Source organism: Ornithorhynchus anatinus, chromosome 4 (assembly GCF_004115215.2).
Source record: "Ornithorhynchus anatinus isolate Pmale09 chromosome 4, mOrnAna1.pri.v4, whole genome shotgun sequence".
NCBI lineage: Eukaryota > Metazoa > Chordata > Mammalia > Monotremata > Ornithorhynchidae > Ornithorhynchus > Ornithorhynchus anatinus.
Genome location: NC_041731.1, coordinates 42683257 through 42821276, shown reverse-complemented (window position 1 = coordinate 42821276; position 138020 = coordinate 42683257). Strand labels below are relative to the sequence as shown.

The window sequence follows — 138020 nt, the reverse complement described above, 5'->3', positions numbered from 1 at the left end:
TATTCTGACACTCTAGAAAATAGAACCTGGGAATAATATCTGCAGGGGCTAGAGTCAAAGAGGTAGAGATGCTGAAAAGGAGACTGATTTGTTTGAAGGATTCAGGCTAGTGGTCCCTTCATGGGGAGGTGAAGTAGTTTCCAATCAAAGTCTTATATACCTAATACGAGAGGGCTGCCAAGTCTACCCAGTTTCTATTTAAAGGTAGTTTTACGTGTCTTTGAGTGGAGGAACACAAACTGCATTTCTTTCTCTCAAAAGTTCAGAAAATGACAGTGTATTATAAGCAGTAGTGTGTACTGACTACCTACAAGGTAGTCATGCCTTCCCATGCCATGCCTTCCCATGCCTTCCCAGGCCTTCCTTCGTGTATTTTTGATTCGGCATCTCAGAAACCATTCTTTTCCAAGGAATAGTTGATCTTTAAGGTCTTCCTTTTGTGTTTCAGTCTTTTTGAATGCTTTTCTCTTCTCATTCACTCAGTCATGGTATTTATGATTACTTACTGCATATAGAGCACTGTGCTAAGTGCTTGGAAAACTACAATACAGCAGAGTTGGTAGACACAGTCCCTATCCACAACTAGCTTACAGTCTCCAAGAGGAGACAGACATTAAAATAGTTTAGGGATAGGGGAAATAGTTGAGGATAAAAATATTTTAATAAGTATTGTGGGGCTGGTGTATTCCCTGCCACTCACTGAGTCTCTTCAGCCCACTGCTTTGTCTTAGCTTTTCACTTCCTTGTCATTGTACAAAATCAGCATGAACAGATGATTTGTCTCACCCAATTTGTTGGCCTGTGTTCAAAAGCAAAGCCACACAGCACAATTGCTAAATTTAACCAGCTAACCCAAGGGACTCTACTCTTAAATTAGACTTTTAATTCCCAAACATCATTCCTCTGTAATCTGAGAAAATTAGTTCATTAGTCCCAGTTTGTTGCATTAACTATAAATCAAATCATCGTGGCTAACACTGGACAATTAGTACAGAGTGGGATTCCTTTAAACACACAGTCGGGACATATTCAGCTTAGGGATCTTTTCCTTCTCCTTTGTTGGTGCACTTCTGTACTAATAATTGTGGTATTTAAGTGCTTACTATGTACTAAGCACTGGAGTAGATACAAGATAATTAGGTCCCATATGGGGTTCACAGTTTAAGTAGGAGGGAGAACAGTTATTGAATCCCCATTTTGCAGATGAGGAAACTAAGACACAGAAATTAAGTGACCTGCCCCAGGTCATACAGCAGGTAAGTGGCAGAGGCAGTATTAGAACCCAGGTCCTCTGACTCCCAGACCTGTGCTCTTTCCACTAGGCCATGCAACTTCTCCAGTACTACTGGAGTATATAAACAGCCTGGGGCCAATAACCCCCTCTCAGGATCACACCTGGAGAGTTTTTAGTACTCACCTGTCTCTGCTATGGGAGGGAGAGTCAAGCAGAGGCATTTCCATTCCTACCTTGTGCAGGGGCTAGTGAGCGGAAGGTAATCTACTACAAATCAAAACTCACCTGTGCTGGGCAACAGTGGCATGGGTGAGAGTCAAGGGCTGAGACTCAAATTTACTGAGGCTGTGAGCCCATGTAGGATAGGGACTGTATCTGACCTGATTGGCTTGTTTTTACCCCAGCACCTAAAAAAGTGTTTGACACACAGTAAGCACTTAACAAATACCATTATTATTACTGCGTGGAAGAAGGCAGTGGTAAGCCAGTTCCATATTTTTACCAAGAAAATTCTATGGATACACAACCAGAATGATCACAACTAGGCATTCTGGGAGAGATGTGTCCATGGAGTCGCTTTGGGTCGGAGATGAATCTTGCATAAGGCAAGGAACAATAACAGTGCCATACTGGGTTAAGCCAGTGATCCATTCAGCCTAATGTTCAATAGGAGATAGACTAACCAAAGGACACTTGGAGAAGCAAAATGGTTGCCCTCCTTAGCATCCATTTTCTTCTCCTTCTCTGCTTTAGGTGAGCCCCCAACTCCTTCGTAATCATCTGGCCAGTTTTGTAGTTCCCAGGCCAGTCTGATCCCACTTTAAAAAAAAACTAAAAAATATTTTCTCCTCATCCTCCCCAGCTAAAATTAACAGGTTGGTTGATGGGAGGGGAAAGAAAGGTTTAGTGTAGTAGAATAGATGCCCACAGGGCCAGAATGACTTACTGGGGACACTGGTAAAATCCCTATGTGGGCCGCTCTGGGTCATGTTTGGTTTCAAGCATTTGCCTATTTGCTCAGAGTTTGGAGCAGGAAGAAGCTATTTGGAACAAGTGTGGATAGCAGCAGATGGAAGTAAAGTTCCTTAATATCCTCCCACTCCCACTTAGGCATTCATGCTAGATTTTCTAGTAATGATTTTGAAGCCTGTCTGGCCCTAGAAGTCTACTGGGGTACAACATGGAACAGTTCTTCTATAAATGCTTAGAGCAATTTTCAGCTTACTTGAAAATTACAGTAATGGATTTTCAATATAAATGAAGGAACCCTTTTGAAAATCCAATATCCTCAAAATGCCAGCACAGTTCTCTCTCAGAAAACAAAATTTGAGACATGCAGGAAAAATGGGCTGTTCTTTTTCCAGCTCTCACTCTGACACAGGGGGCAAATTTCTTCATCAGATTCTTCTGCATCAGAATCATCTGCATCAGGGTGTGATGAAGCTGAGTGATCTTGAAGTGGCATTGTAAGGAGTAAATCACATGGGTGTTCATTGTTCTCCATGAAATTTCAGTAAGGCAGCTGTGCCTCACACTTGAGATTAATTAAAGAGTACCACAAGTTAAATAAAAAGACATGTCTTCGAATTGTGCCCTACAAGGCTAGCCCTCACATGGGAGAGCTTTACATTTGAAATCTGGGAATTTGGTGGGGGGCACTGGGTCAACCCTAGTCTCCAAGAGCCTGCCGCCTCATGGGATGTAAAGATCAGTTTAGGTAGAGAAGGGTCTCTGCAGTTTTAGGGTTTTCACCAGTAAGATTTGTCGTGTCAGGAGTCGGGGGGAGCCAATCTGTCTTACTGCAACCTAACAAAGTGGTTTCCAAGAGCCAAGAAAGTGAACCTAGACTGCTTCAAACCTCCTTTCGGAGTCATGCTAACTCAGTCACTAATTGCAGCCTCCCAATCTGTTCTTCCCAGCTACAGACCAAAGGTGGAGAGAGAAAGAGAGAGAGAGAGAGAGACACTGACACTACCTTGGGACAATGCATGTGTCTCTCAAAGGGCTGAGTGGATACCAAAAATTTATGTTGGGGGCTATTTTTGGCTTTTTAAATAGCAATGCAAGCAACTGAACAATGTGAAAGGTTAGAAATCTCGTTGGTTAAAACGCCCATTTCCTGATGTTGTTTCCCTTCTGCTCATGAACAAAGACGTTTCATAGTAAATTAGTTTAAGGAATGTCATGCATCTGTAATGCCTGTATTCCTTTGTCAGAACATATCTGAATTAAATTCCCTGTGGATACGTGATACAAAACTATTCCCTTTGCATACTAATTTAGTTACCCAGCTTGAGGTTGCGTAGGAGTCACCCATTCTGCATGCTTAGCCCTGTGACCTAAATAAATCTTCACCCCTACGTACCTAAAAAATTAATCTTTTTAGATAATATCACTGATACGAAGTGGGCAGAAACAAAATTGATCAAGACCAGAGAAGTAGTTAATCACTGGGGGTTGGAGTTTAAATTGGCAAATCCAATCACCCTCTTCAGTCCTGCTTTGAGGTAAGCTGTCAAATGAGAGACCAGTCTTCTGAGCACCTAAGAAAACACGAATCCAAACTACAAGCAAAAATGTTTGCATGTGGCATACAGACACTGATAACCTGTCTGTAAACCACAAACCCAGCGCCCCTCCTTAAAGACTGATGACATCAGTAGAGCTCATTAAAAGGCAATATAGCTCCATTAGGGTGGATCTAGAATGGGAAGACTGCAGTCACCTAATCAGCCCAGCAATGGAGTCTCATTGTCTGGCTATCCTGTGGCCAATATTGAAATGTATCATGGCTCTCCATAGAATTAAAAGTGGCCTCAGAACGGTTGTCGGAGCATTTGGCTTGCAAACGAAACTGAAACTCAGCCAGAGGCACATAAAAATTCCCATGGGCCTGTCTAGTGAGAGGCCACATGGTGGAGTGGTCTCTGAAATGGTTTATTAAGGGCAGGGAGTTTCAATCCAGCCTTCTTAATGGCTTGGGGCTGCATGAAGCTGGTCACAGATGATGCTTTGGTTTTTGCAAAAAATAATTTTTTGATCAGAAGATAATTTTTGTCCCTGTTAGAGACCGGCATCTGTCAGGGCTGGCATTGAGATTGTAGAAAAGTATGGGAGAGTTAGGAAATGCATCACCTGGATTTCCAAGGAGAAGGGCATCTGGAGGACAGAAAAGATGGGCCCTCATTTCCTTTTCTCCCACTTCTGTGTTGCCCTTGGACTTGGATTTGCACCCTTTATTCACCCCTTCCTTGCCCCACAGCACTTAAGTACATGTCTGTAATTTATTTATATGAATGTCTGTCTCCCCTCTAGACTGTAAGCTCATTGTGGGCAGGGAATGTGTTTAACAACTCTGTTATATTATTGTATTCTCCCAAGTGTTTAGTACACTGTTCTGAACCCAGTAAGTGCCCATTGCCCTTGCCAGTTGTTCCAGATGTTTAACTCCCTCTTCAAACCACCTGTCCCCTGGCTTCCCCCATCCTTCACACTTTAGGACCTGGCTACCTACTTTATTGAGAAAATTGAAACTATCAAGCGTAATCTCCCCAAAATCTCCCCTGCTCCTCTCCAGTCCCTCCCAACCTCCTGCCTCTTCTTCACTCCTTCCCATCAGAATCTCAAGAAATCTCCTGCCTTCTCTCAAAATACCCCCCTTCACCTGTTCATCTGACCCCATCCCTTCTCACCTTATCAAAACATTTGCCCCCTGACCGCCATCTTCAATTGTTTGTTCCCCAAATGCTTCTTCCTCACTGCTTTCAAACATGCTCATGTCTCTCCTTTTCTAAAAAAACCAAAAACCCTCCCTTGACTCCCTCCAGCTATTGCCTCACCTCCCTCTTACCATTTCTCTCCAAACTCCTTGAACCAGTTGTCTATACCCGCTGTCTCAAGTTCCTCTCCTCCAATTATCTCCTTGACCTGGATTCCAATCTTGCTTCCATCCCTATCACTTCACAGAAACCACCCTCTCAAAGGTCACAAATGATCTCCTTCTTGCCAAATCCAATGGCCTCTACTCTATCCTAATCCTCCTCAACCTCTCAGCTGCCTTTGACACTGTCAACCACCCCCTTCCGGAAATACTATCAACCTTGGCTTCATTAGCACTGTCCTGTCCTAGTTCTCCTCCTATCTCTCTGGCCACTCATTCTCAGTCTCTTTCACAGGCCTCGTCTCTTTCACAGGCCTCTGCTTCTGACCCCCTAACTGTGAGTATCCCTTAAGGTTCAGTTCTGGGTCCTCTTCTATTCTCCATCTACTCCCACTCCCTTGGAGAACACATTTGCTCATGTGGCTTTCACTACCCCCTTTATGCATATGATGCCCAAATCTACACTTCCAGCCCTAATTGGTCTCTCCCTCTCTGCAGTCTCACAATTCTTCCTGCCTTCAAGACATCTCTACTCGGCTGTCCTGATGTCACCTCAAACCCAACATGCCTAAAACAGAACTCCTTATCTTCCCTCTCAAACCCTGTCTCCCCCTGACTTTCCCATCACTGTAAATGGCACCACCATCCTTCCCGTCTCACAAGCCCATAACCTCGGGGTTATCCTTGACTTCTCTCTCTCATTCAACCCACATATTCAGTCCATCACCAAAGTGTGTCAAACTTTCACAATATCACTAAAATCCACCCTTTCCTCTTCATCCAAACTGCTTCCACATAAATACAAGTACTTATCCTTTCCCACCTTTATTACTGTATCAGCCTTCTTGCTGACCTCCCTGCCTCCTGTCTCTCCCAACTCCAGATCATACTTGACTCTGCTGCCCAGATTTTTTTCTACAAAAACATTCAGAACATTTTTTCCCTCTCTTCAAGAACCTCCAGTGGTTGCCCATCCAACTCTGCATTAAAGAGAAACTCCTTACCATCATCTTTAAAAAACATTCAATCACCTTTCTCCCTCCTACTTCAATTTACTACTCTCCTACTACTTCCCACATACTTCACTCCTCTAATGCCAACCTACTTGCTGTACCTTGAGCTCCCCTATCTTACCACTGACTTCTCAACCACATCCTGCCTCTGGTCTGGAGTGCCCTCCCTTTTCATGTGTGGCTGATGATTCTTGTAGTTGACAGATGACTAAAAGATGTTGAATCCCCGTTTTGCAGACTAGCGAATTGAGGCATGGAGAAGTTGAGTGGCCTGTCCAAGGAAACACAGTGAGCAAGTGGCAGAGCTGGTATTACTCTGATTCCCAGGCCTGGGGTCTTTCCACTAGATCGTGCTGCTTCTCAAAAGATGAACATTTTTACCTTTCCCTGGCCAGGTATAAGGGACAGGTCTAAAGTTGCATCTCCTCCAGGAAGGCTACCCTGATTAAGCCATCTTTTTCCCTGGCTTTCTTTCCCTTCTGCCTCATCTATGCACTTTGATCTATGACCTAGCTCATTGTGGGCAGGTAATGTATCTGTTTGTTGTTGAATTGTACTCTATCAAGTGCTTAGTAAAGTGCTTTGCACATGGTAAGTGCTCAATACATTTGATTAAATGAATGAATAAATTCAATATTTGCCCCACCTTCAATCCCACAGCACTTGTGTATATATCTTTAAATTATATAAGTTATTTATATAGTCTGTGTCTCCCTCGAGACTGTAAAATCATTATAGGCAGGAAATGTGCCTGCTAATTCTGTTGTACTGTACTCTCTTAAGCACCCAATTGTCCCACATGCGCTCACAGTGTTAATCCCCATTTACAGATGAGGTAATTGAGGCACAGAGAAGTGAAGTGACTTGCTCAAGGTCACATAACAGACAAGTGGCAGAGGTGGGACTAGGACCTAGATCCTCAATCAGTGGCAGTTATTGAGTATTTGCTATGTTCAGAGCTCTGTATTGAGTGCTTAGGAGAGAAGAATTCAACAGAGTTGATAAACATGTTCCCTGCCCCCAACAAGCTTACAGTCTCTGACTCCCAGGCCCATGCTCTTTCGACTAGGCCATGCCGCTTGGAGAACACCTCCTGGTTGAGACCCCATCATGATAGTTTCATGTTGTCAAGTATTTCTCTCTGCTTAAGCTATACCAAGGGTGTGAAGAAAGCCAGAATGAGTCAGTTAGAGGGGTTATCTTAGGCTACACCCTTTTCCCAGACATATATACAAGCAAAGCCTTCAGGCAGCCATCAGGCAATGCATATGTTGTCTGGTTTCTTCTAATCATATCATCAAGCTTGGCCCTTGCATCTGTGTAACTCAGTGGCTGTAACTCTTTTCTTGTTAACCCAACAGTGGTATTTTCTATTGTTCTTCTTTCCAATTTGTGGTACTGATTAAATTCTGACTTTCGTCATTTTCTTGTATGGGGAATCTGATTCTCCCGTAGTTACTAGGGCTTTTCCAGAACTCTCAGTTGGGTCCTGCTGGGCTGGAGTTTATCTTCCTTTGGGTCTTCCTTGGATAATTTGGAAGATAGAAGGGTTATTTTTAGTCCTAATTAGGATTATACAATTAAGGAAACCCAATTTCATTGCTTGAAGCAAGAGATTCTGAGTCCTAATAGTTCCAAATCCACTATCGCCAAATTACATACTCGGCCCCAAACTAACACTTGCATAGAGTGTTCCCCCTCTAGACAATGAGTTCACTGTGGGTGGGGAATGTGTCTACCAATCCTGTTGTACTCTCTCAAGTGCTTGGTACAGTGTTCTGCACACTGTAAGCACTCAAATACCATTGATTGATTAGCTAAGTGGAGGAGGGCATTGTTTTTGGTATTTAAGTGCTTACTACGTACCAGGCACTATACTAACCGCTGGAGTAGATATAAACTAATCAGGTTGGACACAGTCTTAATAGGACTCACAGTCTTAATCCCCATTTTACAGATATGGTAACTGAAGCCCAGAGAAGTTAAATTTCTTGCCCAAGGTCTCTCAGCACACCAGTCTTGTACCAAGAGTTCCACTCAAAAAGGAGTTCTGAAAATTCTAGTTAATCAGTGGTATTTGAATGCTTATGTTGTGCTAAACACTGTACTAAGCACTTGGCAGAGGACGATATAGTTGATAGAGACAATACCTGCTCTCAAGGGGCTTACAGACTAATGGGATTGACAGATATTAAAATAAAATAAATTTCAGCTAGGGTAGGCAACTAAGTATAAGAGCAAATGGAGTCAGACGGCCAGAGATAGATGGGAGTGCATCAAGAGATTAGAGGTCCCTGTGGTGAGTAAAGAACAGTTTTTTTGTGGGGAGGGGGTGTGTGGGCAGAAGGCAGATTAGGAGAATGTAGACAGAGTAGTGGAATTTCCACCTATCAGTATCGCACCTGGAGGGTTTCCAGTAGTCTACCAGTCTTGACTATGGGACAGAGAGGCAAGCAGAGGCATATCCATTCCATTCCTAGCTTGGGCAGAGGCTAGCGAGTGGAAGTCAAAACTCCCCTGTGCTGGGCAGCAGCAGCACGGGAGAGAGTCGAAGGTGGAGACTCAGAAGGAGGCAATGGCAAACCGCTTTCGTATTTTTACCAAGAAAACTCCATGGATACACTATCAGAACGATTGCAGATAGAGGTGGGGCGTTCTGGGAGAGAAGTGTCCATGGCATCGCTATGGGTCGGGCATGACTCGACAGCATGAGAGAACAACAAGAGGGATTTCAGAGTTGGTGATATGAGAGATTGACAATGACTAGAGATAATGAAATCAAGGGTGTGCAAGTTGGTGCATGGGTTGTAAGTGGTGCTTCTTTTTGAACAAAAGCTTTGAGATGGTTGGGATTCTTTCTAAGAGAAAGGGGTCAAAAATAAGGCCAGGCATTATACCACTGATTAATTCTCTCACCTCTTCCACTCACATTTGTGCTAAGACCTATGGGTAAGTTCTGCCACTGGGGTTTGGGCATCCTACTCTTGTCCATTCTCTTCATGTTCTCTCCCACCGCACTTATGTACATATCCCTAAATTCATTTGCTTCCCTTCCCTGTAATTCATTTTAATTTATAACTCCCTGACTAAGCTATAAGCTCATTAAGGGCAGGAACTGTTTACCAACTGTATCCCAAGTACTTAGTTCGTTACTCGGAACAAAGTAAGTGCTCAATAAATACTGTCAATTGACTTGTCCCATCCAATTTTGTTATGAGGAACACTGCTTCAATGCTGATGAACAGACACCTCTTTGGCTTTGTTGTTTATGGGGGTGAGAGTTCAAGGGGAGTGAAATGATCTGGGATGGCTGGCCTGCCTGCCTCTTTCCTTAGGTGTAGTTGTGAGTGGTAGTGTATGCGTGAGAAGAAAACGGGCTCTTAAAGGAAACATTCTGTCTTGAAGTGTCGGAGGCAATTTGCAGGAATGGGAGATCTTAGGAGCATTAAAAGGCTGGACTAGAAAAAGGTTGAAAAAGTAAGGTTGAATATCAGAATATAGCTTCAAGGTAAGATCAAGGGACATACTGGGCACGCAAGCCATCTAAAGCAAGATGGGGAAAAGTCCGTTAAAATGTTCTTCTGTGGTTCATGAGACTCATCAGAAAAGCAATAAGATGATCTCTTTTGCTTGCTTTAAGGAAGATAATTTTACTATTTTCATTGGTTCCACAGGTATCTTGACAGGTATCTGAGATCATTCATAACCTCTGCAGAGAAATACTTCATGGTAGGCCAGAAAGTCATCCGTTACATCTTGGTGGATGACTTCTCCAAGCTTCCTTGGAGAGAGCTGGGGGCCCTGTGGACATTCAAAGTGTTTGAGTTGAACAGAGAAAGCAGGTGGTAAGACATCAGTACGATGCGTATGAAGACCATTGGGGAACACATCATAGACTGTATCCAGTTCAAGTGGACTTCCTCATCTGCATGGATTTCGACAAGATCTTCAAGAGCCACTTTGGGGTGGAGACCCTGGATGAGTCTGTAGCTCAGCTCTAGGTTTGGTACTATACTGCCGAGTAGGACTCCTTCACAGACGAGCCACAACTCCAGTCGGAGGCCTACATTCCTTTTGACCAGGGAGATTTATACTGTCATGTGGCCATTTTCGGCAGTCGTCCTCTGAGGGTTCTGAATCTCAGACAGTAGTGCTCTAAGGGGATCCAGAGGGACAAAGAAAATGACATTGAGCCAGAATGGCATGATGAAAGCCTCTTAAACAAGTATTTCTTCCTCTACAAACCCACTAAGATCTTATCACCAGAATACTACTGGGAGTTCCATATAAGATGTTCTGAAGATATTAAACTCGTCAAGATAACTTGAAAGGCAAAATAAGATGATTTGGTTAGAGATAATTCCTGAATTCCTGATTTTGATTTTTTTCAACAGAAACTTCTGGGAGAAAAGAGCTTTCTTTTTCTTTATGGATTATATCATTTTATAGCACTTTAAACTTTTAGAGTTTTAAAGTAAATACTTTAACAAACTTGAATTCAGCCCACCTTCATAAAACAGCAAACTCACAAATCACTTTCCTTGCAACTTTGAACCGGTCAATTTGGGGAATGCTGGTTAAAGAGGACAAAACTACCCAATAATATGTATATATTTTTAAACATGTCTCTGGTGGGTAAGGGCAAAGGGGAAATATTCTGACATTTGGGGCTTTGTTTGAAGATCTCAAAACTCTTGAGTGAGAAAATGAGTTTTCATCAGAAAAAGAAAAGATGGAGAGTACATGAACAGGTAGAAGTAGGTGCTAGTTTGGTACCGCTCTCCTCACCTAGGCCAAAGCTGAAAACACGTGGCTCAGACAGGGAAATGTCTGAAGCAAACCCAGTATGAGTTTTTAGGAATTAATGGATTGAGGAAAGTAGCCCAGAAATTATCTGATCTTCTCTGGCATGGATGTTGAATTCACGCAGATTTGACAATTCACCTCCCCTGTATAATTTTAGTTTTACCCGCTGGGTTCAGTGCCTAACTCTATCCAACTAGAAGGAAATGGGTTTTGAGTATTCCGTCTAGTATTCTGGAAAACTCCACAGAGTTCAAAGAGTTGGAAGATAGAGCTTGGGGGGTGTCAACCTAAGGGAATCGCGAGCAGGCCCTAGAGAACATTTCAGTAGTGTTGGGTTGGGGATGAGTCAAGATTTCCTAGTTAGTTTCTACCTAGTATTCTGCTGGCCCTCACAAAATTGCAGGTACTCCAGTGGAAAGCAGGTGTACACAAGTCCCTTTCAAATGAACAGTTGAGGAAGGGGAGGGGCAGTGACCTATTAACTCCAATAAACTGCCTCCAATCTGCCGAGAATTGATGGGAAGGATTGAGGTGCATGCATATGAAGCAGAGGTTAGACTGGTATTTTTACTGGCAGGACTCACTGCATCCCCTCCTCTGCCATCCGGTAAATATACTGCAGCCTTTCATGGCTATGAGGAATTTCCGGGTTACTTGAAGAAGCAGCATGGTGTAGTGGACATAACAGAGGCCTGGGAGTCAGAGGTCAGGAGTTCTAATCCTGACACTGCCACATGTCTGCTGTGTCCCTCAGTTTCTTCATCTCTAAAATGGGGATTAAAACTGTGAGTCCTGTGTGGAACAGGGAGTGTGTCCAACTCAATTATCTTGCACTTATCCCAGCACTTAGAACGGAGCTTAGCACATAGTAAGGGCTTAACAAATAACATTATTATTATTATTATTACTTGAACCAATGTACAAGATGGTAAGTGGCACATGGTGGCAGGGAGGAGGGGTTTCAGAAATGCTCTGAGCGTTGAAAATTTCATTAGAAAATAAATTGAGGCGAGGGATCTGATCATTGTTTTGCTTAGTGTAAAGCATATCATGTACTCTTTTACTCTAAAAGAAACTAAATACTAACCTGCTTTTATAAGGTAGAAATCTCTTCTAATGGAAAGGCAGAAAAAGAATTGTACATTACAGGGTGTGTAATATTATTATTTTTAAAGGGACTATTTGCCAAAGCAGACATCACTTGAGCCAAATGCTAAGCTTGCAGGAGAAGTTTTGACAGAAGTGAACTGGTGCCCACTTTCAAAGCAGCTCATTTTGCAGCCTCTTTTCATTGCACTGTAAAAAAAAAAATCTTGAAAGGAAAAGCCATACTTTTGAAAGAGGAAAAAATTGAGATAGATCAATAGCCAACCTGTACCCATCACACATCTGTGACCTAAACATATTTGAGCAAAATCCAGAACAGGAAGGGGTAATTTAATTATTTAAATTCTACCTTAAGGAGCCATCTGAATCTTCAGGTTTAAAGGTACATGGATGCTTTTGGAGGAATTATCCTTTTTTTTTAAGACTATCTCCAAAGGGAAAATTTCAAGGAGCATTTAATGGCTATCCCTAATACTTTTAATGAAATCCAAGATCTATAATAAAGTAAATTATTTATCATAGTATGCTATTCTGAATTTGAATTTCTTTCAAAAAGGTATTGGTTTCTAGAAGGCTGCAGAGACACATATTTGCAAAAGGAACTTGCCACATGTTTAATGGAATGGTTTGGGCGAGGATATCACATGATTTCCCTCCTGACTCTCTCCCCACTTCAGAATTATAGGAGTCTAGTTCAAGAATATGAGATGGAATAAAGAAGAATCAGTAATTTACAAACTAAAGTACAACAAATTATCATCACTTAAAAGTTTTAAATGTTTTAAATGTTTCCAAATACTGTATTTGACTCTTGAAACAATCTACAAACCACTTGTTAATGGGAAGTGTACCATTTGATTTTCAGGAAAATTCTAGTGTAGACCAATATTTTAAAACAAAAATGTCTTCATGAAAAGAGAAAGCCTTGGTTCTCAACACACAGAACAAGTATAATGTAAAAGGAAAGTTGCAGGGAGAAGTATTTTTGTTTTGCTTTTGATTTTTATGGGAAGTAGCAAAGCAGTTTTGTAAGAAAAGGCATCTGGCCTTTTGCTGCCCTAAAAAACACACTTATGGAATATGTATACACACCCACATATGTATATAAAAGTCTTTAACAGTAAATGTTTTCTTTACAATATTATGTATTGTAGAAAATTTGAAAAGGATTCTAAAGTAATACTCTAGTCAGCACCTGCCGACCTGAAGAACATTAAGGAAAAACGGAATTGCGAGTATGATCTACAAGCTTCTGTCCTCCTCCCTCTGCTACTTTTTGGTCACCTTAATCCAAGAATGCAACTGGACACCCTTCGAACTCCTATCAATATGGCATATCATAAGGGAAGCAGTATTGCATAGTGGCTAGAGCACAAACCTGGGAGTCAGAAGGACCTGGGTTCTAATTCGGGCTTCACCACTTGTCTGCTGTGTGCCTTTGGGTAAGTCACTTCCCTTCTCTGTGCCCCAGTTACCTCATCTGAAAAATGGTGATTGAGACTGAGGCCCATGTGGGACAAGGCTTGTATCCAACCCGATTTGCTTGTATCCACCCCAGTGCTTACTACAGTGCCTGGCACATAATAAGTGCTTAACAAATCCCATTATTATTATTATTATTATCATCACATCTATATTTGGATTTCTTTATGGGTAGTACAGCATCATGGACACTAGATGGAACCAACTGCCCATAAAAAATTTGTATTCTCCATGCCTCTGCCCTCCATCATGCTAAAATCATGCTTACAAAAGTTCTGGAAAATCAGTAACATAATACATCAAGAACTCATTTTACAAAGCGTATATTGTTTAGGCTTTCTCAACTGGACCAAATCAATCAATCAACTGTATTTCCTGAGTGCCTCTACTGTGAGCAGGCGCTGTACAAAACATTGTGTGGGAAGTAGGGTGGCCTAGTAGACAGAGCGTGAGGCTAGGGGAAGAGCGTGGAAGTCAGAGTAACTGGGTTCTAATCACAGCTCTGCTTCTTGCCTGTTGTGTGATCTCAGGCTATCAATTGATGGTATTTACTGAGCACTTACTGGCAGAGTACCCTACTGAGCACCTGGGAGAGTACAATACAGTGGAGTTGGTAGACACATTCCCTGCCCACAGGGAGCTTACTTAACTGCTCTGTGCTTCAGTTTCCCTCATCTGTCAAATGGGAATTCAATCCCTGTTCTCTCTCCTACTTACATTGATAGCCCTAACTAGGACAGGGACTGTGTCTAAACTGATTACCTAGTAATATATATGCTATTTAAGTGCTTATTATGTGCTAGGCACTGTACTAAGCACTGGGGTAGATACAAGGTAATTGGGTCAGACGCGGTCCCTGTCCCACACGGGGCTCACAGTCTTAATCACCATTTGACAGCTGAGGTGAAGAGACACTGAGAAATGAAGTGACTTGCCAAGATCATACAGCAGACAAATGGTGGAGCTGGCATTAGAACTCAGACCCTTCTGACTCCCAGGCCTATGCTCTATCCATTAGGCCATGCTGCGGCTCATAGTATCTACCCCAGCATATAGTAAGCACTAATACCCCAATTATTGTCAATATTATTACTAATAGCACTCATGATTTCTGACCTCAAGGGTCTTATAACCTAGCAGAGGAAACAGGCCCTGAAGTTACCAGTAGAATAGAATAGGAAGTAATAGAGTATAAAGATGTACACACAAGTTCTGTTGGGGTGATGTGAGCATCTAAATGCTGAAGTGGCCGAAGAAAGTAATTTCAGAAAGGCTTTGAATTATTATTGTATTTGTTATGAGTTTATCTTTGAAGATGGAGAGAGCTGCAGTATTTCAACAGAAAGGAGGTTCTAGGGAATGAGACAGGGCGTGAACAAGGGGTTGGAGGAAGCTTCCACCTCATTTGGCTACTCTCCAACTACAACCCAACCCAAACACTTCACTCCTCTAATGGTAACTTTTTCATTGTACCGCAATCTCATCTATCATGGTGCTGAACTCTCACCCATGTCCTGCTCAATCTTGTCTATCACGTTGCTGACCTCTAGCCCATGTCCTGCCTCTGATTTGGAACCCCTTCCTTCATCATATCAGACAGACAATTACTCTCCCTATTGAACTTCTGGAAGGCATATCTTCTCCCAGAGGACTTTCCTGACTAAGTCGTCCTTTCCTCATCTCCCACTCCTTTCTCATCTCCCTGATCTGCTCCCTTTATTCATCCCTCCTCCCAATCTCACAGCACTTACATATGTATCTGTTATTTTATTTGTGTTAATGTTTATCTCCCTCTCTGGATTGTAAGTACTTCGTGGGGAGGGAATGTATCTGTATTTTGTTATATTGTACTCTCCCAAAAGCTTAAAATGCTCAATAAATGCTCAACAAATACAAGTGACTGAATGACTGAGAGCTGAAAGAGATACAGAGAGTTAGTTATCTTGAGATCAATGAAGCATGCAAGTTGGAGTGGGAGAAAAGTGGGAGAAACAAGTGAATAAGTAAGAGGGAGTTGATTGATTGAAGTCAGAAGTTTCTGGAATCCTGCATTGGGTCCTAAAGGAATTTGAAGACTGTTACTCGCAAGCTAAATGGATTTGGGTGCCTGCAGACAACATGCTTTCTAGTCTCACCTGGTATTGGCTTCAAATACCCCTTCTACCTCACCTCCCACCTCTCCTCCTACAGCCCAGACCACACACTGCGCTCCTTTGCTGCTAACCTCCTCACTGGGCCTCATTCCCGCCTGTCCCAACGTTGACCCCTGGCCCACATCCTACCTCTGACTTGGAATGCCCTCCCTCCTAACATCCATCAAACTAACTCTTTTCCCCTCTTCAAAGCCCTACTGCGAGCTCACCTCCTCCAGGAGGCCTTCCCAGACTGAGCCCTCCCTTTCCCTCTGCTCCTCCTCCCCTCCCCAATGCCCCTACTCCCTCCCTCTGCTCTACCCCATTCCCCTCCCCATAGCACTTGTATATATTTATACATATTTATTGCTCTATTTTATTAATGATGTGCATTATGTATTCTGATGGTATTGATGCCTATCTACTTGTTTTGTTTTGTCTGTCTCCCCCTTCAAGACTGTGAGTCCATTGTTGGGTAGGGATTGTCTCTATCTGTTGTCTAATTGTACTTTCCAAGCAGTTAGTATAGTGCTCTACACACAGTAAGCACTTAATAAATATGATTGAATGAATGAATTAATGTCAACTGGTAGGCTTGCAGCTAAAATGAGTTGCAGGTTTCCCTGCATGACTTTAGACTGTAAGCTCATTGCTGGCAGGGAATGTGAATGTGTCTCTTTATTGTTGTATTATACTCTCCCAAGTGCTCAGTACAGTGCTCTGGACACAGTAAGTGCTCAATAAATAAGATTGAATGAAGGAATGAATGGCTCTCTTAAAACAATAGGATAGCTTTACCTTTTCTTGCTTTTGTTTGTGGTAGAGTAGGGAATCAGAATTGTCAGTTTATGCAAAGAAGAATCACCAGACATTTCTGTACCATTCATTATGGAGGAAAACTACATTTTAATCAAATTGAATTAAAGGGAAAAATCATAAAGCATGCATCCTCCAGCACACCAGCTTCCAAATTGGACTTCAAATTTCATTAACATGCTCCTTCTCCTCAATCCAATCTTGCATTGTGACCTTAATATGCTAGGCAGAAAACAGCATACAAGTAACAAGACTCCACTAGATCTTAGGTGAGGGAAGAGGCCAAAGAGCTGGATGGGGAAGAAAGGAAGAAAAGGCAGAAGAGGAAAAGATAAAGAAGATTAAGATAAAGATAAAGAAGATTAAGAATGTAGCAAGCAGTGTAATTTAAGAGAGAGGGAGGGACACAAATCTGTGGAGAAAGGAATTTCAGTGTGGCTGTTTCTTCAAGTGTGTGTATCCAAGAGTCCTATAGTTAAACTGGGAATGTGTTTTTTAGGTTGAAATTAAAATCATCCTAGCCCATCCAGAATATGTGACATGCATGCCTGGACCCAGCAGGAAATTCTAGCCAGTCATCTTTCATTCAATAGTATTTATTGAGCGCTTACTATGTGCAGAGCACTGTATTAGCGCTTGGAATGAACAAGTCGGCAACAGATAGAGACAGTCCCTACCATTTGACGGGCTTACAGTCTAATCGGGGGAGACGGACAGACAAGAACAATGGCAATAAATAGAGTCAAGGGGAAGAACATCTGGTAAAAACAATGGCAACTAAATAGAATCAAGGCGATGTACAATTCATTAAAATAAATAGGGTAAAGAAAATATATACAGTTGAGCAGACGAGTCATCTAGAATTTGATGATTTGAAAATCACAAATTAAAGTTGGAATTAATCTAGGTTTTGATTAATCCTGGGGATTTTTGCTGTAGAACCCAACCTGATGCAATCAGAAACCAGAGGCCAACTGTTTACCAAAGTCTTTGTCCCCAAGGGAAAAAAGCATTTTTTTTCCTTCCAATTCTCCTACAGTAATGCTGCTTAAAATGTCTTGAGGCCTGGAGGCTAGAGACATCAGCTTGTATCAGCTTGTATATTAAATTGGAATTATTTCTCCCAGCCTGCAGCTCAGAATCAAACCCCTGCAAGACTGAAGGGGGTGGGGAGACCGGCTGCAGTATTTCTCTAGTTTTACTGGAACTGTGGTAATAAACAGGAAATTCATTTCCCTATGGGTTTCTTCATCTTGGAATGGAAAACGAAGTGGCAGACTTTCTGAGAAGATGACTCAGAGGAGGAGGGATCATTAGATTATAACTCTGGGCCTCTCTGGGGGAGAAGCTGGGATGACACCTTAAACTGGAGGAGGAGCCCTTATGGGGTAGAAACTTGGGAAATCCACCTGTGACCGGAGTTTGGCTAGAAACCTCTGGGTTACCCTCCACCTGCCTCTGGAGAAGGGTCCCTGGGGAACGGTTGAACCTTGCTAACAAAAGTGTTCGTTATCAATCTCTATTAGGAGATCCTTTTTTTTTTTTAGTCACCTATTTCTGTTCCCGATGTTGATGAAATCTTGCCATCCAAACCCAAGGTAGTTCAAAACTGGAGACCACTCCCCGCAAAGATATTGAAGGCACACAAGGCTGTGTAGAAAATATTGAAAACACAATTCCTGTTTTCTTGAAATGAAGATGATGATTGAAAGGCTTCCACTGTATGACATTTTTGTTTTGTTGAATTATGTAAACTTAAATAGTATATGGTATTTGTTTCTATTAAAAACAATCATATTGAGATTGTTCTGGCACTCGACAAAAGACTAGGTAGAATACACTATAGTAATAATAATAATAATAATAATAATGGCATATTAGCTTTATGCTTAGTTACATCGCCAGCCTGTAAATTTTTTTAAACTTTTACTTTGTGCAGATCCCTGGACTGAGTGTTTGTGGGTTCCTCCCAAAGAAACAGAAAACATGATGCTGTCCTTAAAAACATGCCTAAAAGCAAGGAGGCATAAACTGACTAAGATACAAATTTAAAAAATAGGAGATGGCTATGCACAGTTGGGTAAATAGATACAGCTCAATCTCAACTACTTGGTACAAGTGTATGAAGATATTTAATTGTGCATTTAATCATTATTATTATGCTATTTGTAAATTATTTTTATGTCTATCTCATTAGAGTGCAAGCTCCTTTAGGGCAAGAAATGTGTCTTATGTTAATGGGTTCTTTCTCAAGTGCTCAGGGTCTCCTGTGGGCAGGGACTAAATCTACCGACTCTGTTGTATACTACTCACAAGTGCTCAAATACCACTAGTAAGTTAACATAAATGCATGAATGCTGAGGTGACTTGAAGAGAAAGCAGAACTAGGAAGTGGTGAAGTAGCCTGGGCCTCCTCTCCCTCTTTACACATTTCATCTCTCAGACCACTTTAGTGAGGTTTCATGTAAGAAGTGGGTGGCGTTTGGTGGATTTCCGTGGCCCTCCTGTTTCCTCAAAGGTTAAATTGTCTCTTAACAAGTATTGTGGACATGATCCTCACTTCCTTCCTAAAAAAGGAAGGCACAGTTGCAGAAGAGCCAGAAGAACCCAAGAAAACAGTAGGGAGCCCAATTTATTTAAGACTCAAGGGCTTTTACACCCTAATAAGGTGAAGAAGCCACAAGTCTTGATGTTTATAGAGGATCCTTTCAGATCCTTCATAGGATTTGGAGTAGTTATCCAAAAGGAATTATCCCAGAAATGGTTGCTTAAATTGGCTATGACCTGTGATGCTGCAAAAGACATACTTTACTCATATAGTGTAAACTGGGGATTATTGGTATATTGAACCACACCTACATACGGATTGAAATTCAGTGAAGTATTTTGGAACACAGTATGCAGAGTGAATAAATCTAGTGATTTGAGCCTGATACATTAGCAAACATGATCATTTCTATTTCATGGGGCATCTATTTCATGCATTTTTAGGCCCTAGATTACCTAAAGACCCAGGTCTTGTAAAATAATCTGCAACACATCGTCTGTGAGACAGAGACCTTCAGCAGCTGAATGGAAGCCACTTGAACAATTTCTCCAAACCACACTTGTCAGGAGAAGGCTATAAAAGGTCTTGTTTGCTACCCTGTTCTGCTGGGGATGAGGGTGCTGGAGAGAGAGGAAGGTTGCTACCCTAGGAGTTTATTCTCCTTATTGGTCTCCCATCCCCAGTGGACTTCCATGAAGTGAATTGGTGGGGGGTGGAAAGAGGGTTCAGTCCATCAGTCATTCAGTTGTATTTATTGAGCGCTTTCTGTGGGCAGAGCATGCTACTAAAAACTTGGGAGAGAACTATAGTACAGTTAACAGACATATTCCCTGCTTACAATAATGGCCTTACAGTCTAGAGGGGAGACAGACATTAAATATAAATAAATAAATTATAGAATGTACATAAGTGCTGTGGGGCTTGGAGGGGGGATGAATAAAGGGAGTTGATAAGTGTGATGCAGAAGGGAGTGGAAGTGGACTTACTTCAAGAGGAGTCAAAATGTCCCTGAGACTTCTTCCCCAAGATGGGTATATGGGGCTCTCCAGTCCCTTAGGGGCTGTAAAAAGAGACCTCAGGGCAGTGTATTCTTGGAATGTGAGTCAGGAAACTAGAGGTTTTAATAATAATAATGGCAATAATTATTATGGTATTTAAGCGCTTACTATGTGCCAGGCACTGTACCAAGAGCTGGAGTGGATACAGGCAAATTAGGTTGGACACAGCGCCTGTCCGATGTGGGGCTTACAGTCTCTTTTCCCAGTTTACAGATAAGGTAACTGAGGCACAGAGAAGTTAAGTGACTTGCCCAAGGTCACACAGACAAGTGGCAGAGTCGGGATTAGAACCCAAGACCTTCTGACTCTCAGGCCCATGTTCTATGTACTATGCTGTGCTGCTTCTCTAAGGTTTTGCCTTTCGGGTGCTTGGGGGATTTCCTCTCACCTCTCAGTGACTCTGTTTCCTCAGTTGTGACAGGGGCCGTGAAGCACTCCCCATCCCTTTCCTCCACCCTCCATCCCCGTCCCGGGTTAGGGACCCTCGAAATTTTTGGAAATGGTGGGGATGCAAATGCACGAGGTGAGATTTTTCCACCACGCCAGTAAATTTCCCAGGAAGCAGAGAGGGAATGAAAAGTTCTCCCCCACGGGTGACCGGTTGAAGCCGCCCATCCGGACATGTCCTGGGCTTCCTCAGACTGGCTCAGTGGCAAGAGCCCGGGCTTGGGAGTCAGAGATTGTGGGTTCTAATGTCGACTCTGTCACTTGTCTGCTGTGTGGTTTTGGGCAAGTCACTTCACTTCGCTGAGCCTCAGTTCCCTCATTACATAAGCAATGTAGCTTGGTGGAAAGAGCCCGGGCTTGGGAATCAGAGGTCGTGAGTTCTAATCTCGTCTTCGCCACTTGTCTGCTGTGTGGCTTAGGGCAAGTCACTTAACCTCTCTGTGCCTCAGTTCCCTCATCTGTAAAAGAGGGATTAAGACTGTGAGCCCCACGTGGGACAGCCTGCTTACCTTGTATCTCCCCCAGCGCTCAGAGCAGTGCTTGGCACATAGTAAACGCTTAACAAATACCATCATTATTATTATTCATTCATTCATTCAATAGTATTTATCGAGTGCTTACTATGTGCAGAGCTCTGTACTAAGTGCTTGGAATATACAATTCGGCAACAGATAGAGACGATCCCTGTCCAATGACGGGCTCACGGTCTCTGACAAATGGCAATGGAGACTGTGAACCCCAGGTGGGACAACCTGATCACCTTGTATCACCCCCCTCCCCCAGCGCTTAGAACAGTGCTTGGCGCCTAGTAAGCGCTTAACAAATGCCGTTATTATTATTATTATTTCTCGGCCCTTCCTCCCCCCGCCGGTCTCCTGAGAAGCAGGGGATGAAACTGTGAGCCTGATGGCACACGTGAGCGCTTACTAGATGCCGACCACTGTTCCAAACGCTGAGGGAGATACAAGTTCATCAGGGCGTATCTCCCTCAGCGTTTAGAACAGTGCTCGGCACCTAGTAAGCGCTTAACAAATACTATCATTATTATTCTTAGGGAAGCAGCATGGCTCAGTGGAAAGAGCCCGGGCTTGGGAGTCAGAGGTCATGGGTTCGACTCCCGGCTCTGCCACTTGTCAGCTGTGTGACTGTGGGCAAGTCACTTTACTTCTCTGCGCCTCAGTTACCTCATCTGGAAAATGGGGATTAACTGTGAGCCTCACGTGGGACGACCTGATAATAATAATGTTGGTGTTTGTTAAGCGCTTAGTATGTACAGAGCACCGTATGTACATAGTAGATACAGGGTAATCAGGTTGTCCCACCCTGTATCTCCCCCAGCGCTTAGTGGCTCAGGGGAAAGAGCCCGGTCTTGGGAGTCCGAGGTCATGGGTTCGAATCCCGGCTCTGCCACTTGTCAGCTGTGTGACTGTGGGCGAGTCATTTAGAGAAGCAGCGTGGCTCAGTGGAAAGAGCCCGGGCTTAGGAGTCAGAGGTCATGGGTTCTAATGCCGCTCTGTGTGACTTTGGGCAAGTCACTTCACTTCTCTGAGCCTCAGTTCCCTCGATTGTGAGCCTCACGTGGGGACAACCTGATCACCCTGTATCTCCCCCAGCGCTTAGAACAGTGCTCTGCCCATAACCTAATCTCGTCTTCGCCATTTGTTATTGGTAACAAATACCAACATTATTCTTAAGGGGAGAGAGAGAGCGCGGGCCCCGCGGCCGTGCCGGGCGCCCATTGGCTGGCGCGGGGGTGGGCGGGGCCGAGGCGGGGAAGGGGGCGTGGCTCCGCGGCGGGACCGGGCGCCCATGGGCTGGCGCGGCGGTGGGCGGGGACGGGGCAGGGAAGGGGCGTGGCTACTCGGCGGGGACGGGCGCCCATTGGCTGGAGCGGGGGTGGGCGGGGCGGAGGGGCGTGGCTACGCGACGGGACCGGACGCCCATGGGCTGGAGCGGGGGTGGGCGGGGCCGGGGAGTGGAGGGGCGTGGCTACGCGGCGGGACCGGGCGCCCATTGGCTGGAGCGGGGGTGGGCGGGGCCGGGGAGTGGAGGGGCGTGGCTACGCGGCGGGACCGGACGCCCATTGGCTGTCGGGGCAGGGGGCGTGTCCAGGGCGGGGCGATTGGGGAGCGGTGGCGGGTCCGGGCGGCGGGGCCCAACAGCGGAGCGGGGCCGGAGCCGCGATCCTTCGCCATGGCCGAATCCAAGACCCGCCGGGTCCCGGACACCTTCAGCGGTAAGTCCCGGAGCCCGCCCGCCCGCCCGCTCAGGGACCACAGCCCGGGTTTGGGAGTCGGAGGGCGTGGGTTCTAATCCTGCCCCCAGCGCTGCTCAGCCGTGGGACTTTGGGCCGGTCCCTTCTCTGGGCCTCGGTGACTTCATCTGGAAAATGGGGGTGAAGACCGGGAGCCCCACGGGGGACCACCTCGTTCCCCTGTATCTCCCCCAGCGCTTAGAACAGTGCTCTGCCCATAATAAGCGCTTAACAGATACCATTATTATTATTATTTTTATTTCCCCCAGCGGGCTCCCCTTCTCTGGGCCTCGGTGACCTCATCTGGAAAAGGGGGGTGAAGACTGGGAGCTCCACGGAGGACCACCTGATGATCTTGGATCTCCCCAGCGCTTAGAACAGCGCTTGGCACATAGGAAGCGCTTAACAAATATTATTATTAGTATTATTATTATTTTCCCCAGCGGGCTGCTCTTCTCTGTCCCTCAACGACCTCATCTGGAAAATGGGGATGAAAACTGGGAGCCCCACGGGGGACAACCTGATGATCTCGGATCTGCCCCAGCGCTTAGAACAGTGCTCGGCACATAGGAAGCGCTTAACAGATACCATTATCATTATTATTATTATTTCCCCCAGCGGGCTCCCCTTCTCTGGGCCTCGGTGACCTCATCTGGAAAATGGGGGTGAAGACTGGGACCCCCACGGGGGACCACCTGATGATCTTGGATCTCCCCAGCGCTTAGAACAGTGCTTGGCACATAGGAAGCGCTTAACAAATATTATTATTAGTATTATTATTATTTTCCCCAGCGGGCTGCCCTTCTCTGGGCCTCAGTGACCTCATCTGGAAAATGGGGATGAAGACTGGGAGCCCCATGGGGGACAACCTGATTATCTTGTATCTACCCCACTGCTTAGAACAGTGCTTGGCACATAGTAAGCACTTAACAAATGCCATTATTATTATTATTATTATTATTATTATTATTAAAAAGGCAACAGGTTCCCATTACCATCGTCAACGCCGAGGCCTGTGGTGTCGCCTATAGCTTTCGAGCCCTCACCGTCATTCAGCTTCAACATTCAATTCACTCATTCATTTACTCAATTGTATTTATTGAGCGCTTACTGTGGGCAGAGCACTGTACTAAGCGTTTGGAAAGTACAGTTCGGCAACAGATAGAGACAATCCCTACCCAACAACGGGCTCACAGTCTAGAAGGGGGAGACAGACAACAAAACAAGTAGACCAGCATCAATAGCGTCAAAATGGATAAATAGAATTATAGATCTCTACACATCATTAATAAAATAAATAGAATAGTAAATATGTTGGTTCCTCCTCCTCATTTTCCCAATCCACCAGTTCTCCTTTCCAATAGCCTCCACCCTGCTCCAGGCTCTGATACCCCCTGAATTATTATTATTAATTATTATGGTATTTGTTAAGTGCTTACTCTGTGCCAGGCACTGTACTAAGCGCGGGGGTCGGTACAAGCAAATCGGGTTGGACACGGTCTCTGTCCCACATGGGTTTTACAGCCCCAGTGCCCATCTTACAGGTGAGGTAGCTGAGGCACAGAGAAGCAAAGTGACTTGCCCAAAATCACACAGCAGACAAGTGGCAGAGTCGCGATTAGAACCCATGACCTTCTCTGACTCCCAGGCTCCTGCTCTATCCCCTACACCATGCTGCTGCACCTGGCTTTAAGGCACCCCTTCAGCTCTCTCCTTATCCACTCTCTTTTCCCACCACACCCTGGCTTGCCGTTTTTATTCCTCTCCAAATGATTTCTCTGTGCCTCTTCCTTCGTTCTTCCAACCCTGACCCCTTGCTCATGCCTTTCCTCTTGTCTGGAACTCCCTTTCCTGACAAAACTGTCCTCTGTCCTCTAGACTCTAAGCCCGTTTGGAGCAGGGATTGTCTCTCTTTATTGCTGTATTGTACTTCCCAAGCGCTTAGTACAATGCTCTGCACGTAGTAAGCGCTCAATAAATATGATTGAATGAATGAATGAATGATTGAAAAACTGACAGACTACTGCTCTCTCTGTCTTCAAAGCACTCCTGAAATCCAGGAAGCTTTCTCTCTGATTATTTTTTCTTCTCCCCAGGTCATAGCCTCCCGAGTATTATTTCAGCACTTATGTACCTACAGCCGCCATAGCACTTTTGTATATTTTATGTATTTTATGTAACATTTAATGAATTCTACTATTAAAACATGTTCTTACTGTAATGTGCTAATGGTTAGACTCGATCATCCCTGCAAATTCCTTGGGAAGCAGGGTATTTCTTTGAACAAATTATTTTTTCTTTGTCTCCCCAGTTAGACTGTAAGTTTCTTGAGAGGAGGGTTTTAGGCTGTTTCCTCTATTTTAGTCTTTCAAGTGGTTTGTCTTGTCTTATGCCGTTGAGTCGTTTCCGACCCGTAGCGACACCACAGACACGTCTCTCCCAGAAATCCCTGCTCTCCATTTGCAATCGTTCTGGGAGTGTATTCATACACATATTTTTGGTAAAAATATGGAAGTGATTTACCGTTGCCTCCTTCCACGCAATAAACTTGAGTCTCTGCCCTCGACTCGCTCTCATAACGCTGCTGCCCAGCACAGGTGAGTTTTGACTTGTAGCAGATTGCCTTCATTTGTTAGCCACTGCCCCGGCTAAGAATGGAATGGATATGCCTCTGCTTGACTCTCCCTCCCGTAGCCAAAACTGGTAGAGTACTGGAAACTCTCCAGATGCGACCCTGAGAGGAGACTTTCAAGTACTTAGTGTAGTGGTAATGATTTCTCTTAAGTTATCTACCCCTACTGTTCTGTGTTGGAGTAGATGGAAGCTTATCTAGTTGGACACAGTCCCTGTCCCACATGGAACTCGCAAAAAGGGAGAACAGGTATTGAATCCCCCACTTACAGATGAAGAAACCGAGGCACGAAGTTGTGACTTGCAGAGGCAGAATTAGAACCCAGATCCCGGGTTCCTTCCACTAACCCACACTGCTTCTCTCTATTGCTTGATTCCTTGAGGTACCCTTCTCCCTTGGTAATCAGAAAATACAAGTACCAGTGCCCTCAAGAAAAAAACTTCCGGGTCTATGGTCCCTGTGAAGGCGTCCTCTGCCCTCTAATGAGTCATTTGGCTTCATTTCCTTTCCCTGAACTTTCTAGAGACCTTCCTACCCCATCTAGCAGTGGGTTCACCATAAGATACATTTCCTTTCATTCTCCTCCACAGAAGCCACACTTCCTCATTCTCTGGCCCACACCCACATCTCTGGCCCCGTATGATTTGCCTGCCCTGTGGAATCCCCCAAACTGGGGAGTCTTCCAAGGTAGCTGTTGGTTCTGTTTCAGATGGAGATAGATGATGGAAAGGGGTATTTGGAAGAGGTTACTTTGGCAGGTGATGAGGAGGCCCCCCTAGATACTCCGTGGTCAGAAATAGCTAATAATAATAATGTTGTTATTTGTTAAGCGCTTACTATGTGCAGAGCACTGTTCTCAGCGCTGGGGTAGATACAGGGTAATCGGGTTGTCCCACAGTTAATCCCCATTTCACAGATGAGGTAGCTGAGGCACAGAGAAGTTGTGACTTGCCCACAGTCACATGGCTGACAAGTGGCAGAGCCAGAAGTCGAACCCATGACCTCTGACTCCCAAGCCCGGGCTCTTTCCACTGAGCCACACTGCTTCCCCGTGGACACCTCAGAGCTTTGGGGTATTTAAAGTCTTAGGAAGCAGTATGGTGTAGGGGATAGAGGATGGGCCTGGAAGTCAGAAGGTCATGGGTTCTAATCCTGGTTCCACCACTTGTCTGCTGTGTGACCTTGGGCAAGTCACTTCACTTCTCTATGCCTGTTACCTCATCTGTAAAATGGGATTGATACTGTGAACCCCATGTTGGACAAGAGACCATGTCCAACCTAATTTGCTTCTATCTGTCCCGGCAGTTATTACAGTGCCTGGCACATAGTAATCGTGTAACAAATACCATTATTATGATGATGATGAAGTTGATTGTTTTGGGTTTTGATTTTGGAGAGTTTATGAAAAGTAGATATTTTCTTTGGTCCAAGGTCTCGTCAGAAGGAGTAATTGGCAAGGAACCAGTTCCACCACTTCTCAACTCTTTTTCATTACATCTGTCAATTGAATTTATTGTACACCTACTTTGTACAGAGCACTAGATAGAGTATAATAGAATTAGTAGACATGATTCTACCCTTAAAGAGTTTTCAATCTAACTGTGAGAGAGGCACTGAAATAAATTCCAGATAAGCGGAAGTAATAGCTAAAGATATGTATGTAAGTGGTAAGGTGCGGGAGGAAAGTAAGCACCCAAATGCTTAGGTGGTACAGAAGTGCTGCAATAGCAGTTTGGGTATACGAGGTGGAAGATCAGAAATCAACTGTGCAAGGTCCCCTGGTTATATGAATTAAGAAGGGATTTGAAGATATCAGTGATCTATCAGATGTGAAGGGGGAGGGAGATTCAGGAAGGAAAGGAGGGCTCGAGCAAGAGTTTGGTAGTGGGATAGAAGAGAATGAGGCATAGTGAGTAGGTTAGCTTCAGGGGAATGAAGAGTGCAAATTGGGGTGTAATGGGAAAAAAAGAGTGGATCACTAAGAGGGAGAGAGCTGGTTTGAATGCCTTAATGCCAGTGGTCAGAGTTTTCTGTTTGAGGTGGAGAGGAACCGGCAGCTATTAGAGGTTTGTACATAGTCCCAAACTGTCCAGGCCAGTGTGAGGTTTTACCACTTTCTCATTCACCCATCTTCAAATTTCCATTTCTCCAGTCTATTACTATCATATTTGTCCTGGAACTAGCCATGTAGAATTTAACAAATCATCGACAGTGAGCAATGACAGTGACCGTTGCTGGTTTGGTTCTTGTTAATGATCCCGCACAGCAGAGGTTGAAGCAGGAAATTTGATCTATAATCCTGTGCCTTTTGCATACCCACTCTAAGATTACAACTCTTTGCAACCTAAAAGCAACTGGCAAGAACCGAGTTGTCGAGACTTTTGTTTCACAGCCAGCCTAAGGTCAACATTTTCAACCTAACAAAATTTAAGTCAGAGAGGAGTCTGGTTTTCATCAGGATCGTGAGGTCAGGAAATGTTAGAAAGCTGCTTTTGTGGGAAGGAGGAGGAAAATAATACTTGTGCCCTGGTTAAGTGTGTGATCTGCCCCAGACTGCACTGTCCCAGTTGGGTCACACTTAGTCATGCACCTGTAACTATGGTGAGGCCAAGTTCCACCTACAGAGTTACCTGCTGACAGTCCACTCATTCTGTCCACCCTGGCATCATCTTTGTAATGAAATAATATAGTGGCTTGCAAAGAAATACCATTTAGCGATGAGCGTAATTATAATTTAAAACCATGTCAACAAAATGAATCCCTAAGGAGATATGTGGAACTGAGAATAAGGAGAAACATGGGACTGATTTGTTTATTGCACTAACTCAGGGTTGTTCCTAGCTGATCATATTGTTGGAGACCTCATAACTTCTTCAATAATTAATCTTAGTAAACATGCCTGGCTGTTAGCATCTAGACCTCCTTTAACAGTATCATGTCAGAGACTACATATGCTCCTGGGGTTACTTGAAAATTTGATAAGATATGGAAATGCACAGTTTATTAACCAGCTAGAAAAAGAAATTTAAATGATGTTGTTATAGGGCACCATCTGAAGCAGTTCAGCCTGCCCCCTCTTTGGTCTTTTTTATTTGTTAGAAATAATTGATCACAAAAGAGAGTTGGGGCAAACGATAAGGATTGAAGGACCCGAACTTCTGTTTCCAGGGTTTTAGGACTTGGTACGCTAGCCATATTGACCTGCTTAGTCACAGACTAAAGCAGGAGATTCAGAGAGGGCGGGTGAAGAGAATCACATAATACTTACTAGAAGTCTATCGCCTTGAATCCACGCTGGTTAAGAGGGTTGATCCACCTGCATGTTCCAGAAAACCGATTACTGACTGTTCTTCATTTTAGATGGTAGAAAAAGTTCTCAAAACTGGTAAAACGTTACAATTCTATTTGAAGCCTCAAAATCAAGTGGGTAAGATTAAAAAAAGGATTCTTTTCATAAAGTGTTATGAAGGAAAATAAAGCATATTTTCTTGATAACTATATCATACACAAAAAATCCCTGTAGACGCTCTTAGTATTGCTTAATGTTTGGTTTATGTTTAAGGCAACATTTGTTACATTATGTTCTTTCTGTAATTATTTATGACTTTCAAACCTCTCAAGCTGTTGAGTTTCAGAGAAATTAAATTACAGTTAAAAATGTTTTTTTCCTTTGACGATAAGGTATTTACTAGCTGATTTTTCAATGATTAGGGATAATATTACTAATTAATTTTTAAATAATTAAGAAAATGTTCCTATTGATTTCAGAGGGCTTGAGAAATATAGGAAGGCAAGTCTGAAAAGGAAAAAGAAATTGGAATAAAATTTGAGCCTGAGGTGAACCATGGGGATTTTTGAGGCATTTTGACCTGTTGAGTTGTGTCCTCGTTTGGGGGGACAAAATTTCAGAGTTGTCCCTGAAGCCAGAGGCTGCAGGTTGGACTGAAAAATCCTGACTGTGACCCATTCAGTTGGATTCTTCCTCACAACCCAATTTGTAATCTGGCAGTGACCAACAACAGTTTCCCTGAGAATCTCCTGCTAGGAAATTGTACCTATCTTGAATTTGAAAGGCATGTTTATTTTTCTAGGGCACATTTATTGTCATCAACAGTATTGACTGTCTGCCCAACATAGTCCTGGGATTTGGGGGAAGTATAGAGAAAGGCAAAGACCCAATCTTCACCCTTGAGGAATTTGCATTTAAAGTAAGAAATAGTGGGAGCAAATTGGTGAAAATGAATGAATAATAAAACTGGTTAAATAACTCACTAGCGAATTAATTTAAAGATAAGATAATAAGAGTGCTGAGGTGACTGAGAAGAAGGCTTAACTAAGGAGGTTGAGAGATTGATCACCTCAATTCACTTTCAGATTCTCATTTCACCTGTGCATCCTTGTGTGGAAGGGAAAGGCAGGTATTATTATACCCGTTTTACAAGTGGAAAAGTTATTGTACAGAGAGACTATGTAACTTGCCCCAGCTTGTAAATCAGGCCAGTGGCAGAACTGAGAATAATACATCAATTTTCGGGCACATAATTCCATGCGTAGATGGTTTTGCCTCAAAGAGATGTTGGATATTGCACCACCCCAAATTAAACTATTGTATGATTCGTGTTTCTGTATGACAAAGGAATGTTTACATTTCCATTCTACCTCTAGAAGCTTCTCTAAACAATGACTTTAAAAGCTGTATTTTCAATTAACTTCTTTTTTTAATGGTATTTGTTAAGCACTTATTTTGTGCCAGGCGCTGTACTAAGCACTGGGGTAGATATATGCTAACCAGGTTGGACACAGTCCCTGACCCATATGACATGGAGCTCACAGTCTTAAACCTCATTTTACAGTTGTGGTGACTGAGGCACAGAGAAGTTAGGTGACTTGCCGAAGGTTGCACGGAAGACAAGTGGCAGACCGGGATTAGAACCCAGGCCTTTCTAACTACCAGACCTCATGCTCTATCCACTACTTATTGTTTCTCAGCACCTTTTAAACAACTGTGCTCCACTGACTTTCTTTAAGAGCCTTTAGAGAGTAGACATTTCAGATCCTTCTTAGGTCTTGACTTAATACGCACCCAAATTGTATCCCATATTCACTGATTTTGAATAAAAGCAAAACAAATTAAGAAACACCAAAAAAGCTCTTTTCCATTTAAAAGCAGGATTGTTGGATTCCTTAAAGCCTCACTGATTTCATCATCGAGACTCTCAATTTTGTTTATGCACAGTTGTGGGCAGGGAACATATCTTCCAACTCTGTAATACTGCACGCTCCCAAAGGCTTAGAACAGTGCTCTGCACACAGTACATGCTCAATAAATATGATTGATAAATATGTCATGTTGGACCACTTGTCAGAGAAATCATCTGGTCCAGCAGATTTAAAGGTAAGAATTCAGTCTTTTCCCCTCATTTAAGGAAACATTTGGGAAACTCACATCATTATTGGAATTCCATCCTGGATTCCCAGAGCTGAGGAACATGAGTTAGTCTGAAGGGCTGAGTAGGGAAGCTAGAGAATCCAAAGGGTCACAGAATATATCCAGAAGTAATAATAATAATTATAGTATTTGTTAGGCGCTTACTATGTGCCTGGCACTGTTTTTGCTCAGCCCCAGGAGGGCAGAGTAAATACCCACAAAGATTTGTTACTTTTCATTTTTTTCTCTGTAGTGAGTTGGTCCAGATGGAATAATAATAATAATTATTATAATAATTCTATTTGTTAAGCGCTTACTATATGCCAAACACTGTACTAAACTCTGGGGTGGATTCAAGCAAATCGGGTTGGACACAGTCCCTGTCTCTCATACGACTCACAGTCTCAATTCACATTTTACAGATGAGGTAACAGGCACAGAGAAGTAAAGTGACATGCCTAAAGTCACACACTAGACTTGTGGAGGAGCCGGGATCAGATAGAACCTATCACCTTGTTTCTCCCAGGCCTGTTCTCTATCCACTATGCCATGTTGCTTCGCCTATCCCAAGGTGAGCTGTTCAAGAGACCTTGAGACCCTCTTGGCTGTGAACTAGGTCCTACCTATCTAGTTGCTGAAGAATCTTAACAAATGTTTTTGGAAATAGGACCCCTGGATTCCTTTCCCAGTTCAGGGTAACCTTAGAGAAGTTACCCTGCCCATACCAAAGTTTCCCCTGAGTAGGATAGGTAGGAACAATGCTTCCTCAAAACTACTGTGAATAAGGCTTAGTGAAGTTTCATCAACCTTTATGAAGACTTCCAGACAAAATGCTCCAAATTAGCCTAAAGAAGGAACTTTTAGCTGCTCTGCATGATTGGAGATGGTCCATTTGCTCTTAATTTGCACATTTGCCCTTGTGAGTGTTTTCAAGCATCTTTTAATCTGCCCCGACCCTGAGAATATAATATGGTCAGCTCAAGCTGTAGCATTCTTGAACTCTCTAATCACCTGGATAAAATTACTCTAAGGGGTAAACACTAATGAAAAAAATAAAGTTTAGGATGATTTTTAAGGGTCTTCCTAGATTTATAGTGAGACCAATATTGTTCAATTTATGGAAATTTAGCTGTTCTTGGTAGGTGAAACAAGTTGTCATATGAGCACAGTACTTGTCGAATGGTACTCAATAGGCCAAATTTCAGACTGCTACAATGAAGGTAAAACTCTTTTTTCTAAATCTTGGCGCCTCATTTCATTCATAAAAATAAAATGGCAAGTCAATGAATATTTGAGGGAGTGTGGTCTATCGAAAAGACCGTTAGGTTAGGAGCCAGAAGACAAGAATTCTCATCCCAGCTCTTCCAATGACTGGCTGAACGACCTTAGGCAAGTCATTTAATGGCTCTCTGCCTCAGTTTCCTTATCTGTATGGATGAAATACTTGTCCTCTCTTGCTCTTAGATGGTGAGTCTCATCAGGGACGGGGACTGCTTCTGATCTTATTATCTTATATCTATCCCAGGGCTTAGCACAGTGCTTCACACGTAGTAAATGCAGAATAAGTATCACTTTTATTATCGGTATCGTACTAAAACTCATCTGTATTTTCCAGAATTTGGATTTTACCATTTTTGTCTATCTGGGGATATTTGGATTGGAAAGCATAATCTATTTATTTCATAGACTTACATCTGTCCCTTCAGTTTGTCCTCACCTTTCAGCAGGCTTTCATTTAAGCAAGTTCTCACAAGATCTAATATTAATATCTTGCTTTGAATAGGTGAAGGAAGAAGTGAAGGGAAGCCTGGGGAATTTGGTGATAGAGACAAAGAATATCATTTTTTATTATTTTCATGTTTAAAGTTTTCTTCATTCAGAAGATACCTATTTGCCAGGGCTAAGAATCTGGAAAGAACAAAGAAAGAATCTGTATTTTTAAATGATTTTTTATTTTATACACACACAGATATATGTATCATATATACATTCATATATATGTATGGCGAGGACTCAGGAACCAGACCTTCAGTTTGACAGTTTGATATTTTGATGTCCAAAACATCAAATAATAACATTAGTTAAGGGTGCACTATGTGCCAAGTACTGTATTATGTACTAGGAAAGATACAAAACAATCTAATAAGGCACAGTCCCTGGCCAACATGGGTGCTCACAAGCTACTGGGGAGAGAAAACAGGCATTTAATCCCTATTTTGCAGATGAGGAAAGTGTGGCATAGAAAAGTTAAGTAACTGGCCCAAGGTCATTCAGTAGGGAAATGGCAGACCTGAACTCATTAGAACACAGGACTCATGACTCACTGCCCTGTGCTCTATCCACTAGGCCCACAAAGTTCCTCACTCAGTTAAGGTTCCTCATGTGATCAGTTGGTTTATGTCTCAAAGTCAAACTCTCCCCAAACCATTCACCCCAAAGAACTGCTGTTTATTACGAATTATGGGATCAATACTAACATCAGAGTCCCAGGCCAGAGTAGGTTAGGGGGAAAACATTTCCTTGATTAGTCTGCTCTATCTCCAGTATATGATGATGCATATGACTGTAGATTAAACTCTTAGGTATAATATAACTACAAAGGTTTGTACTTTCCCCTGGGAGGAGAGTGGATAGATTGTCACTGATATACTGGGCACTTACCTACTCGTCTTGTCTGGGTAGGGCAAAGCAAGCGTCAAATTGCCCCCCAAATCTTGGGGCCACAGATTTTTTATAACAGTAGCATTTCCAGCCAGATTTTCAAAGCAGAAGTAGAGTATTTATGATGACAGCAGTTTCGGTTGCCACTCGATCAGCAGTCATCTACCTTGTAGTTGTTCGGCAGAGTGCTTTTGTTCAAGGAGTGTGACCTCATGTGGATCTCCTGTTTGCCCCAAGAGTCAGACTGATTGACAGCTGCCGCCTGGGAGTGCTGGGGGCTTGGCACTGCTCCCTTTATCCCACCCCCAGTAGAAGATGCATTGACTAGTGGAAAGAGCACGGGCCTGGAAGTCAAAGGATGAGGGTTCTAATCCTGGCTCTGCCACATGTCCGCTGTGTGCCCTGGGTCAAGTCACTTAACTTCTCTGTATCTCAGTTCCCTCATCTGTAAAATAGGGATTAAGACTGTGAACCCTATGTGGGACAAGGACTGTGTCAGACCTGATTATCCTGTATCTACCCCAGCATTTAGAACAGTGTTTGTCCTCTAGTAAGTGCTTAACAACTATTTCTGGATTCTGGGGAGTGTCCTGTTCCACTCTCCTCCCTAGCCCCCTACTTCAGGGCAGCAGCAGTCAGAGGGCACAGACCCAGGGCTGAGCACTGAAAAGGCCCAAAACACTGTTTTTGTCAGATATGCTGGCATCATGGAGAAGCAGCGTGGCTCAGTGGAAAGAGCCCGGGCTTGGGAGTCAGAGGTCATGGGCTCGAATCCAGGCTCTGTCACTTGGCAGCTGTGTGACTGTGGGCAAGTCACTTAACTTCTCTGGGCCTCAGTTCCCTCATCTGTAAAATGGGGATTGACTGTGAGCCTCATGTGGGACAACCTGATAACCCTGTATCTACCCCAGCGCTTAGAACAGTGCTCTGCACATAGTAAGTGCTTAACAAATACCAACATTATTATTATCATTATCATAGGAGCGAAGACTTCTCTATATGCTGCCAGAACCATTTCCCTCTCAACTCTATCAGCGCAGTTGGTTGGCGCAAGGATTTGATGCTGTTTAATAGTAAAGTGAACCTTTTCAGCTTTGCTTTCCCCACCAAACTCAACTCTGTTGCTCCCTTGTCCCTCCACTGCTTCTGTACCACCAACCCTCAGCTCTCCATCAGCCCCACAGCTCCCTTCATATATTTATGCCCTAATACAGCGGGGGGAAATCCAGGGGCCAGTCCAACTTCTGCCACTTCAAATTCACCCTGACCTGCTATACTTAAACTCTCTCTTCAGCTCAGCAACCCTTCTAGCCCTCGCTCATCAGTTACAGAAAAAAATCCCTCCTCTAGGAAGCTTTCCCTAATTAAATCCCCAAACCTTAGTTCCATTAATGTATGTCTTTTATTCTTACTCTTTAAAACAATGTACATATGTACCTTTACATGTGTATTCGATTATTCATTTAGCTATTCAACCTGACAGCTGTAATACCCATTATATCCCTGTTTGTCTTCCTGCTCCTCTTAGTTGTAAATCATTTTGTCTGCCTCCCTTATTAGATTGTAACTGCCTTGTGAACAGGGATTATATGTTCTGTTTCTGAAACGCTATTCAAGGACTTATAATAACTGTGATTTGTTAAGCACTTACTATGTGCCAGGCACTGTACTAAGCACTGGGGTAGATACAAGCAAATCGGGTTGAACGCAGTCCCAGTCCCACATGGGGCTCACAGTCTTAATCCCCATTATACAGATAAGGTAACTGAGGCACAGAGAAGTATAGTGACTTGCCCAAAGTCACAAAGCAGACAAGTGGCAGAGCCGGAATTAGAACACAGTTCCTTCTGACTCCCAGGCCCGTGCTCTACCACTAAGCTTTGGCTTACTGCAGGATTTTACACTCAATAGGCATCCATTGACTGAAAGGTTTTTTTTGCCCTTTGAAAACCCAGCAACTGTATTATGCTCAGAAGAACCGTGAAACCACACGATTCCATACTTTCCCAATGAGGAAACTGGACATAATATCATTAAAGACCTATTCTTTCATCTGTGAGAGTTATAACCCAGTGGTTAGTCAATTCGTATTAATTAATGATAGTGGTAATGACAGGGATTTACAATACCCTGGACTCATCAATTATTCAAATGGTTCCCATAAAAAAAGTGAACATTTCACCCCTGGTTTGGTTACTAGTAGTATCAAGTTCAAAAGTCCCTGACTAGAAATCATTGACTCTTGATCATTTCTCTTTTCTTCCTTCCCCAATTCATTTGACAAATAGATCTTTTTCTCCTGGTGCCAGAGTTGTAAATAATCCTTTACATGGTGACAGGGAGCTAATTAAGATCATTTAGTTTCTAGCGGAGACAGCTGTGTTGTATGTCCCCCGGGCACACAGGACAGTGTTCTGCACTTAGTTGTCACTCAATAAAAGTTGTTGATGATGATGATTAGGGTTACAGTGAGACACACTGCATTTTTAGGTTCTCAGGAGGTGGATCAGGGAGGGACAAGGCTTCAGCTCTTCATTCAATAGTTCTGGTCCCATCCTGACCTCCAAACACATTTTGCCATCTTTATGTTTATTTTTTTACCATCCCTCTGCCCCCAAGGGCTATGCTAACTAGTGTCTCAGGTTCATTTGTCAATCAATCAAGCAGTGCTATTTAATGAGCACTTACTGTGTGCACAGTGCTGTACACTAAACACTTGGTAGAGTACAGTACAAAGAACTGGTAGATACGATCCTGGCCCTCAAGGAGTTTACACTCACTCTAGTGCCCAGGGCCCGGTTCGCTTTCAGGAGGGGGATACGTGCGACCCACTGCCAACCCTGATAGAATGATCAGATCCAGGTCAACTGCATCAGGTGGGTCAGGGATGCTGGTGGGTGCTAATATCCCCCCCCAGTATCACTGCCCCTGCTTTACAGAGGTGGCCACATGCTTGGCTGACCCCATAACAGTGGAATGGTTATCATGAAGTATTGCTCTAATGGGCCTCCTGTCCATGGGACCAGCACCCCTTTTCCCATTCCCCCAATATCATTGCACTCCAAGGCCATAATCCCTGATAAATTTGGATTCTCTTCTTTCTCCAAAGAGGAATTGCAAGGTTAGTGTCATAGAGCCACTAAAGATAAAATACAGAAAAGAGGAATTTTGGGGTATAATGTGTTCTTTATTTAATTTAATGTATTCACTGTATTCTTTTTGGGGAGGTTAAAAAATTCGGTTTTGGGGGAAAACCCAGTTAACCCTCAGCACCCAGCCAGGTGGAGTTTATTGCCAGGGTGGACCCCATAGTTGTTTTCTTCAGATACTCTCTATCTCTTTTGGAGTTCCTGGGAATCTCAACTGCTAAAAGAGAATGCCAAAGTATGGTATTTTCCACCCAGGGTTATTGTGAACTAAATCTTTAGGAATGTGCTTCTCCCATATCACCCAACAGTTAGGTTTCCCAAGAAGACAGTTATTGCAGTTGCTTAACTAGTTCCCTGAAAAGTTACCTAACTCCTTCTCCAAGCCTGCTTTTGAAATTGGAAGTTTTGAATTGGGAGTGAACGGTTCAAGGAAATGACCGTAATGTAATTTCAGTAGAGGAAATTTGGCTTTCCACTCTTACTTGACATTTGATGATAGGTTAAGCCCCTTCTCAGGCCCCGGTCCAGATGCAGAAGGATGACTGAGCTTAGACCGGGCCAGATTAAGAGGCCCAGAGTCCCTCCCTTCTAATGTTGGTCCTCTTTGGTCCCCCTGCAGGCCCAGACAAGGAGAACTGTGACTCCTGGCAAACAGTGACTAGGATGCTAGTGTGCAGTTATTCTATAACAAAACCTCTCAGGGATGGAATCCATGATTTTTATTTTTTTGAGAATCTACTGTATGAAGTGCTTGAGAAAATACAATAGATAATCATTACAATTATTATCATCATCATCATCATGGTATATGTTAAGTGCTTATTATGTGCCGAGCCCAGTATTCAGCCCTCAAAGTAGGTACAGGATAATCAGGTCGGACACACATTCCTGTCCCACTTAGGAGTCACAGTCTAAATGGGAGGGAGAATCCCCAATTTTAATGATGAGGAAACTGAGGCACAGAGAAGTGAAGTGACTCACCAAGGTCACACAACAAGTAAGTGACAGAGCCAGGACTAGAACCCTGGTCCCCTGCCCCCCAGGCCTGTGCCCTTTCCACTAGGCCATACTGCTTCTCCATTAGGGTAAAAGGCATGGCTCCTGCCTTTAAGTAGTTTGCACTCTAAATCTAGGTATGCCTGGTAGTTTAAAATTGCAACAGAGCCCAGATGTACTCCCAGGGTGTATATTCCAGACATCACTGTCAGTGGTATTCACTGGAGCACCGTAGTAAGTGCTTGGGAGAGTACATTACAATACAGAGTTTGTAGATATGTTCCCTGCCTATAGTGAACTTGCAGTCTAGAGAGAGGAGACACCATCAACCAATCAATCAGTAGTGTTTATTGAGCAGTTACTCTGTGCAAAGCAGTGTCCTAAGTGCTTGGAAGAGTGGTACATCCCTGCCCTCAAGGCACTTACTCCTATCTTGCATCATGCAGGCAGGGCTTCCCAAACCCCAGATTGGACCCAACCCAGTACCCTCATGATCTTGGTTACTGAGGGCTGAATTTCAGGGTTTTGGCCCAGGCAGGGCTCCAAATTAAAAGATGTTTCAACTTTGTCTCTGAAAAGCATAGCAGCTGTAGGAACATGAGCCCAAATCCTGGGAGGAAGAGCCTCTAGCCAGGACTAATTGAGTCCTCCCTCACCTGGGGAATAGAGAAATGTACAGGTACTGGGACTTAGTCACAGCAATGTCTGTCTCCATCTCTAGACAGTAAGATCCTTGTGGGCAGTGAACATGTACCAACTCTGATGAATTATACACTCCCAAGTTCTTAGAGCAATCCTCTGCACCAAATAAGTGCTCAATAAATAACAGTGATTGATTTGAATTGCACGGAAACTTTTGTGTGTATGCTATTTTTTCTCCACACATCTGCCGTACCTCAACCCCTCCTAGAAGGATGGTGAGGGTGACGTTTTGTGTGGGGGTGGACCACACATAGCTCTACCAAAACTGGTGATTTTTCTGGTCATTACTCTCTAGATATTTGATTTGTGAAATATGTGCAACTTCATCCATAACTTTCCCAGAATAACCAGTTAGTTGTAGCTTCCTGCTGCTGAACCATTTGAGTATTCACAACAAACGCTGAATCTAAAATAGATCTTGAACTGCCCTGGCTTTCAGGGTAACCAGAATTCAGCTGTTAAGTAACTGTATCCTCTTTGTGATACCTCTTTGAGAGTCTGCAGTAAGCAGTTTTGAGCACCCACTATGTGCAGAGCACCATACTAAGTGCTCGGGAGAGTATAACAGGAAAAAAAACACTCCCTATCCTCAAGAAGCTTACAGTCTAGTTGGTGAGGTAGTCATAAAATTATTTACAAATAGGAAGAAGTGCTCAAGTAATAAGATAGGTAAAACTATAAAAAAAAAAAAAGTGCAAAGAGAAGGTGTGACCTCAAAAGTGGTAGAGTGGTGCAAGCAGGAAGAACAGGACCTTTGGGGAAGAAAAATGAATCATGAAAAGTCTGCATTTTAGCGCTTTAATTCAGCAGTATAGGGGCTGAGGTACATTTTTTTTTAATGGTATTGTTAAGCACTTACTATGTACTAGGCACTGTACTAAGTGCTAGGATAGGTACAAGCTGATCAGGTTGAACACAGTCCCTGTGCCACTTGGGGCTCATAGTCTTAATCCCTATTTTACAGATGAAGTAGCTGAGGCACAGAGAAGTTAAATGACTTGCCCAAGGACACACAGAAGACAAATGGCAGGACTGAGATTAGAACCCAAGGCCTCTGACTCTTAGGCCTGTGCTCTATCCACTAGGTCCTGTTGCTTCTCAAATCATATCTGTATTTAGGATTGGTTGGATTGATGATTTGTAAGGGCTTTGCAGAGAGGGGTGGAAATAATCTAATTTCCTTTCCATTTAGTGAGTTGTACATAAGATGTAGGTGAAGAATTTGTTCCCCCTGAAAGCACTTAAATTTCTTAAGAAGAAATACCAATCATCGTGGATTTTAGAGTCTATCTCGTCCAGGAAATTCAGACCCAGCTTCATGGTTGTGTCTCGTCAGGAAGAACCTCTGTTGGAAATAAGAGGATTTCCTGTTGGAGAATATCAGATTTCACTTTCTGCATTCCCAGTTTGGGTACAACTGTCTTGAGATGCTGCCATGGACACTAAGCCGTCATTAAAGCCAGGTCTTATTTTATGTCATCGTCATAATCTAATATTAGGCTCCTTTAAAATATCATACTGGAAGACTTCTCTGAATATGTCCTCTCAGTTAAAAATCAGGCTCTCTTCCCCTGCTTGTCTTGAGATGAGTTGTTCAGGGATACGTAGAATTATCTCTGTTCCAGTAAAAGACATCGCAGAAAATGGCTACATTTATCTAGTATCTGGGAACAGAAAATTCCAACATTAGACCGTAAAGACCTTTCGGTCAGGGATCATGTCTATTAATTCTATTGCACAGCACTCTCTCAAGTGCTTAGTACAGTGCTTTGCACACAATTAAGTGCTCAAAAAATACCACTGATTGAACACAGTGATTTTATCAGTGGTCTGTTTCTGGGTCCTTGACTAACACCGTAACAGTTAATGGTGTCAATAACCGATTGGGCATTGTAAAAAGCACTTAGGGGGAACATTAAAGGAAAGTCATGTTCCCTGTCCTCAAAGAGTGTACAATCCAGCTGCTCTCTAGGGTACTTGAAGCATACCTCAACTTTTGATCCTTGAATCAGCGACATGAAAGAGAGGAAATGTGGAGTAAAATCTCTTGTTTTTATCCGCTTGAATGCTTGTTTTGATTCTTATTAGGTTCTCTCTTTGCCATTTGTTCTCAGCAACCTCTCCCTCCAGCCTTTATTCTCTACAAGCTTGCCCAGTACCACTACTCAAAACCCTTTGCCATGGGAAGAAATGGGCCACAATATATTTTTGGGAGTTGGTCAAGGGGCCTTTTGCAGTAAGAATATTTGACATGGGATTTCCTCTTGTTTCTTTGTAGCTTAGAAGCTTTATAACCTCTGTCTTTGCTCAATAATGACAATGACTGAGGCAAACGGAATGATAGTAATGTAGATAAAAGTGTCCCTACTCTCCAACATTAAAATAACCCTTGACTTTCCTGTCTTGGACTCCAACTATGAAAAGTCCAGTTTAGTCAAAGAAATAATAGTTTCTCGCATAACCCAATGTCTTTTAGTTCTTTGTTTTATCACTATACTATAGACATTTCTTATTATTTAACAGGGAATGTCAGCATTCTGGAGGGTTTTTTGTTTTCCTTTTTGATAATGTGAATGACATATTCTGTTGTTCTCCTTACAGAAAGCCCCAGTACTGGTTTGGGCCCATGCGGATGGATTTTAGTGGTGGTTTCATTTTTCTTCACCGTTATTACCTTCCCCTTCTCAGTATGGATGTGCATAAAGGTAAACAATATCTTTTAGGTTTTAAAAGGAAAAGATTAGTTCTACAGTAAACCACATTTTGAACAAGGCAGTGTTAAACATGTCAACTTTTTTCTTGAAGTCAGATTTGCACTAAATTCCATCCCTTGCTTTCCATTTGTGCAAACTGAATCATTCTGTGAATTTAGAAGGGTTTGGATTGCTTTCATAAGGAAAAAAATCAGTCAATCAATCAGTCAGTTGTATTTATTGAGAGCTGATTGTGCAGAGCAATGTACAGAACCCTTGGGAGAGTACAGTTGAGTAGATCTCTGCCCTCAAGAAGTTTATATTTTCAATAGGGAGACATATGTAAACAAATTACAGGTAGGGGAAACAACAGAGTATAAGGGAATGTATATAAGGTGCTCTGGAAGTCAGAGTAGGAAATTTTTTATGGTATTCATTAATGTTTACTATATGTCAAGCATTGTTCTAAGCACTGGAGTAGATACGAGTTATTCAGGTCGGACACAGTCTCTGTCCCCCACAGAGCTCACAGTCTAAATAGGAGAGAGAACAGATATTTCATCCCCACTTTACAGTTGAGGAAACTGAGGCACAGAGAAGTTAAGTGACTTGCCCAGGGTCACACAGTAGAGAAATGACAAAGCCAGGATTACAACCCAGGTCCTCTTACTCTAGGTTCTGTGCTCTTTCCACTAGAGTATGCTGCTTCCCTGATTCGAAGGGGACATGAACCTTTAGTGCAGAAGTGATGCAGAAGGTAGGGAGCATAGGATGGGGAGGTGAGATTTTAGTCAGGGAAGCTTGGTGGAAGAGATATGATTTTAGGAGGGCTTTGAAGATGGAGAGTGGTGATCTGTCAGATACAAAGGGAGAGGGAGTTCCAGGCTGGAAGGAAGGGGTGAGCAAAGAGCTACGAAAGAGATGAGATTGAGGCACAGTAAATTGGTGTTAGAGGAATAAAGTTTGTGAGCAGGGTTGTAGTGGGAGAGAAGTGAGGATAAGAGGGAGAGCTGATTGCCTAAAGGCCCGTGGTAAGGAGTTTCTGCTTGATGCAGAGGGTTCCAGTTTTGGGGTGTTTTTTTAATTATGGTACTTGTTAAGCCCTTAAGTGAAGCTCATAGTGAGCACTTAACAGATGCCATAATAATAATACTTATTATTGTTGTTATTATGATGTGCTAGGCACTGCTGTAAATGTTGGGATAGATACAAAATCATTCATTCATTCATTCAATAGTATTTATTGAGTGCTTACTATGTGCAGAGCACTGTACTAAGCACTTGGAATGGACAAATTGACAACAGATAGAGACAGTCCCTGCCCACTGACTGGCTTACAGTCTAATCGGTTAATCAGGTTAGACACAAGTCCATGTCCCATATGGGCTTCAAAGTCTTAATCCACATTTTACAAATGAGGTAACCGAGGCACAGAGAAGTTAAGTGACTTGCCCAAGTTCACACAGACAAATTGCTGAGCTGGGATTAGAATCCAGGTCCTTCTGACTCCCCGGCCTGTGCCCTATCCACTAGACCACACTGCTTCTACAGTCCCACCCAATTATTTTTCATTGATTGAAAGTAAAATTCGTTAAGATGTAAAGGAGGTACCATTTCTTTGGTATGTTTTGCCTAGGCCTTCTGTTCCCTGAAGAGGTGGTAACATTTGCAGGGAGAGCTGTTAACTTTCCAGTTTTCTCAGCCAGTGTATCAAGGCAGAGTTCTCCGTTAAACAGAATACGAATAATAGATCTTCAAACCTAGTGCCTTGAAAAACCTGTTATGCATGCTCATTCAGTGCAGACTGTGTTAGTAGGTACCTGAGAGGTTACAAAAGAAAAAAATCTACAAATCCTTTCCTGTGCTTTTCCTGTAACTTATTGAGCAAGTTACTTTCGACTTACATCATGTCTATTTAGAAAACAGGATGTAGGTCACTGTGCTTCTTTAGAGTAAGATTTTTGCTAGTTAGTTGTGTTACTGTTCAAACTTCTTTTTATGTAATGAGTATTTTCTATTGCAGATCATAAAAGAATATGAGAGGGCCATTATCTTTCGACTGGGGCGCATCTTGCAGGGGGGAGCAAAAGGGCCAGGTCAGTATTGGAAAGCCAAGATGTCTTGTCTGTTCTCAACCCTGCCCTGTCTGCTCATCTGGGGCAGGAGGCTTTCAGCCCTAACATAAGTTGAACCTGACACTAACACTATCTCTATGATCCTCTCCTGTTCCCTCCCTCCTCACTCTTCCTCCCAATGTAGCAGAGAAGCAGCGTGGCTCAGTGGAAAGAGCATGGGCTTTGGAGTCAGAGGTCATGAGTTCGAATCCCAGCTCTGCCATTTGTCAGCTGTGTGACTGTGGGCAAGTCACTTAACTTCTCTGGGCCTCAGTTACCTCATCTGTAAAATGGGGATTAAGACTGTGAGCCCCATGTGGGACAACCTGATTTCCCCGTGTCTCCCCCAGCGCTTAGAACAGTGCTCTGCACATAGTAAGCGCTTAACAAATACCAACATTATTAATGTAACCGTTGCACTAAAGACACTGAGCTACTGCTATGAACTTTCCCCAATTTATCTTCCATTTAAGAGAAGCAGAGCATTCTCTGGGAAGATTTTGGTTTTGCCAAGCTAGCAGCAGTGTCCACAGATGATTTAAGAAGTGCCAATTTAGGGAGTCTTACCCTTCTACATATACTCTCTAAGTAGAGTCCCCTGAGAATTCCCCACTTAATTGAGGGACAACTCCTTAAAGAGAAAGCCTTCTGACAATGGAATGTGAAATGCTAAGGCGAGCCCAGCCCCTCAAATACAGGTTGAGAAATGCTGCTGAACTGATTGAGAAACTAAATTATTTTGGAATCACCGTTACCCTCTGACTCTTTGCTTTTATGAACAGGTTTGTTCTTCATCCTGCCTTGCACTGACAGTTTTATCAAAGTGGACATGAGGACAATTTCATTTGATATTCCTCCACAGGAGGTAAGGTGGCCCTTTACTCTCTCCAGCTTGCCTCTTTGGATTGCCAAAAGAAAATGTTGTTCCGTACACTCTTTCTATCTTTGATCTTCTCACTCTTTCTAAGTCAGTTTGGATTCATTTGGGGTCATGTTTAGACACAATTGGTCCCTGAGCAATGCAAACCGGTAATCCCTGAGCCTGAAGAGCAAATAGTGGCTCAGATGGCCCTGGCTATATCATAATAAGCAAAGAATGGCAAAGCAGCCCAAACTCACATTTGTTATTTTAAAGGTGTGGCCGGTACTTTTTACCACCTGCATCCACGCCTAGTTTTCCGGACTCTAAATTATCACAAAGAGTAAATTTATCAGCAGTAATCCCACACCTTGGTTACCTTGTTTGCATAATGGGACTAAAGAACTCTGCCACCAGACCTAGGGCAGGGAATAGCCTTTCTAATGTGCGCTTGAGTCTGACAAATCAGATTCCTTCTCAGATCCCACCACCAGGTACATTCCGGTCAATCTTCCCTGGAGCTATCAGGCAGCCTTTTCCAAAAATCTCCCTGGGTTTTTCCCCCTTTTCTAGTGGAGAGCCGAGATGTCGTAATCATGGGAGGGGAGGCCCATGCATCCTGATTTACCAACCTCAAGGGAAAGCTGGCTGAATCCCTCTGTTTCTAGGCTTGCTCCCACTTGGCAGAGGAGATTGAATCTCCTTGGAATGAACTGCTCTGCCAAATAACCTGAGTCCCGCATGTCTCATATTGGCAGCCTCTTGGCTGGGTTCTGTTGGGCAGCTTTGTCCCAGCTGCTGTTTGGGTTCCGGAGAGGCTGCCAGAGGCAGAGGGGAAGTATGTGTCTTGGCAGGCGATTACATTTTCCTTTCCCTTTTGACCATCTTTAAAGTGCAATAGATAAATACTGTGGACCCAAGATAAATCTTGCAGTGGAGAAGGAGAGCAAAAGAATCCTAAGGGTATGGTACAAGTCTCTGCTGCAGGAATTTGTTTAGTAGTGGTACTCATTTTCACAAAATAACCTAGGGTATGATTTATTTTCACCCATGGACAGACAATATAGATCATGTTGAGAAGCAGCATGGCATATTCTTGTCTGTCTCCCCCGATTAGACTGTAAGCCCGTCCAAAGGCAGGGACTGTATCTGTTACCGATTTGTACATTCCAAGTGCTTAGTACAGTGCTCTGCACATAGTAAGCGCTCAAAAAAATACTATTGAATGAATGAATGAATGAATGAATAGTGGAAAGAGCATGGGCCCGGGAGTCAGAGGACCTAGGTTCTAATCCCTCCTCTCCCATTTATCTGCTGTGTGACCTTAGGCAAATCACTTAGCTTCTCTGAGCCTCAGTTGCCTCAACTGTAAAATGGGGATTAATATAACAATCAATCAGTCAATGATATGTATTGAGCTCTTATTGTGAACAGACCATTATGCTTAGCTCTTGGGAGAATACAACAGTGTTGGTAGACACTTTCCCTGTCCACAGTGAGTTTAAGATTAAGACTGTGAGCCCCATGTGAGACATGGATTGAATACAACCTGATTAACTACCCCAGTGCTTAGTACAGTGCCTGGCACATAGTAAGTGCTTAACAAATACTATTTAAAAAAATTACATAAAGCCAGCTCTCCTCTTCCAAGTCAGAGTTCTTTCTGACTTGTGAAGAAAATGCTCTCTGCATTGTATTGTACTTTCCCAAGCACTTAGTACAGTGTTCTAAACACAGAACGTGCTCAATAAATATCATTGATTGACTAACTGATTAACTGATGCTTTGGAGGTCACTAGCCATAGGAAAGTTTGGTAGCTGGGCTGCAAGTCTGGGAATTGTATTGCCACCTGCCTCTTCCTCCTTTGCTAGTTCTCAAATTGTCTTTGAGGTTCACCATACCCATGAAACAAACAACAGTCTCAGAGTGAAAATGTTCTCAGGTGGATAAGAATGGTAATAATAGTAATGATATTTACTAAAGGCTTACAGGTTAAGCACTGGGGTAATTACAAGTTAAGCAGATTAAACTTGGGTCCCTGTCCCACCCCATGCTCATACTCTAAATGGGGGTAAAAAGAAATGTGGAACAATAACAGTGAAATGCAAAATAATAGCATATCTCAAATTCATCAGTGCAAAATAATGATCCCTAGAATTAGATCAGATTTGAGGGTTCCTGCAGGGCAGTGGGGATTCTTTAATAATAATAATAATAATAATAACAATAACTGTCGTATTTGTTAAGCATTTATTATATGCCAGGCACTGTACTACGCGAAGGGGTAGATACAAGCAAATGAGGTTGGACACAGCCCTTGTCCTACATGGGGCTCACAGTCTTAATCCCTATTTCACAGATGAGGTAACTGAGACACAGAGAAGTGAAGTTACTTGCCCAAGGTCACAAAGCAGACAAGTCTTTGTCTACAAGGATCTACTTGTAGAAACTACCTGCAAATGGTGGGATTAGAACCCAGGTTAGCCCATGCCCTATCCACTAGGCCATGCTGCTTCCCTATAAATCCCATAAGTGTTCTGGTAGGAAGCGGGCAGTGTTGGATTAGCGGCGTGGGCTCTAGGGAGCATGGGGCTCCTTGTCCTATAGGGACTCTGGGGGCTCACATTGGCTCCACCCCTGCTGCTACAGGACAGTGGAGTTCTTGGGGTCCTAAACAACATTTGAACCTCTGAAAATAAGGTTTTCTGCCATGACCCTTTTCAGTAGATCACTTGCTAGACTTCTGGTTCTGAATCAATCAATCCATTGATTGAATTTACTGAGCTGCGTACTACGTGCAGAGCTAGTACTATGTACTAAGCACTTGGGAGATACAACAGTGGACATTCATGTCAGTCAGTGAATCGTATTTATTGAGTACTTACTGTGTGCAGAGCACTGTACTAAGTGCTTGAGAAAATATAGTATAACAATATAACAGTCACATTCCCTGCCCACAGCAAGTTTACAGTCTAGAGGGAAAGACAGACAATATAAATTAATAAATTACAGATATGTACATAAGTGCTGTGGGACCAGAGTGGGGAAGAATAAAGGGAGCAAGTCAGGGTGACACAGAAGGGAGTTGAAGAGGAAAAGGGTGCTTTTGTCAGGGAAGGCCTCTTGAAGGAGAAGTGTCTTCAATAAGGCTTTGAAGGGGAGCAGAGTAATTGTCGGTTGCATATGAGAAGGGAGGGTGTTCCAATGTGAGATGTTAGTGGCAAGACAGATGAGCTCAAAGTGCAGTGAGAAGGTTAACATTAGAGGAGTGAAGTGTGCGGGCAAGGTTTTAGTAAGAGAATAGCGAGATGAGTTAGGAGGGGACAAGCCAATGGTGAGGAGTTTCTGTTTGACGCAAAGGTAAATTGGCAGCCACTGGAGGTTCTTGAGGAATGGGGAAACATGGCTTGAACGTTTTTGTAGAAAAATGATTTGGGCAGCAGAGTGAAGTATGGACTGGAGTGGGAAGAGACAGGAAGCAGGGTGGTCAGCAAGGAGGCTGATATAATAATCAAGATGGGATAGAATAAGTGTTTGGATTAGCATGGTAGCAGTTTGGATGGAGAGAAAAGGTCAGATTCAGGCTCCAGTATATTTTACAAGACCAGCAGTTCCGCATGGGTAGAGATGAAGAAATAACTGCCTACCAAGTTGATCTTAATTCATTATCATCTTTGGTATTCACTCTGTGCAGAGCACTGTAGTGGGCATTTGGGAGCATACATTAAAATTAGAAAAACAATCACTCAAGGGTTTTGCAATCTAATGGAAGAGGCAGGTAGACCTGAACTGTAGACGATTAATGGAAACAAGAGAAAAATTGTAGATGCAACTGGTAAAATTAAAAGTAAGCAAAAATGAATAATAAATGGATAAAATAAACCAACATACACAGAAGTGCTAAGAGTAGCTGACGGAAGGACATAACCAGGGAGGTGGGGCCTGGGGGAGAATCAAAAAATGTCCCCTAGAGGAAGTAGCATTTTAAGAGGAGGGCTTTGAAGGTGGGAAGGTAGGTGCTCTGCACACAGTGAGCACTTCATAAATACCATTGCTTGATTGGAAGGAAGAGTATTTGTCAGATTGGTGGAGAGGGGAGATTTTCTAGCATGGAGAAGCTGCAAACACTGGCAAGTTGAGTGCAAAGAGTAGTTAGGTGGTTAGTTTGGTAAGAGCAAAGAGTGGGAGTTAGGATGTAACTTTTTTTAATGGAATTTGTTAAGCACTTACTATGTGTATTAAGCACTGGAGTAGATACAAGATAATCAGGTTGAACACAATCTGTGTCTCATGATTTACAGTCTTAATCCCCATTGTACAGATGAGGTTACTGAGGCACAGAGAAGTGAAGTGACTTGCCCAGGGTTACAGCAGATAAGTGGCAGAGCCAGAATTAAAACCCAGATCCTTCTGACTCACAGGCCTGTGCTCTTTCCACTAGTCAGTGTTGCTTCTCATGGAGAAGCCAGAGGAAAAAGTGGAGAGCCTTGAAGCCAGTATTCAGGAATTTCCACTGATGAGAGAATTGGATAGCCACTAAGGATCTTTGAAGAGAAGAGTGAAGCTTGCTCCATAGCACTTTTAAGAAAATGATCCAATCAGCAGAATATAGGAAAGATTGAAGTTGGGAGAGGCTGGAGGCAGAGAGGCCCGTAAGGAGATTGATGCAGTAGTCCGGAGGACCAGGCCTTAGATCAGGGTCATGGCCATAGGGGTGGAGAGGAAAAGGCTGATTCAGGAAATACTGTGGAAGAAAAACCAGCAGGATTAAGAGTCAGTTGGAAGTGGGAGGTGAAAGACAGGGTAGAGTCAAAGATTCATTCAATAGTATTTATTGAACACTTACTGTGCAGAGCACTGTACTAAGTGCTTGGAGTGTACAAAGATGACATCAAGTTGTTGAGGTTCTGGGACAAGGGAGGATAGTGATGTTGTTGACAATGGTGGGAACTTCTGACCATTTCTTTAGTTAGGAGAATTTGTTTAGCTCACCCCCAAGAAATGCTAAGCAGTGTTTTCCTTCCTCCAGAATTCTGTGCCCTGCTGTCCCTTTTGTTAAAGCATACAAATCCCATGGGGAAGGAGGTCAACAACTGGTTTCTCAATTGCCTTAGGGAATGGGACCATGGAGGGAATTCTTATGACATGTCAGACTTAGGGCATTGTGGGTCATCACCTACGGTAGTTGAGCTTGTCTGTTGAATAGTTAGAGGCTATTAAAGTTCTGGCTCTGGAAGGAATCTTGGAAGGTTTTCTCATTCATTCATTCATTCAATAGTATTTATTGAGCGCTTACTATGTGCAGAGCACTGTACTAAGCGCTTGGGATGAACAAGTCGGCAACAGATAGAGACAGTCCCTGCCGTTTGACGGGCTTACAGTCTAATCGGGGGAGACGGACAGACAAGAACAATGGCACTAAACAGCGTCAAGGGGAAGAACATCTCATAAAAACAATGGCAACTAAATAGAATCAAGGCGATGTACAATTCATTAACAAAATAAATAGGGTAACGAAAATATATACAGTTGAGCGGACGGGTACAGTGCTGTGGGGATGGGAAGGGAGAGGTGGAGGAGCAGAGGGAAAAGGGGAAAATGAGGCTTTAGCTGCGGAGAGGTAAAGGGGGGATGGCAGAGGGAGTAGAGGGGGAAGAGGAGCTCAGTCTGGGAAGGCCTCTTGGAGGAGGTGATTTTTAAGTAAGGTTTTGAAGAGGGAAAGAGAATCAGTTTGGCGGAGGTGAGGAGGGAGGGCGTTCCAGGACCGCGGGAGGACGTGACCCAGGGGTCGACGGCGGGATAGGCGAGACCGAGGGACGGCGAGGAGGTGGGCGGCAGAGGAGCGGAGCGTGCGGGGTGGGCGGTAGAAAGAGAGAAGGGAGGAGAGGTAGGAAGGGGCAAGGTGATGGAGAGCCTTGAAGCCTAGAGTGAGGAGTTTTTGTTTGGAGTGGAGGTCGATAGGCAACCACTGGAGTTGTTTAAGAAGGGGAGTGACATGCCCAGATCGTTTCTGCAGGAAGATGAGCCGGGCAGCGGAGTGAAGAATAGACCGGAGCGGGGCGAGAGAGGAGGAAGGGAGGTCAGAGAGAAGGCTGACACAGTAGTCTAGCCGGGATATAACGAGAGCCCGTAATAGTAAGGTAGCCGTTTGGGTGGAGAGGAAAGGGCGGATCTTGGCGATATTGTAGAGGTGAAACCGTCAGGTCTTGGTAACGGATAGGATGTGTGGGGTGAACGAGAGGGACGAGTCAAGGATGACACCGAGATTGCGGGCCTGCGGGACGGGAAGGATGATCGTGCCATCCACGGTGATGGAGAAGTCTGGGAGCGGACCGGGCTTGGGAGGGAAGATGAGGAGCTCAGTCTTGCTCATGTTGAGTTTTAGGTGGCGGGCCGACATCCAGGTGGAGACGTCCCGGAGGCAGGAGGAGATGCGAGCCTGAAGGGAGGGGGAGAGGACAGGGGCGGAGATGTAGATCTGCGTGTCATCTGCGTAGAGATGGTAGTCAAAGCCGTGAGAGCGGATGAGTTCACCGAGGGAGTGAGTGTAAATGGAGAACAGAAGAGGGCCAAGAACTGACCCTTGAGGAACTCCAACAATTAAAGGATGGGAGGGGGAGGAGGCTCCAGCGTAGGAGACCGAGAATGATCGGCCAGAGAGGTAAGAGGAGAACCAGGAGAGGACAGAGTCCGTGAAGCCAAGGTGAGATAAGGTATGGAGGAGGAGGGGATGGTCGACAGTGTCAAAGGCAGCAGAGAGGTCAAGGAGGATCAGAATGGAGTAGGAGCCATTGGATTTGGCAAGAAGGAGGTCACGGGTGACCTTAGAGAGAGCAGTCTCGGTAGAGTGGAGGGGACGGAAGCCAGATTGGAGGGGGTCTAGGAGAGAATGGGAGTTAAGGAATTCTAGGCATCGATTGTAGACGACTCGTTCTAAGATTTTGGAAAGGAAGGGTAGTAGGGAGATAGGACGATAACTGGAGGGGGAAGTGGGGTCAAGAGCGGGTTTTTTTAGGATGGGGGAGACGTGGGCGTGTTTGAAGGCAGAGGGGAAGGAGCCCTTGGAGATTGAGTGGTTAAAAATAGAAGTTAAGGAAGGGAGGAGGGCAGGGGCGATGGTTTTAAGAAGGTGAGAGGGAATGGGGTCCGAGGCGCAGGAGGAGGGGGTGGCACTTGCGAGGAGGGAGGAGATCTCCTCTGAGGATACTGCAGGGAAGGATGGGAAAGTAGGGGAGGGGGTTGTTGGGGGGGAGGGGAGAGGCGGAGGGGTGACTTTGGGGAGCTCAGACCTGATCGTGTTGATTTTCGTGAGGAAATAGGTGGCCAGATCATTAGGGGTGAGAGATGGGGGAGGGGGAGGAACAGGGGGCCTAAGGAGAGAGTTAAAGGTCCGGAACAATCGGCGGGGGTGACGGGCATGGGTGTCGATGAGGGAGGAGAAGAAGCTTTGCCTGGCGGAGGAGAGGGCAGAGTTAAGGCAGGAAAGGATAAATTTGAAGTGTGTGAGGTCGGCTTGGTGCTTGGACTTTCGCCAGCAGCGCTCAGCAGCTCGAGCATAGGAGCGTAGGAGGCGGACGGAGGAGGTGATCCAGGGCTGTGGGTTAGTGGCGCGAGAGCGGCGGAGGGAAAGGGGGGCGAGAGAGTCGAGATGAGTAGAGAGGGTGGAGTTGAGAGCGGAGACCTGATCGTCGAGAGTGGGAAGAGAGGACAGGGCAGCAAGGTGAGGCGAGATGCTATTGGAAAGACGGATGGGATCGAGAGAGTGGAGGTCTCTGTGGGGCAGTAGCGAAGATTTGCAGGGGGAGGGAGTGTGAGAGATGAGGCAGGTGAGAAGGTTATGGTCCGAGAGAGGGATTTCAGAGTTGGTGAGTGAGGAGATAGTGCAGCGGTAGGAGATGACGAGATCGAGGGTGTGACCGAGTCGGTGAGTGGGCGCGGTATGGTGGAGGAGGAGGTCGGCAGAGTCGAGGAGGGATAGCAGGCGGGCGGCAGAGGAGTCGTCGGGTACATCCGTATGGATGTTGAAGTCTCCAAGGATCAGAGTGGGCAGAGAGAAGGAGAGGAGGAAGGTGAGAAAGGGGTCAAGGTGGTTGAAGAAGTCGGGGGTGGGACCGGGAGGGCGGTAGATGACGGCGACAAGTAACTGGAGTGGGTGGTAGAGGCGAATGATATGGGCTTCGAAGGAGGGGAAGGAGAGGGAGGGGGGAGGAGGGATAGTGCGGAAGCGGCATCGGGGCGAGAGGAGGAAGCCGACGCCTCCTCCCTTACCGGTGAGTCTGGGGGAGTGGGAGAAGGAGAGGCCTCCGCTGGAGAGAGCGGCGGCGGAGACCGTGTCTTCGGGAGAGAGCCACGTTTCCGAAAGGGCGAGGAGGAGGAGAGAGCGGGAGAGGAAAAGGTCATGGATGAAAGGTAGCTTGCCTGTAACAGAGCGGGGGTTCCAGAGGCCACACTTGAAAGTAGCTGTGGGTGCAAGGGGAGGAGGGGGGGAAGGGCGGGGGGAGGGGAGGGTTTGGATGGGAAGGAGGTGGCGGGGCCCTGGACGAGGAGAGGGGGATGAGGGGTGGCGGTGGGACAAGAGGACTGGGATGGGGCATGGGTGGGGAAGAGAGAAGGGGGGAGGGGGTGAAGAGGGGGTTTGGTGGGGGGAAGAGTAGGGGGAGGGGGAAGAGGGGTAGCGCTGGTAAAGTGGGGTTCTAGGGCGGGAGAGAGGATGGGGGGAGGAGACAGAGGAGAGAGCGGGAAAGAGCTGAGCGAGAAAGGGGAAGGGGAAGGGGAGGATAGGAAGGGGCGGGAGGGGGGCGGGGGGGAGGAGGGACATGGCGAGGCCAGAGAGGTGGGTGGCAGCACTGACAACAATAAACAGTAATAAACGAAATCGGTAATATAGCAACATGATACAATATGATACAATACAGTGGTGCTAATATAGCAACATGATACAGTATGATACAATATATCTCATCCATCCTGCTGTCAGGCAGGACTATTCAAAGTCATGCCAGCAGATGAGACTCTCTCCTGTTTTAAAAGATTTTCAGAAGATACTCCACACATGCTCTTGATAGCTTGTACTGACTATGGCAGACTCACTTTTGGTGAAAACTTCTATCTAAAGAGATGTCACAACAGAAGCTCTTGGTGAAGTTAATAAGTTTAATTAATGGGATCTTCCTTTGTAAGCAGCTCCTAGCTGCTCTTTAGGAATATTTTTGTTATGCTTAACCTGGATATTGGCCCTGGGGATTTCAGCGTTTCAAGTGGTAGGAAACTTTTTTAAAAAATCTAAGGGGAAAATTCTGAAATATCCAACAGGTTTGTAGCAAACATTCTTTGCCGAAATATCTTTTATATGGCCTATGCTTTGTTCTTTATTATTTAGGTAGTAGATACTAAATAGGTGTTTTCATCCTCTAGATTCTCACCAAGGATTCCGTGACGGTCAGTGTGGATGGCGTGGTTTATTACCGGGTTCAGAATGCCACCTTGGCTGTGGCCAATATTACCAACGCTGACTCCGCCACCCGACTTCTGGCACAAACCACATTGCGAAATGTCCTGGGCACCAAGAACCTCTCTCAGATTCTCTCTGACCGTGAAGAGATCGCACACAATATGCAGGTAACAACAACATCAGGTAGCTTTCCTGTTCAATAATAAGCCAGAAATGAAATAAGCTGGAAAATCTTTCAGTTTTGAAAGGTCAGAACATTGTTGACTGTATGGTGTCTTTATAACCAAACTTTGTGGGAGAGGATTTCTGCAGAGGTCACCTTTGTTTGGGAAGTTGTCTGCAGAGAGAAGGAATGGAATGTAGCCCTCGAAGCCCCTGTTTGTCTCTCTCCAAATCCAGTGAGTTACATCCAGCACTTTCACTACCAAATAATAGTGCTGTTCCTCGTGCTTAATTTGTGTCAGGGCTTGCCTGAACTCAGCCTGGGAGATTTTGGATATGGTGGCTCTGAGCCTGGGCAGTAGGGCTCGATCAGTTATAACAATGATAATAATAATGGCACACCTTCAAAATCAACCCAAATTTGAAATGTGAAATTATGTAATCCCTGACTCCTCGCATAACCCTCTTTCATTTCAAATCAAGCACTGGTTGTGTGGTCCTTCCTGGGTAGGAAGGTGGGTATTGTTCAGGCTTCCCCACCTGAGTCTTTTTTTCTCCAGGAGCGAGAAATCCCTTCACTTCTCCAATTCTGATCATGATTTAAAAATCTGTGTTTGATTAAACCTGCTTTGTGCACCCCTGAAAAAGCTCGACAAGTACCCACACCCAAGGCATAATACTCCTGGGACTTTCTAATAGTGCATGGTGGGAAATGGTGGGAAATTCACCTTTGCTCCTTTCACTTCCCAGGCCACTTTGGATGATGCTACAGATGACTGGGGGATCAAAGTGGAGCGGGTGGAGATTAAAGATGTGAAGTTACCTGTGCAACTCCAGAGAGCTATGGCTGCTGAAGCAGAAGCTGCCCGGGAAGCCAGGGCCAAGGTAATAATTCCAACTTTACAGCAAACAAAGGTTCTATTCCAAGTTTCCCCCATGAAGCAAACCTCAAGAGAGTGGGAAAAGGGAATGATAAAAGAGGAAAAGAGTAAAGGTTCCTGCAGTTCTATTAGTCTTCCCCTTTCCTTTATGCCCTTGGAAAGCCAAGCAGTGATTAAGGGACAGAGCCTGGTGAGAGATTTGATTATTTTACCCGTGGGAGCCCAACAGACTCTAAGCTAATCAGCTAGCATTGGAGCTCTGCCCCCTCTTCCCCTTGGACTATCCTTCCACACCGTCCTATAAAACTTGTTTCTGAGTTGGAATGTACATAAAAATTCTCATCCCTAGTTCTTACACAGGGAAAGCTGGACGAATGAATACCTCCTATTTCTCTGTAGGTTCAGCTCTTTCCCCTCTGTGATCAGGGAAATGAAGGGGGAAAATTCCTGATGGGAATTCTCTTGGGTTAGGTGCCTTTCTCAAGGGCAGACAGCAGATAGCACAGGGGAAAAACTCCACCAGGCTGGGCAAGGGCAGGTTAGCTTTCAATCTGTGACAAGTAAATAGTTCAATCAGATTCAAAAAGAGTGAAAGATACATAAAAGCAACCTGCTCTTGGGATCTCTGGAATCTGCCAGTGGAGAGAATGAGTTTGTTTATTACAAAGACACTGATATTTCTCACATCTACCTGGCACAGTAGGTAGCAAATTTTCTGTTTCCTAAAATGCCTCATTCCTTACCCTGTAGTCAGAGGGATTGGAGTCCTTGCCAGGAGGTTTTATGTTGATTGCGTCTGGCATGAGATCCTTCTGAGGTTAAACTGTGTTTGAACAAGTAAGCACTTTTATGAGCAAATGTGGTAAGCTAAACCAGCACTCTACTGTTCTGGTGACAAAAGCTTGTTTAGTCACCACTTTTGCCTCCTCTTTCCTCAATTCATGGTTTTGTTGAACTGAAATGTTTGCTTGGGAGTTCAGGTGCAGTACAGTACAGTTTTCTCTAAAAGGCACACCCTGTGTGATTCCCCATTCTCATGAAACCTTTAACGGGCATGATTCATATTTGCTAGCTTGTCATTGGTCAGTAAACCACAACTCCCGGTAGCTCTCCTGTTGCCCAGGCAATTAGTCCTTTTTTCTTGCCTTTATTCATCCGACCTTCTCACCCTCCCATCCCCACTCGTTTAAACCAGTATCCTGCTTCTGGTTCCCTTGTTTCTGCCTCTGTTCCTGACCTCGCAACAATGCCAGACCCTCACCCTAAAACTATGAACTCACCCCACCTCCCTTGTTTTTCTAAACTAGTCCCACTCTCCCTACCCTGTTCCTGTCCATTCCCTGCTGCACCGATACCATTCCAGCCCTCGCTAAGCCATGGCAGCAGGCAGGGGCTGGCCCCTTCCCCAGGCCTCCATGCTTTTCCAGCCCACAACCCAGTCCTGTTCCCATAGCACTGGGGATCCCAGGTAGTAATAGCTGGGGAAGAGCGGAGTTGGGGCATAGAGGATGGACAAATTTTTAAAAAAAGTTTTGGAGGGAGGACTGGTACAGCAAGTTGCGGTTAGGAGAGTCAATGAATGGTATTTATTGAGCTCTTGTTTTTTGCAAAGCACTGTATTACAGGCTTGGGAGATTACAATACAATATAGTTAGTACATATGAACACTGCCCTCAAGGAGTTCACATTGTAGAGGGGGAAAAAGACAATAAATATAGATCAGGGAAATGGCAGACTATAAGGAAATGTGCAAGTGCTGTAGGACTGGGGTTGGGATGAGTTTCTAGTGTTGAAGGGGTACAGAACCAAGTGTATAAGTGACACCGAAGGGAAGGCGAATAGGGGAAGTGAGGGGTTAGTCAGGCAAGGCCACTTGGAGGAGATATGATTTTAGTAGGGCTTTGAAAGTGTGGAGAGTTGGTATATTGGATATGAAGGGGCAAGGAGTTCTAGGCCAAAAGGAGGATATGGGCAAGTAGTCAGTGGCGAGACAGACAAGATTGAAGTACAGAGAGTAGATTGGTGTTAGAGGAGCAAAATGTTCAGGTTTGTAGCAGGAGATCAACAAAATAAGGCAGAAGGGAGTGGACTGATTGGATCATGACCGAAACCCAAGTTTAAAGTACAATGAGGTGAATTGGTCCAAGGGTGGGAAAACAGGAGAGCGAGGGGAGATAAGAAAAAAAACATTGCTTCAAATGACTTTCCTGGGTGTCAGTAAAAGCGAGATTTTTGATGTGCTGGCCAGGGACAAATAGGAAATATGTCCACATGCTATGGAACTCTAATTGGTTGGCAGAAAATTTTTAAGTTGTATTCTTTCATGGTATCCACATCAAGAAGAATGCAAGATATGTTGAAATCAACCCATATTACAGTCAAAACTAACCACTTCTAAGATTTCCCCAACACCCTCTCAAAATTGAGCTAAATTGTATTTTTTCTCCTCCTCTATTCTGTCAGGGCTGTTTACAGATTGTTGAGTCTGCGCATTGGTGTGTTTCACAGCAAGGACAATTACAACATTTGGGATTCTTTTTTGTGGGGTTTTTTGTGTTTTTTTATGGTATTTGTTAAACACTTCTTAGGTGTGAAGCACAGTTCTAAGCACTGGGGTAGGTACGAGTTCATCAGGTCAGACACAGTCCCTGTCCTTTGTAAGACTCAGAGTCTAAGTAGGAGGGAGAACAGGTATTAAATACCTCATTTTCAGTCAAGGAAACTTAATTCACAGTCAAGGAAACTGAGGTGTAGAGAAGTGAAGTGCAGGAAAATGGTGGAATTGGGATTGTTCATTAATTCATTCATTCATTTAATTGCAATTATTGAGCAGTTACTGTGTGCAAAGCAGTGTACTAAGCACTTGGGAGAGTACAATAAAACAACAGACACTTCCTTGCTCACAGTGAGCTCACAGTCTAGAGGGGGAGACAGACATTAATATTCATAAATAAATAACATATACATATGTGATGTGGGGATGGATGAAGGGAACAAGCCAGAATGCCGCAGAAGGGAGTAGAACCTCTTAGAACCCAGGTTCTCTGGTTTCCAGGCCCATATTTTATCACTAGGCCACACTGCTTCTCTTGGTGTTTTTATCTATTGAATTTCTTAAGAGAGTGGGAGTAAGGAAGTAAGCCAGCCCTTTAAGCCTGGGCAGCTCTTGTATGCCTCTACCCTCCATCTGTCCCACAGGTCATTGCTGCTGAGGGGGAAATGAATGCCTCCAGGGCTCTGAAAGAAGCCTCTATCGTCATCACCGAATCCCCGGCCGCCCTCCAGCTCCGCTACCTTCAGACTCTCACCACCATTGCTGCAGAGAAGAACTCCACCATCGTCTTCCCTCTGCCCATTGATATGCTGCAGGGCATCATGGCCAAGCACTAACCTGCAGAGCTGGAGGCAGGAAGCTGGGGCTGACCACAGTGAACCGGAGCAGGGGCCCCAATCTAGCTGGAACCTGCGAGTAGCGAAAGCGGGGAAATCTAAACCCAGCTCTAACCTTTTTTCTTCTGTGACATGTTGACTTCGATGTGCTTAGGGTGTAAAGTAATCACAGCGTGACATAAAAATTGTTAGTTGCTACTTCTGAAGGAGATCAAACTTTGTTCATTTATATGAAACCTGCTTTAAACTTTCAAATGTATATTTTTTATTTTTCCCGATATTTTTTTTTTTGATAATCCTTTTTGTAGCTTAAATCTTCCCCCAAAGGCCATTTTTTTTAAGTTCCTTTTTTTCTTTACTTTTTTTTTTTTTTTTGAGTTGACAGCCGCACTAATCATCCATCTCAGGAGTCCAGAGCAAGAACTTCCCTTGCAGTAGCAGATACCCGGAGGGCACTGTTACTATGGAATAGATTTTGCTCTAGGTTTTGACCTCCCCTGCTAGGCAAACAAATTTTTCCTTAAGTCTCATTCATTCTCAAACCACCCCTCCCTTTTTCTCCCACAACACAATAAGGGATAGTGCCTCTTTTGTCTCTTTCCTATCCATGGTGTTGTGGGGAGCGTCCTGATTTTGCCTCCCTAGGGTATGGAGACTGTTTCCAAGCGAACCGCCACTCTGTCACCATGGCTGCAGTTGAGTGGTCGTCATAGAAACCCTGCCCGGTTGCAAGCTCTCTCTGCTGTTGGAAAAGACTAACCCAATAACTTCAAGGCCTCTAAGACCTTTTGTAGACCAACTTTGCTTTGTATTTTGAAATAGAAGTGTTTTATAAATTGTTCCAAGACTCAATTTTAGTGTTTATCATTGCCTTTCAGACCCTTTATATAATCACTAAAGGGCTTGTATATCTTATGGCAATTTTTTAATAGTTTTATTTAAAAATGACAATAACCATGCAATGACTAAGCTTTTCTATATCTGATTGGGGGATTAGGGATTCTGGTTGTCTTTTAGTTTCCCATGTTTGCCCCTCCATCTGCCCCTTTGATATACCAGTGCACATTAGGAACATTCCTGGGCCCGGGATGTAAACGGGTATGTAAATTGGGTGTCCAGCCCTGCATGTTGGTTTTTTTTCATGGTTATGGGACAAATCATGCCAATTGAATGATTAAAGAATGAGGCAGTAAGCAGTACTTCCTTTTGTAACAATAATGTACATCTAAATTCCAAATTAAATATCATCCTTTTGCTTTTTTCCATTACTTTTTGCTTTGAGGAAGAAAAACCTGATGTCCCTCCTTGCAAGCCACTGGCCCTGCATGAGTGACCATTCCCCTTCACTATATCCTTTGTGAGGCCCCAAATTGTCCTGGAGACATTGAGATGAGCTGCTGCTCCTCAAATAAATAAACCACCAAAAAAAATAAGCCACCCTCTGGGGTTCCTGATGGCCTGGGCCAGCTGGGTCTCCCCCAGCTGAATTTGTAAAACCTCCTCTGACTCTTTCCTTGGTGTAAGAGCTGCATATGTGGACTTCTTCAGTAGAAATATTTGGATCTTCTCAAAACTTAAACTCAAGATTTGTTTTAAATTTTTATTCTTATTATTTTGGAATTTGTTCTGTAATATTCTTCTTGAATTATGCAGCTTGAAGTTCTTGTCAAGGATCTCTTCTCGGGCCCAGGATGGCTGTACTTTTCTGATCTTCTTGAATCTCAATACTAAAATGCCCTCATTTCTGACTTCCCAGCAGCACCAGTGGATTATAGGTTTGGATGATACAATATGATGGAGAAGGACTGGAGATCAGAAAGGAAATTATAGTAAGACGCTACTGTAAGAATTCTCCTAGGGCCTTCATTTCCTATAATATACAGAATAAAGTATACAGCTTTCCATCGGTCCACTTTCCCATGGATTTTCTTCTTTTGTGTCCTCAGTTGTTGAATAAGTGCTGTAAATGGAAAGGTGTAGCCCAGTCTTAAGCAAGTGGCAGAAGACCTCTGAAAATGGGTAAAGTTGTAATAGTTATAATAATAATTGTGGTATTTGTTATGCATTTATTATTTGCCAAACACTAAGTGCTGGGATTCAGACAAGATAATCAGATTGGACAGTTCCTGTCCCACGTGAGGCTCATACTCTAAGGGGGAGAGGGAACAGGTTTTTATTCCCCATTTTACAGATGAGAAAATTTAGGGGCAGAATATAGTGACTTGCCCAAAGTCACACAGCAAGCAACATGGTGGAGCCAGGATAAGAAATCAGTTGCCTTGACTCTCAGACCTGTGCTTGTTCTACTAGGCCACGAGGGTTCTCAGTTATCTCACTGCTGACCCCTTCAGATTCTCCCACTCCCCCCCGGCCTGGAACTCTCTCCCCCTTCATATACCACTGACCATCACTCTTTTAAGAACACATCTTCTTGAGGCCTTCCCTGACTGATCCCTCCATTTCCCCTACTCCCTCTCCCTTGTGCATTGCCTATGCATTTGGATCTGTACCTTTTAAACACTTGATATTCACCCCATCCTCAGCCCCACAATGGTAATGCACATACCTATAATTTATTTTAATGCCTGACGCTCCCTGTAAGCTCACTGTGGGCAAGGAACAAGTCTACCAACTCTCCCAAGTGCTTTGCACAGTGCTCTGCATGCAGTAAATGCTCAATGAATAGCATTGAACATATCGGTCTGAGCCCAGGCTTCCTCTCCTAGAAGACAAGAAGAGTGGTTTTCACCATGTGGTGGTCTCTCTGAGCCTGACTGTGGGGATTGCAAACCTCCTGGATCTTGCTTTGTTCAGGAAAGTTACTTGGGTTTGTCAGTTTACGCTTCCCTTTCCCAAATTAGTTCAAAAAGTGGTCTGTTCACTGTCAGCCAACAGCTTTTATTGAGGGACAACTGTAAACTGAAGCTCCAATTCCTGGCCAAATTCACATGGGCTCCCAGCTAGTCTGAAGGAGGAGTCGTCAACCATTCAATCAGTGATATTTACTGAGCTCTTGCTGTGTGCAGAACACTGTACAAAAGTGCTTAGGAGAATACACTGGAGTTAGAAGACACAATCACTGCTCTCAAGAAGCTGATAATCTAATTGGGAAAAGACATTAAAATAAATTACAGGGGAAGCAGTAGAGTATAAGGATATGTACAGAAGTGCTGAGAGGATGGAGTGAATATCAGGGTGTTTCGGGGGTTGGATTTAAGTGCATAGGTGATGCAGAAGATGGGGAGAATGGGATGGGGAGGTAAGAGGATCATCAGAGAATGCTTCCTGAGGAAACCTGGAATCATTAAACAATGTGAGATGACTAGGATCATCCAGAAAAAGAGTTAAGTGGCAACAAGCTTAAAGGCAGGAGTTTGAGGGGAAGGCCTCTTCAAGGGAACTCTCTGTGCCCTCATCCCAGAGGAGAAGGAGGAAGTAATGAGCCCAGCTAGAAGGAGCTGGGAGAAAGGGGTGTTTCGGTGAAGAGGGGCAGTAAAAAAGCCAACAAGTGAGTAGAAAGGAAGACTACTGGTAGAAAACTTTCCCAAACTCAGTAAACAATCAAACCGTCCTCTGGGAATTGGCACTGCACTGCCCCCCTGTAGGGTGTAAATTCCTTGCAGTCAAGGAATGCAACTATCAACTAGCTTGTACTGTACTCTCAGACGCTCAGTAGAGTGCTCTGTGCATAGTAAGTGCTTAATTAATACTACTAATGGATTGATTCTAACCAGACACAGTCTACTTTGCAGGAGGTACCCAAGACAATGCTTAGTCTGGAAACTGTTGCTCTTCAACTAGATTTGAATTCAGGTTCAGGTCTATTTATGTCTCAAGTGAGTGTTTCCGTTCCTTTTACAATGCTTCCTCTTTTCCTCTCCCAGCTTTAAATAGCTGTCGTTTAGTTCAGATTGTGTGGTAGAACTCACCGTGGTGAATGAAGCCTGAACCGGTTGCTAGTTAGGGGGTGAAACTGTGTGTGGATCCAGGGTTGGGTTTGCTTTGTGTCAAGCGGACCCGCCCTAAGATTAATTCTTAATACGATCACCTCTGTCTTCTGTGTCCAGGAAAGATGGGTGATCCAGGCTTGCTTTTAAGTCTCAAAAGTTTTTAATTCATACAAATTATCTTGAAATACAGCTCAGAGGCCCAACTAGGGTCTTAGAAAAATAAAGTAATGGCCACAATGTGTGAAAGGAATCAGTGATACGGGGCCTTTTAAGGCGTGACTGAAAAAGTTGCCTTGTCGATTGGAACCCCACCTTTTATAGTTAACTGAGCTGGACCTTGAGGGCCAGCTGCCCTGTACTGGGCCCTTATCTCTCCACACTTGTTGGCTTCTCCTCCTGCCAGGGTTTTGACCTCTCCCTTCTCCTCCGGAGCAAGTGGAGAGGCAGAGAGAAAGGTGGGGAAACTCAAATTAGACCATTTTCTTTCTTATGCTAATGAAACAATTAGTAATTATTATCAATAATTGCACATTAAGTGCTAAACAATGAGGCACGTGCAATACAACCAGATCAGACACAGTCTCTTTCCTACATGGGGTTTCCAGGCTAAGTAGGAGGGAACACAGGCAGTGAATCCCCATTCTACAGGTGAGGAAACTGAGGCCCTCAGTTAAGTGAATAGCCCAAGGTGTCACAATTGGAAAGTGGCAGAGCCAGGATACATGAGATGTGTATCTGTGAGAATGAACAATCTGTGATCCTCCTGTCCCTCTCCAAATGAAGTCAAACATCAGCAAAATGTTCCATGCTCAATGAGGTTTTACATCCCCTGCCTTCCAGGGGTGCAGAGAAAATGACCAAAGGTCATCTTGGCGGAATTGTCCAGATAATTCACTCTACTCTCATTCTGCTATAGAAGAAAAGATCTGCCCAAAGAGTGTAGTTTCTAACCTTGGGATCATCACAAGCTGCTGGTGGAATTCCCCGCAATGCATCATTCATTCCCTTTTGCCCCCAAAGGATCCCAGTAATAAGATCCCTGTCCCCAGGTGTTTACCTTTATGGTTGCCCCAGCCCTTGTGGGAATCGACATGGTTGGCTCAGAGAAGCAAATCGGAATCCTTCCTAAAACCCAGATGGGGTTTACAGGAGTTGGGCGGATCCTATTAGTCTGTTTTTCGTAGTTGCTAACAAAAAACTGGGGGGGACGTGTAAACCCATGGGGTCACGCAAATGACTGTAAAGGGACTCCATATTGATTTGGAGTCCTAAATAAAAACAAAAAATAAATGGTGGTATTTGTTAAGCGCTTACTATGTGCAAAGCACTGTTCTAAGCGCTGGGGGATACAAGGTAATCAGGTTGTTCCACGTGGGGCTCACAGTTTTAATCCCCATTTTACAGATGAGGTAACTGAGACACCGAGAAGTTAAGTGACTTTCCCACAGCCACACAGCTGTTTTTCGTAGTTGCTAACAAAAAACTGGGGGGGACGTGTAAGCCAATGGGGTCATGCAAATTACTTTAAAGGGGCCCCAAATTGATTTAGAGTCCTAAAGTAGATGCAGGGGTCGATCTGTCCTTTCATCACCCATACGCACTAAGCTTATGCCCACATCTTTGCTAATTCATTGTAATGATCCAAATAGCCATAGAATTTGTATTATAAAAATACTGTATTTTAAACTTATTTTGACATTTACTTGGCACAATACCTCAGCTCCCTTTCAGGAAAGGAAGAAGATTGATGAATCACCCAACCCTTCAATAGAAACCCTGTAAAGGGCCCAATCTTCATGGAATCTTGACCTTGCAGTCATAAACTTTCTATCTTTAAAGCTACATACAATTGTTTAAAACTGCCCAATTCCAGACCCACACAATGGGCAAGGAAACATTTTCTTGCTGTAATGGTGTTTAGATGGCTGATATATTTTGCTTCTTTCCCAAGCAAATACACAAGTGCTCTTGCTCCAGAGGTATAAATACCTTGCTCATTAAAAAGAAAAATCTTTAAAACATGCTTCAGTAATTCAAAATAGGAGGAAAATTGTTCAGTCCTGGGGTCATGTCATTTAACCCTTCTACTGGAAGGCACTCCGGAATAAGAAAAAGTCTCAGAATAGTTATTCTGCGATGGAGGGGGTGGTGGAGGGCGGGTGACTGAGGCAGGGGCAGGACATGGAGACAGGCCACAGCCCCGTGTTTCACAGCCAGTGTTCCCAATCAATCAATCAAGCACATTTATTGAGCGCTTACTGTATGCTGGACACTGTGCAAGTCCTTGGGAAGAGTACAACACAGTAATATAACAGACATATTCCATGTCCAAATAAGCTTGCATTTCTCTTTTCGCTTTCAGCACTGCACAGCTCCAAATGCTATTTCTAGGAGGAACAGCTCAGCTTATTAGAGTGAGAACAGTGCTTTTTTGGTGGGAAACTGATAAGATGTTCCAGCAAGGAGTGGTCTGCTTAATTTACATCTAGGGGAAATACACAAGCAAAGCAGGGTAACAGCAGTGTCTTACCCTTCCAACCACAGCCTGCCTTTGGTATCGACGGGGTGCTTTACAGTTTCTCCTGGACAGAAGGAAATGCTATTTGCTTTAAATAAGAGATTAGAGAAAGTCACCATCACATTAAACCCCTCCCTAGGCAATCTTGCTCCTTGTCCTACTTGAGTTAAGAAATTTATCCTTCAACTCCATTTTAAGCTCCTTATTTAAATAACCAAGGATAGTTAAAAGTTGGGCTGGTTTGTGTTGTTTTCTTTCCTGCTGTATTATTATCCAGTGCTTAGTACAGTGCCTGGCACAAAGTAAGCGCTTAACCAATACCATTATTATTATTACTAGGGGCTGTGGGGGGCTGAGACTTGAAGGGGCTGATTTGGGCCACATTGAGGGGAGTGGGAATATGTCTATTGTTATATTGTACTCTCCCAAGCAATTAGAACAGTACTCTGAACTCAGTTAGCATCTATAAATACAGTTGATTGATTGATTGACTGATTGAGGCTCAGTGGAAAGAGCCCGGATTTGGGAGTCAGAGGTCATGGGTTCTAATCCCAGCTCCGCCACTTGTCTGCTGTGTGACTTTGGGCAAGTCACTTCACTTCTCTGTGCCTCAGTTACCTCATCTGTAAAATGGAGATTAAGACTGTGAGCTCCATGTGGGACAACCTGATCACCTTGTATTTCCCCCCACCAAGTGCTTAGAAGAGTGCTCTGCACAGAGTAAGCACTTAACAAATACCAGTATTATTATTATTATTATTATTGAGTGGCTCTTGGGCATAACTTTCACTGCCTGGCTCTGACTGGCTCCAAGCCAAGGATCCAGGTAAGAGAGGGGTGTGGTGGAATAAAGGAACTTCCTTGCCTCAAGATCACACCCTGCCCCTGGCCCACCTGGTGTCTAAGACTGTCTGGTAAGAACTTCTGAGCCCCGAGAAGCACCTCCCCCCCACTCCCCGGAATGTGCTCGCACCCTGAATCCAGCTCTGCTCAATGCCCCGCGTGGACTGAAATGCAACAAAGTACAGACACAGTGGTGTCCAGATGTTCCAAATAAGCTTTATTATATTAAATATCCAAAGCACAGAGGATAAGATATGGTTTGCAATGAATTTTCTTTATTGCACAACTATTTGGCTATTGTAAAAAAAAAAAAAAAACCCCAAGAGTTGCCAGACTGAATTGGGTCTCCGCAAGAACAACAGCTCGGGAAGGCACTGAAAATGGTGGACCTCTTGTCGGCTTACACAGCCAGCTCGGCCATGGCCCTATCCAGAGGACTCAAAGTCCAGTAATTGTTATCCCAGCCCAGGAACCAGCCCACAAATGAGGGAGGTTCCGCTCCTTGCTTGATGAGGGTAATCGGAGTTCTCTTGTCACGGTGAGCAGGGTCTGTTTCAATGTACCTTTTAGCTAGAAAAACACAAAAAAGAAAAATAGAGTAATGGGGGGAGAGGAAAACCCTGAAGGGTTTTTTTGTTGTTGTTTCTGCTCCAACATGAGGCCCTCTGGGCCTCGGCTGGGGGAACAGATATGGAAGAATTCCAACTTTTCTACGTTAATAAATAACAATGCCTGGGAGTACTCTGGGGTGGGGGGGCGGCGGTGGTGTTAAAGTCCATACTAAGCAGCTGAGGCAGTCTGACTGTCACTGTTGTATAAACAGAGGAGCACCTCTGGAGAGGATGCTGCCAATATCCAAATCCTGGGAGACACGGCCCACTCGTCATTAACTCCCATTGAGAATCTGCCTTTCCATGCGGGGCCTTGTGTGTAAAGAACTTTACCCTTAACCAGGTCAAGTCTTGAGATAAACCCGTTGTTAGGTAGGGATTGTCTCTATCTGTTGCCGAATTGTACTTCCCAAGTGCTTAGTACAGTGCTCTGCACACAGTAAGCGCTCATTAAATACGATTGAATGAATGAATGAATACGGATAATGACTGTTTTTTGGTCTAGGCTTTGGGAATTGGGGCCAAAAAGATCTACTGGGTAGAACTAGAACTATCCCACCTTTAGTTTCTGGGGCTTGTCATCGGCAATGTGGTTTGTTCACATTCTCTTCAGGGATAGAGGTCAAGAAAGGTGGAAAGCCCCAAAGTCATTGTCCAGGAGAGAGGCTGGTCTGTTGGAATACCCAGTGAACCCACCCTTCTCATCTGTAAGACCTAGTCTCCCTTTCCCTGCCCAAATGGCCCCGAATGAATGGGTCACATGTAAAAATAGAAACTAGGAAATTACCAGATGACAAGGCCTCAGTCTTTTCTTCTTCTTCAGCATCCTTTCCAACCCAGACAAAAATCTGCAAAGAAAGAGTTCAACTCCTAAGCTTTTGTCCTGAATGAACCTCAGTTAGAGGGGGAGAGGATGGAGAGAGAGAGAGAGCAAGTGAGAGGGTGGTGGAGGGCAAGAGAGAGGGAGAGGCAGAGAGAGAGGGAGAAGGGAGAAAGAAATGCCCTTCATTGTCTCTTCAGGCCCTAGCAAATATCAACATTCTCTGCTCATGCTTTAAACTTTAGTCTCCCAGGCTAGTGGGCTTTTTTTTTAAAGCATTTCAGGGTAATAAGACTAATGCCTATGTTAATACAAACATGCCAAGGTGGTGATGGCCTGATCTCTCCCTGGCACACAGTTTGCTGTTAGGAAATCCCACCCTGATCTGGAGCGACCGGGCTGGGAAAGGCCAAGACGTGGCTTCCCAGAGGAGCCAGTCCTCAAAGGGACAAAGTAGCAGCTCTTCCATACCCCTTGGAAGATGGGTTTTCCCGCATTGAAAGAGTCTCAGAGACATAGAGGTAGGGTACTTAGGGATTCCACAGCACCACCACAGAATTGCCCTCTCAACCTGGGTGCCCTCACAGTGAGGGTCAAATTCCCAGTCCCTGCTCCTTCTTTCCTTCTCCCCATGCCATCCATACCTGGTTCCAGGTGTCAAGGAGCATAACGTCATCCGTGGCCAGGTCTTCCTGCAGGAGTTCGCCAGGAACCTCTTCGATCTGGAAAGGGATTAAGCATGATTAGAAAGCCACCTTCCCTCCTGGCTGGCATCCTGGATGTGTGACAAGGCCTGGGTCCCAGGAAGTAAGCGGGGAGGCTCTTCCTATAATTAATCACCCCACGGCATTTATGTACAGATCCATAAATTAAATTATATATCATAAATTATTTATATTAATGTCCATCTCCCCTCTGCAGTGTAAACTCACTGTGGGCAGAGTGTGTTTACCAGCCCTGTTGTACTGTACTCTCCCAAGCGCTTAGTACACTAGTCTGGAAACAGTAAGTGCTCCATAAATACCATTGATGATGATGACTACCATTCATTGATCATTAGCTCAATCAAGGGGGAGGCAAAAGTCCATGGAAATTTATTAGGGAGCTCCCTACCACACAGGTAGGGGTGAGTAGTAGCTGGGTGCCAGCCCCAGGAAAGCCAGAGTTGGACAACAGAAACTCAGCTACAGGGATGATGGGTTAGACATTACAATGAACTTCCCAAATGAGACGGCTGTGGTTCTCTAACGGGGTAGACAATCTATCTCTCTGACTGGGAGGGGTGGGGGGCAATTTCTGTTTGGGATGAGGGAGATGGGCAAGATGTCCTCTTTCAAAGAGCCCTCTCATGCAAAAAAATCAAAATGCTTTCACATAGATGATCTCAGGCGCTACCATGATCCAAGCATCTAAACAAGGATTTGAACCAGAGAGCAGCATGGATGAATCAGAAGAGCACATCACTAGAAGCCAGGAGATCTGAGTTTCATCCCACACTCTGCCTTCTGACTGCTCCCTGATCTTAAGCATGTTGATGAATTTCTCTGTGCCTCAAGTCTCCTCAACTGTGAAATCAGCTTTAAATGCCTGTTCTCCCTCCCTTTTAGACTGTAAGCCTCTTGTGAGACAGGGACTAATATTGTATAATAATAATATAATAATTGAGGTATTTGTTAAGTGCTTACTCTGTGCCAGGCACGGTACTAAGCGCTGGAGTAGTTAAAAGGTAATTGGGTTGGACACAGTCCCTGTCCCATATTACGGCTCATAGTCTCCATCCCCATTTTACAGATGAGGTAACCGAGGCCCAGAAATGAAGTGACTTTCCCAAGATCAATCAGCAGACGAGTTGCAGAGCCAGAATTAGAATCCAGGTCCTTCTGACTCCCAGGCCCATGCTCTATCCACTAGGCCACGCTGCTCAGCTTGAGACATAGCAAGCGCTTAACAAATTTGCCAATTATTTTTCCAGAGAAGGAGATGACTGGGGTTCGTGAACATAGATTAATTAGCAAATGAGTTTTGGAGGTGGTAATTGGCAGCTGTGGCAGGAGGTGCTCCCAGAATGAGCAAACACAGAGGCTCAGCCCTCCAGAGGCTAACCTGGGCTCCCTGACTCCAACTGAGGCTGGGGAGGGCTCGGCCCATGGCAAGATAAGGGCTCTGGCAGAGCCTGCACCTGAGCCAGTTCTGGAGAAGAAGGCTTTTTTGGAGGAAACCTATTCCTTCCACTGCCCTAGCAACATCTGCCTTGGACACAGGGGAGAGCCGCTGGAGAATGGCTGCTGCTGAGGTGACCCAATTCATTCATGTTTTGCCCTAGGGAAGTCACATCTCCCCCAGGAGGCCTTTTTTTTAGTATTTGTTAAGTGTTTACTCCGTGCCAGACACTGTACTAAGTTTGGGATAGATACAAGCTTATCAGGTTGCACACAGTCCCTGTCCCATGTGGGGCCCACAGTCTCAATCCCCATTTTACAGATGAGACAACTGAGGCACAGAGAAGCGAAGTGACTTGCCCAGGGTCACAAAACAAATGGTGGAGTCAGAATTAGAACCCAGCTCCTTCTGACTCCCAGGCCCGTTCTCTATCCACTAGACCACATTGGCCGTCCCTGATTAACTCTCATCTCCTCACCCTATGTAATAATAATAATGTTGGTATTTGTTAAGCGCTTACCATGTGCAGAGCACTGTTCTAAGTGCTGGGGCAGATACAGGGTAATCACTTTGTCCCACGTGAGGCTTACAGATAATCCCCATTTTACAGATGAGGTAACTGAGGCACAGAGAAGTTAAGTGACTTGCCCACAGTCACACAGCTGACAAGTGGCAGAGCCGGGAGTCGAACCCATGACCTCTGATTCCGAGCCCACGCTCTTTTCACTGAGCCACGCTGCTTCTCCACACTATATCCCCCCACCCCTCACAGCTGCCACTTTAGCACTTCCGGGTCACCTCGCCTGGGGCACCCACCCTGCTGCACTTACATACATACCTTAATATTTATATATTTATATAAATATTACATATTTTATATTCTACTGCTTGCTCCTGTCAGTAATTTACTTTAGTTTCTCTATCCCCCATTAAATTTTAAACGCCTTGAGGGCAGGGATCACGGCTTACTACCTGTAACGGACTCTCCCATGCACTTAATCCAATGCTCTGCAAGCAATAAATGTTCCATAAACTATTGGTCAGTTGAACGATTGAGATTGTCTGGTTTTGGGGGTGGGGGACATAAGGGATTCCAAAACTCTAGGGAATATAGGGGGTGAAACCTCCAACCCCTGGTCCATCAGGTTGGTCATGAGACCAGCAGGCCATCTGGCTTCTGGGTGAATTCTTGGCCCATTGTGCATTCAGCCTGCGGCACCTCCATGGCCAAACAGAAGCCCACAATGGGAGGAAGCAGGGAGGGAGGGGCTCGGTTTCCCTCCACCCAAACTCACGGTGAAGCGCCCAATCTTGTTGGAGCAGGCGAAGAGACGGGGTGGGTGGCTGTCCATCTTCTGCTTCAGCCTTGGGGACGTACGGTAGCTGGCTTTCCCACCCAGGGCTTGCCAGAAGCTGTCTGTGAGGGGAGACATGAGGTTGTCATCCGCTCAGTGTTCTGCCTTGGAGTTAGGCCCCCCAAGGCAGAACCCCAACCCAGAAGCAGAGGGATTCAAGTGGCTTCATTTCTCAAAAGGAGGAAATAGGAGGTGAGACAAGTGTAGATAAGATGGCTCCTGACCTTCTAAATTCCTGTGGCAGGCGAGGGAGAGCCAGGGGCTGACTTCAGAGCTAGGCAGGGGGTCATCAGGCCATGGTTCAGAGAGAAGAGGGTGGACTTTCTCCCCTCCTGTCTTCCCTCCCTCCAGCTACAGTGGTCTGGCTCATATGACTGAATGGAACCAGGAAAAAACGGACCCAAGCCCCAGGGCAGGACAGATCCTCCAAGCTCAAGGGAGGAGGGTGGCAGGGGAGGGCAGAAGGGGTGGAGTAGGGGACTTGTTTCCATTAGATCCGGACAATGGGGTGGTTGAAGAAGGCTGATCTAGAAGGTGTGGAGGGATCCCGAACAGCTGCCCCAACCCCAGCCGGAGTTCCCAGGGTGTGCCACCCTCACCCCAGACATTCCCTCACTTCTCTTTCCCTCACTCCTCTATGCCCAGGCCCATTGGGAAATCCCAGCTCAGGAGTGGGATGCTTGTGGGTCCCAATCCCTTCCTCCTCCCTGAGGAGAAGAGGCTCAGCCTGGGGGCGCTTGGTACTGCTGGAGATGGGAATCACAGACCCCGGGGAACACTGGGGAATCCCAGGGTATGAGTGGAGAAATCAACTGCTTTAGGCAGGTCCAGAGTGAGGTGACGAAGCCACACAGGCTCTGCGGAATCCAAACTCCCAGTGACCCAGACTGGCCTGGACCCCAGTGAGCATGGGTGATTAGGCGACTCTTGTACTAAACCAAGCCACCTCCTGGAATGGGTCCCCCTCTTCTCAGGTCTCAGGGAAGGGACTCGGGAATCCAAGAGGAGCTGGGACCCGCAGGAGCAGGGGGGTTGGAGAGCAAGAAGCTGAGAGGATGTGTGGTATGGAGCATAGGGGGGAAGGGACTGGCAGGAAGTCCCCACCTGGTTCTCTGCCCTCTTCCACGGACACAGATTTGACTCCCAGCACTTTCAGCAGCTCCTGCGCCCCGGTTTTCTCCGCTTCACTGGCTCCCTGACCCACCCACAGGTAGGCTGCAGAGGGGGTTTTCAGAACAAAGGCATCATTGGAATTCAGCTCCCCAGCGGCCGGAGTCAGCTGTAGGGAGAAGAGGCGAGAAAAACGAGGAAGAAGATGAGTATATTTAGAGTCAAAGAGAAAAACCACGAGCCCTGACAGCTGGTTTAACCATAACCTGGAGGCACGGTGAATGGCCAGATGATCTCTCAAAGGTCAAATGCAAACCTCCTAAACCCTAAGGACGCACTTGGCCGAGACGTTACCTCGACGGCCCGGGTGGCTCCGGAGCTGCTGGAGCGGACTTGGAAGAGGCGAGTGCTGGCAGGAGCTGTCTGGCCGCCTTCCCGCGAGGTCCCTCCCTTGTAGACGATCATGGGCTTCCCACCAAACAGGCTCATCAGGTGGGCCGGCTCCTTACCCTGCACCACTCGGCTCTGGTGGAGCATAGAAAAGCAGAGAAAGTGGGCCACTCCCCTTCTGCCCATCACCCACTTACTGGCCCACTGGACGTCTGGTCCAGCCCCCAGCCCTGTCTGACACTGAGACATGGTAGACAAGGGAAGAGGGAAGGCCAAGTGGCTCAGTGGGGAACTCTGATGGGGAGAACAAGGAATGATTGGGGCAGGATTCTCAAGGGGGCAGAGGTGTGGGTGGCCCTGGGGATTCTTAGGGGGGGTCCAGGTGTGAGGGGCACTGGGGATCCTCGGGGGGGCACAGATTGGGGGGACTGAGAATTCCCATGGGGGCACAGGTGTGGGGGGCATTGGGGAGTCTGATAGGGGCAGGCATAGGGGGCACTGGGCATTCTCACGGGTGCCGGTACATGCCTGAACTGGGGTCCCTCCCAGCTCTTCATCCAGCTGGGCAGTGAGTATGGCAGATGCGGCAATTTCATCCTTGGAGGAATCAGCACCCTGCCTGAAAGACACACACACACACACACACACACACACATCCAAATTCAGAGAGGGGTTTTTTTCATATCCTACATGTGATCAGCAACCCTGTCAGAGTAGGTGGATCACATGGTCAGCTCCTGTTCTGACCCTCTCACAGCTTAAGGGTGAGAGGAGAGGAAAAAAGGAGGGAGATGATATTTTTTCATGCTACTATTAGTAAAAGAGTGTACACTCTTTTACTAATGTTTATATGTATAAGTGCATGTACATATCCTTTTATTTGGTAGTTTCCCTTATCTATAATTTATATGAATGTCTGTCTCCCCTGCTAGACTGTAAGCTCCTCAAGAGCATCGATTGTGTCTACTTACTTTGTTGTACTCTCCCAAGCACTTAGTGCAGTGCTCAGCACAGGTAAGACCTCAATAATAATAACTGTGGTATTAGTTAAGCGCTTATTGTGTGCCAGGCACTGTAGTAAGCGCTGGGGTGGATAGGATACAAGCAAATTGGTTTGGACACAGTCCCTGTCCCACATGAGGCTCACAATCCTCATTTTACAGATGAGGGAACTAAAGATCAGAGAAATGAAGTGACTTGCTCAAGGTCACATAGCGGAGAAGTGACAGAAGAGGGACTAGAACCCACAACCTTCTGACTCCCATTACACCATGCTGCTTCCATTGATTGGTAAAGAGTGGGACTCAATCAGCGTGAGTCAAGAAGCGCATCCACTGGTTTGCCCGTCCAGGGTCGCGGGGCTCAGGCAGGGCAGCTGGGCTGGGACCGGGCACCCCTCTCCTCCCCAGGCCCCCTCACCAGTTGTAGATGATCTGGCCCTGCTTGTTGCTGTGCTTGTAGTTGTATAGGATGATGTAGCTATCCCCGCCGTAGAACTGGCCATAATGGGACGGATCCACCGGCACCTTCGCAGAATTCTCGATCCTCCAGATCTGTCAAAGCAAAGCCTGAGTCAGACCCACATCCATCTGAAGCAGGAGCAAAAACCACAGGAGGACTTAGGCTAGAAAAATTCCCAACCATTAGACTCTGAAGGTACTGGAATGGGTGATTCTGGGGCTTGGGACTCTCTCCCTCTGGTGAACTCTTAAGAAAAGGATGGATTGGGGACAGGCCTGCCTAGAGGCAGAGGCAATCCATCGATTTATTAAGCGCTTACTTTGTACAGAGCACTGTACTAGGCACTTGGGAGAGTACAATATAACAGAGTGGTTAGACACGTTCCCTGCCCACAGGAGCTTGCAGTCTACATGGGGAGACCTAGCTGACCTCTGGATGACCACTACAAGTGCACTACAAGAGAAGAGGCATGGCTTAGTGGAAAGAGCATGGGCTTGGGAGTCAGAGGACGTGGGTTCTAATCCTGGTGGCTCCACTTGTCTTCTGTGTGACCTTGAGCAAGTCACTTAACTTGTCTGTGCCTCAGTTACCTCATCTGTAAAGCGGGGATTAAAAGTGTGAGCCTCAGGTGGGACAACCTGATTACCCTGTATCTATCCCAAAGCTTAGAGCAGTGCTTGGCACATAGTAAGCACTTAACAAATACAACAATAATAATAATTATTATTATTATTACAAGGGCCTTAACATAGGTGTTTCTCTGTCTGACTGTGGGCTCTCTGCAATCCAGCAGTGCCACCTGGTGGTGGTGAATCAACACTGCCCTCAACCCGGTTCCCAAACCTTGATATACCCATTTGGAAACGAAATAATAATAATAATACTAATAATAATAATAATGTTGGTATTTGTTAAGCGCTTACTATGTACAGTGCACTGTTCTAAGCTCTGGGGTAGATACAGGGTAATCAGGTTAATCAGGTTGTCCCACGTGAGGCTCACAGTCTTCATCCCCATTTTACAGATGAGGTAACTGAGGCCCAGAGAAGTGAAGTGACTTGCCCACAGTCACACAGCTGACAAGCGGTGGAGCTGGGATTCGAACCATGACCTCTGACTCCCAAGCCCGTGCTCTTTCCATTGAGCCACGCTGCTTCTCTAATTCTCCACACCTCGATAAACCCATTTGGAAATGAAATGATTCCCCAGACGCTGAAGACGAATGACCTCAAGCAGGGAGGGAAGGGAAACCCTGAAAGCTCTGGAACCTGCCCTACAATTCCTGATGGCCTTAGCCTTCCTCAGCTCTGCTCATCAATTGTCTTTTTCCATCCCCCCAGATGATGTTTCTCCATGGCTCCTTTTCCACTCAGAAGCCCACCCCGAGGAACAAACCCAGCAGGGCAGAGAGATGCCTCAAGAGAGATGTCTCACTGTAGGCCCCTTCTCCCAACTGTCACTACAAGCAGCCTCAAGTGAAAAGTGGAAGTTAGGGGTTGCTGCCCTAGGTTCCCAAACCCATCTGCACAATTAATAATAGCAATATTAAAATAATAATAATAATAACAATATTGATAGTGGTATTTGTTAAGTGCTTATTATGTACCAGGTACTGTACTAAGCATTGGGTTATATACAAGAAAATAAGATTGGACACAGTCCCCATCCTATATGGGGCTCACAGTCTCAATCCCCATTTTAAAGATGAAGTAACTGAGGCACAGAGAAGTGAAGTGACTTGCCTAAAATGACACAGCAGACAAGTGGAGAAGCTGGAATTAGAATCCATGACCTTCTGATTCCCAGGCCCATTTTCATTCATTCGTTCATTCAATAGTATCTATTGAGTACTTACTATGTGCGGAGCACTGTACCAAGCGATTGGAATGTACAATTCGGCAACAGAGATAATCCCTGCCCAATGACGGGCATTCACTACTCCATAAAGAGTGAGAGCTGGTGTGGCTGAGCTGGGTGGGATCTTGGAAAAATGCTAAAAAGAGCAGTCTGCGCCTCATGCAGTCAGGGAATGCCAGCTCGCCATCTGGAACGGTCTGGCCTGGGCCGAGAGAGCCCTTGGAGCCGTATCCAGATTCCCTACCTGCTTCTTGCCACTGCCGTCATCATCCATGCCGTGTTGGGCGGCCATGGCGGTGGAGGTGTGCAAGGTGGCGGCGTCGAATGGCACCTTCTCCACATTGGCGACGCGGCTGGACAGGTAGGCCACACCCAGGCCCTGAGTCTGGTCCCGGTCCTGCCAGGTCTTGAAGAATTGCTTGAACAGTGGGGTCTCGCCGTTCTCGGGGAGAATTTGGATCTGGAAAGTTGAAGAGGAGGGGACAATGGGGTGACTGTGGGTCTGGTCTCCCGAGCAACCAACAAGCAGTGGGCCCATTGGGCTCAAGCCCTAGGAAACTGACACGTAGACCTCATTCGTGGTCACGGACAGCGGGAAACCCAATGGAAGCTATTCCCATTAGAACCTCTCCTCCTGTTGGAGAGGCAGCTTTTCATCTGGCCCCTCTGGTCTCTCCATTCTTCGTGCCCACCTCCTCCTAGATTCCAACCTCCTCTCAGACCCTCACCTGGGTCTCCTTGGGGTAGCCCATCTTGGAGATGAAGTCGGTGGCGGTTTGCAGAGCGGCCTTCCTCTCCTCGGGGTTGGCCTGCTTGCCTGTGAGTGGAGAGAGTGGCTCAGGTGGGGAAATCGGAAGCCCGGTTCCCAGCTCAGTGCCACACTGATCCCGAGGGGTCAGCAGCAGTCACGGTACCTCCATTAGGGTCCAGAGGGGCTGGAGATCCCAGAATCCAGGGAACAACACTATCCTCTCCATCTCTAAAGCTCATAACCTTGGCATTATCCCCATCTCTTTCAACCCCCATATTTAGTCAGTCGCCAAATTCTGCCAGTTCTTTCTTCGCATCTCCAGAATCCACCATTTTCTCTCAATCCAAACTGCCATCCCACTAGCTTAAGCCCTTGTCATACAGTGACTCGACTACTGCATCAGCTTCCTTGCAGACTCCCTGTCACCAGCCTTGCCCTTCTCCAGTCCACACTTCACTCTGCTGCCTGGATCATTCTTTTAAAACAACATTTTACATACAATTCCTCACTTCTCAAAAATCTCCAGTGGTTGCTCATTCCTCTCCGCATTAAGCAGATACTCCTGACCACTGGTTTTAAGGCATTTAGTTCTCATCCAAAAGCTTATCCTTGCTCCTCTTCCACTATAACCAAGTTTTCAGGCTTCCCTCTTCTCAAGCTAGCATAGTCACTGTGCCACACTCATCTCTCATGCCCCCATCTACCTTTTGCTCACTCCTTCTCTCTTGTCTGGAATTTTCTTTTTCCTCACATCTCCTCCAAGAGGCCTTCCCCGATTAAGCCTTCTTTCCTGACTCTCTCCCCTTTCTTTGTCATCTATGCACTTGGATCTGTACCCTTTCGGCATTTGGTATATACCCCACCCTCAGTCCCATAGTACTTATGTATATATTCATAAATTAATTATTTATATTAATATCTGTCTCCCACCTAGACTTGAAGATCACTGTGGATAATCAACTCTGTTGTACTCTCCCAAGTGTTTAGAAGAGCTCTGCACACAGTAAGTGGTCAATAAATATGACTGATTGATTGATTCACTTTGGACAGACCACTGTTTTGCTCTTCCCAAATTCAAAGCTCTTCTAAAAAAATCACATCTTCTCCAGGAGGCCTTTCCTGATTGATCTCTCCTTTCTCCACCCTATTTCTCCACCTCTGCCACTTCAGCATTCCCACACCTCTTAAGCACTCATATACTCACTCCCCTTTGCCCCCCCACCATAGTACTTATATATGTAGCTTTAAACTATGTTAATTTCCCCATCTGTAATTTATTTTAGTGTCTGTTTCTCTGCTAGACTGTAAGCTTTTTGAGAGCCGCAATCATATCTACCAAGTCTACTGTAATCTCTCAAGTCTCCAGAATAAGCACTCAATAAATTCCATTCATGGATTGATTGACTGGTCCAGGTATTTGTCATATCCTAGCTTGACTACTACCTTAACCTGTTCACTGGTCTCTCCCTTCTCCAGTCCTTGATTTAATTACAGTGGTATTTATTGAGCACTTACTGTGTGCAGAACACTATACTGAGGGCTTGGGAGAGTACAATACAACAGAATTGGTAGAAAGGTTCTCTGTCCAAAACAAGCTTACAGTCTAGAGACAATGAGCTTACAGTCTTATCTTTACTAGAACAGAGCTCTCATCAATGGTATTTATTTAGCGTTTACTGTGCGTAGAGCACTGTACTAAGTACTTAGGAGAGATGGTAGACACGTTCCCTGGCCACAGTAAGCTTCGCCTCCCCACTTATCAAAATCATCAGTGGTTATGCAGTCCTCTCTGCATCAAGGGGACACTCCTGAAGACTTACTTTCAGGTCCTTCCTCAGCAATCTCCATCTTCCTCTCCACTTTCTTCTCCTACCACCCCACCAGCTCAGTACTCGGCCATTCAATCAATCATATTTTTTGAGCACTTAGTGTTGCAGAGCACTGGACTCAATGTGTCATATTCAGGACACACTGAAAGCCCTCAATAAATGCTATTGATCGACTGATCGATCTACTTGCTCTCTCAGATGCACATCCCAAACACCTTCTACGTAGTGGGGACAGGGGCTAGAGAGACAGACCAGCAGCTACCTTCAGAACCCAACAGCTGGTTCTTCCCCAACTACACTCCTTTTTTAAAAAAACATGGTATTTGTTAAGCACTTGCTACGTGCCAGGCACTGAACTAAATGCTGAGGTAGAGATGAGCTATTCAGGTTGGGCATAGTCCATGTCTCAAATGGGGCTCACAGTCTTCATCTTCTTTTTTATAGATGAGAGAACTGAGGCATAGACAAGTTAAGTGATTTGCCCAAGGTCATACTGCAGACAAGTCGGGGAGCCAGGATTAGAATCCAGCTTCTTCTGACTCCCAGGATGGTGCTCTATCCATTAGGCCACTCTGCTTTTTCTAGAAAGCAGCGTGGCTCAGTAGAAAAAGCCCGGGCTTGGGAGTCAGAGGTCATGAGCTCGAATTCCGGCTCTGCCACTTGTCAGCTGTGTGACTGTGGGGATGTCCCTTAACTTCTCTGTGCCTCAGTCACCTCATCTGTAAAATGGGGATTAACTGTGAGCCTCACGTGGGACAACCTGATTACCCTATATCTACCCCAGCGCTTAGAACAGTGCTCTGCACATAGTAAGCGCTTAACAAATACCAACCTTATTATTATTAGAAAGCCATGCCTCAGGGCAGCCATTAATCTTAGCTTCAGTCTGTTGGTCTACTGGGGGTTGTCTGAGACACAGGCCAAGTGAAGCAAGAAGAAAAAGATGCAGCTGAGGTATCCACCCCACCATCTCTGCCTGTATGTTTCTCAGCTTTCTCTCTTTTCTTCCCTTTTCTCCCCCTAATCTTTGACCACTGTCCCACTGTCCCCCAAGGCCTCACCCACTGATTTTGCACCGTAAAAAATTTTAACAAAGATGACTCTATTTACCAATTTATATTTTAATCTATTTCATAAAAATGAATTAGGTTGCTAATCATTTTACCTAGGATTTGTTAGTAATTTGCAGCTCTTGGAAAATAATAATAATGGTTTTTGTTAAGCACTTTCTATGTGCCAAGCACTGGGGTAGATACAAGGTAATCAGGTTGTCCCACATGGGGTTCACAGTCTTAATTCCTATTTTACAGCTGAGGTAGCTGAGGCACAGAGAAGTTAAGTGACTTCCCAAGGTGGAGCCGGGATTAGAACCCACAACCTCCGACTCCCAAGCCCGTGCTCTTTCCATTAAGACAAGCTGTTTCTCAGGCAGTGAACAGAGATGTAGCCAAATAAATGGCCCAGAGTTGGTGGTGTCTGTCTCTGTCACAGGTCAACTAAGGGTATTACCAGTGTTTACTCTTTCCACTAGAGAGCCACCACATCCCTCACAAGAGAAGCAGCGTGATTTAGTGGAAAGAGCCCGGGTTTGGGAATCAGAAGTCATGGGTTCGAATCCTGACTCTGCCCCTTGTCAGCTGTATGACTGTGGGCAAGTCACTTCACTTCTCTGTGCCTCAGTTCCCTCATCTGTAAAATGGGGATGAAGACTGTGAGCCTCACGTGGGACTACCTCATTCCCCTGTATCTACCCCAGTGCTTAGAACAATGCTCTGCACGTAGTATGTGCTTAACAAATACCAACATTATTATTATTATTAAGTCCCCAGAATTCCCTTACCTCCTCTATCAGCACCTCATCCCCCAACCCTTCTCTTCCCGCTCCTCCATTCTCCAAGACCCACCAGCCTCTCACACTACCCCTGGCTCCTCTCAAGGTCTGGCATTCCTGGAGCTCCAACTCCCATCACCAACACCACCAACTCCACCCTGCCCTCACGGCACCTTTCCAGACGAAGATTTTCTTGTTGGAGCCGTGGTCCAGGATGAAGCAATCTTCTGATTTCAGCGCTGCCTGAGCAAATGGGTTCTCGTCGGCCACCAGGGAGACAGACATGGCCCCGGCGCTGTTGGAGACCTGAAGGGGACAAAGACAGAGTGAGGGGGAGGCACGGAGGGACCTCCGGGGTTGCAGGACAAAGAAGTGTAAGTAATAATATTACTAAAAATAATAGTATTTATTAAGTGGTTATTACATGCCAACTTCTACGCTAAGCGCTAGGGTAGATGCAAGATAATCAGATCTCAAATGGGGCTCATAATCTAAGTAGGAGGAGGAACAGATTTTGAATCTCCATTTTGCAAATGAGATAACTGAGGCACAGAGAAGTTAAGTGACTTGCCCAAAGTCACACAGCAGGCAGAGCCAGGATTAGAACCCAGGACCTGTGACTCCTAGGCCCATGCTCTTTCCAATAGGCCATGCTGCTTACCAAGTATCTCCAGAGCTGCTGTCATTCTCCCCAGATCCTAACAGGGACTTCCAGTTTCAAGGCTACTTGAAACTTCCCCAACTTCCCGTTACCTCAGCACTGTCCTCCTCCAAGCTTTCTTCACTGTAGCCCCTGGCCAGCTCTGCCTGCGCAGATGCTGGCCTGAGCTTGTGAACTTAAATAGACCCAAGCTCGTTGGGCAGGAGATGGGGAGTATGTCTGGGATTAGGAGGTTTGAAATAGTGGGTGTGTGTGTGTGAGAGACAGACAGACAGAGAGACAGAGAGACACAGAGAGAGAATGTGTGTGAGTGTGGAGTGACAGTGAGGGATTAGGGAAGGGTGACGGGATCAAACACAGACATCGAATCTCCTTGGAAGCTCAAGGGCAGACGTGTACTGGGGTAAGGGGAATGATGAGGAAATCTTGGAATTGGGGCCTCTGGCTTCCTGGAGGCATCTGGTCGTTGCCATTGGAGGCCCCGAAGAAGCCACGTTACATCCTCTCCTGAGCCTTTGCCTTGGCCTGGTGTGGGGGTGGAGCATCTGTCACCAGCTAGTCTCTGTGATGCCCATCCTGAGCAAGGACGAAGCCCAGCCAGCTGAGCCTTCAGGAAATGGCAGCCAGGATGTGTGCTCAGCTCCCAGACCCTGCCCATCATCTGCCGCTACTGGGGTCCCCTGCCCTGGCCTCACTCCAGCCTCTCCTCCCAGGGCCTCGTTGCTGCCCCTCGGCTCCTCGTTACCTTGTACAGCTTGGCCAGCTTGCGGTTGGCTGTGTCCACTTGGGTAGTATCATCTGGTCCTTGGGGCAGATTGGGCTTGGGTCCCAGGATCTGATGATGGAGGAAGAGGAGGAACAAAGCATTGATCACTGGGTGAGCGTCCCCAGGCCGGGACCCCACGCCCCTGATTACTGGGCCCACAGGGAGCGGAACAGTTGACCCATCCCAGGGCCCATTCTCCATCCATCTGCATCTCCAGTTCCGGGGGCATTTAGGAGAACTAGTGACCACAGGAGGCCAGGGGGCCAAGGCAGCTTCCCTTCCCACTCTGACCCCCAGGAGGTGAAGCGGCAGATACCTCGAGCATCTTCTGAGACTCGGCTCCCTCCTCCAAGACGTGCACCTTGGCCCGACCGCTCCGCTCGTTGTCTCGGATGCCCTTGGAGACCTGGACGGCCTTGAGGCGCTCGAAATGGTTGCTTTTGGAGCCGCACCACTGATAGATGTCCTGCAAGATCCAGAGAGGGGTGAGTGGCCTAGTAGAAGGGGCAGATGCATGTCTCTTGCATCCACATTTCCGGGAAACGATTAGTAACTATCCACTCTTTTCTTCCAGTACATCCCAGCTCTCACTCTTCACTCCTCCCAAACTCACCCGCTCACTGTCCCTCGTCCTCATCTCTCCCACATCCCACCTCTTTCTCACTTCCTTTAACCTGCCTGAAACTCCCTCCCTTTTCAAATCTGACAGAGCTCTACTCTCCCATTCTGCAAAGCCCTCGTGAAAGCACATCTCCTTCCAGGAGACCGTTCCTGAACAATCGCAAGGCCTGATGAGAATTCATGAATGAGTCCGGGGGAAGGACCCCGTCTCTATTGCGAAAACTCACGTTGCCGAGGTCCAGGATGAAACAGTCTCCAGTATTGAAGCTCTCCCAGGACACGGGAACCTCAGTGGCTCGGGGTGCCCGGCGACCTTTCACTTGGAAGAGTCTCTGTACGGACACCTGGTTGGGCACGACATGCTTGAAGCCAGATGCCACACCACCTTTCTGCAGGAGACAGGAAATCCAATCTGAGAATTATGCAGTTTGGAATCTGTGGGCTTTTGTGTGGAAGATCATTCTGTTGGTGAAATCTGCCTCTCCCAAATCAAGGGGCCAACTTTAGTGAAAAATGAATCTTCCTGAATCCTTTCTATGACAACTCCCTCTGAATTTGAATTTGGGGGCTCCCTGCTGGTTGGGGCATCCTTTATTCCATGTCCCTGGGTTTTGCCTGACCTCCAGGCAGGACCACCTGGTCTCTGGTCAAGGAGGGCAAGAATTCAAAGGTTTGCATAATCCACTCGGTCCCTTTGGGATCTATCATCTCAGAAAGAATGCAGAGCAGCAAATTTCCCTGTTACTGCCAGGAAGAAGAGCACATCCTGCCTGAGAATTTTCAGTGGTTCATCTTTTCAGAGCGAAGCAGGGTCTGGGGGATCCTAGCCTGGTCTTTGAGTTGGGGTCATCCAAACCCTACCCCTGGAAGAATCTACAATCCAGACCAGGATCACAAACAACCCAGATCCAGGAACTCCATGCCCATTGGCATGGCTGATCCAGTTGGGAATAATTCACTCTACTGGCCCTCTCTTCTACTCAAATCTCTATGCTTTTCTACCCAAAACTCACCCCACCCTCTAACTTCCTTTTTTGTGTCTGGAGCCATTCTGACTGTAGAGCCCTTCAAGGGTTTCCTGAGGATGCCTGTGTTCTGTTGGAAATCTAAGCCATATTCAGCAGCATGGCTCAGTGCAAAGCGCCTGGGCTTGGGAGTCAGAGGTCATGGGTTTGAATCCCAGCTCTGCCACTTGTCAGCTGTGTGACCGTGGGCAAGTCACTTAACTTCTCTGTGCCTCAGTTACCTCATCTGTAAAATGGGGATTAACTGTGAGCCTTCCGTGGGACAACCTGATTATCTTGTATCTACCCCAGCGCTTAGAACAGTGCTCTGCACATAGTAAGGGCTTAACAAATACCAACATTATTATCCCTATGGCCACTGGGATTCTCTAAGTTTCCATTCCAGTGAAAGGGAAGGAGTCACAGGCTGAGGCAATTTTTTTATGGTATCCATTAAGTGCTTACAATGTGTCAAGCACTGTTTTAAGTGCAGGGAGAGATACAAGTTAATCAGGTCAGACACAGTCCCTGTCCCACATGTGGCTCACAATTTTAAGTAGGAGGGAGAACAGTTATTGAATCCCCATTTTGCGGTTGAGGAAACTGAGGCACAGAGAAGTTAATTGACTTGTCCAAGGTCACACAGCAGGCAAGTGGTGGAGCTGGGACTAGAACCTGGTCCTCTGGCTCCCAGGTCTGTGCTTTATCCATTAGGTCACCCTGCTTCAACTAATTGCTGAGTAATTCAAATGCAAACACTCGACACTGGTTGCAGACAGAAAACTTTTGACAGATTGAGACATCTCTTTTCCTTCCTCCTGCCCCACCCCTCAGTGTTCCCCTTGTGACAGTCCAGGAGGCTAAAGAATCCTCATCCAAAAAAAGAGGAAAGACCCAGTCATTTCTGGAGCATGGGAATCTGCTCCCCCTTCAGAGCCAGTGCCAGAGGGAAAAGCTGTTCCGCACAGGCTGGCTCCACTCACTGGCTGGCATAAGCTGAAGGGATTAGGCAGAGGGGAGGGAGTTTGGGAAGTGGGCAAAAACCCAAGCATCAGGAAGGACAATTCTTGCCAGCTAAGGTCAGAGAAAGTAACAGGGGTCAAGCTGGTATTTTTCAGGAAGACTGGGCTTCAGCAGAGGGAACTAGACTGTAAGCGTGTTGCAGGCAGGGAACGTGTCTACCAGCTCTGTTATATTGTACTCTCCCAAATGCTTAGTACACTGCTCTGCACACAGAAAGAGCTCCATAAATACCATTGACTCACTGATCAGAAGGACCTGCAGATGGCAGTGCCCGTGGAGGAACTGACACAGAGGAAGCACAGCAGAACTACGGGGAGAGGTCACCCCTAGCTTTAAATTAAGAATTACTGCCAGATCATGAATAGGCAGGTTTTGCTGCTTGGAGTTTAATATTCTATGATATTCTGTTGTTCTGGACTCTAAGCTTCTTATGGGCAGGGAATGAGTCTGCTAATTCTATTTTTCTTTACTCTCCCAAGCATTTACTATAGTGCTCTGCTCATCGTAAGTGCTCAATAAATACCACTGACTGTACAATTTCAGTATTTACATAAACCCTTAACCAAGTGAATACTAGTTATCTGTTTATAACTAGAGTTTGGGGCCTGAGGGGGTATAAAGCCTGCATGTTCCAAGAGAGTGCAAGGAGAGGTGAAGGCACTTGACATTCCTTCCAACCCTTAGCAGTCGGCTCAATGCCTCCTGTGCCTTCTGGGGGTACCAAATTTAAGAGTCCCAGGGTAGTAATTTATAATGATCACTGTGGTATTTAAGCCCTTACTTTATGCCAAGCACTGTATTAAGCGCTGGGGTGGATCCAGTATAGGCAGTATAGGCAGATTGGCACAGTACCTATCACACATGGGGCTCACAGTGAAAGTAGGAGGGAGAAAATGTATTGATTCTCCATGTTACAGATGAGGAAACTGAGGCAATGAAAAGTCAAGTGACTGGGCCAGGGTCAAGGGTAAAGCCAGGATTAGAACTCAGGGCCTCTGACCTCCAAGCCTGTGTTCTTTCCACTAGGTCATCATCCTGCTTCTTAAACTACTTGACAAACTACTCAAAACCCTAGGCAAACTTACCAGGGCCTTAGCATGGAATCCAAGAGTATCTGCCCCGCTGTGAGTTGTCATAGGCACTAGGACCTTAGCATTGGAAATTGGGTGTCCAACATCAAAAAGTGATTGGAAAGGTCACATCCCTCTATTACAGAGTCTTTCTACTACAGGCCATCAGGAAACAAAGTCCTTGCAGAAGGCTTTTGATCCATGACTTTGGCCATGGTCATTGCTTTGGACCCTCTGTGGAGAGTAATAGGAGGAGGCAGGCAACGTTGGGATTTGGGGGATACAGGATTGGCTTTATGGCTTACACCAACTTAAAGTCCATATCTGCCCTTTGCCTAACCCCAGAATTCCTGGTCCCAGAAGAACTAGGAGGGCGCTCAGGGAGTATCCCAGAGACCATCTGAAACCATTCTCTTAATGGCAAATCAGTGGAAAACAAACCCCTGGACCTCCACTCCGGCCAATCAAACCCTTGGTTCCCTCCAGAAGTGCAGGATTACACAATCAGGGCCAGGAGGATGAGATCAGCCACACTTTGGATCGCCTTGGGTCTGTTTAAATTTCAAGTTGGACTCTGGACCTTTGTAGTTCAAGTTCAAGAGTGTATGTGTATGCTGGATTTTTTTTGTTGTTTCTTTTCAATGTGCACAACATAACTTCCTGTTGCTAAGAGAGAGACCCACCCCAAATGAGGGGTTCCAAAGGTTCTTAGGCAACAAGAGGCTCTTTGTGAACACAATTTGGATCGAGTCGAATGTAAATGAATCAGAACCGTGTGGGTCTGGTTTCCCTGGGGGAGGCAAGAGTTTAAGCACTAATGGCTGAGGGGGCCCAGGGCCAGCTGTTTCTAAAGTCTGCTCAGTGAGACTTGGCAAGCTCCAGTTGTGGGCTGGGTTGCCCATCCTTCAATCAGAAGGAAACTTCAGGTTTGTCTGCCTTCCAGTTCAGCCCTCCCCTTCCCTTCCTCCCTCCCCTCTCCCCCAACCAAGTCAGTCCTCTGAGGGTCTGAGCGGAGCCTATCCTGTTTCATTCCCAGAAAACATCTGGAGGGGAATTGGCTCCCCGTTATTGGCAGAGAGAGATGGTCCCTGGATTTCTCTGGGAAGGGGACCCCTCCCGGCCCAGAGCCTGGTCCCACTGGCCCATAACCCGTACCTTGTACTTGATGCCGGATTTGAAGTATCCCAGGAAGGTGGCAGACTCGAAGCCCTGGACCTCCCGGTGCTGGATGGCCTTGCCATTCAGGTAATCATCCATCTGGACGGTGAAGATGGCAGCAGCCCCGCTCTCATCCTGAGTGCACTCATTCCCTGGAGCCCAGAGAGCAGGTATTCGCATTACCCCCGCCCTGCCCCTCCCCAGCCCGGGGGGGCCGCTGAGAAGCGACTTCCACACAGATGCTGGGTGGGAACATGTGGAAGACTTCACGCGGAGGAGAGCCGAAGGGATGTTCCCTGTGTCCCCAATCTTCTCTCCCCAGAACCACCACCCTGAGCTGCAGAGCAGTCAGGGATGAGGGTGGGATGAGATTGGAGTCTGGAGTCAATTTGGAAACTTGAACAATGATTGTACATCATTCACTCACTTAAATTATAGATAATCCCTCTAGACTATAAGATCGTTGTGGGCAGGGAATGTGTCTGTTCGTTATTGTAGTGTACTCTTCCAAGTGCTTAGTAAAGTGCTCTGCATACGGTAAGCGATCAATATATATATTTGACTGGCCGACTGTAAGCTCCTTGTGGGCAGGGAACATGCCTACCTGCTGTAACACTGTACTCGCCCAAGAGTTTAATTTAGTAGAGTACTCTGCAAACAGAAAGCACTCAATAAATACAACTGATTGATTGGAGTCAAAACTCTGCTACGCCCTGCAGATTGGAAGAAGAGAAGAGAGCCGGGTGTCGCCCCGAGCATGACCAGTCGGACCTAGTTACCTCACAAAGCAACAGTGTTTTAAATCTCTACATCCTGGGCTGGGACCCTGGGAAGGACCCATGGGACACAGGCGGACCACTCCTTACCCAGCCAGAAGTGGAGGTCATACTGCAGGTTCCCGTTCCTCTGCTTGATGGTATTGAGGACCAGATAAGCATCCCCAGTGAAGAAGTCCCCATACAGGTTCTTGGGCACTGGCACCAAGTCAAACTTCTCAACCCTCCAGATCTGCAGGCCAGGCTCTTTCCCCGCCTTCAGGAACTCCGCGTGCTCCACCACCATGCTGACGGGCTGGGGGAGAAAAGGAGGCAGCAACGGTGAGGAGAAGAGGGAGGATGGAGAATGAAAAATCACGGCACGGCAAGTGAGAGTAGGAAGTTTCGGACCCAGTGGGAATCAGGACTCTGGCACTGCATGCAAAGAGGAGCTCTCATTTCACACTGCCGTCCAGTCCGCATCCAACCGGTAACTGAGTCAGGGAGAGAATGGGGGGTTCGGATGCCTTCATCCTCCCGCGGGCAACCCTCCCCCCAGCCCCCCAAGGCACACAATAGTCCCTAGCTGCTGACTGGAGCGGTGCCAGAATGCCACCTGAACTGTGTCTGCTACATCGTGTTTGCAGGATGGAAAGTAAGTGTAATGTCTTACGTTCACTCCGGCTTTCTTATTTCCTGCTTTCTGTGTTCTTAGCTATCTCCCCTATCGGCCACCCCGCACTCTTCTGTCTGCTCTAAATACGTATATGGTCACCTGCCGGTGAGGCCAAAAGGCTCTCGGACAGAAAAGATGAGAAACTGCCGTACGCTAGCACTCGGCTGCCCTTCCAGCTACTCCTTTGGACTCCTCACCCTCACTGGGACCAAATGTGGTGGGGAGAAATGGGGACCACTGACCTCTCTCAACTTCACTGCCTGGTCTTAATCTGGGTTTCCATCGAAAGGAAGCTCAGAGGACCTTGAGCCACCTCCCTTTGCCTCACAATAATAATTATGATACTTGTTAAATGCTTACTGTGTACCAAGCACTGTTCTAAGCACTTATGGTAAAGTCCTGATCTGGTTGTAGGGGGCCACCCCAGCCTTGGAGAAGAAACCTGCCTTCTCTACATCACTTCCTGCAGCCTAGACCCAACATGCTGTTTCGCTGGAACAGCGGTGGCTCCCCAGGCTCTTTGGGAGGGAGGTCTCTATCACTGTGTATGTGCTCCCATAGAGAACCACCTCCATAAACCAACCATGTCCTGCTTGTGGACAAATTTCCTGTCTCTGCCCCACTCCCTCCTCTGGATTCTAAACTTTAGGGCACCCTTTCCCGCTCCACCACCCCCCTCCCCAAACAGACGATCCAATCTTGTCCACCCACCCTGACGAACCCGTAGCAGGCACCGTCTGCAGGTGCCTGTTGGAGATCCAAAGTTCAGTACTGCTAAACCCAGAAAGAGAGAAGTGAATCACATGCATCCGTTACTTTGTCAGAAAAGAAAGAAACGGCGGAATAGGCAAAGGTTGTACTGGGAATGAAGGAAAGAGACGGAGGATGCTGCGGATTAGTATGAATCCTAGTAAAACAGGCAAAGGGACAAAAAATAAGATCCAGCTTGAAATCTAGAATCAAAATGATACTTACAAAGCAACAAAACAGTTTTTCCATTCTAGACCTTAATTATTCCCCTTTTCCTAGCGTTGTATCTGAAAAACTTATAATAAAGAGTTAAATAAAATAAAGAAGGCAGAAAGCAAACCCACCCGCCCCCACCCAAAACACCAGTTCGGGCAAAGATTTCCTCAGCGGCTTAAGAACAATGTGTAACAAGAGCGTCCACCACTTACCGCAGCTGAAAGAGCCACAGCTGCTGTAACCAGATAGCCAAGGTCTTCAAAGGACAGGGCATTTACGAGGCTGACCCTCAGCATCACAGGGCAGAGCACTGTGAGGAGAAGGTAACCATACCCTCCAGCTCCCTGGAATTTGAGAGCCATTTTTACAACAGACTACGTCTCCCCGAGCCCGGGCGGCACAGCTCGGCAAGTTCGAGAGCCGTCCGAGGGAGGAGAGGAGAGGAGGGCAGATCCGTTCCTTCCGTGACACTCTCTCTCCCTGTCAAGTCAGCTGGGTCGCTCCATTAAATAAGGCCGCTGAGAGTGGCCCAGCCCACTGGAAGCCTGCCTTTGGCTCACGTGAGCTCCTTCTAACACCATCACCTTGTCTGGACAGCATCTCGTCATCGGTCTTATCCCCAACAGGCTTTCCCAAGCACAAGACCTAACATGGGAGCGGGAGGTGAAGACAAAGACATTGTATGGAAAATAAAACAAATCATTCTGCAGGAGAAGCCAGAAACCCATCCCAGTAGAGCCTGTGTACTTGGAAGAGGGAGAGGCATCTCTTGGGGCTAAATGGACTTGATACAATCAGGCCACCATCAGATGGGGAGACGCCCTCACCCGCCCCACGGACTCATCCACACCTGGAGGAGAGCGGGGCCAAGGGACAGGCCGGAGTGGGTGGGAGAGAGGGTGCAGGTGTTCGAGACTCCGCAAAGAAAGAGGACGGCTCTGCGGCCTGGAGCTGAGCCTGGCCCGCTCTGTCATTCGGACCCTGGGAGTTGGAAAACCGAATGCCGACCCCTCAGCTCCAGCTGCATCTGGAGCTGGTGGGAGGTGTTGTGTGAGTCTCTCCGGGCAATTGCTAGTGGGGCTGGGGAGACCCACCTCTTCCGGTAATGGAAAAAGCCGGCTGCCTCTCTGAAAAGCCCCAAAGGAGACCACTGGCCCAGCCCGGCCCTGGGTCGGCTAGAATGGGACGAAGCCCGGTGGCATTAATTCCACGGTACTTGGAGGCTCCTAGCTGGCCAACGTTAGATTCGTTTTGGGCCCCTGTTGTTTGGGAAAGGGACTCCTCTTGAGCAATAGCGTCGAATTAGCACACTTCGTGCAAGAGAAGCATCGCTAGCAGCCAGAGCACAAACTGCAGAGATGTGTCCAGGAAGCCCTGCGGCCCAGAGAATAAATGAATCACAGATGAAGTCTGCCATGCTCCAAATGCCAAATCAAAGTGTCCCTATCGGAAGGCCCTGTCAGCTTACAGGGGCATCACCCGCAGTCAGCTGGAGGTAAGATGTCCTCGTGGCTGGGAAACTTCCCTCAAGATAAAAGCACTGACTCACAAAGTGGGTGGTAAAGCCTGCGGTAAGGCCAGGATCTCAGACCTGGCTGTAGGAGGGAAGGAGAGGCTGGGAGGTGAGGAACTTGGTTATCTACCTTGGAGTGAGGAAATTCCTCTGGTTTTCACTGGCTCTCCTGGGCTCAGTCTGCCCCTTGGGGGCCTTCGGGGGCCAGGGCCCAGCAACCTACTGTGACCGAGCTCTGGGCCTGGGCAGCAGAGGGAGACAGTCAAGGCCCCAAAATCACAACCAGTCCTCGCTCTTGCTGACTTCTCACCCACCGGCCGCTGCTTCCCCAGGAGCAGAGCCAGGAAAGTGGACTGGCTAAGCATGGAGAGGGAGGAGGAGTGAGGTGGGAAGCAGAGAGCCTCCTCCTCTGAGGAGGAGAAATGGATTTGGCCTCAAGAGGGTGCAGGAGGGGGGCGTTTCCCACATTATGAATGCCTGGGTATGGAAACCCCGCCTTCCTCTTTTCCCAAGCCAGTGTGGTTGGTCCCTGGGGGCCGGGCGGAGTGGGGTGAGTCAGAACCAGTTCCCTCCACAGCACGACTACCCGGCAAGACCAGCCAGGCTCGGCAGCTGCAGAGTTCACTCCTAGCTGGAGACTCGCAACCAGAACCCCACTGAGGGCCTGCAACAGCCATCACCTTCTTCTGCCGGGGAAAGAGGGGTTGGGACCACCCTCCTTGCATCCTTCTCCCCTGGCCCCTGCTCATAAAGCCCATTTACAGGACAGGAACCCTGCTGGCTGCAGTCACAAAGCACTGCTGCCCCATCAGAGCTGAAAACTAAAACTCTCAGTGCAGCAGGGAAAGGGGTCCAATGGGAACTCCATTCCTCCACCTAGAAAGGCTCTGCCAACTTTACCCACTCGTCTTCTGCTCTTGCCTCCCTGCCTGCTGTTCAGAAAGGAACAGCTGGCCCAAAGGAAGCAGATTCCTCCACCAACAGTGAATTTCTCAGCATGCCTGGGGAACTCTTCTGTCATCCTTTCCACCTTGGTTGCACAAAGAGAGGGCAATCTACCTTCACAGAATAGCACCAAACACTGCCTCACTCTGTGAACTCGGGAAATCCTCCGAAGCTCTCCGGCCCTCAGCTTTCCCATCTAAATACTGGGAAGAAAAAATCCTTCCTTGACCCACAAGTATGTTGCAAAGGTAAACAAGATATGTGTGAAAAAATTTTGCACTTGCTTCCTGAAAGGGGCCACATGATCCAAGGTATGATTATTATCATTATTTTTATTATTTCTCAGTTGGCTCTGCTAACACTTTGTTTTTCTAGCTGATCATATTAATACTTTTTCTCAACCTCCAGCCAAAAGTTGCTTGTTTTCATTTCTTTATTTCTGATTTCCTGCCACACCTATGTGGAACATAACCCACTTCTCCCCTTAAGGACCTGTCGGTCGCTAATTAGGGCCTTGTTCAATCAGCGCAGGCAGCCAGCTCTCCTCCCAACAGCCTCCACTCTTCCCCTGCCAGAGTCTCTTCCCTCTTTCCCCCCATCCACTCTCCCCACCCAACTTTCCCTCTCTGGGTCAGCACACACTGCTCTCAGGCCTCTACCTCGGGGATTTGACCCAGACAGGGCCAGGAAGAGCACACAACAACATTTGTAGAGCTTCACCCTGATTGGGCCCGGCTGGGGCAGGCCAGGGGCGTGGGGGTGAGCGGCTCGGGCTGCCAGACCTCTGGCCTTTGGGCGAGCAAGCAATACTGGGGCCAGACCCCAGTGAAAAACACACTTACAAAAACAAGGAGCGGGGCGGATTTCTCCTAGAGCGTGAAATAATCCTTCTTCCCAATTCCCAAACCGGATGCCTTGCACTTGGACACTTAATTATGAAGCTTTGCCTATTTCCACTGGTTCACAATGTTTCTTAATGATCTTCCCTGGAAGCCCCTGGCTTTGCTAGCGAATGAAAAGAAGTGCTCGGCCTTGCTTAGTGGTGCATTTGCTGTTTTTTCCCTTCCTGGGGCCAGAGCTTCCATTAGGGTAGAAGAAGCCTCAGTGACCTGAAAGGAGGAAACATCAGTGTTTTCCAAGTGCAGTTGAGGAGCATGACTGGTCTATGGCAGTGTTACAGGCCTGAGGCCAGGTCTCCACCCCCTCTTGGGAAACACAAAAGAAACCATTCAGATTGAAAGGAAAAGTCAAAATAAAAAAAGACAGAGAGAGAGAAAGGGAAAAAAAAGAACTCTTGAGTTTGTCCTTTCGATAAATATCTCTGAGCCACTGCAGGCTTGGGTTTTTGGCAGATATAAGGTCTGAAACTCCTTGCTGAAAGGGACCCAAGAGTAGAATATGCTGGCCCAGAGAGGGAGAGCTGGGTGGGAAAAGCCTATTGGACAGAGCACAGACCTGGGAGTCAAAGCACCCGAGTTCTAATCCAGGCTCTGCCACTTGTCTGCTGTGTGACTTTGGGCAAGTCACTGAACTTCTCTGTACCTCAGTTACCTCTGCTGTAAAATGGAGATTAAGACTATGAGTCCCAGCGGGACATGGGCTGTGTCCAACCTGATTTGCTTCTATCTACCCCAGTGTTTAATACAGTGCCTGGCACATGGTAAATGCTTAGAAAATACTACTAAATTTTTTAAAAAAGGCAGAGAGACTCTGGCAGGGAAAACCAGAGGCTGTCGGGAGGAGAACTAGCTGACTGTGCTGATTCAACAGGGCTCTGTTTAGTGATCAACAGACCCTATGGGATGGGGATGGGGATGGTGGGGCAAGGAGGGGAGAGTAGGTCCCACATAGGTGTGGCAGGGAATCAGAAATATCACGATTCAGTCTGCCTCCCCCGGGGAACTTCAGGACCAAGAACCTATGTAGAGGAACTGATGATAGTATTAGTGGCTCGGGCAGCTCCATTCACATTCTCGCCCCTACCAGTCGTGTTCCCACTAGGGCAGGCAGTGTAGCACATTGTAAAATGCCCCCTAAGGTTTTTTTGTTTTGTTTTTTTAATGTGGGACCCGTTTATGGCCGAAGTGGCTGGCACTTAGTAGGGCCAGCTTGGGCATCCTGTAGCTGCTCAATGATAGTAAATAATGTAGGAGAGCAATAATACAATTGTCTGAAGGAGACATAATGTCTTTGCAGCTGCTGTTACATGAAGCAAATATTCTGCCTCATTCCAGGAATAGCCATTATGCCAGCTCTGACACTTTACTGCCATGTGACCTTGGGCAAGTCACTTCACTTCTCTGTGTCTCAATTTCCTCATCTGCAAAATGGGAATTGAGACTGTGTCCAACTCGATTTGCATGTATACAACCCAGCGTTTAGTACAGTGCCTGGCACATAGTAAGCACTTAACTAGTACCATCATTACTGATGTGTATAGCTAGGGTGAGACTTCCTAAATTCAGGGTAACTGAATAGGAGGGGTTCATTCAGTCGGTCTCACTTCTGTTTTAGACTGGACTGCTAACTTTTCAGGAAAGAAAAGTTCAGAACCTAAGGTCGAAGATGGCGATACGTTACTGACTCCAAGCATATTATTGTTATCACAGGGAGAATAAAGCTCACCATTAGGAAGGCAGAATAAATGTTTTCCCTTTTACTCTTTGTCCAACCTGATGCTCTTGCAACTGCCCCTGTGCTTAGCACATAGAGTGCTTGGAACAGAGGAAGCACTTAAAAAAAGAGAAATGAAATATGTGGGGAGAGGGCCCTCACAAGCATGACTCGGAGGGAAGTTCCAACAGTAAAATGTCTACCAGCAGGCGGAGTGTCTGGGAGGGAGCTCGGATCAAAAGACCCTGGGTTTTGTTAGTTCCATGGTTTGCTTTGCAAATATTTCTGGTTAAGGAAGATAATTTGACTGTTTAACCCTGTGAAGCCTGACGTTCCCTGTGCATCTGATGTTAAGAAGGACACACGCACACACTCGAAGTTGTATCCTGGAACAAACAGGAGACACAGAGACACACAAACACACGGGAACACACACACAATCGCATTCCATATCCTGGGATAGACAAGACACACACAAACACATGCCATATGTCTCCTGGAACACAGATGCAAACACACTCACACACACATCATCATCATCCAACTCCTGGGGCAGACACACACACACAGAAATTGCAGTCCATATCCTGGGAAAGACACGATGCACACAAACACACCATCTGTCTCCTGAGACACACACACACACACACATACACATATATCGTCGGTCTCCTGGGACAAACACACACACACACACACACACACAATCAGTCTCCAGGACAGGCAGGCCTAACCAGCCCTGTGGCTGGGGAAATTCCCAGTGGGATCTCCATCGGAAACAGCCCCAGTAGGATCCCACCACCTCCCACTGATAACTAACCCATGCCGGAAGATGAAAGGGATCCAATTTCCCAGGGAAAATGGGCCCGGCACAAAAAAACATCTAGTTCTGGGCTCCGTCCTCTAAAGCGGGCTCAACCCCGGACATTTTCAAACCGGTTCTCAGCATGTGGAATTATTATTATTAATGCTGCCGCCCCAGGCCTCGGTGTCACGGGACAAATTTTCTCAGGGCCAGAATGCTACACAGGCCATCTGTAAACTAAAATCCCAAATCAAAAGTTTAAGCTTAAAGGTTACCTCTGAGGGAAAACAGCAGAACTTCAGCTGTTCAGTCAGCCTGATAGCTAATCATCTGTGTTTATAAACAGATTGCTTTCCTCCTTAAGCCCAGCTTCTCCTTTCCTCCAAGGCTCACTCAAGGATCAGGATTTACGCATTTCAATGACTTCCTTTGTTTGGGATGGACTATATGGGGGCTTTCAGCAGACATCACTTACCGGTAATGTCCAGCAGAGGGGGAAGAAAAACTGAGGAAAAGTGGGAGAGAGGAGGAACGGGAAAAGAAGGAGAGACAGGCACACAGAGAGGGGAGCAGGCAGAAGGAGCGAGAGAAGCAGAGACAATCACAATCTATTTATTGAGCGCTGACTATGTGCAGATCACTGTCCTAAAGGCTTGGGAGAGTACAATATAACAGAGTTGGTAAACACGTTCCCTGCTCCCAAAGAGTCAGAGATGCAAAAACCGTGAATTATTTGCTTAGTTCCTTCTGACTTTCCCTTTAGGCCCAAATCCAGCCTGAGAGAAAAAAGAAACCGCTCGATGTGTCAAAGCCGACTCTGGCTGCAGAAACAGAAGGATTCTAGGACATGAAAAACCAGGCGTTTTCAAGGCAAATTTAATTTGACTTTTAAGAAACAGAAACAGCATACACACACGCACAACATCTCCTTCCCTTTCTCTCCCCAACTACCTTTAAACTACTTCTACTTTCACACACCAGATGCTTCCCGTTTCATGAAGCTCAAACAACTAGAGGTGAAGAACATTGTACTAAGGGCATGGGACAGTAGTTAGATAGCTAGATATGACCTAATCCCCTCCCATTAAGGATATTACAATCTAGCCAGGTATAGGACAATAAAATCAATTACCGGTAGGAGGAAATAATGCAATAGAAAAATATGTACATCACTGCAGTTTGAGGGCGCAGAGGCAGGAGAACTTAAGAGCACTTAAACGTTCCAAAGAGGCAAAGATATAAAGTTGTGAGATATAAAGATATAAGCAGTATGGCTTAGTGGATAGGCGTGAGCCTTGGAGTCAGAAGGACATGGATTCCAATTCTGACTCTGCCACTTGTCTGTTCTGTGTCCTTGGGCAAGTAACAACTTCTCTGTGCCTCATTTACCTCATCTGTCAAATGGGGATTAAGAATGTGAGCCCCATGTGGAAACATGGACTGTTGCCAATCTGATTAGCTTGTATCTACCTCAATGCTTAACAGTGTTCAATGCTGACACATAGTAAATGCTTAACAAATATATTTTTTAAAAAAAACCTATAAAATAAGTATATTAGAAAATAAGCAGGGAAGGCCCCTGGAAGAGATGTGATTTCAAAATCAGTTTCCATTTCAATTTCAAACTGAAATTTCAAATTTCAGTTACCTCATCTGTAAAATCAGAATTAAGACTGTGAGCCCCATGTGGGACAGAGACTGTGTCCAACCTGTTGATAATAATAATAATAATAATGATATTTATTAAGCGACTACTATGTGCCAAGCACTGTTCTAAGCGCTGGGGTAGATCCAAAGTAATCAGGTTGTCCCACATGGGGCTAACAGTCTTAATCCCCATTTTACAGATGAGGTAACTGAGGTACAGAGAAGTTAAGTGACTTGTCCAAAGTCACATGGCTGACAAGTGGTGGAGCAGGTCTTAGAACCCATGACCTCTGACTCTTTCCACTGAGCCATGCTGTTTCTCATCTTCTTTCTATCACAGTGCTTAAAATAGTGCTTGGCACACAAAGTAAATGTTTAACAAATACCATCATTATTATCATTAATAATTTCAATAATTAATAAGTTTTAAGGGAAGGGCAGTAATCTGTTGGACATGACTGGGGAGTTTCAGGCAGGAAGGAAGGCATGAGAAAGAGGTCAGTGACAAGGGGGATGAGAATGAGGCACAGTGACTTGCTTGCTTAAAAGGACTGGAGAGTGCAAGCTGGGGATTTAGTGGAGGAAAATAGTGGATAAGTAGGTGGGAAGGAACTGATGGAATGCCTTGAAGTTGATGGTCAGGAATTCTGGACTTATGGGAAGAGGAATGGCAACCATTGGAAGCTTTTGAGGGGCGAGAAGATGTGTGTAGAATGACACTGAAGACAAATGATCTGGGCAGCAGCAGGGCAGTCAGCAAGGAGGCTGTTGTGTTAATTTGGCTTAGTGGAAAGCGTACGGGTTTGTGAGTTAGTTAGGTCATGGGTTCTAATTCCTGCTCTGCCACTTATCAGCTCTGTGACTTTGGGTAACTCACCTCACTTCTCTGTGCCTCAGTTATCTCATCTGTAAATGGGGATGAAGGCTGTAAGCCCCACGTGGGACAACCTTTCATTCATTCATTCAATAGTACTTATTGAGCACTTACTATGTGCAGAGCACTGTACTAAGCGCTTGGAATGAACAAGTCGGCAACAGATAGAGACAGTCCCTGCCGTTTGACGGGCTTACGGTCTAATCGGGGGAGACGGACAGACAAAAACAATGGCAATAAATAGAGTCAAGGGGAAGAACATCTCGTAAAAACAATGGCAACTAAATAGAATCAAGGCGATGTACATTTCATTAACAAAATAAATAGGGTAATGTAAATATATACAGTTGAGCAGACGAGTACAGTGCTGAGGGGATGGGAAGGGAGAGGGGGAGGAGCAGAGGGAGATGGGGGCAAAAGAGGGTTAAGCTGCGGAGAGGTGAAGGGGGGGCGGTAGAGGGAGTAGAGGAAGAAGGGGAGCTCAGTCTGGGAAGGCCTCTTGGAGGAGGTGAGTTTTAAGTAGGGTTTTGAAGAGGGGAAGAGAATTAGCCTGGCGGAGGTGAGGAGGGAGGGCATTTACTCCAGCGCTTACAGCAGTGCTCGGCACATAGTAAGCACTTAACAAATACCATTATTATTATTATAAGTACTTAGTAAAGTGCTCTGCACAGAGTAAGTGCTCAATAAGTAAGCGCTCAATAAATACTATTCAATGAATTGAATGAATAATTTAACTCAGAAGCTGTCTATTGCGTCTGTCATTCAAGTCACACATGGTCCAACCCACACTACCAACCCCCAACCCCCTGCTTGGGCGTCTACCCCTTAGGTCTTTATGGAAGTTAATCCCTGGGGCCAATGTTCCCAGGGTGAAGGGTGACAGGGCTGGGGCACTGGCTCCCTCTTACGGCCTGTACAATGGTAGCCAAAGTTGAAACTGAGGCCCATTATGTCTTCATAATGTGTGTGTCCAAGAAGCTGTGGGGACGGTGACAAGTTCTAACTTCCTTTTGGGCTGGTATCGTGTCTCTTTACATCTACTGTAAGCTTCCAAGCACTTAGAACAAGTGCTTATTATGTGTCAAGCACTGTTCTAAGCACTGGGGTGGATACAAGTTTGGACACAGTCCCTGTCCCACAAGGGGCTCACAATTTAAATTGGAGGGAGGAGGTTTTGATCCCCATTTTACAGATGAGGTAACTGAAGCACAGAGAAGTTAAGTGACTTGCCCAAAGTCACACAGGAAGTAATTAGCAGAGCTGGGATTAGAACCCAGGTCCTCCAATTCTCAGGCCTGTGCTTTTTCTATCAGAACATGCTACTTCTCAATTCTCTACTACCAATTCATCAACTGAGCTAGAGTTTCTGCCCTGCCACAAACTAGCAGAATGCTTGGCACTTAGTAAGCACTTAAAGATCACACTTTCTTTTTTTATGGTATTTGTTAAGCATTTATCATTTAATAATGTTGGTATTTGTTAAGCGCTTACTATGTGCCGAGCACTGTTCTAAGCGCTGGGGTAGACACAGGGGAATCAGGTTGTCCCACTTGGGGCTCACAGTCTTAATCCCCATTTTACAGATGAGGGAACTGAGGCACAGAGAAGTTAAGTGACTTGCCCACAGTCACACAGCTGACAAGTGGCAGAGCTGGGATTCGAACTCATGAGCCCTGACTCCAAAGCCCGTGCTCTTTCCACTGAGCCACGCTGCTTCTCAAGTTTTTATCATTTGTCAAGCATTATCATTTGTATCCATTTGTATCATTTGTATCATTTGTATCATTTGTATTACATTATCATTTGTAACCATCATTTGTCAAGCACGGTTCTAAATGCTGGGGTAAATGCAAGTTAATCAGGTGGGACACAGTCCTTGTCCCACATGGGGCTCACTGTGTAAGTAGGAGGGAAAATAGGTATTGAATCCCCATTTTACAGTTGAAGAAGCTGAAGCACGGAGAAATGAAGTGACTTGCCTAAGGTCTTGCAGCAGGCAAGGGGCAGAGATGGGATAAGAACTCAGGTCTTCTGACTCCCAGGCCCGTGCTTTATCCAGACCCTACTGCTTCCCACTGGAACACTTATTATTAATTATTATTATTATAGATAGAAACCAACTTGGGGAAATTAAATCGCTCTGTTCACGGGAATCATGTTGAGGCGAGAAAATAATCTGCAAATGGACAATAAATTGGAAACAGGGCGTGTGTGCAAAGCATTGGTCTATGTGTTTGGGAGAATATAATAATAATAATGTTGGTATTTGTTAAGCACTTACTATGTGCAGAGCACTGTTCTAAGCGCTGGGGTAAACACAGGGGAATCAGGTTGTCCCACGTGGGGCTCACAGTCTTAATCCCCATTTTACAGATGAAGGAACTGAGGCACAGAGAAGTTAAGTGACTTGCCCACAGTCACACAGCTGACAAGTGGCAGAGCTGGGATTCAAACTCATGAGCCCTGACTCCAAAGCCCGTGCTCTTTCCACTGCGCCACGCTGCTTCTCGAAAGAAGTCACAGGAAAGAGTTAACCAATTTTTCTTGCTCCTCGCCTGCCAGGGTAGCGAAGAAATCTTTCAGCAGAGAAAATTAAACCTATTAAAAAAACCCACAAGGAGGAATGTTAGGAGCTTAGGTGGTTTAGGGAAGTATATCTTCCTAGGAAAACCCAGCCCCACCTTTTGGGTGTCCGCGCCTTTAAGAGGATTAGCTGGATCTGCTGAATGGGGAAAAGGCAGCGGGACTCAGAGGAACAAAGCAGCAGTCAGTTTAGATTCACAAGTCGACATGGATTTCAGGGTCCCATCTGGGGCTACTGCTGCCCTGCAGATTTCTAAAGTGACCAGTGAAATTCCAGGAGTAGCACTGGACATTTCTAGCCGGGAACTTGATCACAAGAGGGGTGGTGGATTAGGAAGAGTGAGGTGGGAAGCAAATGACCCCAGTGTTGGTCTCTTGAGCCTCCGGCTCCTGATGGGGACAAGAAATGCACCCTGAGCCCCTCGCACTTCTGCACGAAAGAAAGCAGTTTTGCAGCTTCCCATGTGGACCAACTCGGGGAACTGAGGCTTCTCTGCAGCCAGAAAAAGAACTCTGCTTGGACAGTCATTCCTATCTTTAGAGGGAAGAATCGTGGCATAGTGGATAGAGCATGGGCCTTGAAGTCAGAAGGACCTGAGTTTTAATTCCGGCTCTGCCATATGTCTGCTGTGTGACCTTGGGCATGGTGCTTAACTTCTCCGGGCCTCAGGTACCTCATCTGTAAAATGGGGATTAAGAGTGTGAGCCCCATGTAGGACAGGGACCGTGTCCACCATGATTAATTTGATCTTTATCTTGCTGCCAATCCCTTACTCACATCCTGCCTCTGGCCTGAAATGCCCACCCTCCTCAAATCCCACAATTACTCTCCCCTAATTCAAGGCCTTATTGAAGACACATCTCCTTCAAGAGGCCTTCCCTGACTAAACCCTCCTTTCCTCTTCTCCCACTCCCTTCTGTCACCCTGACTTGCTTCCTTTATTTACCGCCCCTCCCAGCCCAATAGCACTTATGTACATATCTGTAATTTATTTACTTATATGATTGTCTATCTAGGCTGTATGCTCATTGTGGGCAGGGAATATGTTTGTTTATTGTTATATTGTACTCTCCCAAGTGCTCAGTAGAGTGCTCTGTACACAGTAAGTGCTCAATAAATGCAACTGAAAGAATGTAAGAATTTGTATTTACCCCAGCGCTTAGAATGGTGATTGGCACGTAGTAAGCACTTAACAAGTACTATAATTGTTATGTTATTGTTGCAAGTCTCAGGAGCAAGGTGGGTTGGGCAGAGTGCTGCAGCTGGCGGGCACCTAACCCTGCTGGTCATTTACCTGGTGGAAAGAAAGAGTAGGAGCCCAAAGCTTCGCCCTCGGACGAATGGTCACCCAACCATCCCCCATACCCTGGCCCTTCCCCTCCACATCTTCCACCAAAACAGTCTGGTGCTGAGGTCTTGAAAGAAGCATTTCCCCACCCAGGACAGATTGCTTATTATGTGCCAAGCACTGTACTAAGTGCTGGAGTACATACAAGATAAGCAGGTTAGATACAGTCCCTGTCCCACATGGGCCTCACAGTTTTAGTAGGAGGGAGAACATATATTGTATCCCTGTTTTACAGATGAGGAAACAGGTACAGTTGCGTCAAGTGACTTTTCCAAGTTCATTCATTCATTCATTCAATAGTATTTATTGAGCGCTTACTATGTGCAGAGCACTGTACTAAGCGCTTGGGATGAACAAGTCGGCAACAGATAGAGACAGTCCCTGCTGTTTGACGGGCTTACAGTCTAATCCGGGGAGACGGACAGACAAGAACAATGGCACTAAACAGCGTCAAGGGGAAGAACATCTCGTCACACAGTAGGTAAGTGGCAAAGGTTTAAAACCAGATGATCTGACTCCCAGGCCATATACTCCCCTCCCCTTTCTCTTCTACACAAACCAGGATTCATTCCCCTCATTATTTATCAATTTTTTCTCCTCCAAATCTCCTTAGGGACTGGGAATGTGATCATCTGGGGGATTGCTACCTGCTTGGAAAACCTTTCGAGTTTTTCTGCAAAAGCTTCTATAAATCCAAAATGTCTTATAATCACCTACTGGTCAGGTTTAAAAGAATCTCTTAGTATCCAGCTGTACTGCCTCTTGAATGAATGCCAGCAAGTAATTAATCCCCTGCCCTTAATGTCTTATTAGAGCACACAGACCAGCCCAGCTTCACAATAATCAGACTTCACAAAACTCTGGGGGAGTCTTTTCTTCAAAATTTCCTGTGAACCCACCCACTGGATATTAAAAACCCAGCTGCCTTGCTGATAACAAATGTCAGGCTCCTTTTAACATTGGTATTTGTTAAGCGCTTACTATGTGCAGAGCACTGTTCTAAGCGCTGCGGTAGATACAGGATAATCAGGTTGTCCCACGTGAGACTCACAGTTAATCCCCATTTTACAGATGAAGTAACTGAGGCACAGAGAAGTTAAGTGACTTGCCCAGCCCACAGTCACACAGCTGACAAGTGGCAGAGCCGGGAGTCCAACCCATGACCTCTGACTCCAAAGCCCAGGCTCTTTCCACTGAGCCACGCTGCTTCCCCTTCCCATCTTAAGGTAAAAGATATAAACTCAGCACTCAAGGAGATTACAATCTAAGGGGAGACCAGTCGCAAACTAATTTACAGATAGAAGGAAGAGAGAATGGAAAGATAAATGGGGGAATAAATATGGGCTTAATGGGAGAGTACAGACTGTGTCTTCCTCTCTCTCTCTCTCCCCCAACACAAAGTAGTCTGTGTGTGTGTGTGCATGGATGTGGGCATGTCCTGTCTCTCCCATCAGAATCTCATCCCCTTTCTGGCAGGGATTATGTCTCCTCCCCCTGTGCTCCTCCCCTCAGGACCCACCACAGTATCTGTGGATATGTAGATATGGTTGTGTCTATCCTAACTCCCTCATTAGACTGCTACCTCCTTGAGGGCAGGAACCTATAGACTGTAAACTCTGTCCACACTCTGTAAGCCCCCTGTCAGAGGGGAAAATGCGTACCTGGGAAGCAACATGGAGTAGTGGATAGAGCCCAGGCCTGGGAGTCAGAAGGTCATGGGTTCTAATTCCAACTCCGCCACTTGTCTGCTGTGTAATCATGGGCACTTCTCTGTGCCTCAGTTACCTCATCTGAAAATGGGGATTGAGATTGTGAGCCCCATATGAGACAGGGACAGTGTCCAACCCCATTTGCTTGTACCCACCCCAGCACTTAGTACAGTAGCTTGCACAGAGTGATTAACAAATACCATAATTAAGTGCTTTGTACACAGTAAGTGCTCAATAACTACAATTGAATGAATGCCAACTCCATTATATTATACTCTCCCAAGCACTTAGTCCAGTGTTCTGCACACAATAAGCATTCAGTGAATATGACTGATTCACTGATTGAGTCTAGACTTCTTTTTTGGCTGCTTGTGATCCCTCCCTACAGGGCCTCATGCCAACCTCTGCATCCCAGTGAGTGTTCTGTAATTGTCCTTGTGGGGGGTGAGAATGGGAACCAAGGGAGCTGTGAACTATAAGTCTGACCCCGAGGAGCCTGTTAATCCAGACCTTTTTTCCAACAAAGAATGACAGGTTTCCCTGATGTTGTAATTCCCCTTTAAGTCAGTCCTCGGTTGTCTGAAACTACAAAATAAAAATCATTCCAATCCAAAACACCCTTCAGGTTCATTCAGGCTTTCAATCCCCATGTGTTGGGTGCCTGGGGAGCATTACTATTTCACCATCTAAGTGGGGAAAATCTCGAGGTGCTCTGTACCTAGTAAGCACTCAATAAATACCATTGATTGGTTCCAGATGATGGTCTACCAAGCAGCCAACTGGCCCGTACCATGAACTGGCCAGGGGCCCAGAAGTGCCTCTTGTTGCCAAAATCCACAGCTTCTATGGAGAATTGTTTCCTTTTTTTCACCCTGCCTCTCTGGATATCCAAGGATCAGTCATTCTGCGACTCAGAATCTACATGTATCTCTGCTTTTTGTTCTGGCTCATAAATGCAGCCTAGTCTTGAGTACCCAAGTACTGCAGGTCCAGCTTGGGGTTCAGCCACTTTCCGTCCTCCTCCTCTTTCCCTCTGCTCGCTGGTTTGGGGCACTGGCCAGCACAACCAGCAAAAAGTAGAAAAGGGAGGGGAAAAGGTAACTGTCATTTCTCTAGGCCATGCTCTCCCCAACCCTCAACACTGTGGAGGCACAAGTATCAAAATCCAAAAGTAATAAAGAGAAATCTCCTTCCCACTGAGAGCCAGCTCACATGTCCTGGGATTCCCCTGCCCAAACTGAGTGTTGCAAACTAAACCTATAATACTTAGGAAGGCAGTAAGTATGTGGTCAGACCCAAGAATGGGGACAGGAAAGGGAATGTGTAAACTTCTAATCCCAGCTCCACCACGTCTGCTGTGTTACCTTGGAAAAGTCACTTAACTTCTCTGTGACTCAGTTACTTCATCTGTAAAATGGGGATTAAGAGTGTGAGCCCTATCTGGGACAGGAACTGATTACCTTGTATCTATCCCAGTGCTTTGAACAGTGCTTGGCACATAGTAAGCATTTAATAAGTACTATAATCATCATTGCCATTATTATTAATAATAATAATAGCAATAGTAATATTAATAAAATTGTGGTATTTGTTAAGCACTTATTACGTGCCAGGTACTGAACTAAACACTGGGGTAGATACAAAATAATCTGGCTGGATACAGTCCCTATCCCACTTAAGGCTCACAATCTTATCCCCTGTTTTGCAGATAAGGGAACTAAGGCCCAGAGAAGTGAAGTGACTTGCCCAAAGTCACATAGCAGACCAGTGGTGGAGCTGGGATTAGAACCCAAACCCTCTTCCCAGGACCGTGCTCCTTTTTTGTTGTTGCTGGTATTTGTTAAGCACTTACTATGTGCCGCTGACCAGTGGCAGAGCCATGCTGCTTCTCAGAACAGGAAGGCAACATGTCTACCAACTCTGTAACATGGTACTCTCGCAAGAACTAAGTAGAGAAGCAGCGTAACTCAGTGGAAAGAGCACGGGCTTGAGAGTCAGCGGTCATATGGGTTCGAATCCCGGCTCTGCCACTTGGCAGCTGTGTGACTGTGGGCAAGTCACTTAACTTCTCTGTGCCTCAGTTACCTCATCTGTAAAATGGGGATTAAGACTGTGAGCCTCACGTGGGACAACCTGATTACCCTGTATCTACCCCAGCGCTTAGAACAGTGCTCTGCACATAGTAAGTGCTTAACAAATACCAACATTATTATTATTATTACAGCACTCCACACGCAGCTTGCACTCAATAAATACCACTGAATAATTGATTGATTTATTGAACCTCAGGAAGAGTGCTAGCAGGGCAGGGGAAGCTTCATTACAAATCCCGAGACCTCTAAGCCAGTCAGTATGTGGATCTGCCCACACCGTCAGTTCCCACCCCACGCCAGGGCTTCTCCCAGTCAACTCACCCAATCAGCATCCTTCATATCCACTTCCTCCATCTCCACTCAGTTTTCCGCCTATGCAGAATCTCTCCTCGATTCCCTTGACGTCTTGATGGAGTGCAGGACTGTGCTCCAGTTAAGCTCTTCCTTGAACCTCCCCAACCCCGCCTGCCCTGAGAAGCTACTGGCTGGCCTCTCTTCTCCCTTCCCTATTACAGCTTTATCAGATTGGGGTTATAAATAGTCTAGTGGGACGCACTTCTAAATAGACACCGGCTCTGCCTGGAGAGCTATTCTGGGTAAGCACACAGACGTTCCCAGGAGAAGTGGAGGGAAGGAAGGTTGTGACTGTGACAAAGACAGACAGAGACCCTCCGATCCAAAAAGATCCAAAAAGATGGACCTTCACCCTCATTTTTTAAAAAAAGAATCCAGCTGATGTTTTCCTACCTATATAACTCCTGTAGCAAGAGTCCCGAGGGCGGAAAAAAAAATTCCCATTACCTGATACTGAGTGTTCTCCATCATGTCAAAGGGACCAACTTATGGCTTCTTCACTGCACAAGAAAATCACCATTTTGATGATAAGGCAGACTTGGAAATAGCCATTTGCCCATGAATTTAGAACCCCTACTACTCTTCTCCTCTCAGGGTCACATCTGGAGAGTTCCCAGGATCTACCCATCTTGACTACGGCAGGAGAGTCAGGCAGAGGCATATCCATTCCATTCCTAGCTTGGGCAGTGGCTAGCAAATGGAAGGCAAACTGCTGTAAGTCAAAACTCACCTGCGCTGGGCAGCAGTGGCATGGGAGAGAATTAAGGCCGAAGTGTCAAATTTACTGCATGGAAAAAGGCGGTGGTAAACCACTTCCGTATTTTTACCAAGAGAACTCTATGGATCCAGTACCAGAATGATGGTAGGTGGAGGTGGGGCATTCTGGGAGAGATGTGTCCATTGTGTCGCTATGGGTCCAAGACGACTCGTCGGCATAAGCCAAGACAAGACTACCCTTCCACTCTCCTTCCTGCTTCCACCCTGCCTGCAGTGTACATTCCCACTCATCTTTTTGATTTTTGAAATGGGATCACACTATTGTGCTTTCACAGCTTGCTGGATAGTACCCTTCCTAAAAGCTGCCATGTTGATTCCTATTTTTTTTTAAGATTAATCGACTCTTCCTTTTTTAAAAAAAATCAATGCTTATTTTGGGGAATGCACCACTAAGAGGTCTCTGCAAATACATTTCAGGGAAACAGAAGACAGGGAAAATCAATTCTGGACTTGTCGAAGGAACCGGGCAAGGGTGTGAGGGGAAATTACCTGTTGGGGATGGAAGTTCCCTGCTTCCACCGAACTACTAATAATAATGTTGGTATTTGTTAAGTGCTTACTATGTGCAGAGCACTGTTCTAAGCGCTGCGGTAGATACAGGATAATCAGGTTGTCCCACGTGAGGCTCACAGTTAATCCCCATTTTACAGATGAAGTAACTGAGGCACAGAGAAGTTAAGTGACTTGCCCACAGTCACACAGCTGACAAGTGGCAAAGCCGGGAGTCGAGCCCATGACCTCTGACTCCAAAGCCCAGGCTCTTTCCACTGAGCCACGCTGCTTCCCAACTAAGGTGAGGAAGAAAAACAGAAACAAATCCTGGCCATCCAGAGTGATTGCTAAACAAGTAGAAGTTGGGAAGCAGTATAGCATAGTGGATAGAGCACGGGCCTGCGAGTCAGAACGTCATGGGTTTTATTCCTGGCTCCACCACTTGTCTGTTGTGTGACCTTGAGCAAGTCACTTCACTTCTCTCTGCCTCAGTTGTCTCATCTGTAAAATGGGGATTGAGACCGTGAGCCTCATGTGGGACAGGACTGTGTCTAAGCCCATTAGCCTGTGTCCACCCTAGCACTTAGAACAGGGCCTGGCACATAATAAGTGCTTAACAAATACCATTAGTAGTAGTAGTAGTAGTCGTCGCCGTCGTTGTCGTCTTGGCAGTAGCTGTAATAATTGTTGTAGTAGCAGCATTTATTGATTTATTGTGGCTTACTGGGAGGAACAGAAGAACAGTGTGACAAGGTTCCAAAAAGGACCTTATACTCAAAAAGGAGAAAAAACTACTAAACTATAGAGGAGTCACCACAGCATATAGAAACCAGAAAAATCACTAAATCTAGGAAATCCCAGTGGCGGCAGGTTCAATTTACAGGGAGCAATGCAGTATCAGGAAACGGGACGTGGGGTGGCTTTTTGGTCCCGGAAGCCCATCTTCCTTTCTGCCAGAACAGCAGTAAGATGTCTCCCCTTCCTCACCGGATGGGGAAACGGGCAGTGGAGGGCTGAAATCAGCCAGGAATTTGCCCAATCTGGTAGAAGAGATCGTCTTTCAAAATAAGGAACTTCGACCATTTAATAATAATAATAATGTTGGTATTTGTTAAGCGCTTACTATGTGCCAAGCACTGTTCTAAGCACTGGGGCAGATACAGGATAATCAGGTTGTTCCACGTAGGGCTCACTGATGGTGAAAATGTAAGCCACATAAGAATAACTATGGTATTTGTTAAGCACTTACACGCCACGTACTGTACTAAGCGCCAGGGTGGATACAAGCAAATTGGGTTGGACACAGTCCCTGTCCCATGTCGGGCTCACGGTCTCAACCCCAATTTTACAGATGAGGTAACTGAGGCCCAGAGATGTGAAGTGACTTGCCCAAGGCCACGCAGCAGACAAGTGGTAGGGCCAAGATTAGAACCCATGACCTTCTGACTCCCAGGACCGGGTTCTACCCACTATGCCATATGCATTACTGACCTTCATGAATCTATGTGCAGTCTGTCCATTATGAGTGCTTTTGCTCTATGGGTGTGATAGAACAGTGCTAGGAAATTAGGAAATGTCCTTCTGACAAAGTGCTGCAATAGCAGAAGAAACAATTGTGGGCACATATGTAATGTTAGTCGGGGTGTTTGTGCTGTACTGTGGATTTTCTTAAGTGCGGGATTCTCTGAAAGACACAACCCATGCTTTAGAGGAGAGTTGATTGAGCTGCCTCCATTTCAGTCAGCATGAATGGTTGGCAGAACCTCTGCAGCCTGCTGTGCAGGGTATTCTCCCTTTAGGAACCAATTAGACACATAGAGATTCCAGTAGTTTATCCTCCTCCCTGGTAAAAGACAGAGACATTTCTATTTTTGGCTTTTGCACTGAGGAAGATTACAATTTGGGGAGGACACATATCACCATCTGCCAATTATCCTCATGTTTTCCCTCTAGACCATAACCTCCCTGTAAGCAGGGAACATGTCTACCAACTCTGTCCTACCTTATTCATTCAATAGTATTTTCATTTCATTCAATAGTATTTATTGAGTGCTTACTATGTGCAGAGCACTGTACTAAGCACTTGGAATGAACGTGTCGGCAACAGATAGAGACAGTCCCTGCCCTTTGATGGGCTTACGGTCTAATCGGGGGAGACAGGCAGACAAAGACAATGGCAATAAATAGAGTCAAGGGAAAGAACATCTCATAAAAACAATGGCAACTAAATAGAATCAGGGTGATGTACATCTCATTAAACAAAATAAACAAAATAAATAGGGTGATAAAGATATATACAGTCGAGCGGATGAGTACAGTGCTGAGGGGGAGGGACGGGAGAGGGGGAGGAGGAGAGGGAAAGGGGGGTGAAGAGGGTTTAGCTGTGGAGAGGTGAAGGGGGGGTAGAGGGAGCAGAGGGACAAAGGGGGGAGCTCAGTCTGGGAAGGCCTCTTGGAGGAGGTGAGTTTTAAGTAGGGATTTCCCAAGTGCTTAGTAGAGTGCTCTGCACACAGTAAGCATTCAATCAATCAACCAGTTGTGTTTATTGAGCACTTACCATGTGTGAAGCACTGTATTAAATGCTTGGGAGAGTACAATATCTGTGCCTCAGTTACCTCATCTGTAAAATGGGGATTAACTGTGAGCCTCACGTGGGACAATCTGATTACCCTATATCTCCCCCAGCGCTTAGAACAGTGCTCTGCACATAGTAAGCGCTTAACAAATACCAACATTATTATTATTATTATTATTACAATATAACAGAGGTGGTAAACATTGATTGTTGTTCCTGAATCAATTAATTGTATTTATTGAGCGTTTATTGTGTGCAAAGCACTGTACTAAATGCTTGAGAGAGTACAATATAACAAAAGTGGTAGACATTGATTGTTGTTCCTGCCTTTCTGTGAGTCCCATATGGACCAGAGATTGTCTGATCTGATTGTATTATAACTTACCACGGTGCTTAGCACAGTGCTCAGCATAAGGTAGATGCCTAACATATACCCCTATTGTTATTATTGTTGTTGTTGCTGTTATTATTATTATCCAGCTAACATATCACTCCCGTGCTATAAAATCTGTTTCAGAGGATGTGGATCAAAGTTATTTTTCTCTCTGTTCCCACACTTTTACCATTTTGCAAATCTAAAGAAGCAGCATGATTTAGTGAAAAAAGCACAGGACGGAGAGTCAGGCAACCCAGGTTTTAATACCAACTTTGCCATTTCCTGCCATGTAACCTGGGGCAACCCCTTAACTTCTTGGGGCCTCGGTTTCCTCATCTGTAAAATTGGGATTCAATCCTTGTTCTCCTTCCCTCTGAGACTGTATGCCCCATGTGGACCAGGGACTGTGTCTAAAAGTATGATGGAAAAACTGAGAACAAACAGCCTTTCTTATGGTTCTAGTATACAGAGTTGGATCTGAAACCCTCTGTCTTTTCACAGAAACCCCTCATTCTTCCCAAGAACAATCCATGCAAGGGTTGTGAGCCCATGCCTGTATCTGAGGTACTCTGCAGGGTAAAAATAGGAAGGCAGATAAGAGTGCCAGAGTTTTGGGTAGTCAGAGGTAGAGATGGGTAAATGGGGCAGGATCCTTGTGGATATAATAATAACAATAATATGTTAAGTGGTCACTTTGTGCCAAGCAAAGTAAGCAATGTGGCCTAGTGAAGACAGCACAGATCTGGGAGTCAGAGGACCTGGGTTCTAATTCCACTCTGCCACTTGGGCAAGTCACTTAACTTCTCTGTGTCTCAGTTCTCTCATCTGCAAAATGGGGATTCAATATCTGTTCTACTTTCTACTTAGACTGTGGGACCCTGTTATCTTGTATCTACCCCAGCACTTGACACACAGTAAGCACTCAATAAATATTATTATTATTATTATCTAAAATAAATCAATATAGATAAACTAGAAAAGAGTGCAATTACCATCATATTTGCTGGGCTGTTTCCTGGTTCCATTCGAAGCCCTCCTGAAATCCCAACTCCTCCAGGAGACTTTTCTTATTACACCTTTGTTCTCTCTTAGTCATATCCTCCCAATTCCCACTTCAGCGCAGTGTGCCATTTCCGTACTGCTGTACTCACAACAAGCCGCAGCACTTTTATACATATTCATTTTACATGCTTTATTATTTAAGCTTCAACTCTTTCGACACATCTATCTTTCTGTTCTCTTCTTCCTCTCTGTAAATTGCATTGTGTCAGACTCCCTGTTAGTCTGTAAGCTTCTTCAGGGCAGAGATGACATCTTTTAACTCTACTGTACTTTCTGAGCAGCATGGCTTAGTGAATAGAGCATGGGTCTGGGAGTTAGAAAGTCCTGGGTTCCAATCTCAGCTCTACCACTTGTCTGCTGTGTGGTCTTGGGCAAGTCACTAGAGTTCTCTGTGCCTCGGTTACCTCATCTGTAAAATGGGGATTGACACCATGAGCCCCACATGGGAAAGAGAGACTGTGTCCAATCCAATATGCTGGTATCCACCACAGCTCTTAGTATGGTGCCTGGCACACAGTAAGCGCTTAACAAATACTGCTATAATGATCATGACTAGTTCAATGCGCTATACATAAAAGATACTCTGTAAAACAATCTATCGGTCCTCTGGCGATGCCCCTTCCCACAAATTACCACCCCGCAGGAGTCAGGGGCCACAGTCTCACCCAACGTTCTACCTGACCCAGCTCCATCATTCCACCACACATCCCTCACAGCCCCGGGCCCTGCCATTGTCCCCATTGCTGCCTGCAGCCCCGATGGTGCCAGTCGTGCCGATCGCCTACCAACACCTCAATCCCAAAGACATCATGGGGACTCACCTACCACTGCTGAGAGAGGGGGGCACCCTGCTAGACTGTAAGCCTGTCCTCTAGACTGTAAACCCGTTGTGGGCAGGGATTTTCTCTCTTTATTGCTGTATTGTACTTTCCAAGTGCTTAGTACAGTGCCCTGCACATAGTAAGAGCTCAGTAAATACAATCAAATGAATAAACTGGCTGAATTCTCTTTCCAGCAGCCCTGCTGAATAGGTAAACTGGACCTGATTGGCATTCAGGCATTTTATACTCTTGATAATTAAAAATCCTCTTGGACGTGACTAACAAGCCAACTATTGATGTTGCCCAGGGACAGTAAAACTAAATAAATGAGGCCAGCCCTCTGAGCAGGACCCAGTGGCTACCGCTCATGTACACTATGAGTCATACTTTGTATTTACCCAGGCCACTCATCCTTAAGAGAGTCCACTGCCAGCTTTTTGTCAATCAGGGGATATCCACCTACTCAGCACATATACCTTCGGGGCTAATTCAATAAAATCCCAGTTACACCCCTCTCACACCAGGCAGTGAAACCATCCATTTAATACCTAGTAAACACTGTGGGTTCCATATTGAGAGGAGCCTGAGCCTGCAGAAACCAAATGACTCATTAGCAGATAAAATTGAGGGTTTCTCTGAGACGGCCCTTTCTTTAGGTTCACCTGACTGTTTCGTTCAGAGCACCTGAGCCGTCCACCATTCTGGGGAGAGGGACCTGAACCAGATCTCTTGGGATCTTTTCAGGACTCTAATTCTTTTACTCTGTCATTTTCTGACTGGATTTAACTTGGGGAAATAAACCAGTGTTGGTTTTGGGGGTGGTGGTTTTAATGGTATTTGCTAAGCACTTACTATATGTCAAACACTGTTCTAAATGCTGGAGTAGATACAAGATAACCAGGTTGGACACCTGTACTGGTCCCACCTTATCTCCAGAGTGACTTATTCCATTTTATTGGTATTGCAAGGAAGTTTACCAATATGAATGAATAACAACTCAGTGTGATTGCTCTGGATAGCTAAGACAAGAGGGGAACTTAAGGGTCCTCTAGGTGAATCACTGGATGAGTATGGATCTATCCTAGTTTATACATCCGTTTATACATCCACAGTAGCAGAGAATTGGCAGGTGAGTAAACAGTGCAATTATTGTTCTTAATTACCAAAGAAGCCTGAAATCAGGCCAAAATTCCCTGATTGCTCTCTTAGTTAACCCCCTTGGTGGTATTTCAGTGGCTAAGGATATGCTTGAAGGAGGCCACATCCACAATGCAACCAAAAAGGGGTGATAATTTTGCTAAATTGCAAAATTCAAGAAATGTTCTCTGAAATGTCAATATGAAGAGTTTTAGAGCAAAGAGGCCAAAACGCCCTATTTGAGGGAGAAAAACTCCAAATCTGGGCTTAATATTTATAGAAGGGCATTCCAGTGCCATTAGAAGAGCCTACTAAGATCTTTTTTGCTTCAGCCTGTGGTAAACATCACAGATTTTAGAAATCTTGAAATAAAATAGTCTAAAAGATATCAGTGGGCAGGTGGGGTAAGAAGGAAGGTGGACCATGGCTGACTCATTAGAAGTCAAAATGTGGACTCCAAAATCTTCCAGGTAGTTCCTGGGTGGCTGCCCACAATGAGCTTGCAGTTTAGAGGGGGAGACAAATATAAATAAATATGAATAAATTACAGATACGTACATAAGTGCTATGGGGCTGGGAGGGAATGAGTAAAAGGAGCAAGACAGGGTGACACAGAAGGGAGTGGGAGAAGATGAAAGGAGGGCTTAGTCAGGGAAGGCCTCTTGGAGGAGATGTGCCTTCAACAAGATTTTGAAGCAGAGGAGAGTAATTCTGTCAGAGATGAAGAGGGAGGGCATTCCAGGCCAGAGACAGGCAGATGGGAGAGAGGTCGGTGGCCAGATAGACCAAATTGATAGATATTGAGAAAATTAGCATTAGAGGAGCAAAGTGTGTGGGGTGGGTTGTAGTAGGAGAGTAGTGAGGTGAGGTAGGAGGGAGCAAGGTGATTGAGTGCTTTAAAGCCAATGGTGAAGGCTTTTTGTTTGTTGCAAAAGCAGATGGACAACCCACTGTCCCTAGACATTCTTCCCGCTCAAAAGTGCTGAGTGCCTTCAGTCCAGTCCAAGGAGATGGAGCAACATCTTGATATTCGGTGGCCCTGGTGGGGGCGGAGAAAAATAGTCTACTCACTTGCATTTAAAATCTGCATACGATTAGCTATGGCAATCTAATCCTCTCAGCCTTCACTCAGAAGAGTATCAGAATCAAGCCCTGTAATATTAACATGCAGTTTCTGGGAGCCATCTCCCATCTTCTAAACATTACCTACTGAAAACAGCACAGAACTTGGAGACAGAGGACCTGGGTTTTAATCCCAGCTCCATTACTTGTCAGCTGTGTGATCTTTGGCAAATCACTTAACTTCTCTGTCTCAGTTCCCTCATATGTAAAATGGGGATTAAATATCTGTTCTCTCTCCCCCTGAGACTGTGACAAGTGGTACAGGGACTGTGTTCAATCTGATTACATTGCATCTGCTCCAATGCTTAGTACAGTGTTTGGCATATAATCAGCTTTTAACAATACCACAATTATTATTTTTATTATTTCCTAGTGATCACCTATGTGCATGCCACAAACCACCTTGATCATCCAAAATCTGATAAGCCCTAAAAGATTTCAAATTCCCTGTAAATTGGAAAATTTCTTCCAGAAAACCACCCATCCCCAGACCTTGCCCAAAGGCCCCCGTGATTAAGTGAGATAAACAGGGCTACATCTAATGCTACAGAAAGAGCAAAGAGCATCTCCCCAGTGACAGGAGGGGCGCCTTTCCATAAAGTTCTGTCCTCTCTCACCAGTTCCAGGCTGCTGGGGCTAACAATGAAGTTCTGTCTTCAGTTTAACATGATAAATAACCCTGCAACTCAGGACAGTTTGCTGCGGGCAGGTTTCTGCATGAGAGATTCCAGCAAGTGTGTTATATATGGGCGTGATTCCAGCATGTTCACAGAGGGAGATTCCTTAATGTCAGAGAAAAAAAGTGTTTGTAGAGGAGTCAGTCAGCCAGTCAGTCAATTGTATTTACTGAACACTTGCTGAGTGCAGAGCACTGAACCAAGCATTTGGGAGAGTATAATACAACAATAAACAATAAACACATTCCCTGCCCACAGTGAGCTTACAGTCTAAAAGGGGAGACAGCCATTAATATAGATAAATAAATGACATATATGTACATAAGTGCTGTGGGGATGGGAGGGGACATGAATAAACAGAGCAACACCTCACCCTGTCATAGAAGGGAATGGGAGAAAACTAAAGGAGGGCTTAGTCAGGGAAGGCCTCTTGGGGGAAATATGCCTTCACTAAGGTTTTGAAGTTGGGGAGAGTAATTGTCTGTCAGATATGAAGAGGGAGGGCGTTCCAGACCAGAGGCAAGATGTGGGTTAGAGGTGAGCAATGAGATAGATGAGATGCAGGTACAATGAAAATGTTAGGATTTAGAGGAACAAAGTGTGCTGGCTGGGTTGTAATAGGAGAGTAGTGAGGTGAGGTAGGTGTGGGCAAGGTGTTGGAGTGCTTTAAAACCAATGGTGAGGAATTTCTGTTTGATGCAGAGGTGGATGGGCAATCACTGGAGTTTCTTGACGAGTGAGGGAACTTGGCCTGAATGTTTTTGTAGAAAAATGATCCAGGCAGCAAAGTGAAGTTTGGATTGGAGTGGGGAGAGACAGGAGGCAGGGAGGTCAGCAAGGAGGCTGATAGAGTTATCAAAGGGAGATAGGATAAGTGATTGGATTAACATGGTAGCAGTTTGGATGGAGAGGAAAAGGCAGATTTTAGTGATGTGCAGGTGGAACCAACAGGATTTAGTGATCTGGATTGAATATGTGGGTTGAATGAGAGAGAGGAGTAAAGGATAATGACAATAACATCCAAAGTCCCTCACCCACTCCTCCAGAAGAAATTAATGATAAAGGATGTGATATCAGAAATGCTGGGTTCTATGGTGCTCTTTGGATGCTAAAGTCCCCGTGAGTGGACAATTCTCTGAATGCTATTCATTTGGCTTCCCCTTGGCCATGCAGGGGTTGAAGAGAACAGCCACCTGAGATCTGGCTATCATAACATCTTCAAAGAATTGGGTGAGGGGGCTACTGGAACCCAGGCAGGGCTACTGGAACCCAGGCAGGGGTCCACCCATTGGCCACTTTGGTTGAAGACCTCTTAAGTTCTAGGGCAAACCCACAAAACATCTCCAACCCATTAGTCCATACTTGGCTCCTATAGCCATGATTTGGTGGTGCAAGGGAGAGAGAAGAGGGTTTGCCCATGGCTTACCTTGAGTGGCAGGATCTGAACCCTCCCCAGAGCCGAGGCCTCTCAGAGACAGCCCGTTAGCAGTAAGAACAGGGACCCAAGGGCAGACACACAGGGTCCACAGCTCAGGGATCTGGTTCCTTTGTAGGTCTGAAATCAATCAATCATTTGTATTTATTGAGCAATTACTGTGTTCAGAGAACTGTACCAAGTGCTTGGGAGGAATAAAATATAACAGAGTTGGTAGGTAGAAGTATTCCCTGCCCACAAGGAGCTTGCTGACGAGGGAGAGATGGACATTAATATGAATAATTATAGAAATGTACCTAAGTGAAAAGCAGTGTGGCCTAGTGGAAAGAGCACGGGCCTGGGAGTCAGAAGGACCTGGGTTGTAATCCCAGCTCTGCCACTTGTCTCCTGTGTGATCTTGGGCACATCGCTTAACTCTGTGCCTCAGTTACCTCATCTGTAAAATGGGGATTAAGACTGTAAAACCCTGATTAGCTTGTATCTACCCCAGCACTTAGTACAGTGTCTGGCATAAAGTATGGCCTTAACAAATACCTTAAAAACAAAAAAAAATGCTTTGGGACCTAGAGTGGGATGAATAGAGTGCAAAGGGTGGCACTCTACAACCTCAGAGTGGACCCTATGCTTCTTCGGAGGGAGGTTTTGGGGTGTGGAGAGCAGAAAGCTAAGAAACTAACATGCGCATCAAGAGAGAGAGTGAACTTCCTAGCCACCAAGGAGCTAAAACACTAGAGGTCTTAATGGGGAGGGTGTTGTGGGGGAAGGGGAGGAGGGAATATGCAATTTTTTTCCAAATGAATGAAAAAAATTCCATGAAACCCTATCCAGTTTTATAAGGAAAGGTTAAAAATAACCTTGAGCTTTTGAGTTCTAGGGAGGAGGATTGAGAACACTTGGGAAGAGCGAAAGGAGTAGGGAGAGGATTCAGGATTTATCATACTCCTTCTGTTCAGAGGAATGTCATCGCGCAGGTTCCTGAATGGAAACAATGACTGCTTTGTCAACAACGAATCACACTCTGATACCATGATGCAACACAGCAGAGTTTGAAATGGGCCAGCCCTACCCACGGGCTCTCTCTCCTGGCTTCGACATACAGAAACATTCTGTGTTTCAGTCAATCAATCAGTGGTAATTATTGAACACTTACTATGTACTATGTATATTAAGTGCTCGGGAGAGTACAATGCAACAGAATTAGCAGACACGTTCCCTGCCCGTAACGAGCTTACAGTCTAGAGGGCTATTCCATCTTCCATCTGTGAGTGCACTCAGCATTTAAGACTCTCCTCCTGGGAAACAGATCTATCTAATTGATTCTAGCTGTACGTTATTGTAGCGCCATCTCCCCGACTAGATTTCAAGCTTCTTATGGACAGAGGTTATGTCTACAAACTCTACTGAAGAATATCCTGTCAGTCAGGGGTGTTATCAAGGGAAAATCAGCCTAGAAACTCCTCTAAGCTGTAAGCTACTGCTGGGCAGGGGACATGTCTACCAGCTCTGTTGTACTGTACTCTCCCAAGCATTTATTACAGTGCTTTGCACACAGTAAGAGCTCAATAAATGACCTGGATTGAGTGACTGATTGATCTGCACTTTTTATTTAATGGTATTTATTAAGTACTTACTATGTGCCACGTACTGTTCTAAGTGCTGGGTTAGATACAAGATAATCAAGTTAGACATATTTCATGTCTCACATGGGGCTCACAGTTTTAATCCTCATTTTATAGATGAGGTAACTGAGGCACAGAGAAGTGAAGTGACTTGCCCAAGGTCACACAGCAGACAAGTGGCAGATGGGATTAGAACCCAGGTCCTTCTGACTCCCAAGCCTGTGGTCTATTTATTATACCAAGCTATGCCTTCACGAAATAGCTGGAGGAACCAACCATTCGAAGGAAGGACAGATCCAGGCAAGGGAGGATGCTTACATTCTCCTGTTAAGCCTTTAAAGCTTAGCTTTGAGAGTATCTGACTGCTGACATCTATCCCCACTAACCTCAAAGGCCAGTATGAGCTGGAGATCTCCCCAAACTTATACTCAAAACCCATATGAAAACACAATATTCTCAGCTTCCACCTAAGTACAAATCTTGGTTTAGCAGAAACTCCTGCCTTTTTCAGCCCATATCCAATACCTCTCAGTTGCCTTTGACACTTCTCCTGGAAACATTATCTAGTCCCAGCTTTACTGACACTGTCCTCTCCTGATTCTGGTCTTATCTTTGCTCAGCCTCTTTGATGGGCTCTTCCTCTGCCTTCCACCCCCTAACTTTGGTGGCCCCTCCAAGTTCAGTTCTGGGTCCCCTTCTATTCTCCATCTATACCCACTCCCTTGGAGAAGTCGTTCACTCCCATGGCTTCAACTACCACCTCCATGTGTGTGAAACCCAAATCTACATCTCCAAACTTAATCTCTTTCATTCTCTACAGTCTCACATTTTCTCCTGCCTTTAAGAGTTGGATGTCCTCCCATCACCTCAAACTTAACATGTCCAAAACTGAACTCATCTTCCCACCCAAACCCTGTTCTCCCCCTGACTTTCCCAGCACTGTAGGTGGCACCACCCATGGCTTAGTGGGTAGATCACGGGCCTGGGAATCAGAAGGCTATGGGTTCTAATCCCGGCTCCACCACATGTCTGCTTTGCGACCTTGGGTAAGTCACTTCGCTTCTCTGAGCCTCAGTTACCTCATCTGTAAAAAGAGGATTTTACATGAGCCGTTTGTGGGACAGGGACTGTGTCCAACCTGAGTACCTTGTATCTATCCCAGTGTTTAGAACAGTGCTTGGCATATAGTAAGCTCTTAAGGAGTTCCATAATTATTATTATTATTATTCGTGTCTTACAATCCCATAACCTTGGTATTATCCATGACTCTTCTCATTCAACTCTCATATTCAATCCATCACTAAATCCTGTCGGTTCCACCTGCACAACATCGCTAAAATCCATCCTTCCCCCTACATCCAAACTCCTACCACATTAATCCAATCACTTATCCTGTCCCACCTTAATTACTGTATCAGCCTCTTTGCTGACCTCCCAGCCTTCTGTCTCTCTCCACTTTAGTCCATACTTGACTCTGCCACCTGGATCATTTTTCTACAGAAACGTTCAGGCCATGTTTCCCCATACCTCAAGAAACATCCGTGGTTGCCCATTCACTTCTGCATAAAAAAACCTGCTCAATATTTCCTTTAAAGCACTCAATCACTTTACCCCCTCCCACCTCACCTCACCTACTCTCCTACTACAAACCAGCCCACATACTTCTCTCCTCTAAAGCTAACCTCTCACTCTACCTCCATCTCGTCTATCTCGCTGCCGACCACTCGTCCATGTCCTGCCTATGGCCGAGAATGCCCTTCCTCCTCATATCCATCACACAATTACCCTCCCTTCCTTCAGAGCCTTACTGAAGGCACATCTCTTCCGAGAAGTCTTCTGATTAAACCCTCCTTTCCTCTTTTCCCACTCCCTTCTGCATCCCCACAGCACTTAAGTACATATCTATAATTCATTTATTCATATTAACATCTGTATCCTCCTCTCTAGACTCTAAGTTTGTTATGGGCAGGGAATGAGTCTGTTTACTGTTTTATTGTACTCTCCAAGTGCTTAGTTCAGTGTTCTGCATACAGTAAGTTCTCAATAAATACGAATGAATGAATGAATGAACCTACACTTTCTGTTCTCTTGCATAGCTTGCTTTGAGAGTCATCCAAACGGCTATCGTACTGGTACATGCTCTCATAATATTCCGGCTGGATTATTATGTCAGCCTTCTCTCTGACCTCCCTTCCTCCTGTCTCTCCCCACTCCAATAATAATAATAATGATGTTGGTATTTGTTAAGCGCTTACTATGTGCAGAGCATTGTTCTAAGCGCTGAGGTAGACACAGGGTCATCAGGTCGTCCCACGTGAGGCTCACAGTTAATCCCCATTTTACAGATGAGGTAACTGAGGCCCAGAGAAGTTAAGTGACTTGCCCAAGGTCACACAGCTGACAAGTGGCAGAGCTGGGATTCAAACCCTTCTCAGTTTATGAACTGAGTGTCCCAATTTTCCTGGGAAGGGGGTGAGTATTACCAGGTTCATTTTACAGTGGGGAAAGTTGAGGCTGGTAGTAAGACAGAACTCATGATCTGTCCCTGGAGCCAAGCAGGACTGTACCCAGACCACCTCGGTCAGAAGGAGGATGAAGGAGGACCAGCTTAGATGCAAAGGACTCCAACCAGGCTAAATTATGTTTCACAAGTACGTTATTATCCACTTGGATCTGTCCCCTTTGAACATTTATTATTCACCCCAACCTCAGCCCCACAGCACTCATGAATGTATCTCTAATTTATTAGTTTATGTGAATATCTGTCTCCCCCTCTAGACTGTAAGCTCGTTGTGGGTAGGGAATGTGTCTACCAATGTGTTGTGTGTTGTATTATATAGAGAAGCAGCATGGTGTAGTCGATAGAGCATGGGCCTGGGAATCAGAAGGTCATGGGTTCTAATTCCGACTCCACCACCTGTCTACTCTGTGACCTTGGGCAAGTCACTTTACTTCTCTGGGCCTCAGTTATCTCATCTGGAAAATGGGAACTAAGACTTTGAGCCCTATGTGGGACTGGGACTGTATCCAACCTGATTACCTTGTACCTACCCAGTGCTTAGAACAGTGCCTGGCACATAGTAAGTGCTGAAAATACCATCATTATATAGTGAATGTGTTGTATTGTACTCTCCCAATTGCTTAAAACAGTGCTCTGCAAACAATAAATGCTCAATAAATACCATTGATTGATTGACTTATTATTCTTACAACTGTTAAAATGTAATGGCAATTGCATAAAAGATCTTCCGTCATCTTAGGAGGAAGGAAGCTGGTTTGGGATTCAAGATTTGGCAGCCCAAACTGACACTGCTCATGTAGTCCTTTATTTCCTCCACATTAACCACCACCACTGGCCACTGACTCTCTCTCCCCCGGGACCTCGTTTCCATTATTTTGCCTGAGAAACTTGGTGGAATTTCTAAGGGTAACAGCAGCCCTTCATTTTAAAACAGTCTGCATAATTCCCTGGAACCCTACAGCAGAAAGAGTCAAGTCATTCTGCCCAGCACTTAAACAGAAATGCAAAGCCTGTCAAACAAATTACATTTTATTCCCTTAAACTGCTTCTCTTTCTGAGAGCCACTCTTAGAGCAACCTCGCCAGTCTGGTAACAATAATAATTGTTGTATTTGTTAAGTGCTTTTAATGTGCCGAGCACTGTACTAAGAGCTGGAGTAGATAAAAAATAACCAGGCCCTACATAGGGCTCACAGTATAAGTAAAAGATAGAAATAGGTACTGAATCCTCGTTTTGCAGATGAGGGAACTGAGGCACAGAGAAGTTAAGTGACTTGCTTGGGGTCACACAGAAAGTAAGTGACAGAGTCAGGATTAGAAGCCAGGTCCTCTGACTCCCAGGCCTGTGCTCTTTCCACTACGCCATGCTGCTTCTCTAGAGGCCTTAACATTAGTGACAGCCAAAAAGCTCAATTGTGCCTGAAAAAATAGGGAAAGAAGGCAAGGGGTTTGGGCAACTGCTGGGGTCAGAGGCTGTTTCTCTTCTCTGCTCCATAACAAGCCCTGCACTCAAAGCTAAAAAGAGGCTTTTCATAAAGGAGACTGAAGCAGAAACCAAAACTTTTAAGTGAAAAATTAATTGTCCTAATGCCTTCCCCTCTTGTATACTGGAATCTGGGACAAAAAAGCTTCCTCAACCTGGGTTAAAACTCTTTGTAAACCCACTTTGCTGTAGGATTGCCAGGCTTTGAGTTTTAACTTCAATTAAGGGTCAGAAATGCCGAAGACAGACATATGGTAAAGATTAAAATAAAGCTAATTATTTGAACATACTTGATTTGGATAATTAAAACAACTGGAAGAATTCAGATGAACTGAACCAAACTGCTCAATTTTATTTATTTATGCAAATTTTTGGTTCTCTAAACAAGGCTCTGGCTGCTATGGATTACTGAAAACTCCCCCTCCACCCACCCCCCAGCCCCACCTCACACATGCAACCCACCGCTTCCACCCACCCTCCCATTCACCTTAGCAAAGTGTTTTGATGAGTATCTTTATCTTTCTTGTGGTGTTTTTTCTATGTGTTTTGTCTTTGACCAAAGATGTTGGGAATCCAGAGAGCTCTCAAGAGTTTTCTTTGCACCACTGGAGAGAGATCCTGGTCTATATTAGGAGTAAACCAGGGAGTGACTCAGTAGGAAACCATCCGAAAGGAGAAGGGAGGAAAAAAGCTTTGACATGTGGTTTGGATAATCATTTCCACCTAAACTACTTTTTATTAAGACTCAAAACAATTTACTGTCCTTATTCTGGAATTTCTGAATCATTACTTGGACTTATGAACCCCATGTGGGACAGGGACTGTGTTCAGTCTGAATATCTTGTATCTACCCCAGTGCTTAGTACAGAGCTTGGCACATAGTAAGTAGTTAACAAATATCATAATTACTAATTATTGTTAATCTGGCTCAAATGAGTAGGTGCTTCCACTGTAAACTAGAAATCCAGTTTAAGAGTAGTATTTTATATTTCCTTCCCACCCGACTCAGCCTTAACCATCTGTCCATCATTCATTCATTCATTCATTCAATAGTATTTACTGAGTGCTTACTATGTGCAGAGCACTGTACTAAGCGCTTGGAATATACAATTCGGCAACAGATAGAGACAATCCCTGCCCAATGATGGGTTTACAGTCTAATCGGGGGAGACAGACGGACAAAAACAAGACAACATAATCATGATAAATAGTATCAAGGGGATGTACACCTCATTAACAAAATAGATAGGGTAATAAAAATATATACAAATGAGCACAGTGCTGGGGGGAGGGGAAGGGAGACGGGGAGGAGCAGAGGGAAAGGGGGTTTAGCTGAGAGGAGGTGAAGCGGGGGAAGGGGGAGGGAGCAGAGGGAGGAGGGGAAGCAGAGAGGGAGCAGAGGGAGCAGAGGGCGCAGAGGGAAAAGGGGAAGCTCAGTCTGGGAAAGCCTCCTGGAGGAGGTGAGCTCTCAGTAGAGCTTTGAAGAGGGGAAGAGAGTTAGTTTGGTGGAGGTGAGGAGGGAGGGCATTCCAGGACAGCGGGAGGACTTGGGCCAGGGGTCGACGGCGGGATAGGTGTGAACAGGGGATGGTGAGGAGGTGGGCGGCAGAGGAGCGGAGCATGTGGGGTGGGCAGTAGAAAGAGAGAAGGGAGGAGAGGTAGGCGGGGGCAAGGTGATGGAGAGCCTTAAAGCCCAGAGTGAGAAGGTTTTGTTTTGTGCGGAGGTTGATAGGCAACCACTGGAGGTTTTTAAGGAGGGGAGTGACATGCCCAGAGCATTTCTACGGGAAGATGATCCGGGCAGTGGAATGAAGAATAGATTGGAGCAGCGTGGCTCAGTGGAAAGAGCCTGGGCTTCGGGGTCAGAGGTCATGAGTTCGACTCCCGGCTCTGCCACTTGTCAGCTGTGTGACTGTGGGCAAGTCACTTCACTTCTCTGTGCCTCAGTTACCTCATCTGTAAAATGGGGATTAACTGTGAGCCTCACGTGGGACAACCTGATTACCCTGTATCTATCCCAGTGCTTAGAACAGTGCTCTGCACATAGTAAGCGCTTAATAAATACCAACATTATTATAAACTGGAAGTTCAGGAAGAAAGTAAACTGAGTTTCCTTTCCCGGAGCATAGACTCCTCAAATATCATGGCATTTTATGCTTCTTTTCACACAGAAGCACAAAACCCATGCTGGGCACCAACCATTAGCTTTGCTAGAGGCCTGGGCATTCAGCTTTGCTTTGCGTGACATGAAAATCATTGTGTGACTTATTAAGTGCTTACTAAGTGCCAAGCAGTATACTAAGCACTGAAGTAGATACAAGATAATCAGGTTGGACACAGTCTGTCCTAAATAGGGCTCACAACCTAAGTAGGAGGGAGAACAGGCATTGAAACCCCATTTTATAGGTGAGGAAACTGAGACACAGAAAAGTTATGTGACTTGCCCATATAGCAGGTAAGTGGTGGAGCTTGGATTAGAACCCAGGTCCTCTGACTCTCAGGCCCATTTTCTTTCCACTAGACCACACTGCTTCTCACACTGAAGGATCATTGCATACATACCACACTCTGAGAGCCTGCCTAGGCACTCTGGAGAGAAACTATCCCTGGGTTCCTGTGAATACAACCCTCTAGACTGAAAGCTTGTTGTGGGAAAGGAACATGTCTACCAACTCTGTTTTGTGCTCCCTCAAGCACTTAGTGCAATACTCTGCCCACAATAAGCACTCAAAATATACCATTGATTGCTTGACTGATTGTTGAGGACCTCTGCAGAACTATGGAACAACCTGTTTCTTCCCATTGCTCCTAACCTTGAGGCATGAAAGGTTTGCATTTACCATCCGTTCTATAAGGAGCTGGGCTTTTATCTATTAACTTCAGATATTACATAGAAAATGATTGCTATGTATCATGCTTCACAAAAAGTTTACAGAACTGTTAATGACTCTTCCTTGAATTAAGACTTCTCTACCCTATTCCTAGTAGTTAGCGTTTTGGAAATGGACAAGTGTCCTATTTGGGTTTTTTGGTCTGGGGGAAAAAGCACTGGGTTTTTGCGGTCCCTGGACTTGGGTTCTAACCCAGGCTCTGCCACCTGCTTGCCGTGTCACTTGGGTGAGTCACTTAACTGCTCTGTGCCTCAATTTCCTCATCTGTAAAATGGGAATTCAATACCTGTACTCCCTCCTACTTAGACTGTGAGCCCCAAGTGGGACAGGGACTGTGTCTCATCTGATTAAACTTGCATCTACTCCAACACTTAGTACAGGGCTTGCTATATAGTAAGTTCTTAACAAATGCCATTATCGTTATTATTATTATTATCAAAACAGAATTTAATCTTCTAGGTCTTCTCCTGCTGGAATCACACAGGAACAGTAATGGGTAAAGTCATCACTCCTAAATTCACTGAAAGGCCTAGATTTTAGCAATAACTTCTGCGTTTTCGGGCACTAACCGTATTTACACCTACAGTGAGAACTGTTCAGAAATGGCTCTGGGATATAATTCTAATAACAGTCAAAAGCCACACCTTTTCTAAATAATGAACAGTATTTATTGTTGTTCATCATGTACATGACTCAAGCATATCCAATATGAAAGTGCCTGACTCAAGCATATCTCAGGGAGAATTAAAATAAACCCATTTGATGTATTTGCCAGCCACTTTGCATTGAGATTTCCATAAAGAGGGGGCATCAGTCCTGAGGGCAATAAATAAAGCTCTTTTGTCTACTTGGTCATGGTACAAGCCTTAGTACAGGTACTTTGCACACTGTAAGCACTCAATAAATATGATTGAGGCAGCCTTGGGCTTGGGAAACAGTATTTTATTGATTTAAGCTGTCAAACCAGGTCAGAGCATCTGCTCTCCACTTCCGCTTGCACCAAGGCCCTCTCTTTCAAAGTGCTGAGGTAAACTAGTTCACCGACTGCAGGAGACCACAGTGCTGATAGTATGTTTCAGAGTGTGTCAAACTAGAATATAGGCTTTAGGGGTAACCTCAAAAACCATACCAGCTGCTAAAATGTCAGACATGCTCTACCGGTTGAAAGGGAGATACTTCTATTTAACTTATACCAGCTGCCTAAATACTGCTCTCCCTCTCCCCAAGGCTTCCCTTCTCTCTCTTCTTTGACTGTGAATAGCTTTTAGAGTCCACCTTCTTCTCATTCTCTAGTTTATAATAATAATGATGGTATTTGTTAAGCACTTACTATGTGCCAAGCACTGTCTAAGTGCCAATCTGCTCTTTCCTTCCACCACATCCCTTGCTCAAATACATTGCTCCTTCTAAGCAATCAATTGTCCCTCCACTCTCCATTTTTTCAGTAATTACACCTTTCCCCCTTATCCTCCCTATTCAGCTTTACCAAGCTACCTCCCATGTAAGCAGTGTGGTCCAGAGGAAAGAGCCCAGGACTGGAAGTCAGGAGACCTGGGTTCACATCCCAGCTCTGCCACTTACCTGCTGTGTTACTTTGCACAAGTCACTTAATTTATCTGTGCCTCAGTTCCCTTATCTGTAAATTGAGGATCAAATACACTCTGTGGGACAGGATCCCTGTCTTATCTAATAGCACTTTACTCCAATGCTTGGCAAAAACCACAATTGTTATTTTTATTAATAATCAATAATAATAATAATGGTATTTTTAAGCACTTACTATGTGCCTGGCACTGTATTAAGCATCGGGGTGAATACAGCTAATCTGTTTGGACACAGTCCCTGTCCCACGTGAGGCTCACAGTCTCAATCCCCATTTTACAGATGAGGTCACTGAAGCACAGAGAAGTGAAGTGACTTGCCCCAGGTCACACAGCAGACAAGTGGCCCATGACCTTCTGACTGCCAGGCCCGTGCTCTATCCACTACATCACGCTCCTCCCTTCCTTCACAGCTCCTTTAAATGTCATCTCCTCCAGGTGGCATTCTTTGATTAACCCCCTTATCTCTAGGTCATGTCATCTCATCAGTCACCTTGGCATTTATGTATTTGTACAATTATGCATTATTTATTCACTTGTGTATTATTTATATCTATTCGCTTACCCTTAATTGTGGTATATTCATCAAGTGTTGTCAGTTTGGGTCCCCTGAAAGATTGTAAGTGCCTCAAGGCCATGACTCATCTTTTATTTCTTTTGTATGTTCTCCAAGTCCCTAGTTCAGTGCTCTAGCAATACAGTAAGGTCCAGGTTAACGCTGCCTCAGTGCAGAAAGGAACCAGAATTGGCCTGAATTTGACTCCAGTGTAAGAAAAAGGCCTGAAACAAACCTATCAGGACCTATATAGACTTTATGGGTGGCAGAGGGTCATGCTGCTGATCACCTGGGGCTGGGCTGAGGAGGGGCCATGGGTGCAATCAGGTGGCAAAGTCCACTCACAGTCCCTGCTGTCCCACTGTCTCTTCCATCAGCAGCAGATGTCTCCTACTTTCTCCCGTTTTATTCCACCCTGAGCCCCTGGGTTGTGTGCTGGTAGTCATTCATTCAATTCAATCTTATTTATTGAGCACTTATGATGTGCAGAGCACCACACTAAGCATTTGGGAGAGTACAATATAACAATAAGCAGACACATTCCCTAGACACAACAAACTTACAGTCTAGAGGATGAGTTATTTGTCGCGGCTGAAGGCCACCCACACCCCCGCCTGAAAAGCCTGCTTGTCTCTGGAGAGGTGGGAGAAGAGGAGTGGTAGGGGCAAGGAGGCAGTGGAAGGATGAAGACAGAGACCGTCAGCAGGGGGGGATCAATGGCTTGGGTGGACACTACCGCTATTCCTGTTATAATTTTTTATACTCAGCACCACCCTGGAGCAATGGAGCAATTGCTCCAGTACACACAGCTTTAGGTTCTCCAGTGATTTGATACCTGCATGGGTCACATCGTTCAGGGGAACTCAGAGATTTATCTTAAATTCCTCATCGTGGCACTCTGGCTTCAAGCAAAAGAGCACTTTGGAGCCAAGTGAGAAAGAGGCATGGTGGAAATAAAATCACTTCCCTTCATCTAACTGTTCAGCTCCCTTCCCTTAAGTCTTTCACCAGGCCAAGTGTGAGCAAGAGCTGTGACCTGCTGGCATCCTTAATCTGTCCTGAGTTCACCTGGTCTCTGATGCTTCCTCAGCATCGGCGAAGACCTCTCTCACGCAAGTTAAATTCCATGACTGCCCCACTAAGGGAGGCCCCCTCAAGCTCTTTATTTCATGCCCACCAATTTGAATATGTTTGCTCATGTCATCTATTCACCCTAACTCATTATTATCATCCCTTTCTGAAGCAGCATGGCCTAGTAGAAAATGCACAGGCCTGGGAGTCAGAGGACTTAGGTTCTAATCCCAGCTCTGCCACTTGTCTGCTGTGTGAACTTGGGGAAAACACTTAACTTCTCTTTACCTTGGTTTCCTCATCTGTAAAATGTTGATTAAATCCTATTCCCCTCTGCTTAGACTGTGAGCCCCAGGTGGGGCAAGGACTATGCCCAACATGGTTATCTTGTATCTACTCCAGCACATAGAAATTAATCCATCAGTGGTATTTATCACCATCATCATCATCATCATCAATGGTATCTATTGAGTGCTTACTAAGTGCAGAGCACTGTACTAAATTTTTGGGAGAGTACAATGCAACAGGGTTTGCAGACATGTTCCAGGCCCATAATGAGTTTACAGGCTAAAGGGTGCTTACTGTGTTCAAATCATGGTACTAAACACTTGGGAGAGTACAATAAAACAGTTAAATACTGTATTTTTGAATTTATATCATCATCAGTGGTATTTACTGAGCATGAGGAGGGTGTGAGGGGGTGAATAGGGGAAGTGAAGGACGATTTAATCAGGGATGGCCTCTTGGAGAGGGTAATGGAGTTGGCACTTTCCCTGTCCAGAACAAGTTTACAGCCTACAGGGGTAGGGGGGGATGGGCAGGCATTATTATAAAGAACTTATAGTATATGATTTACAGAGCTGTACAAAAGTGCTGTGAAATTGAGGGTGGGGCAAATATCAGATGTCCAAAAGTCACAGATCCAGGTAGATAGACAATGCAGAAGGGAGAAGGAGCCAGGGAAAAGAGGGCTTAATCAGGGAATAACAATTATGGTATTTGTTATACACTTACTATGTGCCAGGCACTGTACTAAGTGCTGGAAGGCCTCTTAACAATGCTTAACAAGTACCTTAATTAATTAATTAATCAATCCATTAACCCTCAAAAGGAAAATTTCTTCTGCTGTTTCTCCCAGATCTCCACCACCCACTGCACCAGTGTTGTGTGTGCTGAAAGTTGGATAAAAAAATGTGAAACTAATGAAAACTAGAGATGAATTCAAAAACAAGGAGCTCCAGATTACTTTGAAATGTTTGCTTTTAACTGTTGCTCCTGTTTTCACTAAATGATTAAACTATCCCGGAAGTAATAAACATTCACTAGAACATGGAAGTTTTACTGGTTTGAAGTATGTCAGTGTCGCATGTTTATGGATAAACCTTTTAAGAATAACATCTCAAGAACTAAGTTTTAACACAAAGACTTACCCAATCATCTGTTTCCCCCTCTCCATCCTTGCTCTTAAAAAAGAGTTATTTTTGGAAAAATACCATCGACCAATCTCCAGATGCAGAACATGAAAACGTGGCGTTTGAACATTCAGAAATCCACTAATGCTAGGCTTGCTTAGTTACAACATTTGGGTCTGTGTATATATAGCAGAAAATGAGGCAGAAAAAAAGATTCCTGAGAAATGTTAGGGGCTAAATCTAGCTATTTTCCAAGGGGACCTTTCCACCCGCTATTAGCAAAAAAAGTCTTCCCAGAAAATACTGAAGCCCCTCCCACCGAACTCAAAAGTGGTACAGCAGAAAGCTGGGTCCAGGGTTGAATGGGAGCCCAAAAGTAGCATCAACGCAGATCGGCAGGTCCATTGATGGCCTCTCTCATATCGGAGACTGATCCGAAGGGACGTTCTTAAGTGCTCTGCCTGATTTTAAGAGCCCTCCAACACCACAGCCCAGAAGAGATTATCCCCCCAAAGAATCCCTGGGGGCGCAGAAAAAAGCAGTGGAGGCAATTTACCAACCAGAGGACAGGAACTACACCCCCATAAGATTGCTGGGAAAAACATCAGGTCCAGGGATGCTACTTTTTAACTCGGATACACTGGGGCATCCTGAACCACCAGTAGTTCCTAAAGAGGAAATCCCCTCTGCTCCAAGCTTGGTCTTTTTCGATGAAAGGTTAAAGCACTAACAGTCTCTCATGTCGTTACTGGGAGTTCCAAGATATTTTCCACTGATCTGCCAACTCCACAACGTCACACAAAGACAAGGAAATTCCAGTTTGGTTTTCTGGCGACCCGAGACCAACTGTTACTCATCCGGGGCAAGCCGCTGGATAGCGGGACTCTGTCCCGCTCCAATCTTGGCCGACCCGGGACTGGCTCCCTCTCCCCCTCCTCCCCTCGGCCCCCCACCATCCTTGGTTCAGGACAAACAGGCTGCTCTCCTTCCCCTTCCCCCCAACTCCCAAATCCCTGCTCCCTCCCTCCTAACCCAAGTCCCGAGTGTCAGGTTGGGTCCGGGGGAGGCGGGTTCACCAGCTCGGGGCAAAAAAACCACTCTCTCCTAGGGAACTGCAAGAGGGTTTTCCCCCAGTCCCTGTGCCGTAAAGAAGCTCTTTCGGCCAGAACCAGGAAGAGAAATCCTTCGGAGGATGTCCCCGGGAGGCTTCCCGGACAGTTCCCTGCTTTGGCTCCCGGCGGACCCCACCCCAAAGCAGCAGGGACACTGACCCGAGCACCTCCCTACCTGCTGTTGCTTTTGCAGCTGCTTTGCTGCTGCTGCTTTGCTGCTGCTGCTCAGGAAGGAATCTGCAGGTTTCGATCCTGAGCTGGTTGGCTCTCTGGGCTGGGCAGGGCAGGGCTGGGCAGGGCTGGACAAGGCTGGTGCTCGGAAGGAGGCAGGGCTCTCCGCCAGAGGGGAAGGGCCAGTGACACTCCTCTTCTGCGGGCCCCGAAATTAACATTAGCCTTTGGGGAGGCAGGATCTGAGAGGTGGGTGTGGCAGGGGAGGGGCTGCGGTGTTATAATTACGATTCTGCTATCTGTTGAAAGCTTACTTGGTGCCAGGCACTGTACTAAGCGCTGGGGTGGATACAAGCGAATAGGGTTGGACACAGTCCTTGTCCCAAGTGGGGCTCACAGTCTCAAGCCCCATTTTACAGATGAGGGAATTGAGACACAGAGAAGTGAAGTGATTTGCCCAAGGTCACACAGCAGACAAGTGGCAGAGCAGGGATTAGAACCCACAACCTTCTGACTCCCAGGCCCGGGCTCTATCCACTATGCCATGCTTCTTCCCCATGTTTATCCTTATGGGGTGCTTTTATAGAGGGGGTTCCTCCTCCCCCTGGTTCCCAGAGCGTGTACCCTGCCACAGGAGAACCCCAGGCCTGAGATCTCCGCCTCAACTCCTCCCTACCCTTCTTCCTCCCCAAGACAAGGGGGTTTGGGGCTGGGCTCCCCTGCAAGCCACAGATCTGATCCCACGACTCCACCCATCAATCAGTCAATCAATCAATCAATCGTATTCATAGAGCGCTCACTGAATGTAGAGCACTGTACTAAGCACTTGGGAGAATACAACGCAGCAATATAACAGACACGTTCCCTGCCCCCAACGAGTTTATAGTCTAGAGGGGGAGTACCATGAAGCTGAATGTAAAATGAAAGGATTGAGCAGGATGGCCACCCCCCAAGAAGCTTCCCTCTCCAGAACCCCGGACACTCCCCTGCTCTGGATCAGGATTTATCATTCCCCAAACTAAGGAACCTTCTGTCAGGGCAGGACCCTCTTTGGAAAGGGACCATGAAAATGATCTGTCTGTGGCTAGTCCTTTACCCACATATCCTATTGAACATGGCTTAGTGGATACTTAGTCAAGGTGTCATCCTTGACTCGTCCCTCTCGTTCACCCCACACATCCTATCCGTTACCAAGACCTGCCGGTTTCACCTCTACAATATCGCCAAGATCCGCCCTTTCCTCTCCACCCAAACGGCTACCTTACTATTACGGGCTCTCGTTATATCCCGGCTAGACTACTGTGTCAGCCTTCTCTCTGACCTCCCTTCCTCCTCTCTCGCCCCGCTCCGGTCTATTCTTCACTCCGCTGCCCGGCTCATCTTCCCGCAGAAACGATCTGGGCATGTCACTCCCCTTCTTAAACAACTCCAGTGGTTGCCTATCGACCTCCGCTCCAAACAGAAACTCCTCACTCTAGGCTTCGAGGCTCTCCATCACCTTGCCCCTTCCTACCTCTCCTCCCTTCTCTCTTTCTACCGCCCACCCCGCACGCTCCGCTCCTCTGCCGCCCACCTCCTCACCGTCCCCCGTTCTCGCCTATCCCGCCGTCGACCCCTGGGTCACGTCCTCCCGCGGTCCTGGAACGCCCTCCCTCCTCACCTCCGCCAAACTGATTCTCTTTCCCTCTTCAAAACCTTACTTAAAAATCACCTCCTCCAAGAGGCCTTCCCAGACTGAGCTCCTCTTCCCCCTCTACTCCCTCTGCCATCCCCCCTTTACGTCTCCGCAGCTAAAGCCTCATTTTCCCCTTTTCCCTCTGCTCCTCCACCTCTCCCTTCCCATCCCCACAGCACTGTACTTGTCCGCTCAACTGTATATATTTTCGTTACCCTACTAATTTTGTTAATGAAATGTACATCGCCTTGATTCTATTTAGTTGCCATTGTTTTTACGAGATGTTCTTCCCCTTGACGCTGTTTATTGCCATTGTTCTTGTCTGTCCGTCTCCCCCGATTAGACTGTAAGCCCGTCAAACGGCAGGAACCGTCTCTATCTGTTGCCGACTTGTTCATCCCAAGCGCTTAGTACAGTGCTCTGCACATAGTAAGCGCTCAATAAATACTATTGAATGAATGAATGAATGAATACAGGACGGGCTCGGGAGTCAAAAGGACCTGGATTCTAAACCCAGCTCCGCCACATGTCTGTTGTGTGACCTTGGGCAAGTCACTTAACTTCTCTGGGTCTCAGTTACCTCATTTCTAAAACAGGGATAAGAGTATGAGCCCCGTGTGGGATAGGGACAGTGACTCACCTGATTAACTTGTACCTCCCCTAGCGTTTAGAATAGTGTTTGGCACATAGTAAGCGCTTAACAAGTACCATAATTATTATTATTATTATTAGAATAAAATGGATTAGCTGACCCATTTTCTCTTTTTATAAAGCCCTCCTGCCTCTCTCCGTTTATAAGCAATATAAGATTTCCCCACCGCTCACCGAGAACAGCATTGCAGTTTACAGAAGCTAGAAAACAGACAACCGCACCCTCCTGGGACCACATTTCAGCTTCTGTTGCCAAATTAAGTGAATTAAAAAGGACCCCACACCATTGGAAGCATGAAAGCAAATCCACTGATTATATTCACAGGCTGTAAGGTCACAGCTCATGACTTCTAGACAGTCAATGAGCTTTCCAGGCTTGATCCTGCTCATTCTTGCCACAATTCCAAGAGATGGGAGGCACAGTCCTCATTGTGCAGTTGAAGAGACTGATAGGCAGATGGCCAATTTCACAGCAAGGGCTATTGGGAGTTTAGAACAGCAAGGGCTTAACTAATACTACTACTAGTATGGCTAATAATAATAACAGAACTCTTTGGGGGGGATCACTTCCTCTTTTTCCTGGTGAGCAGGACTCCATTCATTCATTCATTCATTCATTCAATCATTCCATAATATTTATTGAGTGCTTACTATGTGCAGAGCACTGTACTAAGCGCTTGGAATGTACAAATCGGTAACAGAGACAGTCCCTGCCCTTTGACGGGCTTACAGTCTAATCGGGGGAGACGGACAGACAAGAACAATAGCAATAAATAGAATCAAGGGGATGAACATTTCATTAATAAAATAAATAGGGTAATGAAAATACATACAGTTGAGCAGACGAGTACAGTGCTGAGGGGATGAGAAGGGAGAGGGGGAGAAGCAGAGGGAAATGGGGGGAAAAGAGGGTATAGCTGTGGAGAGGTGAAAGGGGGCGGTAGAGGGAGTAGAGGGAGAAGGGGAGCTCAGTCTGGGAAGGCCTCTTGGAGGAGGTGAGCTGTAAGTAGGGTTTTGAAGAGGGTAAGAGAATTAGTTTGGCGGAGGTGAGGAGGGAGGGCATTCCAGGACAGCGGGAGGACTTGGGCCAGGGGTCGACAGCGGGAGAGGTGAGAACGGGAGACGGTGAAGAGGTGGGCGGCAGAGGAGCAGAGCATGCGGGGTGGGCAGTGGAAAGAGAGAAGGGAGGAGAGGTAGGAGGGAACAAGGTGATGGAGAGCCTTGAAGCCTAGAGTGAGAAGTTTTTGTTTTGCGCAGAGGTTGATAGGCAACCCTTGGAGGTTTTTAAGAAGGGGAGTGACATGCCCAGAGCGTTTCTGCAGGAAGATGAGCTGGGCAGCGGAGTGAAGAATAGACTGGAGCGGGGAGAGAGAGGAGGAAGGGAGATCAGAGAGCAGGCTGACAGTAATCTAGCCGGGATATTAGAGAAAGACTCTAGATAGCTGCAGCAGTGCAGGACAGTGGAGGGAGGGCAGGAGTAGCCATGGACCCTACTCACTGCTGCCCCTCTGCTCCTGCACATCCTTGCCAGCCATCCCATCCCATTTCCCAATTCCCCCGACCTCTGTGCGATGGAAGCTTTCCGGAGTGCCGCATGTTGGGAGGGGCAGGGCCCTCTGGGAACATGGTGGCTAACTGTCTCTTGGGAGCCCTACCATCCCTGTACAATCTGGGCACAGTATGGCAAAGAAGAAGAGGGGGTTTTAAGATCAGATTTCCTCTTTTCAAAGCCCCTCCTCCAGGATGAGGCCAAGATGAGGTAAGGGTGGGATGTCTTGTGGGATTTACACATCTTTGCTTAATACATTACGTCATACTGTTTCTCATGCCACTCTGCTTGGGAAACTTCCTTTTAGAGCTCTATTGGAGTTGGCACTCCCTGTTTTTCACAGTAGCTGTCTTTCACTCATCCAAGAGGAAAATTCAGAAACATTAACAATTTTGCACTCGGCCCTCTGAGCTCATTGATCACAGCATTTAGAGTGGTATAGCCTACACTCAATAGGTTGTGATAGCCTAAAATGTGTCAGCGTCATCTGAGTTGGTTCTCTCAGAGGCAAGTAGAAACATTGAATTGGTTCTTCAGCTGCCCAAATAGAAAAGTAAGTTCCTGATTTCTGAGTTCCGGACTTGCCCAAGGTCACATAGCATATAAGTGGCGGGGTCTGGATTAGAACTCAAGTCCTCCTGACTCTCAGGCCCATGCTATCTACCTGGCCATATTGATTTTCAACAACAAACCAATCAACATCCTTTGCTCCTCTTATACCAACTTACTCACTGTATCTCTATCTCATCTATCTCAATGCCAACCCCTTGCCCACATCTTCCTTCTGGCTTGGAACTGCCTCCTCTTTCATATCCGTCAGCCCACCACCCTCTCTTTCAAAGGTTTATTAAAACCACTTCTCCTCCAAAAGGCCTTCCCCAGCTAACTCTCATTTCCCCTATACCCCTCATTTCTGCATCACCTATGCACTTGAATCTGTAGTCTTAAAACACTTAATAGTCACCCCACCCTTAATATCAAAGCACTTATATACATATCAGGAATTTGTTTTAACATCTCTCTCCCTTTCTAGACTGAAAGCTTCTTGTAGCCAGGGAACGCCCTCCATGTCACTGGGCTGTTGGCCAGGTACCTGGTGATCAACTACAGATCCTTTCTCCTCGACAACCTGATCGGATTTGGTTACCCTGCCTACATTTCCACATTCTTCTGAGGGAAAGAGAGAGGGGAGAAGCTCCCATCAGAGGATAGATACAAAACAGAAGACATGACTTGGCCAGTTACTCAGCAACACAGCAACTTGCACTGTGCTGTTGAGGGAAGAACGCTGTTCACAACATGCTTCCCAATCGAGGAAGGGCACAAAAGAGCTGAAGAAGGTACAGAGAAGAGCAACCAAGATGATCAGAGGGATGGAGAAGCTTCTCAATAAAGTGAGATTAGGATTCTTCATTCCGGAAAGATGAAGGTTTAGAGGGGACCTGATTGAAGACTACAAAATCATGAAAGACTTGGGCAGAGTGAACAATGAATTGTTGTTCCTCAAATCGCACATCATCAAACAAGGGGGAAATCACTGAAGCTTGAAGATGGGAGGTTCAAAACAACTAAAGGAAACACTTCTTCACACAGCAGTTCCATCAAGGCAATCGAGAGCCCCAACAAGATGATGATACACAACGGCTGAGCTACCGGATGGTGCACGGTTCATTCATTCATTCATTCAATCATATTTATTGAAAGCTTACTGTGTGCAAACCACTGTACCTAAGTACTTGGGAAAGTACAATACGACATAGACACATTCCCTGTCCACAGTGAGCTCACAGTCTAGAGTGGGAGATAGGAATTAATATAAATAAATAAATTACAGATACGTACATAAGTGCTGTGAGGCTGGGGAGGGATGAATAAAGGGAGAAAATCAGGGTGATGCAGAAGGGAGTGGGAGAAGAGGAAAGGACGGCTTAGACAGGGAAGGCCTCTTGGAGCAGATGGGCCTTCAATAAGGCTTTGAAGAGTAGTTGTCCATCTGATAGGAGGACAGAGGGGGTCCCAGACCAGAGGCAGGATATGGGTTAGAGGTCTGTGGTGAGATAGATGAAATCGAGGTACAGAGAGAAGTTTAGCCATGAGACAGTTGAATGTCTTCAGTATTGCCAAATTCTTCTCTAGTCTCTTCCTGTCCTCATTCCCATCCTACTACGTGCTGAAGTGCTCCTATGGTGTATAGCCCTAGTCCATAGAATGGTATTGAGCTTCTCTACAGGTGCATCATCTGCCCTTTCTTCTTGGAGCCCAAGTCGCAAATGGACAGCATATTGAAGGAGCTGAAGGACAAAGCCAAAGAGACCAGATGCCAAGAAGCTACTGTGAACTTGCTGGGGGATGAGAAGAAAAGTACCTAAAATATTAAACTGAATGAAGTCCCCCTGCTCTCTCCTCTATCTTCCTATTACATCTTGATGTTATACTGGGAACTGTGGTAATAATAATAATGTTGCCTTGAGAACACTTTTGGTATATTGATAAAGGAATGAGTTGCAAGTTTTTGCTTATTTTTCTGCCAACTCAGCAGTTAATAATTTATATTTAAATTGAATGAAGTGGGCAGCATTCAGAGCTTATTGCTTATTTAATATGATTGGTGATAGTGATCAGTAATGGAATGTGTCTACCAACTCTGCCGAACTGCACTTTTCCAAGTGCATAGAATAATGCTCTGTCCGATAAGTTCTCAATAAATACCATTGATTGATTGATGGAGACCCAGAGACATTAATTGAAGTGCACGAGCTCTCATAGCAAATAGGATAAGCACCTAGTGTTGTTCAAATTCACTCAGTGCACCTTCCAGTGGGCTACTTTTAATCATGTGCATCATGGTTGAAACCCCCCAAGTTCAGGTTCATCTTTTAAAGATAATCAAACTTCCATTCTCTTTTGGAGGGTAAATAGGTTACCACTTTTATACTGTGCATGAATCTTTCACATGAGAACTTAGAAATACAGTTCTAAAAATAGCTGGAGCCACTTCTGCTGAGAGTTGGGATTTGTTAAGATCCACTTTTGATCCAAATCTTTTGACTGAAGCAGAGTTTAAATTTCAAGGGAAAGTTATACCAAAAAGTGTACTTAGCCCATTGAAATTAGAAATCCCTGTGATTAGGTGTTACAAATTTCCTTGAACCCCAAAGCCCTCTGACTGTGTCATTTTACTGTAAACCCTTAAGATTATCTCAGAATACCCAATTAGTTCAGGGAATTATCCCAATTCATTTTCTTAAGTGATTTGGATTTACAAGTTACCTCAGTAAGCAGTTGTCTGCTTAATTATAACACACAATTTATACAATTACGCATTATTGTGTCATCATCTTGAATGATTCCCTAATTATGTTCTGTTAAATAGCATAATAAAATTTTTGATTATCCTAGTTGAGGAACTGAATTACAATGAACTCATCACCAGAGGCTCTATTTCTTCTTTTCCATTAATGGACAATTGTTCCCCCAGAGATTGGGCTTTATAAACTGTTCAGAGCGCCTGACACACACCATAAAAAGTTCCAGATTTAAAGAAGAGAAATGGGTGTAGAGTTCCAGTGAGATGCCCTCTAATCAAGGAAACAAGAACAAAAGGTTAAAAGTTGAGGCCTTCTCTCCACAAGTTAAAAATAAAGCAGGTGGTCAAAAAGCAGCGTGGTCTAGTGGAGTCTGGGAGTCTAGGAGTCAGAAGGACCTGGGTTCTATTCCTGGCTCTGCCGTTTGTCTGCTCTGTGACTTTGGGCAAATCACTTATCTTCTCTGTGCTTCTGTTACCTCATCTGTAAAATGGGAATTAAGACTGAGGCCTATGTGGGACATGGATTTTGTCCAACCTGATTAGTTTGTATTTACCCCAGTGCTTAGTACTGTGTCTGACACATGGTAAGCACTTAACAAATATCATAAAAAGAAATAATGAGCAACAAACACTGCTTTGGGGCATGGATTACCCTATTTGATTCAAAGTGATATGCAGTAAATGGAAATGAAAACAATAAGTGCTTGGCCATATAACTTAGAACATCAAAAATCCAAGTTGGTTGACAAAAATCTCATTGGGGTTAGACTCAGGGATAGGACAAAGATCAGAAATAGAAGCAGGCTCAGGGTAGGGTTAGAGCCCTGCCTCCAAATAAACCGCCCCATGTTTGGGGGCCTGGTTAAATCAGAATCCCCTCAAAATCATGGACAGGTTAAGGTCAAAGGAGCTCCATGGCATCTATGGTCCCCTCCTGCTTAACCTTTACCTCAGCCCAGGGGAGTTGCAGCTCATAGCTGGGGCACTGCTATGCACCAATACCGAATCTAAGCATGGGCACTGCATTTGTGAATATGTAGGGATTTCCAACACATATCAACACATTCTGAGTGGTCAGCTTGCCACGAATGCGCGACGGCATCACCCTCCAGAAACGATTTGGACCTCCTTCTGGTGCCCACAAAACCCAGGATGGGTTTGGAAGCTAGATGGATCCATCAACCAATCAATGGCATTTATTGAACACTTACTGTGTGCAGAGCACTGAATTAAGCTATTAGGAGACTACAGTACAATAGAGTCCTAGAGTTTAGCTCTGCTTGAGTGGGTCAGAGCCAAAACCATGACTAAGAGAGGTGGAACCTGGAAAATCCAGACCATGTAGAGTTTAAGCTAAGGTT

General features: G+C 45.6%; 3 protein-coding genes and 1 non-coding gene across 8 annotated transcripts; 2 read left to right on the top strand and 2 right to left on the bottom strand.

Annotated features, from left to right (window-relative positions):
• The first annotated feature begins 8886 nt into the window (after positions 1-8886).
• Positions 8887-10494, top strand: LOC100089476 (N-acetyllactosaminide alpha-1,3-galactosyltransferase). The gene is given in 4 exon segments (XM_007656261.2): positions 8887-8919; positions 9069-9076; positions 9802-10031; positions 10034-10494. Coding segments are annotated over 4 exon segments (732 nt in total).
• A 12160-nt stretch (positions 10495-22654) lies between these two features.
• On the top strand, positions 22655-59806 carry STOM (stomatin). The gene is made up of 7 exons (XM_029063446.2): positions 22655-22759; positions 40947-41050; positions 43062-43134; positions 43935-44017; positions 53427-53630; positions 54376-54510; positions 57705-59806. The coding sequence occupies exons 1-7, from the start codon at positions 22717-22719 to the stop codon at positions 57894-57896; spliced, it is 834 nt and encodes a 277-aa protein (XP_028919279.1). The 5' UTR covers positions 22655-22716; the 3' UTR covers positions 57897-59806.
• On the bottom strand, positions 25385-25521 carry LOC114811619. Its single transcript, XR_003759315.1, has one exon. It is a non-coding gene; the product is annotated as a small nucleolar RNA SNORA7 (small nucleolar RNA).
• A 5597-nt stretch (positions 59807-65403) lies between the features above and the next one.
• Positions 65404-129601, bottom strand: GSN (gelsolin). 5 transcript variants are annotated; one of them, XM_029062962.2, is made up of 18 exons: positions 94234-94345; positions 88092-88161; positions 86552-86756; positions 85683-85837; positions 81658-81819; positions 81126-81275; positions 80789-80878; positions 79556-79688; positions 75700-75788; positions 75216-75431; positions 73073-73206; positions 72182-72272; positions 71618-71788; positions 71258-71432; positions 70094-70215; positions 67283-67360; positions 66606-66666; positions 65404-65777 (listed from the first exon to the last, which is right to left on the bottom strand). In XM_029062962.2, exons 2-18 carry the CDS (start codon positions 88113-88115, stop codon positions 65608-65610), a joined length of 2226 nt encoding a protein of 741 aa, XP_028918795.1. In that variant the 5' UTR covers positions 88116-88161; positions 94234-94345; the 3' UTR covers positions 65404-65607. The 5 variants fall into 5 exon arrangements, with proteins under 5 accessions (XP_028918795.1, XP_028918797.1, XP_028918794.1 ...); XM_029062964.1 differs by lacking the exons at positions 88092-88161; positions 94234-94345 and adding an exon at positions 129482-129601; XM_029062961.2 differs by lacking the exons at positions 88092-88161; positions 94234-94345 and adding an exon at positions 104535-104634.
• Positions 129602-138020: the final 8419 nt, after the last annotated feature.

Bases quoted from the DNA above. Each gene is read 5' to 3' on its own strand.
- STOM (XM_029063446.2), top strand. From the start codon at position 22,717: ATGGCCGAATCCAAGACCCGCCGGGTCCCGGACACCTTCAGCG. The intron at 22,760-40,946 runs GTAAGTCCCGGA...TTCTCCTTACAG, and splicing joins GGTCCCGGACACCTTCAGCG to AAAGCCCCAGTACTGGTTTG. The intron at 53,631-54,375 runs GTAACAACAACA...TTCACTTCCCAG, and splicing joins AGATCGCACACAATATGCAG to GCCACTTTGGATGATGCTAC.
- GSN (XM_029062960.2), bottom strand. From the start codon at position 88,444: ATGGCTCTCAAATTCCAGGGAGCTGGAGGGTATGGTTACCTTCTCCTC. The intron at 81,820-85,682 runs GTACGGGTTATG...TGTCTCCTGCAG, and splicing joins AATCCGGCATCAAGTACAAG to AAAGGTGGTGTGGCATCTGG. The intron at 67,361-70,093 runs GTGAGTTTGGGT...ATCCCTTTCCAG, and splicing joins ACAAGATTGGGCGCTTCACC to ATCGAAGAGGTTCCTGGCGA.